General features: G+C 38.0%; 2 protein-coding genes and 1 pseudogene across 2 annotated transcripts; 2 read left to right on the forward strand and 1 right to left on the reverse strand.

The window, feature by feature from the left end:
• The first annotated feature begins 626 nt into the window (after positions 1–626).
• LOC149186335 (ubiquitin carboxyl-terminal hydrolase 3-like) lies at positions 627–111,366 on the forward strand. Its single transcript, XM_089410967.1, has 6 exons — positions 627–1,110; positions 71,716–71,832; positions 109,652–109,750; positions 109,884–110,069; positions 110,205–110,386; positions 110,530–111,366. Exons 1-6 carry the CDS (start codon positions 988–990, stop codon positions 110,936–110,938), a joined length of 1,116 nt encoding a protein of 371 aa, XP_089267093.1. The 5' UTR covers positions 627–987; the 3' UTR covers positions 110,939–111,366.
• Positions 16,374–17,254, reverse strand: LOC149186336 (uncharacterized). Its single transcript, XM_089412601.1, has 2 exons — positions 17,117–17,254; positions 16,374–16,993 (listed from the first exon to the last, which is right to left on the reverse strand). The coding sequence occupies exons 1-2, from the start codon at positions 17,242–17,244 to the stop codon at positions 16,513–16,515; spliced, it is 609 nt and encodes a 202-aa protein (XP_089268727.1). The 5' UTR covers positions 17,245–17,254; the 3' UTR covers positions 16,374–16,512.
• Positions 23,653–24,650, forward strand: LOC149186337 (B-box zinc finger protein 22 pseudogene; annotated as a pseudogene).
• Positions 111,367–144,179: the final 32,813 nt, after the last annotated feature.

Below are 144,179 nucleotides of genomic sequence, written 5' to 3' on the forward strand. Positions count from 1 at the left end.
ACCAACATTCCAAGGCACCCTGCAAATAAAATAATAAAAAAAAACCACTGCCACCTTCAACTGCATGAAATAAACCTTGATCCACTGTGATATGTAGTTAGAGAAAAACCCCTTCCCATCCATCTACCATCAACTCTGAAGCAACCCTCACTTGAATCCTCAAACATGCATTATTATCACATCAATTTACAGAATTATCAAAAATACTATCACATTTACTTAAAATTTTAAATACTCAAATAACTTTCAAATTAGCAAACTTAATAAATAACAATTTATAAATCACTATTTTAAATATAAATTTAATTCGTTTCCATTTACAACCCTTTTCAACACCTTTTTATTTATAGAAAAGCTATAGAGCTTAACCAAGTAAATCACACTTAATGAGTCAAACTATACAAATATATAATAATAATATGGAGCAAGTTGTATGCTACATAAAATTTAAATGTAAATCATCATCCTAACCATGAAGCCAACTTCAACCATAAATGACACCTCAAAGAATCCAACCATTCATCCAAGGCAAAATTTATTTTAGTAAATTTTAATTTTAATTTTTAATAACATGCATCATGGTGGCATATCCCCTTAAGTCCGCACGAATTTGAGATAGCAATGACATCTTATGTTCAGGAGCGCATGCATCTCGTTGTTAAGCACTTGAGCTTTGTTCCACATGTGCCTTTCGCTTGCGCATTCTCTCAAGTCCACTCATCACTTTAGTGGTTGCCTTTACCCAGCGTGCCCGGCTATTTCAGCGGCAGTTGTGCATTGAATTTCAGACATTTTTTTCCCTCTTGTCCAGTCCGCAGGTATTCTGAAATTTTGAAAGGCAGACGGATCTGCTGGAAGACATGCAAGGCACTGTAATGGCAGTTAGTATAATATCTTGACAATCATGTAATTCGTGGGCTTAAAGATCCGATCTTTGAAGTCCTGACAAAACCCCAACAATCAGAGCCCGAGAGCGAGAGCGAGCATATGGTCATGGGAACCACCGGCTCAAGACTGGAAAAGGCACTGGGAGATCAGTTTCCGGAGGGCGAGCGCTACTTTGGCCTTGAAAATTTCGGTAACACCTGCTATTGCAACAGTGTCCTTCAGGTAGGTGTGAAGTCGAAGGTTTTCACATCGAAGGCTTTAAATTATGGAACTTCTGGAAGTCCAGTTGCAAATTTCGGTGGGGTTTTATTTTTATTTTTGTCTTTTTTGCGTTCAATCTCGGGAAAATTTAAACCAGTAAAATTTTTATATACCTACTGATGAATCGATCCCCTTGCCGATTTCAGTAAACTCAAGGACACGAGCTCAGGAAAGTCCATCTTTGGTATTAGGGTTTAAATTGTGTGGGTTTTGAACTATTGACGCCGAGTTGCAATTGGCACTCCAAAATTGGAAGACCAAACCCAATTGTCGATTGGATTTCTGGGTTTACTTGAATGTGATTGGTGTCTCTGTGATGCCTTCCTAATTGTAAACTTGTTAATTTTTACTTTCAAGATAGACTAAAATTCTCAGAACTATGACTGTGGATTATACTTTCCTATAATGGGCTGTAATGTTAATAACAATTTGATGGCAATGAATTGATATTAGGTATCGCTGCATCTAGAATTCTTTTAGCGAATTCGAAACTCTGTATCCTGCAAGACCAGCTGTTCTTGTAAAATATATAGAACTATTCTTTTTTGATATTGCAATGTGCAAACAACGACTGTGCACCACTTGCCAGTTGACATGCATGAAGACCCTATGTCCAATCACTTTGCAAATTTGCACGGTTATCATCAGCTAGTTTATTGCAACGAAGTGTGGATTTTCTCGTCAAAATAGTATGCAGTTTACGTCAGTTCCCATAAACCCTACAATTGATTGTTGTCTCTGTGATGCCTTCCTAATTGTAAACTTATTAATTTTTACTTTCAAGATGGACTAAAGTTCTCAGACCTATGACTGTGGATTATGCTTTCCTATAATGGGATGTAATGTTAATAACAATTTTATGGCAATGAATTGATATTAGGTATCGCTGCATCTAGAATTCTTTTAGCGAATTCGAAACTCTGTATCCTGCAAGATCAGCTGTTCTTGTAAAATATATAGAATTATTCTTTTTTGATATTGCAATGTGCGAACAACGACTGTGCACCACTTGCCAGTTGACATGCATGAAGACCCTATATCCAATCACTTTGCAAATTTGCACGGTTATCATCAGCTAATTTATTGCAACGAAGTGTGGGTTTTCTCATCAAAATAGTATGCAGTTTACATCAGTTCCCATAAACCCTACAATTGACTTTAAACTTTGAACTTTAAAGTAAGGCGTATGAGCCTTTTAATTCTAGATTGCCATGTTTAATTACAGATTCCAGACCTAATAGGTGTAACACTTTCATATTACCAGTGGTCACGTATATTTTGGCCAGGTAATGAGTTTTGGACAGGCCTTCACTTCTATAAGGCCATGTTTTCCTAAGCAATATGGAGAGCACGGCCGAAGAAAGTCCTACGAATGTAGGGTTCGTTCCGGTGTTAATGGATATGTTCCTTCTGTAACTTAAATGCAGGCATTTGTTCCGGTGTTGATGTATATGTTTCCTTGTTTTAATCTGTGCCACCTGTTCTCTTTGTACATTCTATCGACATTGATTTATCTTGAATTTTACTTGTCGCCACTTGTAACTGTAGGGGGAGGGAGGCTGAGTGTTTAGACAAGATACAAAAGGAGTTCATGTACAACCGAGAAGGGAGGCTCTCAGTCACATTTAACCAATCCTCTATGAGTATCTACTTGACATCAAGCAAAACGATTAATGGAACCTTGAGATTTTTAATTTTTATCCAAGACCTAAATTCCTTTATTCCCTATCTAATTGAGGTGAGCATCTAATAAAGAAACAGTCGCAGAGATGAAACATACTTTCCACATGGCACAAACAACTCCAAGGAGGAAAATAAACACAATAATTCTCAAGCAAACAATGTGCAAGCAATCAAAGAAACTCTCTTCTCCAAAGGCAATTAAGAGGAAAGATGTTAATTTTAGGTATGTTCTATGCGACTGCGTAGAGCAATTTATTTCAATTTTCATAGTTAGCTCAATATCTTTTCCAGATTGGCAATCACATCTGCATTAAAGTAAATTGTAGATAGAACATAAACATAAATCGCAGAAGACAAGCCAAGACAAGAGGACACAAGATGTGGCGCTAGCCAGGGACAAACCCCAATGTGGGGAAACCCTTGATTAGTTCTTCTTATATGTTCTTCAATAGTTAAGCAGGGAGAGAAAGATAGTACGTTTACAACAGAAGTCAATACTTTGACTTATCTAGATAAGAGCATAGATCATCTCTAAGAAGATGATACATGAGATTAGTTGAAGACTTGTTGCTTCAACTGATTCTCCAAGGTGACTCCTTCACCTATCGTTGTGCTGCATTTTGTCATCATGTTGCAACATGCTGCACCCATCATCACTATGCTGCATCTTATCATGCTTCATTAATCATCACTGTACCAATCACTGTATCGCATTATGTGACATTGTTGCACCATGTTGCCATACTGACCTATGTGCTGGATGCATCTTGCTTGCTTGTTGTCCCTAGCATGCTTGTTGTCCTTTGCATGCTTGCTGTTGCATGCTAGCTATAACATTGCATGCTTGGTGTATTTGCTGATAAGTACCATACAACTGTCCCAATGTTAGTTAGTTGTCCCTTGCATGTTGCTCTCCTTCGGAGACAGATGCTCTGGCTGTTTCGGCAGTTCCGGCTGTTCCCGACAGTTCTGACAGTTTCCGGTAGTTTTGGCAGTTCCGACAATTCTAGCTGTTCCCGGCAGTTCCAACAATTCTAGCTGTTCTCGGCAGTTCCGGCTTCTGCCCTCTGCGTCAGCTTTCCCGCCTGTTTCGGCAGTTCCCGGCAATTTCGGCTATTCTCGGTAGTTCCAGCAATTCTGACTATTCCCGGCAGTTCCGGCTTTTCTTGACAGTTCAGGTAGTTCCCGGCAGTTCCGGTAGTTCCCGGCAGTTCCGGCTATTCCTGGTAGTTTCGGTTTTTCTCGACAGTTCCGGCTATTCTCGGCTTTTCCCGGCAATTCCCAGCAATTTTGACTATTCCCGGTAGTTCTGGCTTTTCCCGGCAGTTCTCGGCAGTTCCGACAATTCCGGCTATTCTCGGCAGTTTCGGCTTTTCTCGGCAGTTCCGGACAATTTCGGCTATTCCCTGCAGTTCCGACAATTCTGGCTTTTCCCAGCAGTTTCGGCTTCTACCCTTTGGATTAGGGCAACGTTATCCCTTAGGATCTCTCCTCCTACTAAAACCCAAAGACAAGTAGAGAGGAAGAGATCCCAAGTGTGTTGAAATGACTTGAGGCCACCTCTATTTATACTAAAACGTTGAGCACAAGTGGGGCTTATTTGGTTGCTAGCCGACCTTGTCATATTGTCCCATAACACAAATAAATTCATATCTCCATGAATACTTATCAGAATCGGATGATCTTTAGATCAATCCTACACCTCTCGATGAGAGGGATCCAAGAAAAATATCAGCTTCCATTAATAAGATGACCCACATGGAGTTTGGCCCTAGTTGCCAATTTTAACAAAAGAAGACACCTGTTCAAGTGATGCTGATGTAGAGATGTTATAGATGCTCTAAAATTTCTGCCTAAATGCATCTGATGAAGTCCTCACTGTGAATTTCATTGAACCATGTTGCCATTGTATGGTTGGAGGGGTTTGCCCAGAGAGGGAGAGAGAGGGGGAGAGAGAGAGTCCTTGCCAATGGAATGGATGAGAGGAATGATTCCTAACCATTAGCAAGGATGTAACAACAATATTGTAATGAAAGCAAAACAGTCCTCATTTTGTGGTAGAGAATAAATCTTTGATGTTAGGCTTGGATGAAGCTGAGATTAAATGATCTTGAGAGAAAGGGAAATTGAAATTGAAAGCTACATTAATGTCCTCAAAAGACCAAACTTGGTCAAAAGGACTAGAGATTCTATACTTCAAGACAAGCTTATAGAAGAATAGGGGGTACATAAGAATAAATCCAAAATAACAAAGAGTCAAGACTTGATGGTAGAATCTGATAGTGGATAAAAGATTATGACAATCTCATCTCTTCATTGTATTATTTATATATAGAATAAGAATTGTGGGGAGAGTGGGACCAAGTCTTTAGGAAAATATAATAAAGTTGGTGAGTGATCAATGAATTTGCACGAAGTCAACCAAAAGTACAAATGATTCAGTACAAAGTATATAAGTGAAAAATCACGATTATAATACCTAGTCTAAGTAAGTTCACTAGGAATTGTAGAGACGAAAAGCGTATCAATTGAAAAAACATTATTGTGTGGAATAGAACACGTTTTGTAAAAGAGTCATGATTCATTGACATAGAAGCATCTCTAGAGTCTACATGTGATTCCAAAGAGGGAGCGATTCTCTAAATATCAAAAGGTTGATGGAGGGAGCATCTATTTATGAGATTATATTTGTCATTGGATTGTTTGTAGAGGTGTTGTCAAAGTTTTCTATGATGGTTGTTAGACTAAGGTGTTGTTAAAGTTTTCTTTATTAGCTATTTGTATAATTTTTAGCTTGTAGTTATCTTTGTGGGCATGCTTCTTGTTTTTGATAAGAGATGCTTTTGCACCTCCTTCTTGTACTTTATAAGTCTCATTAACCTACCTTCGTGGTCATTTATTGGACATTAATATACTGATCTTATCTTATTGTTGTATACCATGTACTAGGTTTGAAGAGAAATTTGCTTACAATCAACAAGATTATAAACACTATATTTTTTGTGAAGTTTCAGAGGAAGTACAACATAATGACCAAGGGAGGAAAGCTTGTGGCTAAAGGAGTGCATCTAGGTACACTCACAAATTGTAGTGCTTGTTGACAACATTAGCAAATTTTGTTGTAAGGTCAATCTGTGAAACCAAGTTAGCAAGCATTAAAATCGAGGAAGGGTCAATAGATTGAAGCTCAACTTCAATAGAAGAGGAGTTGTTGATGAAGTGAAATTAGGGGTTGGCACACTCACCCTCTAACATTGGTGACTTGTACATGTGTTAGCTTAGGTGTTGTAGGAAATGAACCGAAAGGAGATGGTCAGAGAGATACACCTAATGCTAATTCAAATTTGAGGTTCTTTGAGGGTTTTTAGCTCAAAAAACAATATACAAGTGCCTTTGATTTGATCGGTCGATGAGATGGAAAATTTTGGACCTAATACATATATACATATGTAGATTAAGGTGTTAAAAGGAGCAAGTAAGTGGTGTCACTTTCATTGGTGATTTCTCTAATAAAGCTTGGGTGTATTTACTAATGAGAAAGTATGAGGTCTTTGACACATTTAAGGATTTCAAAGCTTGCATTTAAAAACAAACATTTATGGCATTGAAAATATTGTGGAATGAAAATGGTAGAAACATTGTATGAATGAAAATGTCAGGAAACATTGTAGTGCTTGTTGACAACATTAGCAAATTTTGTTGTAAAGTTAAACTGTGAAACCAAGTTTGCAGGCATTAAAATCAAGGAGGGATCAATAGATTGAAGCTCAACTTCAATAGAAGAGGAGTTGTTGACGAAGTGAAAATAGGGGTTGGCACACTCTCCCTCTAGCATTGGTGACTTGTACGTGTTAGCTTAGGCGTTGTAGGAAATGAACTAGAAGGAGATGGCCAGAGTGATACACCTAATGCTAATTCAAATTTGAGGTTCTTTGAGGGTTTTTAGCTCAAAAAGCAACATACAAGTGCCTTTGATTTGATCGGTCGATGAGATGAAAATGTTCGGAGCTAATACATATATACATATGTAGATTAAGGTGTCAGAAGGAGCAAGTAAGTGGTCACTTTCATTGGTCATTTCTCTAATAAAGCTTGGGTGTATTTCCTAATGAGAAAGTATGAGGTCTTTGACACATTTAAGGATTTCAAAGCTTGCATTTAAAAACAAACATTCATGACATTGAAAATCTTGTGGAATGAAAATGGTAGGAAACATTATATGAATGAGCTTGAACTATTTTGTAAGAAGGAAGTTATTCTTAGGTAGAAGTCAACCCAATACACGCCACAACAAAATGGAGTTGCAAAGGGAAAATATTATTTCGTAGGAGAAGGTTAAGTGCATGATGTCACAAGCAAACATGCCTTGACAATTCATTTTGTGAAAAAGCTTAGACAATAACATTCATTAGGAAACGATGGATGACAACAATACTAAAGGTAATTGTCCTAGAAGAAGCTTGGTTAGGTTAGAAACCATTTGTATCTCATCTAAACTATTTGGATGTGATATATACATGTTAATGCCTAGGTTGAAGAGGTGCAAATTTTGATGACAAGGCAAAAGGTGTATCTTGTTGGATATACCAATGAAACTTGAAACTTCCATGATTCAAAAGATACGGACTTCAATGATGGGGGGGGGGCATCTTAGGAAATGCGCTTGGAGGGTGAATCTAAAAAATTTATAGTGGCTTTGAAGTTTAGTGGAAAATCTAATAGCCAACCGAAAAACCTAAGGGTTGATATCAAGGAGGTTGATGAAGAAGATAGGGATGTCGAAATTGGTGAACAACCTAACTTTCCATTGTTTCAACAATTTTCAAAGTAATTAGGACGCTCAATGACTATCTTACTTTCGCATCACGGGCTTCAACAATTTATCAAAGGACATGTAAGAAAGATGCTTTATATATTAAGGATCAAAGAAAGTGGTTAGATGCTTTAAGGGTGGAATTGGATTTGTTGGAAAAGAACCTAACATGGTGGTTATTGAGGTTTCTTAAAGAACAATAATTCATTGATTGCAAGTGTGTATTTAAGAAGCACAAACTAGATGGCATTGTCGAGAAGTTTAAAGCTTGATTTGGGTGAAGTTTGTACTCGGGTTGAAGGTATTGACTAGGATGCGACATTTTCCCTTGTTGCAAAGATGGCTTCAATAAGTTTGCTCTTGGCATTTGTGTAGTATGTGATCTTGATGTTGATCATGAATATGAATATAATGTTTTTGCATGGAGAATTGTGAGGAGATTTACATTGAGCAATGTGAAGAGCTTGAGGTCGAGGTAAAAGAAGAACTTGGGTGTTAAATACAAAAGTCATTACATGGCTTGAAGTAGTCATTGAAAAAATGGTATTAAAAGTTTGATGATGTTATGTTAAAGCATGTCTCTAAAAGTTCTATAAATGACTACATCTACTTTCAACTATATGATGAACATGTGATTATTTTTTTTTTTTGAAAAAGTCGGTTGCTATGTATTATCTTCTGAAAAAAAACGAGGGTCTAAATCCCTCTTTGTACATAAAGTTCGCAGATTGAGAGGAGACCAGGGGTTCACAAAATGAGGCTGCCCCCTTGGTCCTTAGTCTACTTTTTTCCTTACTACTGCTAGAGATGGTACTAGTATATATTCTGATGAAAGAGGATAACAAAAAGATGCATTTGACTTTCATTCAATCGATCATTATGTGTTGAATGTGTCTCGCTGTTGATTCTTCTGGATTCTCATCTTTGACTCCCTGGTTTGCGCTGGAGGAGCTAGTGGCATTGGGATGCTTGTCCATCCAGGATTTCAGAATGGCGAGCGATTCCTCAACATGGCCACAGCGATTGGAGAGCTGCTCGAATTGGTCTCGGAGAGAGGAGACCCTGTGCATGAAGAGCTGAATTTCTGCTTTGTATTTCTCCGTGTTGATGCGATCTTGTTCAAAAAGTCTTCTACTGTGCTCATCGAGACGCCTGTCATGCTCTTCTAGCCTTGCAGCAAGCAGCCCTTGTTTTTCCTCTATCAGTGATTGTTGGGTCCTTATTTCTTCCAGCTCAAATTGAAGGTCTGCACAGTGCAGACAGTCCTCACTGCGTGCCATGGAGAGGATGAAGCAAAAAGGGGAAAAGGTCCAGTAGGCGGTGAGGATTTTGAAGATTTTAGAAAAGATTTGCAGACTGATTTGGAAGACCCGGTCAAGAAAGACAGCAGATCTTACTTTCTGAGCGACAAAAGAGAAGTATAAGTAGTGCCGGATGATGGCGCGCAAGCTTGGAGGGTGAAAATTGAGGATAAGGGAGAATGGACCAGAGGGGGGCGTGTTAGCAGAGATCACTTTCTGAGCAAAAAAAGAGAAATATAAAAGAGGCCGGATGATGGCGCGCAAGTTTGAAGGGAGAATACTGAAGATAAGGGAGAATGGGCCCGAGGGGGGCGTGCTGTAGGGGCAAGTTTGGAAGATGGAAGGCGGCCAACAGAGGAGAAGTAATGAAAACAGAGAGTGAAGAAAGGATGGAACAGTAATACTAGCCTCCCCACAGAGACTATTCCTGAAAAACACCAAGACAAGGATTAGTGAAGAGATAAACAAAGCAGGGAGTAGCAATACCAGAGACTGATTTCGGCTTCGACTCTGGACGAGAGCGCCTTCATCAAACCAGAGTCGCTGCTCTTGCGCAAAGCAATGAATGGTAATTCTTTGCTTTCCTCTGCCCGTATTTATGGAGCGAAACCAACAATAGCCTGAGTGTATTACAGGAGACGGATCCTCTGAATTGATTAGATCTTTTCCTAAATCTCGATGGCGATTTGCTGGTGCAGTGTATTCGATCTTCCGTCCTTCGCTGAGTTGATTGGTTTTTCTTGGGATGTAAGTTGTTCTTTGAATCGATGCTTGAATGTGACTACTTATGCATTTCATGCTCTCTGTCAAGTGTCCTGAAGCTGTTGAAGCCATGCCCGTCACACACTTGCTGGATCTGTGAGCCTGGGCAATGTCAGGATTGGCCTGTGTCATGGCAGAGGCTGGAAGGTATCTCTGTTATTGTGCCTCAACGCACCTTCCGGATTTCCAACTGCGTTATTCGCATGTTTGTCAGCTTCCCCATTGAGCGTGCGAAGGATATGGTAGAATCTGATTTTTTCAAAGTGTTTGAGAAGGAGATTGATGCGTTGGATATGTTGCTGAAGGTTGCTGTTTGGTGATCTCCGATTGTGGTTCATGAAGCCAATGATTATGGAGGAATCTCCAAATACAAGAGCTTTTCTGATCCCCATGCTTTTTAATTGCAACAACCCTTGATAGAGAGCTAGGGCCTCTGCATTATTATTTGTTTTTTTTCCAAGACTCCATTCATAATTGCAAATTTCTTCTCCTAATTCATCTATGATGACACCTCCTGCGCCTGCTGGTCCTGGGTTGGCCTTTGAGGCGCCATCAAAGTATAAAATTGGGCAATTGTTACTCTGAATCCACCTCTTGTAGTCCTGGGTTGGAAGTCTGATTTCCCATTCCCTGGTCTGATTTTGATGCTGTCTGTCAGTTCTCTGTATACTCTGTTGATGTCCTGGACTGTCAAGAATATGCCTAATCATTGACCTCTCCTCAACTGAATAATCTGCTGCTTTGGTTGTCCCTGAGTGTTTTGCTGCAATTGTCTCCTGCGCCAAGAGGTGAGCTTTGTAGCATGTCTTCCATACATTACTCTCTTTGTTTTGGAAGATTTTTTTGTTTCTTGTGAGCCAGATTTTCCATAGTAGGTTGTGAGGTATGATATCCCAAGTTCTTTTGACAATCTTGCTCCTTTTATCTTTCCAAGGGCAGTTCCTTCTCCAATCTTGAATTGCCTCTGCAATGTTCTGATGAGATTGCCAAGTTATATTGCCCAAGTTGGACAAGTTGATCCAGCATTTCTTCGCGAAGGTACAATCAAGGAATAGATGGTGGATGGTTTCCTCTGCTGAGCAGCAATTGGGGCAAATTGAAGGTCCATGTATCCCTCTCTTTCTTAGATTTTCAGAAGTGAGGATTTTGCCTTTTAACAGCAGCCATATGAAGAATTTGACCTTGGGGATTGCCTCAGATTTCCATATTGTTCTCCATTGATTCCATATAGGAATCTGATAAGTGCTGTTGCAAATGAATTGGTAGCCAGACTTGATGGTGTAGCTTGAGCCCGTGGGGTCCCATCTAAATCCATCTGCTTCTCCTTTTTTAATGGGAGCTCTGTTCTGAAGGTTTTTATGGAGGACTTGGTAGCTTATTTCTAAGTTTGGGGGAATAGCTGGAAATTCCCAGCTAGTCCAGGCTCCTGTGTCAACATCCCATTTTGAAATTTGATCCAGCCTCTGAATGCCCTTGCTGTTAAGATAGAGAATGAAGGGAATGGTTTCTTCGACTGTGTTTAGAGGTTGGAAACCCATTATCTTATCAGTGGCATAATTTATACTGCTCCCTCCCCCCGGAATCTTTGAGGTATTTTGTCTGAGAATGGGAATTGCTTTCTTACAGAGGTGCCAGATTTTAGTAGAATCTCTACTGGGAATATCAATATCAAGGAGTCTTTGCCTATTGTCAGAGAGATATTTGCATTCAATGACCTGTTTCCACCAAGCTTTTGGTTCATTGATTAATCTCCAAGCCATTTTGATCCCAAAAGCGAGGTTTAGAATTTTGGGGGCTCTAATTCCCAGCCCACCTCTATCTGAAGATTGAATTACGCTTTTCCAATTGACCAAATTGAATCTATTTTTTTCTTTTTTTCCTCCTTGCCATAAAAAGTTGCGGAGGGCAGTTTCCAGCTTATAATGAAAAGAGGCAGGAGCTTGGTAAAGAGTGAATCGGTATAGAGGTAAGGAGGAAATACCTGATTTGAGCAAGATTAATCTGCCTGCTGGGTTGAGCCATTGAGTTCCCCATTGCTGGACCTTCCTTTTGACTTTGTCTATTATTTCATTCCAGGTAGTGGCTTTTAGAGAGCCCATGGTGACCGGCATCCCAAGGTAGGTGAAGTGGTCCCAGGTTGCTTTGTAGGCAACACCAAAAATGTTGGCTATGCTGTGAGCTGTTTGATTGGAGATATTCCATCCATAAATACAACTTTTTTGAAAGTTGACTTCTCCCCCTGAGCACGCCATGAATTGATCGAGGAGGATTTTGAAGCGCCTTGCTATAGTAGTAGATGCCCCTCCAATGAGCAGAGTGTCGTCAGCAAATTGTGAGTGGTTGATATTCTTCACTCCGTTTCCAAACTTGATACCAGAGATGAGGCCAACTCTTCTGTTGTGTTCAAGGGTGCTGCTAAAAGATTCAGCCATCAAGATGAAAAGATAAGGGGAAAGAGGGCAACCTTGCCTTAACCCTCTTGAGGATTGAAATGCTTCGCAAGGGCGGCCATTTATGAGAGGCGAAATCCAGGGGCCAGAGATACAAGCAGCAATGGTGCTGATGAAGGCAGAATTAAATCCCATTTTCCTCAAGACAGCAAACAAGGAGTGTCTTACTCGATCAAATGCATTGGCTAAGTCAAGCTTAAGAACGAAGCCTTTCTCCTGCCTTGAAGTGCTGGAGTGAATAGCTTCTTGGACCAAGGTGATGGTATCATGAATTTGCCTGTTGGACATGAAGCCTCCTTGATTTTCAGATATGAGGGAAGGGAGAAGGGGCTGGAGCCTAGCTGCTATAATTTTTGCAAAGATCTTGTAGGAAGTGTTACACAATGAAATAGGTCGAAATCTGGAAAAAGAAGTGGGGCGATTTTCTTTAGGAATGAGGGCGAGGAAAGTTGAGTTTGTGAAGCCCCCCATTTTCTTTTTCCTTTGGATTCCATTCATCATTTTAACAAGGTCTTTTTTTATCAAATGCCAATGGTCCCTATAAAAATTTATTGGGAACCCATCTGGACCTGGAGACTTGTCTGGTTGTAAAGTCCAAATGGCTTTTCTGATTTCCTCCTCTGTTATTTCACTGTTTAAGCTGTCATTCTCCTCAAGAGAGATTTTTTCCGGTAGATGCTTAAGGAGCGCCGAATAGTCAGCGTCTCCTTGGTTTTCCGTGAGGAGACATTTATAATGGAGGAAGGCAGCTCGTTTGATGGATTCTTGGTCATTATGCTGGCTGCCATGGCTGTCAATTATAGTGTTTACATTGTTCCTTGTTTTTTTTGCAGTGGCCTGCTTATGAAAGTATGCCGTATTTTTATCACCTTCCTTTAACCATAATTCTCTTGATTTGATTCTCCACTTAATCTCTTCCGCTCTCTTGATTTGAATTAGCTGTCCCTGAACATCCCATTCTTTACTTTTCAGCTGATGAGTTAATCCATGGTCCTCTATTTGTTTATGAATCTCTTCCAAGTCCTGCTGTATTTTTTTCCTTATTTTTTCTGGCTCTTGATAGCTGACTTTTGCCCAATCCTTGAGTGCTTTCCTTATGTTTCGAAGTTTTGTTTCCCATATGTGATTTGGAGAGCCTTCAACATGATGCTTCCAAGTTGCTTCTATGATAGCCTCGGCCTCATCGTTGTCTCTCCACAGAGGATTATACCTGAACGGAATTGGTCCCAAATGAGCTTGGGAGTCCAGCGTTAAGAGAATGGGGAAGTGATCAGAGGCTGTAACACTGAGAATTTTGGTGTGGCCGGCAGCAAAGGAGGAGAGGAGGGAGACATTGACCAAAATTCTGTCCAACCTTTCCATAATGTTGCCTGGCCCCAACCTTCTGTTGTTCCAAGTATATTTCCTATTTTTTGGGATGATATCCAGCAGTTCATGTTCAGCCATTATCACTTCCATCTGTCTTCTGAAGGGATCGGAGGTGAAGGTGCCCCCCCTTTTCTCATTCGCATGAAGGATTAAATTGAAGTCTCCCGCGAGAATAACATTTGAGTTCTGTTCGTTGTCTATTTCTTCCTTCAGTTCTTTCCAACATTGTTCCTTGTCCCGGTAATGGTTGGGGATATAGACATTATAAATGATGAAGTCACAGCTCTCTTCCTTGTTGATAAGATTGGTCCTAACCCAGTTTTGATTGAGGACAGAGGATTTGCAGTCCCAGTACTGCTTATTCCACATAGTTGTGATTCCTCCAGAGGCTCCTCTGGAGTTGCTACTGGCCCCTGAGAAATTTTTTTGGGCATCTATAACTATTTGCATTTCGCTCTGACTTTGCTTGGTTTCCTGTATCAGAACAATTTCAGGTCTTTCTGTTTGAAGAAGATCTCGTAGGGCAGCTGATTTTGAGGGGTGCCCCATACCCCTGCTGTTCCAAGATAAAAGCTTCATCATGAGGCGTTCGAGCGAGGAGGTGCTCGCCTCTCATGATCTTTACCTGCTGTTTCTTTTTCTTGTGAACCTGTAATGAAGGATTCCATAGGGGTTTGGATCCCTAGGGCTATGTCCTTTTGCGTGCTTTCTTCCCGATGCTGCTTGGCTGACTTTCTTCCTGGTCCCGGTTTCTTATGGATATCACTGGAGGCGCCAATGTCTTTTGAAGAGCTTCTGGTGGTTCTGGGGGGGGGAGGATCAATGAGGGGCTGAGAGGGGGTCGAAGAAATCAAGGGGGGTTCAATCAGATCCGGAGATGGCTGATCAGACTGAGGATCATCAGAGGATAAAATAAGGAAGGGGTTGGAGGAGGAGGGGAAGGAAGAGTCAAGGGAAGGTCCAGGAGGGTTAAAAGAGGGAGAGGAGGGCCGGGGGGAGGAGGATCCCGGTTGTTCAGAAGGTGGATCTTGTTTTGACTGAGGTGCTGCTTTCTTTTTTTTCACAGTTTCCCACTGTTCTCCTTGGTCCTCAGAATCAAGATTAGTAATTTTAGAGCATCTATTGGCAAAGTGGCCGTATTCGTGACATACCTTACATTTAAAGGGAATTTGCTCGTAGTCCAGCTGCTGTATGTAGCTCCAGTCATCCACCTTCAGCTTGATGGCTTCTGGTAGGCCTTTTCCAAGGTCCACTTCTACGCAAATCCTTGCACAAGCCTGCATGTTATCTTTAGGCTCGCTTCTGTCGATGTACTTGCCTACTGCATTCCCTATTGCTTTTACCGAGTCATCTCCCCAGCAATGCAGGGGGAGATGGGGAAGACGGACCCAAACCGGAACCGCATTCGGGATATCGAGTTCAGGGTCGAAGTCAGGAGTCCATTTGTTCAGATATAACCCTCGAGAGTCCATAAAATAGGGCCCGTTCCTGAATATCAGATCCTTATCTGCTTTGGTCTCAAAATGGAAGGTATAATAGCCTTTGCCGCAGAATCGAATCGAAATCTTTCCTTGAGTTTTATCAGACCAGTTCCTTTCCACCCATCTCTGGACTGTCTTTGGTGAAGGCCATAAGCCTGTGAACTGCCCTATGAGCCCTTTTTCTGCTATAGATAAAGCAGCCATTCGTGGAAGAGAAGGAGGTAGCTGAACTTCTTGGAGAATATCAAGTTTCTTGACAAATTTTGATGTTGCTGGTTTCGGACGGGTGGGGGGCAGAGATTTTACCAAATCAGAGAAAGCTTTCTCTGCATCCCCAGAAGATGGATCAGAATGGGCCATGGCGGAGGCCAGGCCCCAAAACAGGCCTCGCGGCCCAGGCCGAGGCGAAGCTGCTGCTGCTGCGATTCTCCAGTCCCGCGCTCCAGCTCCGCGCGCGCTCCGTGTTCTCGTTCCGAGATCTCGATGAACATGTGATTATTACTATCACATATTTCAATGACTTTTTTCTTATCAACATTGACAAAGGAACAATCTAGTTGGAAAACCTTTAGTTCTCATCTTAGCTTGAGATGAATATATTGACATTATGTGTTATTGCTTATAGATTGATATATTGCGGGATAAATTATTTCTAAGCTAGAGAAAATACATAAACATATGGGGTGATGATAATCACATGTTTGTGTGCATTACTACTTTGAGATTGAAATTTGATGGGATGAAATCTTTCTAAGTTAGAGACAATATAGATGTAATTCTCAGAAGTTCAGGATGGAACATTGCAAATCGGTTACGACTAGACAAAGGTTGGTCTATTGTTGTTGGAGTGTACTAGTTTTGAGACTAACATTGATTTGAAAGATTTGAGAATTGCTACTTATTAGAGCACAATCAAAGTTCCAATTTATGGAATGGTTTGCACAAGACCTTGATGTTGTGCAAGTAGTGGAGATATTTCACAAAATCATGGCGGATTTTGTCGAGGGACACTGGATTGTTGTTAAAATATCTTTTAGGTACTTGAGAGGTATTATTGAGTTTGGAATTTGATATGAAGATCACGACCAACAACCAATTTTGCTTGGATATTGCAATGTAGATTGGGATGGTGATGTTTATAGCAATGTTGTTAAAAGCGCGATCGGGATTAAATTGGCGCCGGGAATAAAGCGGAAAAAATCGGCAAAAGCGGGAAAAAAGCCGGAAAAAGGTGTTTGGCACAAAAATATTCATTTTTTTTTCAATTTTTTTAATATCTAAACCATCTACAACATAAAATAAATACATTGACACATAAATATGATAAAAAAACTAATATATAAGATGTTTAATATCATTTCTAGCGCTAAAATCACACATAACATTGAATCATGTCCTGAATAGTAAGTCCTGAGTCCCAACTCAGCCTCAAAATATCAACAAAAAATATGATAATGTATCTCATCATGTCATAATGTCATATACAATAAAATGAAAGTCTAATCCTATTGATTTCCTCTGCCCCTCTTGCGAGAAAATGGCACAACTTTCTCTTTCCCTCTAGATGTAGAAGCTGGTGCCTGTGGTGGTGGAAATGGCAGTGGAGTCTGACGTGCTCTAGAAGCTGAAGAACTAGTAGTAGCAGCTACAGGAGGCTGAGGTAGACGGAGACCACGTCCTCTACTGGTGGTAGTGGTAGCCCGGGTAGGCGGTGTCACCTCCTCCTCCTGCTCCTCCTCCTCCACCTGCTCCTCCTCCTGCTCCTGCTCCTGCTCCTCCTGCTCCTCCTCCTCCCCCTCATCCTGCACTAACCAATCATCAGTGGGATCCATGAGAGGCCTCTCGGTCTCAACCCTCCATTCAGCAGTGGTGTCAATCCCATCCAATGAGATGGCTTCCGTATCAGGTGTCCTCTCTAGTTGCCTCACCCACAATCGAAGATTGTAGTAGACATAGACCATGTCATTAAGTCTATGGGACTCCAACCTGTACAAAGTTCATGAAATAATAATTAATAATTAATATTATAAAAAAAATATTGTTTAAAACTTTAATGAATTCAAAAATTTATTTGGAAATTTGCAATATTTTAAATGTTTAAGTTGTAACCTATTGCGCTTCTTGTTGTGTATTTTTTCAAATACACTCCAATTGCGCTCACATCCTGAGGAGCTGCATGTTTGGCTGAGGATGCGTACGGCAAGCTTTTGCAAAAGGGGTACTCTGCCACCATACATCTTCCACCATGCGTCTACAACAAAATTACAAATAAAATTTTAAATAAACATAAGAAAAAAATGGAATTTGAAGAGACAATGAAATTTGAAACAAAGTTACAAATTACAAACTAAAAAATACCTGGCATTTTAATCGTCCTATCAGTGACAGCCATCTCAAAGCCAAATGTGCCACCTGACATCTTATATGTCTCAATTTGTCTAGAGATCTCTATACGTTGTTCTGGAGATCTCACCATCTTCTGGACACAGGTTAATAATCCTTCCACGACCTCAGCATCAAAATCAAACCCACATGCATAAGAAAATGCAGGGTTCAGGAAAAGCCCAGCAGCATGAATGGGACGATGGAGTGTGTTGTTCCATCGCTCATCAATCACTGCCCATAGAAGGAGTTGTCTCTGAAACCCATCATCTCCCTTATCATCATAGTAGGACCGAATGGCTTCTTTGGCCCTGTCCATGGCTTCATACAAATAGCCCATTGCGGGCTTCTCACCATCAACCAACCGAAGAACCTTTACCAAAGGTTCAGTAACAGCGCACACCTCCTGCACTCCCGCCCAGAAGTCTTCCTGGTATGAAACTAGTCTACACACGGCCTCTCCTTCTGGTTTGCGGCTCATTGACGAAGCACGCCACTCCTCTGAAAGAAACATTCTCTTCAAATCCCACATAGAATTCAAGAGGGATTGAAGAGATATGAAACTCGTTGCAAACCGTGTAATGGCGGGGCGCACCAACTCTTTGTTAACCGAAGAACCTTTACCAAAGGTTCAGTAACAGTGCACACCTCCTGCACTCCCGCCCAGAAGTCTTCCTGGTATGAAACTAGTCTGCACACGGCCTCTCCTTCTGGTTTGCGGCTCATTGACGAAGCACGCCACTCCTCTGAAAGAAACATTCTCTTCAAATCCCACATAGAATTCAAGAGGGATTGAAGAGATATGAAACTCGTCGCAAACCGTGTAATGGCGGGGCGCACCAACTCTTTGTTGTTGGTGCATTTTCTCATCAAGCTAAGCACAGATGTGTGATTGTAAATAAATTTTGTGATGCTTTTTGATGAGTCAACAATATCTTTGACAAAGGGAATTTTCCTTATGTCCTCTAACATCAAATCAATACAATGGGCAGCACAAGGTGTCCAAAATAAAGTAGGATGTCTGTCCATAAGCATTCTACCAGCAGCAACATAATTTGCAGCATTGTCCGTTATGACTTGGACAACATTTTCTGCACCCACCTCCAAAATAAACACATCCAGCAAATCACATAAAGTTCTTGCATCTTTGATTTGATGAGTTGCATCAATAGATTTGATAAACATAGTCCCCTTGGGACAACTAACCAAGAAGTTTATAAGGGTTCTCCCCTTTTGGTCAGTCCAACCATCTGACATAACAGTGCATCCTGTTTGTGCCCATGATGCCCTAAAATCCTCCAATCTTTGGGTGCAGTCACGCTTTTCCTCTTGAAGAATCCGGCCTCTGAAATCATGAAGAGAAGGGATTTTGTACCCTGGGCCAACACTGGCAATAGCATCAACAGTAGGTTGGAAAAATGGATTATTCCTTACAATGCTGAAAGGAATATCACTCCAGAGGAGAAATTTTGCCATCAACCTATCAGCTTGTTCTTTTTCAGTTCTTTTTAGCATTGAACCGATAGTTGGTTGTGAACCAGGTGTGGTTCGAGGAACAAAAAATGATGATGCAGCTACCGGATTGACTGACGCTGCAGTAGAACCAGTGCCACTTGGCCCACTTCCTTCAGCTGACCTTTTTAGTTGCCTTTTGAGTTCTTCTTTGGCCTCTCTAGTGTGCTCCAATTCTCCCAATGCTCTCATGGCTCTTTGGATAATTTCAGGATTTGTATTTATACAGGGCCCCACATCACGTCCAGGGATTTGTGCAAGGTGGAACTTCAACCTGTACACCCCCCCGCTTATCTCCTTTCCACACAACTTGCAAAACAAGTTTTGTTTATCTTTCGGAGCTTTAGGTTCACCATATTCCCAGAAAGGATCCAATTTCCTTGGCATGTTTGTTTTTGAATTTTGAATTTGCAAACCTATGGAAAAATAAGGATTAGGAAATAGGAATTTAGGATTACATAATACAAATTACAATTTAGCATTTACAAAATTACAAGTTAATTATTTCCAAAATCCCAATTTCCAAACCCAAGTTACCCAACCAAATGCCAATGGAAAATGCCAAAAAACAATGAAAATTCAAAAAACATAAACAATGTTTAAAAAAAATGAAAAAATAAAAATAAAAAATTGGTTCTCATAGTCATAACAAATTACCCATCCCAAATCAATGAAAAATTACAAAAAATTCTTTAAAAACAATGAAAAACAAAGTTTTTAAAGAAGCAAAACAAAAAAAAATTAATCTACATACCGTTTTTATGGACAAATTGGTGATCTTGTCTTGGATTTCTCCTAAAAACACTTGGATTCGCTCCCAAAGTCGACCCAAACCCTTCAGCTCTTCTCCTCCTCCTCCGCGCGGCGACAGTCAAATGACATAAAAAAAATTCATTTTTCCCTATTAAAAGCCCGCTGCCTGCGCCCTCGGCGATTTTTTCGGAAAAAATCGCTATAAAAAAATCCGGCGATTTTTTGGGATAAAAATCGCGTTTTATGCGGAAAGGTGAAAAAATCGCGATTTTAACAACACTGGTCTATAGTAAAAGATCGATTAGTAGTTATGAATTTATCTTGAGTGGTAGGGTTATTAGCTATAGCGGTTGAAGGCAAGTCCCTGCAATAATATCAAGCATTGAAGTTGAATACATGGCAACAACACATACGTGTAAGGAGGCATGTTGGCTTCAACAACTGTGCAAAGATTTAAGGATGAATATGAGAAGGACCATGAAAATACACAATGATAGTCAAAGGGCATTGGTGTTAGGAAATAATCTAATTTATCATGCTAGGTTGAAGAATACAAACATTAAGTACCATGTCATCAAGTATATGGTTTAATTTGGAAAGGTGTAGTTAGTGTTAAAGGCTAGTAAGAGATGATTGTTGATTCATTGATGAAAGGATTGTGCAAATAAGTTTGATTGGTGTAGGGACTTTGATCAAGCTATTAATGATTCGAGAGAGTCTGCACAATTAATCTAAGTTGATCGACACATGGGATATTTTTGAAGCTTTCAAATCATGGATAACTTGAGTCATTCACTGATTGAGTTAAATAGACCAACTTGATGCTTGGTTAACAATTGACATGGAGTTGACATAGTTGAAAGAGTCTTTCTCACCTGATGAGTGGACCTAATCAATTAACTATCTAGTGGTCCTAGATTGCCCTTGTCTTGGAGGTAAAGTAACCAACTTGAGTTAATGGAGATATGTTGTTTTAGGGGTTATTGCCCATCATCAAGATGAATAGATAAGGATTGTTATAAAAAACCTCATGCATAAATAGATAGGATCTTACATTTTTAGAGTCGAAACAAAGCCTTGTATTATTCTTTGATAAGTGTCTTTAGATGGAATAACATTGGATGGGATGTTGTCCCAAATATATCTATGTATAAGTGTATTGCATTATTGTTTTGCACTTATTTTTGTTATTGTGGCAATTCTGCTTCATTCCATGTTAGACCTATTAGTAGATTTGTCTAACAGTTAATTGATTTATTCAACTTTTGTTTACTTGTATTTGAGTTAGTCGAAAATATCGATGACACTTGAAATTACTTAACATTTATTAGACCTTTGACCATATGTTGGATTGAGTTAGAGTTCCCATCCATTAGAGGGACCCCACTCTAGAGCTCTACACAACAAATTTGATTAGTCCTTTAGAAGAAATGTGACCATATTAACACATCATTGCACATGTCTGTATATGGTCCTAATCTTAAGTGTTACATGGAGAGATTTAAGATTGTGCCTTGTTAAACACACATGGGAAACATAGAATAGGAAAGATAAATCATGTGAGTTCATTTTTTTATTAACATGAGATATACATTTATAGTACAATACATGACTCTTGGGTTTCAGATCCCAAGGTCTCTTGGACTGCTTTTGTCCATTCGGCTTCCACACTAACCCATTTAGGATTAGGTGTCCAACATTCCCCCCCTTAATCCGAAGGGTTATGTATGAGTCCAAGAAGAGAGCTGTAATACAAAATGTGCAAAAAATGCATGGCAGCGCTAGGCTGAATGTGCTCTATGAAATGTTGGTATAAAGGGCAGTGGTTTAAGGATGACCACCAACACTGGAACGCTTAGTGCAGTTCCCGGAACTCTTCCAAAACTGGCAAGAAACTGAAGTTTTCTGCTAGAGGAAGTGATCCTATTGTTTTAAAGAGGGAAACCTTCAACCATAAAAGGGAGGTCTCACCCCGCATAAAAGGTAAAACTTCAACCTGAAAAGGGAAGTCTCAACCTGTGATGGTTTAAGAATAACCAACAACTCTGTGATGGTTTAAGGATAACCAACAACTCTGGAATGCTTAATGCAATTCCTGGAACTCTTCCAAAACTGGCAAGAAGCTGGAGTCTTCTGCTAGAGGAAGTGTTCTCAATTGTGTTCCTGGAACTCTTCCAAAACTGGCAAGAAGCTGAAGTCTTCTGCTAGAGGAAGTGTCCCAGATTGCCAACTGAAGGCATGCTCAGGGGCATCTTTGTCTCTGGCTACAACTCTGAAACTGGTGTGGCAGGTTGTGGCTCAGGCTCGCTTGATGTGACTTTGAAGCTTGTAGATGACCATCATTTCCCCCCCTGTCAGATACAAGGTGAGAAGATGGAGAAAACTCAACTGCAAGACTGTTCAATACTCTGGAACAAGTTCTGACATGTGTTTGGAATATCTTCTTGGCTGTTGATGCCCATTGCCAAGAAGCGATCCATCCAAGATGAATCTTTGTTCTTGTAGGACGTTTGTTTTTGAAGCATCTGTGTGAAGAATGACTGGTTTTATGACAGTGCTTACATGGATGAAGATCAAAACAGTGATCTTTCAAATGGCCAACTCGGTCACAGTGTTGGCATTTCACGATCTGTTGTTTTTGTTGTTGTTGCTGTTGCTGTGGAAGAGGGGCAGAGTCTGGAACAGCTGAAGCTGAACTGTCATGAGGAGGAGGTGAACTGTCATGAATGAATCCAACACTCTGAAACTGAATGGGCTTGGCATAGTCTGGAATATGAAAGGACAAGTCCTTGTCATATCCAAGACCAGTTCTGTGCTTGTTGTGGACAAGCTGTTCCCAAGGTCTGATGATGGGCTTGGGAAGTGTAGACTGAGTTTCTGCATCTGCATATACAATTGCTGCTTTATTGGGCATTGGATCTGAATGAACTTGCTGCTTATGGGAGTCTATTTCACTGTTCTGAACAAAAACAGGTTCAGAATGATGACTCCTTTGTTTTAATTCTTCTTGCTGAAGCTGAGATTCAAGCTGTAAAAAATCAATCTTTTCCTGTGCATTATATAAGCATGTCTGAATTTCTGAGAGAGATCCTTTGCTGATTTGTAATGTGTCATCAACAGTAGATTGTATAAGAGTTTTCATGAACTCTAATACTTCACTGATTCTGGCCATTTATGCGTTAAAAACTGATCAAAACTACTACTTAATGCAGAAAAGTAATACCCACTCACAGTACACAGCAATATCCTTATAAGTGTGCAGCAAATGATCAGTGTGCAACAAGAAGCAACAGGTAGAATTCGAAGATGCTGAAACCGGAATACCAGAAAGCAAACTAGATAATGCAGATTCGTTCTTATTGAAAACTTTTATATGTCAACACTTGATATAGACATATAATCTCAGTAATAGCATCTACAATAGACCAAGTTCTGACACCCAATTTCGTTAGCTCATCAACACTGTCTCTTGAATATAAGTCTTATAGAGTATCAAAAACTGCAGCAATGTCTCTCAAGCAGTTCCTTCTAAAGCTGAAGTAGGTCTTCCACCTCCAGCTATTGCAAGTACAGTTAAAAAACCACTGGTAGCAAAGAGAATTGTTGGAAATAAAACTGGTGAGCTTGATGTCAAAAAAAGCTTACAACTAAGTCAAAAAGAAGATCTTTATGATCAACAAACCAGAAGAACTTTCATCTACTACAGCAGTACAGGATGCCTCTTGCTCTTCTCGGTTCACATACATGGAGAATAATTCCAATTCAAACTCAGATTGTGGAGCACATATTTCTGGTCATGTTCCTCCTGTAGCTAGAAAAGCGTTCTTAGCATGGACATTTTCCACACGAGATATTCAGGAACACATTTTCCACCCTTACAAACACTTCAATGCCTCATTCAACATAGGTTTAAACAAGATTGCTTCAACAAAATTCCACAACTTTCACCATAGTCCACACATGATAATTGAGGCTTACAATAGGAATTTATAACCAGGGTCTAGCTATAGCAAACAGATATCAGGGTGTTGTGCAGAAATAGATGAAGATGAAGGTCCAGTGTGATGTCTGTGAAAAAGCAGAGGCCACTTTCCTGTGTTGTGCTGATGAGGCTGCTCTCTGTTCAGCCTGTGACAATAATGTCCACGCTGCCAACAAATTAGCTAGCAAACATCAGAGAGTATCCCTCATCAACCCTTCTTCTCAGTCGCCCAAATGTGACATTTGCCAGGAGAAGACGGGATATTTTTTCTGTCTGGAAGACCGAGCTCTTCTTTGCCGGCAATGCGATGTTTCAATACATTCTCTTAACAATCTTGTAGCTGCCCATCAAAGATTTCTAGTGACAGGGGTTAAGGTTGGCCTTGAACCCTCGAACACCATTTCTCCTTCCACAAAAACTTCTACACAGTCGTCTGATATCACCAACGAAAAACCACAAACCTTGAGAAATGGTCCAACGGAAGTCCCTGCATCGTTGCATCAAGGAGTACAGAAGGGAATAGGAGGAGGAGGCATATCCCGAAGAGGTACTGTTTCTGAGTATTTTTCGGATTTGCTACCGCTCTGGAGAATGGATGAATTTCTCAATTTGCCTGACTTGGACAATGGTTATGGCTTTGGCGAGGCAGGTTCTTCCAGGGCAGATAATGCCAACTTTGTAGAAGAATGGCCTGCAAATTCCTTTAGCACGGAGGAAGATAATTCTGAAAACTGTCTTGCACAGGTGCCTGAAATGGCATCTCCACCAACCGCATCTGGGCTTTATTGGCCTCGAAAAACTATTTGTCAACCAAAGGAAGGCAAGCGAAGAGAGGACTTGACGATCTTTGGATTTGATGATGCTTCCTTGGTTCCAAGATTGCTTCAACTCTGCTGCAAGGTTTTCTGTGCAAAGCTTAACTGTAAAGATATTTCACCGGCCTTACAACTCACAGTTGCCCAAATTTTCATTCAAAGCTTTTCTTTTCAAAGCTTATAAATGTTTTCTCATATTACCTCTATGCACGGCAAAATGCTACAAATATGTCGCCCACGGTTCCTTGGTAACCATGCGAACGAACAAAAGACGGGTGCATCCAGGTATGATGACCATTACAGCAACCCACTCTCGATGAGGGACAGCAATTAGTTCCAAGAAAACCGAACCAGAAGATGGACAGTAATTAGTGGCAACAAAACCGAACCAGAACCCACTCTCGATGAAGGAAAGCAATTGGTCAACAAAATGGCAATCATTCGATTGGTGCGAATTGGTAGCAATTTCACAGATAACCAAGAAAATCTCTGAACAGTCCCATAAATATTGTATTGGGCAATTTTACAAAGTCGCGATTCTAAGTTATTTGGGACAAGAAAGATGGGTGGAACCCTTTCTTGGGGCGGCTTTCTGAAATGTCACTCGATTTCTTCAAATTTAGGGGCAGTTTCTTGAAGTGGGATCTTGATTTTTCAGCAGGTTATTCACAGTCGGTATTCCAATTTTTTTTTTCAATTCATGTGTCGTTTTGGGAATTAGATACCCTCCGCATGAAAGGCGTGAGGAAAACGACGATATTTGCTATGGTTCTATGAACCGAGACCCTCTGTTATTTGTACGCAATCAGGACTGGAATCGCGCAAAGACTACAAAACATTTTTCTTGGCCCTTTGATAGAAAAGATCCCTCAAATTTCACAGGCAAGAGCAGCAGCCGCAGACCTTAACTTGCTAGATTATGAGATTCCTTTCGCTGAGCACACGGACAGTTCCAACCGGAGACAGTTTTAATGCACTGCATATTCAGAACGATGATACCAGCTGCGTCCTCCACAATTCTTTGTCAGGCAGCGTTCACCAATCCAGCGACGTATGGAGTTATTGACAACTATAGAAGACAAGATGCTGGCTTGACAGGTCTGGAGAAATGCAAAGGCGTTTATGCTAGAGTAGGAAAATGACAGAGATGCCAGAAAGAGCACTTGCTTAATCAATTGGGCATATGTTTCATCTTTTTTTACAAAGTTGAAAGGGAATGACAGCTAGCAGAAACCCTAACGCACAAGCGTACAAATGAAGAATCACAGGCAGCTCGTAAAGCTCCAGCATCTGCTCGGGGCTTCCGTATTCAGGGCTGAAATTGTTCGCCTGCTTCTTGGTGAAATTCCAGAGAGCAGATTATGTCAGGACAGAGGCAGCGACAGAACGACAGAGTCAGAGAGCGTTTCCAGAATGCAGTCAGGCAATTATGTTTAGCTCAGTGAGCGCAGAGTGCAGACAATGATTAAAAATACCATATGGCAGAGAGGAGCAGCGAACAGTCACCTTCTGGCAGACGTTTATGAACAGCGAATGTTTATGGACAGACGGGTCAGCCAGAGACCAAAAATAGAGACCTGCGGATTTCAGAGGTCAGAAATGTCGGGATGGCAGAGCCAGCGCGCCAGGGCTTTTAACGCACACATTGTTGTATTCATTCAAACGCACCGAAAATTGTACATATGCCAGCACAAATATATATAAAAAATTCAACACCAGCACATAAATTAATCAACCAGCAATATTACCAAGAGTTCACGACCCACATAACATTAATGGTCAATGCATAGGTCAGGTGAGAGAAACACAACAAAAGGTCACAAGCAAACAGTGACTCAAATATGAGCAGGGCCAGAATTCGTCTGCTCTGATACCATGTTAAACACACATGGGAAACATAGAATAGGAAAGATAAATCATGTGAGTTCATTTTTTTATTAACATGAGATATACATTTATAGTACAATACATGACTCTTGGGTTTCAGATCCCAAGGTCTCTTGGACTGCTTTTGTCCATTCGGCTTCCACACTAACCCATTTAGGATTAGGTGTCCAACATGCCTCCTATTGATGATTGCAAGGTAGTGCAGAGTTACTGTAATTTGTGAATATGTACACAATTAATGATGAATTCCTTTCTAGTAGTTCCTTTCATTTGCAAAACTCAATTTCCCCTTTAACTCAATGGCGGCGAGGGAGGATTGACTTATTGTAGCTCATAAGTCGATAGGAGTTGAAGAATGGATGGGGATGGAGCTTTGGATATCTCTAAACTTGTTTTGTTGTTTGAGGAACTTGTTCACTTATTGGTTGAGGGGAATGTGTTTGCATTTAGCTTCATCCACTCTATTAAGAAGGCTAAGCTTTCCCCTAGGAGAGTAAAGAAACAAGTAGTGGTTCATAGTGCCTTTTGTCTTCAATATTCAAAGAACCCTAGGTACTGAAAGGGACTAGTAACACATGCGATGTTGATCAAGAGGAGGCCTCTTAGATAGATGAGTACGGTGGAGAGTTGCAATGGGGATTGGTTGGGTTCAAAAACTTCTCGAAAGCCCCTGAATGCTCATGAGGGGCATGGGACACGTAGGAAGTCTATAGGACCCTAATGTATGGAATATAAACAAATTAACCTCTTATTCCTTTCTAAATTCACCTACGGATTAACTGTCACTCTTATTTTATTGTAAGATATTGTGGGTGCATACACACATCGTGTTTTTTTTTTTGGTGGGGCGGGGGGAGAGGTCATGTTTTTGATTGTTCCTGTTTCCAAAACTAGCACACATTTTCATGTTTCATGCAACTTGGGTTGAGTGTGATTGAACGTCTTTGAGGAAGCAAAGGAGTCCAACAATGACACTAATAGTGGCATGCGTAATGATATTGAAGCACTCTTGTAGCATTAGGAGAAGAAGACCAAGAATGGCATTTATTACTGGATCTTGGTGAATGGCTTGATCCATGTTACTTTTTATTTCAATTCTAATATCATCTAATATTGTTTTTCATTTATATGTATAAAAATATTCAAATAGAAAGTGTCATTTGTAACTTTTATGTCAAGTTAGATTGTGATGTATGGATGGGTCATATTATGATGTATGGATGGGTCATATTATGATGTATGAATGTATGTATTATTGAGATAATGTGGTTACTCTGCACTAAGGCCACGTATTGATCCACTTTTATGGAGCCTAGACATGGGTACCTAACTAACCCATTTATTGTACTTTCTGTATTTAACTAGGTCAGAGTAGTAACCCTCTTGAGGTTAGCGCCTTAACCTTAAAGGATGTGTGTAAATACAAAGTTAGACTCCTCATTTGTGTCATCTTGTAGACTCGTACAAGTGAATTAATTCATTATTTGCCTAGGAGCACCTCTAAACAATTCGCTGTACTTGTGACATTTTTTTTCCTGTTTTGCATGGTTGATTGTTCTTGGATGAGGATATGGTATGTAAACATCTTTCTTGTCATCTATATTATGGGTTGTTATAAATATGTTGGTGTGATGATTAAATTAGGGTTAGTTGAAGAGATTACTAAAGATCTACCATCTTCTTATGATTTCAACATGTATTCACCTATTTGAGTTTCAGTTTGGATAATTGGATATATCATTGTGTTTATTTGTTATTATTCGTACTCATGGATAACCATACTTAATTTTACTTTTTTCTATATTCAAGTGGGGTTTCCTTATCCCATACCTTGCTCTATCATCCTCTTACATTTGTTGGGAAATTTGTTCCCTTGTTTGCCTATTTGAGACAAATTGAGACAATTTGAAATCTTCCAAGATATTTCAACAAGGTAAATGCCAATGATGATTCCACAACAAGAATATCAATGACCTTATGCCAATATTACTCAATAGCAACAATCAAGAGATGCTCAATTAGATTAGAAGCAAGAACACTTAGGTTTTTAATGCCAACAAGAAAGATAATATGAGAGCACTATTCACCAAGGTTCTTATATCAATTTGAATGATGGAAACAATTATACTTTAAAGACAAGAGATGTGACTTAGATCTTTCAACATCCAATGAACTCTTAGATTATTTCACTTAGGCAACCAAGATCATTAGATTATGTGCTTTAGGGAGTGAGCTTGCAAGATATGAAATTTAGTCAACTCACAACAATAAATATGTTAGTGCACTTGAAACAATCATAAGCCAATTACAAATAACTCATTCTAGTGTAAATATACCAATGAAGCAAGAACAAATATGAACACTTTATGTTCCTTGTGATATTATGATATTCAGTGAACCACAAATTAATTTTATAACAGCAGTAGACAAATTACAAGAACAGTGAACTTCCAATGTGTGTGCTAACTTGTGTCAAAATGTGTCAAACAATTCCAAAATGCCAAGCCAAATTTGCCAATGTGAAATTATGAGTTGATTAGCCCTTTTATGATCCAGATACCACTGTTATATCGGACTTCTTATGCAGAGATGACAGTGACCAAAACTCATAGATTCATGGCAAATTATGACTGCCCAACTTATGCAATTTATTCTTTTGATGTATCAAGCAACTTCTGAATTGAACTTAGACCAACTTAAGGTGTCTTTTACCACTGCTATGAATTAGTTTACTTGCTGAAGCAAAACAGTGAGGAAACAAGGGTTAGGAGATCAAAACCTTAGGCCTTAGGCCTTGAAGTTCACTTACCCAACTTGCCCAAATTTTGTCAATGACCGGAACACTTGCAAACACTCAAATTTGTGCCAAATACCTCTGCAAAATACACCAATACTCAGTCCAGAAATCAAATGATCAAACAGAGACAGAAGGAGGGTAAAAGAGGGCAAGGGAAAGGCTTGAGGGAAGGGGCAGCAAGCCTATTAGGCTAGGCCTAGATAGGTCGGTGACGAAGGCCTAGATAGGTCTACGACTAAGGCCTAGAGGCCATATGGGCCTCACGACAAGCCTTTGGAAGGCTGCCGCTACCCTAAAGGAGGGGCCAAGAGGCAAGACGGGGTTGCTGTGAGGCAGCAAAAGAAGAAGAGGGGTTGGGAGAGAGGGCCGAGAGGAGGAGAAGGCCTAGGCCTTCCAAGGTCTGCGACAAGGTTCCAAGGGGAGGCCGAGGCCTTTAGGGCCTGTGGCCTAAAAGAATGTTGAATGAATTAATTTCGAATGAGCAAACAGCTCAATCATAATACAGAGATATTTACAATAATAGAAACATCAGGTTTCTATGTAGAATATAGAAACACTCAGTTTCATCAAAGAAACTGCTAAAAGAATATAAATAGCAACAGCTAAAAGGAATGAGCATTAAATGCTAAATAGGAATATTCTAATATATTCTAATACCCTCCCTTAATGCTCAATCTATTTACAACACCAATAGACCCTCTGAATTTTACAAATTTATCAGGACCAAGAGGCTTGGTGAAGATGTCGGCAGGCTGCTCTGTTGTGGGAACATATTGCAACTGAACTGAGCCATCTTCAACAAGCTGGCGAATGTAGTGACAATGAGTTTCCACATGCTTTGTGCGTTCATGAAAGACAGGATTCTTGGCAAGTTTGAGCACTCCCTGATTATCACAAAACAAAGAAGTAGGCCCTGTCTGGGAAACATGCATATCTGCCAGCATACGTCGAAGCCAAACTGCCTCACAGGATGCCTTAACTGCTCCTCGATACTCGGCTTCTGTTGAGGAGAGAGCCACTGCCTGTTGCTTCTTACTAGTCCAAGTAACAGCACCGGATCCTAGATTAAACACATACCCAGCTGTAGATTTACGGTCATCAACCGAACCGGCCTAGTCAGAATCAGTGTAACCACTGAGAATAGGATTGGAACTTCGAGTGTATAGGAGGCCATAATCAGAAGTGCCACGCACATATCGTAGCACACGCTTTGCTGCTTGCCAATGATCAGCTTTAGGAGCGGACATGAAGCGAGAAATGTAGCTTACTGCAAAACTGATGTCAGGTCTGGTAGCAGTAAGATAGATGAGACTGCCCACTAATTGCCTGAATAAAGTTTCATCCACAAGGGGAGAGGATGACTGAGCTGAAAGTTTGAGCCCTGGTTCCATAGGAGTCGTGGCCGGTTTGCAATCCTGCATTCTGAATCTGTCCACAAGATTTTTGGCATACTTGGACTAAGAGAGAAAGATCTGATTTTCAGTCTGCCAAACTTCAACCCCCAGACAATAATGAAGAAGCCCCAAGTCTGTCATCTCAAAAGTTCTGCATAAATCTTGTTTGATCCCATGGATCAAATGTGCAGAGCTGCCAGTAATGATAAGATCATCCACATAGACAACCACAAACAAGATATCATCACCAGTATGCTTGATGTACAGGTTTGCATCAGAAGGGCTCCGCTGAAAACCCTGATCTGTCAGGTACTGATCAATTTTCATGTACCAAGCCCGAGGAGCTTGTTTCAATCCATAGATTGCTTTAGCTAACCGACACACTTTCTGTTCTTGACCAGCAACCTTGAATCCTGGAGGCTGCGTCATGTAGACTTCTTCTTGGAGATCACCATTTAGGAAAGCACTTTTTACATCCATCTGATGAACTTTCCAATTGAACTGAGCTGCTAGGGCAAGAACAAGCCTTATGGTACTCATCTTGGCTGTAGGAGCAAAAGTCTCCTCATAGTCGATGCCTTCCTTCTGTGAAAATCCTCGAGCCACAAGCCGAGCTTTATACTTGTCTATGGTTCCATCAGCTTTGTATTTCACTTTATACACCCATTTGCAGCCTATGGGCTTTTTGTCTGCAGGAAGATCAGAAAGTGTCCATGTGTGATTCTTCTGAAGACTCTGGAATTCGGCTTCCATAGCCTGTTCCCACTCAGATGTACCCTTAGCCTCTGAATATGTTTGAGGCTCAAAAGTACTGTGCAGGTTAGCCATAAGAGCAAAATTGACTGTAGACTGTTGTCTGCTCTTATGTCTAGAAGTTCTGCCTTCAAGGAGCTCATCATCCCGGAGATCACCAATGGTTTTAGCCCACCATTTTGGTCGAAGAGTAGAAGAAGTAATAGCAGAAGTAGAGGAACCAATATCAGGAGGAGGTGGAGGAGACTCAAGAGCAATAGGGGCCGCAAGAGGAGGGTTATTTTCTGGAGGAAGCTCAGATAGAGTATGATCAAATACTGATGCTACATCATCCCTCCCATCAGGTGGACCGACCGGAAGAAGAACACTGTGAGGCTGATCCTCAGAACACTGCTTAGAAGAAGAAGACTGAAAAAATCCTCTGTCTTCATCAAATACTACATCCCGACTGAAGCTAAGACGACCAGTGGCTATATCTATCAGCCTATAGGCCTTGTGATGATCACTGTACCCTGTCATCATGAGTTTCTGGCTTTTGGAATCCAACTTAGATCGCTTAGCAGCTGGAATCCAAACATATGCAACTGAGCCAAATACTTTGAGATGACTGATCTTAGGCTTTTGGCCAGACCAAACCTCTTCAGGAGTCTTCCCTGTAACAGCCTGAGTGGGTGATCTGTTAAGAAGATAAACAGCAGTAAATACTGCTTCAGCCCAGAATTTGTTTGGAACACTCCTGTGTTGTAGCATGGAATGAGCCATTTCAACAACTGTGCGATTGCGACGCTCGACAACACTGTTTTGCTGAGGAGTGTAAGGAGTGGTAAATTGACGTTTGATGCCATGGATATCACAGAAGTTGGCAAACGCTGAAGAACAAAATTCCCCCCCATTGTCTGTCCTAAGGGTCATTATGTTACAACCAGATTCTTTCTCCACTAAAGTTTTAAACTTCTGAAAGGTACTAAGAACATCAGATTTATTTTTTAAAAAATATACCCACATCTTTCTACTGAAATCATCTACAATAAGTAAAAAATATTTGCAAGCAGTGATAGAAGCTGTATTCATAGGTCCGCAAATATCAGCATGAAGTAACTGAAGTACCTTAGATGCGCGCCAAGATTCTCCTTTTTTGAATGAAGACCGATGTTGCTTTCCCGCTTGACAGGCGCTGCATACCCCCAACTGCTGAGTCTGAATATCAGGTAATCCAGACACAAGTCCCTCCCTAGAGAGCTGAGAGAGATACTGCATATTGAGATGCCCATATCGCTGATGCCATAGAGTGCTGATAGGAGAAATACGTGCTGCTAGAGCCACTTTTGGAGAGTCACCGGTGTCAAGTAGCCTGCATAAACCATGATCTTCTAGGCCAACAGCAACTGTTAAACTAGACTCCCTGTCAATAATGGAGCACTTGTGGGTACTGAACACTACATCAAGTTGAGGAGAATTCCTCATAATCTGGCTGACAGATAGCAGATTAATTTCCATACCAGGAACATAGTATACATTCAGAAATATAAGTGTGCGCCCACCAGACTGAATTTGAACTGTACCTCTGCCCGCTACTGTGTACTTTTCACCTCCGCCAAATACCACGGAATCACTGAAAGGTGAGAAGTCAATAAACCAGTCACGTCTGTGAGAAAAATGACGTGATGCGCCAGAATCAATGTACCATGCAGAGGAAGGAACATGATCTGAAGACCTTTTAGCCATAAAGGCGTAAAAGGCAGACTCTGTCTGCTCGGAATGTTCTGCAACATTTGCTGTCTGATGTGGCCCTCCCTGTTTCCTCTGTTCAGAAGCAATCCTCTGTCGGCAATCTTTCTTCATGTGACCGAACCTGTGACAGTAATTACACTGCACACTTTTCTTCCGAGCAGGATCAAAAGGCTGAGAGGAGCCTTTCTGCTGAAAGGACTGAGAGGACTGATATTTTGCAGAAAATGCATTTTCCGAGGACACTGATGAAGCACTACTACCAAACTGCTGTTTCCACCGATCCTGCTGCAGAAGTTTGGTACATAAATCTGGAAACTTCAGATCAACATTTGTGGTGGTAATGTTGAGCGTTTCAATGAAGTGTTCATAAGATTTTGGTAGACTTTTCAAAGTAATGACTACCATATCTTCCTCCTCCATGGTCTGACCAATGGCTTCGAGCTGATCTCGAATGTCTTTAATTTTGTTGAGATGTTCCTGTAAAGACATATGTTCGTCCATCATAATGGAGAACAACTAATTTTTGAGAAAAAAAGCTCTGCTTTTATCAGATGTCTCATGCAGTTCTTTCAACTGTTGCCAGATTTCAGCAGCTGTCTTGCCAGAAGGGATCTGTGGTAACTGATCATCAGCGACAGAGAGCTTGAGAAGCATAACAGCCTCTCGATTTCGATCATCAAATTTATCTTGATCGGTCCCGGCTGTACCGGGACGAAGCTCTTTGCCCAAAATGAGTTGATCAAGACGCCTGTACTCAAAAATGGTCAACATTCTTTGTTTCCAAATGTTATAGTTGCTGCCATTAAAGCGTTGATTTCCTTCTAACATCAGATTGGTAAGTGTGGCCATTTTCCCAAAGAAAATACAGAAGTCTGACACACAAGAACAATGTAGCTGCCTGTTTATCCTGATGTAAATTAAAGAACAGACTTTGTCCTGCTAAAAAAAATTTTTACCCAGCAAAAATATCTCTTCAGTCTAAAACAATAGTAATACTGCTAGCACAGAATACAGTTCTGAGAATACAGTTTCCCACAAGAGAATGCAGGTCTACCACAAGTGTATACTGATGCAATAAACAGATGTCACAGGTCTGAGTTTGTAATGAAGGCTGTCAGGATCACAAGAGAAAAAAAATTCCGCTGATTGGTAACACACTGCCGGCAACCAGAACCACAAATACAGCAAATACAAATATTGAAAAATGGACCCACATGTGCTGTCTCAGCTTCACGTTTCTGCTGATTGGTAACACACTGCCGGCAAACACCACGGATATATACGTCTCAGGTATCAAATTGGCCCACAAAACAAATACGAAGATCTAAACAAATACGAGGATCTAAACAAATTGGGCCACGTGAGCTATCAGAGCTTCACGTCACGTCTCAGGTATATACGTCTCAGGTATATACGTATATATATTTCACGTCACGTCTCAGGTATATACGTATCAGGTATATCAGCGTTTGAAATATACACAGGTTTGAAATTTGTATCCACGGGTCTCAAATATGTATCCACGGAATGAACCACGGGTTTCAAATATGTATCCACGGGTCTGAAGTATATATCCACGGGTTTCAAAATGTATATATTAACCACGGGTTTCAAATCACGATTTCCGTTACACAGGTCTGAAATATATATCCACAGGTGTCAAATATCTATCCACGGGTTTCAAATGTATATCCACGGGTTTGAAATTGCACGCGTATCCACAGATATCCACGGGTTTGACAGCGTTTGAAACTAAAACCACGAATTTGCCCGCAGATCGAATTTTCAAACCACGACTTTGACTTTCAAAAAAACAAATGAGTTTTGAGAGAAAACACCTGGATCACGATTGCTGAGGAATTCCACGTTGTGGTCGAGTAGCCGCCAGGCGAAGAAGAAGATAGCCGGATTCACGATTCCAAGCAGACTGGCTAGCCAAAAAAAATTCCGCTCCCACGAAAACAGTCACCGCCACAAAGTTATTTCCTTAAAAAAAAAAATCATGCAAGGGAAGAATCCATTTCTGTATCGAGATGGACGACTGTAAGCTTTTATCACAGCGAGCAAAGCCGAGGCTAAGACTCAGTGAAGGCTGCCTGGCTTACAGAGGCTCGACCTTAGAAAGGACTCAAGAGATTACGATGCAGAGAGAATTACCGTTCAGGAAATCTCTTAACCTTGCTCTGATACCATAAAAGAATGTTGAATGAATTAATTTCGAATGAGCAAACAGCTCAATCATAATACAGAGATATTTACAATAATAGAAACATCAAGTTTCTATGTAGAATATAGAAACACTCAGTTTCATCAAAGAAACTGCTAAAAGAATATAAATAGCAACAACTAAAAGGAATGAGCATTAAATGCTAAATAGGAATATTCTAATATATTCTAATATGGCCAAGCCTAATAGGCCCAAAAAACCCACAGCCAGGGCTGAGGTCTCTAGGGCTTGCGGTTAGGGCTGGAAGGCCTTGAAAGGGTGACAACATCCCTTAAAAGGGCCACGCTAAGGCCGCAAAGGCCAAAATAGGCCTGTAGCCTAAGGCTAGAGGGAAAAAAAGAGTAGCGATTAGGGCAAGGAAGGCTGAACAACTAGGGTGGAGGAGGACACTGGGCCTAGAGGCCTCAAAAATTTTGAAACTCTCCCCCAAAATTCGAATTTGCTTCAGATCTTCAATTTCATTTCAATTTTTTTCAATTGTTGGCCCTGCAAAAATTCTAGAGATTAAGTCTTACCCTCAAGGGCCTAGATCTAGCGCCAACCCAACAAATTATCTTGAATCTCACGTGCACAAATAAAAATACAAGTGCCCAAAACCCCAATATATACAAAAATGTAAAACCCCAAAACCCCAAACCCCAGCTGCAAAACAAGGGCTAGAAAATAAAATTTATTTACAAAAAATTATTATAAAAAATTAATTTGCAAAATGTACAAATATAGAATGCTTCAGAGATTTTGGAAGAATTTTTTTTAATAAAATTTTGATAATGGCTTGATGTATTTTGAAAAAATAGATATTAACCACAACCTTAGTGAAATAAGAAAATCACATAAAATATTCAAAGTCCAAACAAATTTAGCTTGTGCCCACCGTCTTTGAACTTTGAGCCGAAGGGTCGGGGAACCTGCAAACTCTATATATTTTCTTAAAAAAAATCGTTAGAACATACAATGAATTAGATCACCTAAGATAAGTCCAAAACTTACCAATATAATGTTCTTATCATCTACAAATGGAATAACGATTAATTGAAACACAATATAGGAAATCACATACCCAACACATACTACAGATCAATGAGACAAAGACACCATGAACTTTACCCCAAAGTTTTTTATTACGAAGTTCAAACATTCCCAGCAGAACAGTGGCTTCACACCAATGTTTACAAAATTACATTAGACCAAAGATCATAATCATCATGATCATGATAGAAGAAAAATGCCTTCTATTTATACAGAAATACCTCCAAGTGGAAAATAACGGCTAGCTGGCTTTATCCCCATTAAAATAATCTCGACCATTGATAAATCTTTGATTAAATTTTAATTTGCTCGGTCCCCGTTAAAATAATCTCGACCGTTGATAAATCCTTGATAAATTTTAATCTCGACTGTCGAAAATATTTAGTTTCGAGGAATTTTCGAATTTCTCATTAAAACCATTTTTTATTAGTTAAAAAATAATTATTTTGAACTAATTTCCTCAAAAATTCGACTTTGACTTAACCACCAAGGTTCAAGGGTCCAAATTTTCTTGAAATTTCCAATATTCCCTTGGTGGGGGACCTCCAAAAATTAAATTCTTTTAGACCCACGAATTTTTCCACTTGGAGAAGTTAAGCTCTCTAACATTTAAATTTTGACTCTAAATTAATTGATTTTCTGGCTTAGGATTTAATTTTATTTTGTCAGAAAAATTAATTAATTGACACTGGAGGGGATTAATTATTTTTCCACCCTCAATTATTTTAGCCATGGTGTCTAAGTATGAGGAACCATGCACTAAAGTATTTTTTACATAGGATTTTACAAATTCAACCCACAAAGGGGTAATACCCGTTTGTTATATACCTTCATAAAACTTACCCAATTATGCGACACAATATGATCTAGTAGACCAAGTGATTTGTAATAAAATAATTTAACCAATTCGCTTAAATTATTCCCAAGTTACTTTTACAACCGGCTCGACTAAAACACTAGGATTCACCGAAGACTTTGATGATAAATTCCACCCTAGCTTTGGGGTGACATTGGAGAGAAAAACTCTACCGATCATCTGTGTTTAGAAACACAAATAATTAGTGAGACGAAAAACCCCCTAGGATGAAATTCGTCACCAAAATCATATGCTTACCTAGGTTGTTACATAATTAAATGGTCGTACTTGCATCATTTACATTACAAATTTACAGAATGGGTTTACAATGACATGATAGATTACTGGTTGATGATTCAGACTTTGAAAAAATTCCCTCAAGTCTTTGGACACTACTTCCTTGGAATGTTGAAAAAATGGGTGGAATAGGTATAAAAGCCGAAGACATCTCTACAGATAGGAATAACTTTTAACCCTGGCTTAATTAAGTCTTCCTCCTCTAGATAACCATATATTGCGCCAGACTAAGAGCCTCTTTTCAATTCTAGTATATAAACAATCCCAATTCTTTATTCCATGGTCATTAGGTTCTTATAAAAACCCTAAATACTTCAGACCATCTCGCAGTTCAACTTGTTGATATGGAAATAATTGAGAAAAGAATCTATCATCCTCATAATTCATCCCCACACAAGCTATAAATGATATGCCTAGATCTATTTTCATACCTGTAGCAGTGCAGTGTAGGTATATCATCTTCTTAAGCTTTAGAGCATCCCTTCTTGATCCATCACAAAACAATAGTATGTTATCTACAAATCAAAGATGGGACAAATGGAGATCTCCTAATCTTAATGCATTTGAAGGAAACAATCCTCTTGGCCTCAAGCACATATATACAGATATTGTAAAAGAACATGTTACATTATATTACAATATATAATATATTATATGCTATTTCTAAGTTCTTTAGTTGACTTCTATGAAAATGGGATCATGATAAGAATTAATTTGATCCTGATTTCTTATATGTTTTGTATGTTTTAAGTTTTAGCTTTTCTCAATTCTAGATTTACATATAATATGTGTGTGTTTGTATTACACACACAAACTGACAAACATAGATTTTATAAGTGGTTTCTGCCTACATGCACCACAAATCTTGGAAACTTGCTTGTGTGTGTGTGTGTGTGGGCATCTGATGAGACCTAGTCTAGTGAACATGTACTGTATTTGTACATTTATGTCAACAATATTGTTCTCTCTTTTGCATGGCTTAGTCTACATTGATCACTTACCCACTTTATTGCATTTTATTGGTGATATGGTCAAATTTAATATGGATGAGTGCACATATAAGTACAGTTTGTTGGAAATAATACTGAGAGTGGGGGGGTGAGTTAGTATTAGCAAGTCAATAATATTTCATTTCCATATTTTGATTCATATACGCTACTTCAGTTAATGAAACTTGCGTGTATACGCAACTGTATATAAGGCAACTAGCGTATACCCTGTAAACTTATAATTTAGTTAATTTTTCATAAGTTGATCTTTAATCTGTGCATCAGAACCATATAAACAGTAACCAGGAGCAGTAAAAACAGAACAGACAGTCACACACATGAACACAAGATATAAGGTGGAAACCCAATGTGGGTGAAAACCACCTACTGCAATCGTCTTTATCTTTCTTTTAATAAGAAACTTCTTTTTACAATATCTTGTACTGGTGCAGTCTTATATCAGTATGCAGGCTTCTATCTGTAGAAGGCTACAACCTTCTCTCATTCTCCAACTTCCCCTAGAAGGGAGCTACAACCCCCTAGCTCTTGTACTAGCTGATGTACTAGTACATAGGTGATGACTTACAGAAGGTTTCAACCTTCTCTTTTCTTCCAGGGACCACGTTTCATAAATTTTCAAATTGGATCCATCATTAACATCAATCAAACGTCAAATATATCTGCATTAACCTATCTCCTTTGCACCAACCAAAAATTGAATCAAACAATCACTTATCTGAATGCTGTAACCAGAATACAGTAACAGTAACTAGAACCCAAACCAGAACCCAGAACACTGCAACAACAATCAGAGGTAGCTAAAGCATATTTTATGAGGTGTATGCTACTCCAATGTGATGAACCTGCGTGCATACGCACTTGTATCAAGGCAAACCTGTGTATACGCACTTTTTGAAATGCTGAACTAGCGTGTATACGCGCCTTTGCTATAATGAACTTGCGTATAGATTTGTAAATGATGATTTTAACCTTTACAATTATTCAGACATCAGTTATACCTAGATCATCATATTACAGATTACAACATGCGCCAGTTATTCAGATAAAAGATCAAAACCACAGAAAGATATTTCTCTTCAAGCCTTAAGATCTTGACCCATCAATAGAACTTATGTCTTTGCCTAATGATCTTCACCTCCTTTTATAGTCTTGGGCTTTGCTCAATAACATGGTCCAAAACCACTTAGAATCAATACCTTGGACCAAATACCTAGGGTCAACACTTCGGACAAGATACCTTGGACCAATACTATGGATCACAGTACCATGGTCCAAATACCATAGACCAAAACCAAGTTTTCCAACATGTACGCGCCTTTCATTTCGTGAAAGTGCGTGTGTACGCTCATACACGCATTTTGGTCTGCGAACCCACGTGGACACGCGGCTTGGTCAATGGGAACCTACGTATACCTTTCTTTCTTCATTCTGTGAGCCTGAACTGTGATCTGTCATCTGTGAGAGCTGCTATTAAGGACAACACCTGTGTCATAGCGCCAAATTTGTGTCATAATGCCAACAATTTCCCCCTTTGGACTTGATGGCAACCCCAAGTCACTCTCCCCCTTTGGACTTGATGGCAACCCCAAGTCACTCTCCCCCTTTGTCATCAAGGGCAAATGGTTATGTTCCCCCTGAGTACATGCTGAATTCTCTGATGTGCTGAAGTGTGCTGTCCATGCTCCCCCTAACTGTAAGCAAGGTTTGCAAAAAGATGTTCTACAAGAAGAACATGACTCTATACATCATAAATGACCTTCCTATCACCAAAGACTCATACATACATCCATCTCCCAACCAAGTGGGGATATACCAAGATTGACTCATCCACCCAACCAAGTGGGGATATACCAAATGTTTATACATGACAGAATAAGAACATTACATCATCCATCCCATGCATAGTGGGGAAACAAAATAGGTCGTTACATGACCTTGATAATAAAAGATATACAAGACATAGAGACCAAATATCTAAAACAAGACCATGATAGTCATCAGCAACTATCATCAGCAGCATCTGTCAATCACCATCCAGACTAGCAACCATGATCTCCCCCTGAACCTGTTCCACTTGAAACAAAACAATTGTGAATTTGTACCAAGATCTTCTAAGATAATGCCAACAATGCATTATTATAAGTATATGCTCCCCCTGAATTTGTGCTAGATGATCACTGTCAGACCCATATCAGACCCTTTTCATCCCGACACTGGCCCACTGTTTATCATATACGCGACTGTATCCATAGCAACCGGCGTATGTACGCGGATATGCTTCATAAAACTTGCGTACAACCACTTTTCTCTGAAACAGATAAGTTTCAACAGCAAGATGATGCATATGCACTTGTATCAAGGCAAACTTGCGTATATGCACTTTTTGAAATGTCGAACCAGCGTGTATATGCGCCTTTGCTATAATGAACCTGTGTACAGATCTGTAAATGATGATTTTAACCTTTACAATTATTCAGACATCAATTATATCTAGATCATCATATTTACAGATTATGACATGCGTCAATTATTCAGATAAAAGATCAAAACCACACAAAGATACTTCTCTTCAAGCCTTAAGATCTTGACCCATCAATAGAACTTATCCTTCATCAAGCGCTCATGTTCATCCTTGATTTAGATCTAACTGTGCACCACAACCCAATCACCTGTATACTAGATCTTGCTTTTCATTATATATTCAATTCATAAGTGTCTTTGCCTAATGATCTTCTCCTCCTTTTATAGTCTTAGGCCTTGCTCAATACCATGGTCCAAAACCACTTAGAATCAATACCTTGTACCAAATACCTGGGGTCAACACTTCAGACAAGATACCTTGGACCAATACCATGGATCATAATACCATGGTCCAAATACCACGGACCAAAACCAAATTTTCCAACATGTACGTGCCTTTCATTTCGTGAAAGTGCGTGTGTACGCTCATATGTGCATTTTGGTCTGTGAACCCATGTGTACACGCGGCTTGGTCAATGGGAACCTGCGTATACCTTTCTTTCTTCATTCTGTGAGCCTGAACTGTGATCTCTCATTTGTGAGAGTTGCCATCAAGGACAACACCTGTGTCATAGCGCCAAATCTGTGTCATAATGCCAACACAGTTATGACAATATCCTCTCATGCTTGCATTCTGACTGTACTGTGCTTTTCTTATGTGTGATAGATAATAAGATAGATAATTTTATTAAGGTCCAACAAACAACCTCTAAAGTAGGCCAATGGGACTAGGAGAGTACATCCAGTGTAGGCACAAAGTGTTAGTGTCTTTCTTCCATTTGCTAGTGTTGTGCACATATCAATTGGTATCAATTCATGATCTGTACTTTTTTATTTTTTCCTTTCACCTTATCTCTTTTAGGTGACTTTATTGGAGACATGTTCAAACTTGATCACTTTTCCACAATTTTGTACTCTATATATTTCTTACTGCAAATGAGTGTACATATACGTGTATGGTTCCAGCAATATTCTCTCATACCTGCAAGCTTGCTCTTTTGTGCTTTTCTTGTGTGAGTATCTTTCTTCTATTTTCATAATTGTGCATATATCAATTGGTATTAGTGAGAAATGATTGTGGCCTGTAGATCTAGTCACCTCTTAAGGTTTCCATCTCACACCATTACTAGATTGAATACCGGTGGGTTCTTACAATCGGGGGCCCTAGACCTTGGCTCATTGTGGTTTTCACTTTTCAACTTCCACTAGATCTACTCCAACCACCAAAAAATCGTGATGTGCATATATTTTCACTAGTGTGGCTGATTACAATCAAACTGCAAGATGCAAAATTTTGACTCCATTTCCAAATTGGGGTCATAATAGTGATTTTGTGCGGTATTGTAGTTGTTATGCCCTCAAGTGGTTGACTTTTCATACATATCAAAGCCCTATCTTGCAAGGCAATTTTTTCTTTGCTTAGGAACTAGGTTGAAGTCTGCCATCAGAGGCCAAATTTTATGGCATATCTGAATTGGTATGATAATAGTGATTTTGAAAAGCATTGAGGAAGTTACGGCTTTTAAAGTTTTATGTTATGATTTTGTTCAACCTCACTTGGAGTCACAATCCTTGTGGAAAAGGGAGATCCATATGTAAAATTCGCTTATTTTTTTTAGAAACCCTAGATCTACTTATGTTGCTTCATGGCATACTGACAGTGACAATTAGATTTTTTGTGCAAGATCTAGCATAACAGCAAGATGCATTTGCACAACCACCACAGTTTCAAATCCACATTTGGGAAACCATGATGGTCATGTTCAAGACCATGTAGCATGTTCTCCAACCATCGTTGGTCTCTAATCAAGAGATCCTTACTCCTATGACTTTTTTTGTAATGTCAACACCTTTTTCCTGTGTTCATGATCTTTATTTTGCTCCAACATCTTGTCCCTCACCTAATTTTCTTCATGCTGACCCCTGCATGCTCGACATATCACATGAGCCACAACAACCATCACTGCAGTTTGTTCCTGTGCTGTCTCTTTCCCAAAAACACAATTCATTGCTAATTCTTGACATTGCCAACACATCTTTGCAGCCTCAGACTGCTACAACTCCACCACATGGCGAGCAGTGGCATTTGATACACATTTGAATTTGTCTCTGCACTATACTCTCTAGTTGTGATGCCATCGATGAACCTACCTCTTGTTCTTTTGGAGTTGTTTTCACAGCCTTCTGTTCTCTTTGCATTGTTCCATCCAGTTCATGGGACCCTCTAACCTCAACAAGGAGGATGTATTGTACCACACCATCTAATCCATAGCATTGTCCCACCATGGAGAAGGATCCAGTGCACTTCTTGTGTCCATGCATTGCAACTATGAAATATAAAACATTGATCTGGTCTAAAATGTTGTTTCAAAAAATGTTTTCAATAATTCTGGAAAATCATCAAGTAGAGCATTCTTTAACTGTTTCAACTTCAAGGACTCTTTTTAACTGTGACATGGCTGTCTGTCTAAAGACCCCAACTACACCAGTCCCATGGATTTTTTCATCCTTCATTAGAAGGGCTGTACCCCAACTACAACAAAAATCAGGGGCATTTTCCTCTTAGTAGGGAGGAATTGATGAGGCTTAGTCCAGTGAAGATGCGTGAACATGTATTATATTTGTATTTTACTATTTTTCTATTTTGTACTTTATCCTGTCTCTTTAGGGTGACTTATTATAAAATATAAAGTGATAGCTCCCTCATGTTATTGTATTTTATTGGAGTTCTAGTTGAAACTTGATTACTCTCCCACAAGTTTGTATTCTATATGTATTTCTTAATGGAAATGAGTGTACATGCATGTGTAGAGTTCTGATAATATCCTCTCATACTTGGATACTTTCTTTCTTGTTCTTTTCTTGTGTTGTGCACATATCAGCATCCAGACACAAGCCCTGTAAACTTAGGTTTTCTCTTGGAATAACCAGTTGTGTGAGCTGGGCCCATTCCACCTGATTTTGTTTGAAGGCCTCAAGTATGGGCCTAATGAAACACATACCTCATTCCTTGTTGGCTTCCGGTGGGTGTGTACTGGGAATATTGCTTTTGGTTCTATTTGGAATTTTAGATACTATATAGTTAGATGTCTTTGTGTTTCTTGCTGTCTTGTATTCACAAACAATTATGACTTCACTTTTAATTGACAAGTCGCCTATCTTTATATGTTCTGTTAGCTTTCCTTTGTGGGGGCACAAGAACATTCTGGGTTTCCACTTTTCTACCTGTTCCATTGTTTTCATATTAAGCGCACTCTGCTATTTTAAAACATTATCCTTATCATAGTTTTAAAAACTGGAACCAGGTTTTGAACCAGCCCACCTATCTAACCGGGATTTGAACTGGAATTGGATCGAACCAGATTCAATGAACTGGATTTGAAAAGAATACATTATGATTAAATAATTATTTTTTAATGAAAAATTATTTTTAAGATTTCAAACCATGATTCCAAATCATTAGAGACAAAATATGAAAGTTTGCTCATCTATATACCATGTAAGGGTGAATACATCAAAATGGCACAGAGTGCAATACATAACAATGACAAAACACAAAATCAATGAGGCTCTAAATGGCCTCTAGAGTCCAAAAACAATGCTACAAGCTACTGGGCCATTGGCCTACTACAAATAGTTGATCAACATGATCACTCATCAAACTTATCACTAATTCACCACTCTAGAAATGGGATCATTAACAAGAGCTACATAAACATCATCTGGCAAAAACTCCCTGGACTTGGATTCCTCAACCTTATAATATGGTAGAAATTGAAAATGATTAACATGCCTAACCAATGATTTTGGTTTGAATGAAGGGTTCATCTCTTCAACCTTGTAATATGGTATAAAAAGCTTAACATGTCTAACCAATTATTTTGGTTTGAGTGAAGGGTACCTTTTTGTTAAGGCCATCGCAGAGGAATTCAACAATCAATACCACCAATCAACAATCAATATCTCCAACATCAAAGTACATAAAGGATTCATGCTCTTGATTAAATGCTAATCCCATACCTTCATACATGATATAATTCAATGAAAATGGCGCAATTCTACCAATCCATAAATTCTTCCTATAATTCTGAAAACTGTTAAGTCTACTGGATTTTGAGTGGCATATGAATTTTTATTTTCTCCATATGAAGTCTGATAAGGTTGGAACCACTTTCAAACATCCTGAAACAATTAATGCTAATATTAAAAATTTCCTTTATCTTTCCTTTTCATTCCTTTTTACTTTAAGAATTTAACATTACCATTGCTTGCCAGTATTGCTAGGGTTAAGTTTGGTTTTCTGTTTAGGTTTAGGGTTGAAGAGGGGGAGGGTTGGTTTTATGGGCAAGGGAGGCTGTTTTGGGAGGGAAACAACCCTTAGTTTCCTCCAAAACCAATTGGAAAACCTGCCACTATAGACTGCAGATTCCCCCCATTCATAGGAGATCTGATCGGTCCAGTTTGGAGGAAAACCGGCCGGTTTGGACTGGTTGGTACCAGTTAGGTACCAAACTGGTACCAACCAGTAACCAAACTGGATTTTTCTACTGGTTTGTTGGCTAAAGGTTGCTGACTGGCCAGTTTGACCAGTTACCGGTCAAACCGGCTGGTTTTAAAAACTATTATCCTTGTACCTTCCCTAGTTCCACTGCTTCTTATATTGGACCTTCTCCTCTAGTGGAATATGTGATTAGTGACATTTTTTTGATGTCTTTGCTCTATCTTTTACATGTTATATCTCCTGAATCAAGATACTCCAGGTTTGGTATCTAACTGGTACCAATTGGTCTCCAAACCAGATTTTTCTACTGGTTCATTGGCTGAAGGTTGCTGACAAGCCAATCTGACTGGCTGGTTTCACCGGTTACTGGTTCAAACTGGCTGGTTTTTAAAACTGTGATCCTTATACCTTCCCTGGCTTCACTGCTTCTTATATTGGAACTTCTCCTCTAGTGGAAGTATGTGATTAGTGACATTTTTTTGATGTCTTTGCTTTATTTTTTACACGTTATATCTCCTGAATTTTGATACTCCAATCTTTATAGTACGATAGCATGGCTTCCAAGACCACCTTTTGTCTAGAATAAATACCTATTTTGTCCTAATAAAATGATTCTGGAGCTCCTTTGCTCTGCTAATTTTTCAGTACCCTCTGGTGGATATGCGCTATCTGTATTATTTGTCTACTAATAGTCTAATATAATGTGCCATTTTTGATATTCCAAAATATCCACTTTCAGGTAGGAGAATTGCTATCAGAAGATGAATAACAATGTTCTCTAAGTGCAACCCATTTTGTTAAAGGTTTTCTGCCTTCCTCTGATGCAATTAGAGTGTTGATAAGATAAGACATGTAGAAATTTTGTGTCTTGACTCAACCTGGTTTCAAGTTTTGTGAAATCACATCAAGTGTAATGCCCAACTCACATGTTTTGTGCTACTGTCATAAACATTAATATTCTCAAACATTGAAACACATGAGCCTACTCTACTTTTCACTTTTGTTGAGAATAATACAAACAATCACACAATTTTTGACACGAGATTTTTGGTCTAATGACCCCCGAAAAACCCCAAAGGTAAAACCCATGTGAGAGAGGTTCTTATTTCTGACAGAAATTATTACAACATTTTTTACAGCAATTAATGCAGACTTATCTCATAGGAAATTGTGCCCAGATTTCCTTGATTTTCATGCTATAGCTGCCTCTTTGAATTCTGTGCATGTATGTCTTGATTTCTGTGCCTAGATATGCTCAGAAATTAATTTCTGACAGCACCCTTGAAATTTGTGCCAGCTGCATGAATTTCCCAGTAGAGAACTCCCTCGAAAATCATGCTCACTCCCTTGATTTTTGTGCTGGTTTGCAGCACTGATAGGCTGCAATAAATGCCTTGTTAGACATCCCGAATTCTGTGCATGCCTCCTTGAAAATCATGCTGCTCTGACAGCAATCAATGCTGCCCAGACTGCCTCTAAAATCATGCCCAGGCCCTAAAAGTTCTCGCTGCCCTTTCCTCGAATTCTTTGCCTGTTCTCAGCCTTGGAATTCGTGCCTATTGCTGCTGTCCTTTGCTGACCTCCTGCTGTGGTAGCTCTTTCAGCCTCCTTGTCTCCTCTTCTCCAAATCTCATGAGGAATGCATGCAAAAATGGTGCATATTCTCCATGAGTTCCCTCTTTGTTCTCTCATAATGAAGAGAGACCTAACCCTAATATCCAATGGCCTAGATTAGATCTCAGCCATTGAGATCAAGGGTGGGAATTTAATTTTCATTGACTCATAAGTCACTTTATCCCCTAAATCCCCTTTTAATTAACTCAAAAAAAATCACTTTATGACTTTGTATCATAAAGTCACTTTAACTTTATTTCTCATAAAGTTAAGTCAAGGGGGTCATGTTAGGACACTTTTTCCTAGGCTGGATACCAAGCCTTAGGAACACTTGACCTTGGTACACTTTTTCTAACAATATGATAAGCTTATTAATGTCTGACAAATGATAACAAATAGGTCAACAGAACTGCAAAGTACATCCGTAATAAAATACATATTACAAAGTGGAAAAGCGAAGGCCGCTCCTAGAAAATCATTATATACTTTTCAATTTTCACAGTTTCAGTTCATGGTTCATTTTTCTCTCCTTGTGAACGTTAGAGCTGTATGTCCCAGACCAATGTCATAGGATTTGTCGAATTTGAACCTTGAGGTTCAAAATTCGGTGAATCCCAAAATAAATTTCAGATTCGTTCAGGTTCACCAACCCTGAAATCTGAACCCGAAAGTCGAACCTGATTGAATTCGAACATCAAGTCAAACCTGATTGAATTCAAACCTAATCGAATTCGAAACTCAAGTAGAACCTAAAGCCGAATTTCATAAAAAAAAGTGAAGTTTGCACTTATGGACTATAACTGCTTAAACATTATTGACTTCGTTTTTTAGATTTTGAAATTTGAATATGTTCTCCATAATTTTACAATATAGTTGTATTGTAATTTGTACGTTAAATTTTGATTATGTTTTAATTTTGTGATTTTTTCAGAGATTACAAGTATTTGAAGTTTGGAAATTATGCCATTTCTTTTTGCATTTGCAAACTACTATGGTGTATGTTTATATTTAAGTAATTTCATTGATAATTAGATGTTACTATGATTAATTTATTCATGTATGTTTACAAATCAGAATTCTTACTTGTGTTTATTCATTGATTTTGATTATATATATATATATATATATATATATTGAAAAACATGTTTAGTCGAACTAAATGCCGAACTTCATATGAACATCATCGGAAATTCGAATTTGAATCGAACTTAATCATTGCAGAACTCGAATTCGAACCCGAACCCTGTGACAGTCCCAGACAAATCTGTGGTACTATTCCGTTTTAGAAAATCAAAACTAACAGGCACGGTTTATCTGCCCTTGTTTAGTAACAGTCAGTGTAAGCAAGCCTTTGTATTTGTGAGCTTTATTGCAATTGGATGCAATAAGATAGGCTAGAGGGAATCTACCTTTGTTCAGTTATGGATGGAAACATGGATGAAATTAGAAATTCCAAGTTTTTCTTTTGCATTCTGTGTGCATCAATTGTACATGTGATTTTTTGCTACTTTTCTGAAGGCATTTCAAGTCTGCTCTGTTTGTGAATCTGAGCTCTCGGTTAAGAAAATGACACTTGCTTGAGAAGCTATCTTTGCTGTTTGAAACCTACTCACAAGTTTAATGATTCTCCATGATTCTTTTCTTACTCCTTCAACTAAAAAGGCGTGCAGGGTTTTTAATTATATGGTTTTTGTAAAATTCAAAAAATATTCTGCTTTTATGGACTCTGTTGTTTATTTTTATTTTGTTGGAAAAATAAATGGTATTTGGGAAGTGCTATCCCAGAATGTTGTGTGCATTATATGTGACTAGTTGTGGATTTAGATGCATGTATGTGGTATTATGTCCAGCTGAGGACTGTTAATTTCCATTAAACCTAGTACTGTTAAATTATTAACCTAGCAGAAGCGAGATCTATAGAATAACTTACACAACTAGATTCTTAACATTTAGCGGAAGCAAAAATAGAATAACCAACCTCATAAAATTACACATATTCTTTCCAGCAAAGTTTTTCATTAATAATCCAAACTTACTTGGGCTCCCATTTTAGGATAATGGCCCAACTGAGAAAACACATAATAAAAAATAAACCTGGTTCTAATGCAGTGGATCTGGCCTAGACCGGTGCTCGATCTTCTTTGCAGATCTAGATCTCTAGCCTCCCCACACTCGCTTAGACCCCACACAGCACTCACTGAGATGCCTATCTCAATCTTGTGCTACTATAGCGTGTCTTTCTCATTTCGCTGGCCTTGATTTTATAACTTTACATTGAGCTAAATCCCTAACCCTAATCTTCAAAGTGATTGACAATTGATATTAGATCTCACCTCACTTGAGGCCAACAATCGAGATTAAAACATATTCATTAAAGTAATATACTTTACTTTCTTAAGTTTTTTAGCTCAATAAGCCAACATAGTAATATGTGCTTTTCCTAAGTTAAAATCTTAGGCTAAGTTACATTAATAATCTTGCTCACACTAGAGCAAGTACCTAAGGAGACTATCCACATTAGGCCTATGCAGAAGTACCCGCCCGAGCTCCAAACATCAACAAGGACCACAATTTTTTTAGGAATACATATTTCCTTGGTTTGTCTTAATGAAACGTTTTTATTTTGTTATTATTATTATGTTTTTGAATTTTTTCCCATTCATTCCTTTCTATTTTGCTCACTTAGAGGCTAGAAGAGGAAAAGTTAATATTTGAAATTGCATAGCAAACATTACTATTGAGGTAAAACAAGGGTGCCCCCTCTCTCTGACCCTCTTTGATTTATGAGTGGGAGTCTGTTTGCCTTGAGTGCATTCAAGAGGGGGATGGTTGCTTTCTACATCAGGGGTTGATTTCCTTGCACTTATTCATTGATGACTCTGTCTTGTTGGCCTCTACTTTTTAGGGCTTATAGAGATAGATTGACACATTGGCCAGTTTTTGTGACCTTTGATAGCTAACGATCAACTTGGGTAAAACCAAAGTTTTGATAAAAATTGGGATCACCACAACTTACACTTACCCATGAGTACAGTTCATGGGGCCTCGTTTTGGTATGAGGTAGGCCCTCTCACCTTAACTTAGCAAAGTTCCTTGGCCCTCATCGAAAGATAGTGCTTCTTGGGCCAGTTTCAGGACACATTGTCCAAAATCTACTTCATGTAGATGATTATCAGATCCACATTTCTCTATGGATCCAAGATTTGGGGGTCATACTTATTATAGACAGACTCAACTGGGATGGAGCAAGTCCAGACCTCGCTTCTAAGGCACCATCATCCATTGCAAAGAGACGGTTTCATAGCCCATTATTCAGGTAGAGTTTGGTGTCCACCCATTTCGCCTTGAAGTCATTTTCCACTTAGTCTCTTTTCTTCTCAGAGTAAGGTCTTTCAGATACTTTGACATCGAGAGAGAAAGGTACCCCTACTTTTCACTTTGCTCCTTGGAGGCTCTCGCTTTTGACCTCCCTCAAGTTATACATAAGGTTGGTTCTCAAAGACATCTTAGCTTCTCTAGTGGATGATTGTCTTCCTAGAGTTCCCTCCCCCATTCAGATTCTCTCTTGATGTGTTGATCCATCTCTTGTTGACCATACACTTACTGAATCAGGCTATTAGAGAGAATATCTACAGATTGTATAGTCAGGTCACTTGGACTTCACCTCCTCCATCAAATGTGGGCTCAGAGATGCCCTTCTATCTAGAGCACTTTTTGGATAAATGGGATGGCATTGTTATTCAATTCCCTTATATGCACAAACATTGGATGCACTTTGCTTAAGATCCCTTTAGGATATGTTCGGGTCAATTCTCATTGACTCCAAATAGAGATTGATCATCATATACCACCTATCTGATAAGGGATCTACTAGGTGTGCCACTTAAAGGAGTCAGACCCAAAGATGCACCTCATTTTTAGATGACCCTATGCTATGAGATCATAGGATGCTATCTCAACCTCTATAGGGACGTGGGGGGCTCCCTCACTACTTTTTTTTTGGTACTAGGACCAAATATGCTTAGGCCTCTTCATTAGGGAGATCTTTAGCCACAGATCTTAGCTTCTGCACACTATGCCTTGCCTTGGGATGATTGTGACAATCACATCATACTTTCATGTTTATCTATCAATTTAAGAAACGTAGTTCGAGTTCTAGAATGCACTAGATAGTATAATGGTGAGACCTTGAGTGTCTCCTCAGCTGTCCCCCGCGGGAGATTGACTAATATCATTGAGAATAGTTTGGAAGTGTTGAGTTGTAACTTGTACATTCGCGGCTCACGTATCCTCAGAGCATTGGGATTAACTCTAGATAGATCCAAAGCAGGGTTCTTCTTGTGTTTTAGATTATCTCCCAATCTTAGAGGAGCATCCAACAATCTATTCAGAGTTTCTTTCTTTTAACCTCAGATGCTAGGAGTATCCCCTGCTCCTACATCCTCCCTAGGATTATACAACTAGACCCCTCAGTGGTTCTAGAGGACTTTGACAACCAGCTAGTGCGCAATTCATCCCCCTCAACCGCAACTATCAGACCCATGAGACTTTAATGCCGTTGGCTTCATTGTCATCTCTCTCTCCCTCTCTCTCTTGATTGGCTCTTGAGTTAGCTACTTTTCCAGTCTTGGATAAACTCACTCAATATTTTGTATTAGTATTATTGGAACTAGACAAGAATCAGTGGAACCGATTCGTTTGTTTGGTTTGGGGGTCAAACTAGTCTGGTTCGAGGTTTGGAACTGGAAATAGCTGGTTCGGTACCAAACCAGTTGGTTCCATACAATGTGATCAAGGACGTTCCAAATACAATTTTTTTTGAGTGGAGCAGCCTAATATTCAAGCTTATGGCCCTACTATTGCTATGCAATTAATGGTAACATTAAATTCTTTAAGTAATCCTTTTACTTAAATTTTTAACATTAGCCTTAATTGACTCAAGATGTTTGAGAGTGGTTTTGACTTCATTGGATTTTATGCGGAGAAAGTATAATTTTAGATCTTATTCAAAATCCAATAGACTTAACAATTTTTAGGATCTTAGGATTGGGGGGATTGCGACATTTCCATTGGATTTTGTTGTGTACGAGGGTGTTGAACTAACATTTAGTCAAGAGCATCAAGCCCTATATGTACCTTGGTGTTAGCCACATTGATTGTTGAACTCCTCTATCATAACACTAGTAAAAATGTAGCCATCACTCGAACAAAATCTCGATTTGACATGTGAAGCTTTTTCTATCTTATTTTAATGCTTGAAGGGTGATATTGATGACAAAGATCCCAATATCGACAATGATTTTGATGATATGTAGGCATTTGTTGTAGTATGACTTTTTTTTGACACTAGAGGCCACCTAAAGCACTCTTTGTCCATGTATATTTGGTTTAGAAACAATACTAAGTCCTATTTTGGTTATATGCACTCTTATTTGCTAGATAAATGAGAACTTTTGCATATTTGTGTATAAATGGTTTGGATTCATATGGATGCACATGAATATATATGTTTTTCTTTAACATTTGAATATTGTATGTGTTTTTGGTCAACTAGTTTTTTGGTCTGGTTTTTTTATCGGTTTTGACCGGTTCCCGATTCAAAGGGCTTTTTGGTTTGATCACTGGTTCAATTTTGATAACATTGTTTTGTTTCACCGCACCCTTATCATGGTTATATACAAGTGTTTTGAGTAGTGTTGCAGGAATCGCCCCCCTGGATCAAAAGCCAAAACCGTGAACTGTGCAGATACGTGAGCGAACCATGGACGAAACTGCACACTTGAATTTTGGAACCTTATTTTTCTTGGAAAATCGCAGTTCTTGGACCTATGGGAATCGTGATGGTTCTGTTTACAGTTACGTAGGTCAAATCATGGTTTCGCCACGCTTTCTGCGCGGTTTCAGAAAACACTCACACGGTTCCGTGGGACACTTTTTTTTTGGAATTTTGGAACCACTATGTGAGGCACTATGCTTTGCGGACACATCCAAGGTGCTCCCTTGATATTATCCTTTATCTTTCATTTTCATCCTTTTCCTTAAATTTTTAACCTTACCATGAAGTGACTTGGGATGTTTGAGAGTGGTTCCAACCTCATTGGACTTCATATGGAGAAAATAGAATTTTATATTGCATTCAAAATTTAGCAAACTTTGCAGATTTAAGGATCAATGGGATTGTGGCATTTCATTAGTTTATATCATGTATGAGGGTATGTGATTGGCATTTAATCAAGAGCACCAAGCACTATATGTATCCCATTGTTGGTGATGTTGATTGTTGAACTCCTTTGTCATGGCCTTAGTAGAAATGTACCCTCCACTCAAGTCAAAATCAAATCAGTGATTAAGCTGTTAAGCTTTTTCTACCATATTTTAAGGCTTGGATTAGGCAGCTTGATCAAAATTGAGCAATGTTGACTAATTTCCCTAGAGAATTGAGGTAGTGGCAAAGGCTAAACAAGAGGAGAAGAATCTAGATTCTAGATGGTTGATGCTCGAATAATTAATCATTATTGTATGATGGATGCCATTATGGGACGCTTTGCTTCTTAAGATTTTGGGAAATGATGCTTCTGACGCTCTGCTTTCAAAAAACGCACCCGCTTCATGCAACATTGGTTTTGAGATTGTACCATTGCACGATTTTTTCTGTCTTATTTTGGGCTTTTTAGAGGAGATGCACTTGCACTACCACATTGTATTCATACTGGTTGTCTTCTTTAGTCCTATTGACCTACTTCTGTGGGCATTCATTGGACATTGATAAAATTATCTTATCTTATAGCCCAACTTCAAAATATGTCCTTGGGTAGTCACATTTTGGCTACCTCTATTCTGAATCCCTTAGTATCATTGCTGTTAAGGGTGGCACAAATTGAGCAACTTAGTGAACAATTTCTGCATTGATTAGATATGCCTTTTAAGTTTCTTCTTTTTAATTAGAAGACAATTAAAGGTGAAGACCTGGAGTTTCTTGGGTTTGTTATATTTCTTGATTTTGTCAATGTTGTTTGTACATTGTTGCTTAATTGTTTTAAAATTATGTTCATATCTTCTCCAATATAAATTAATTCTTGTTTACATTCCATCTAATGTGCACAGTGGACCTTTAGAAAACGAGTGGAAAAACCATTTGTAGTTGTTTTAAAGCTTTTGCTTATCTTTTGAATTAATATTTCAAAAGAATTTGTTGAGAAAAAGGGTACAAAGGAGGCATTTCCTAGTGCTTTTTGCCCTTGGTGTAGGAAAACACACGTGACACCTTTTTAGTGTGTGATTTTAAGTTGTTAAAGTCATGTGACTTTTAGTCACTTTATAAGGTACAAAAAACAGTATTGTGAAAATCACGATTTAATCAACAAATGTTATCGACGATTTTTTCGTTTTGAAAAAATCACGATTAAATTTGTAAAAATTGCCAATAATAAATTAATCTTTTGAATTCATTAAATAATAAAAATAATAAAAATCAAGCCCCGAGGGTGCTCAATTGGTTGAGTTCCCGTTGCTTAAAGCATCTCACTAATGGGAGGTCAAGGGGTCAATTCTCCTCGATGTCCTCGGGGTTAGGCTCTGCCAATAAGCCGACAGGAAGTGATCCCTTTGGGTGGATCTGCTTGGATATTTCCTTGGAAAAAATTATAATTTATTATTTTATGGCCCTCATACAAGTTGAAGTCCCAATGCCTTAACGACATGGTTTACGTCCACTGCAATCTCCGATTGTGGGTGAGGCAACTTCAGAAGACAATTGGCGTGTAGGCCATCTCATTGGATGTGATTGACACCACTGCTGCATGGAGGTTTGAGGCCCATTGAAAAATATGTAACCAGGTTCGGTCTTCATAAATATGAAATGTACTTTTGATTCTTGTATTTTGTAAAATGAAAGAAAAATTATTATTGTTATTTTTGAGTATGGGTTTCATGCTCAAGGTCTTTTATTTTAGAGGTCAAGCACCCATTGAGTGCTTCTAGGATTTGTCCTAGATCAAGAAGTCAAAAGAGTCATTGTCACAAGTTGAAGACCCCATTGCGCACATTATAACTTGTAAATAAAATCATTTGTCATTAAAAGTGTCAAAATACCCTTCGAGACCAAGTTGGCCTGGCAGTTGAGAAGTCAGCGTATTTTGAGGAGCCACGTCCACCTTAAGAAGCCTATATAAAGGAGGGAACTCGACCTCCTTGAGACACATTCATCACTCATTCATTCAAGCAAAGGAGAAGAACAAGAAGGCTAGCGAAGAACGAAGAGGACGAAGAAAGATTGTTTCTGGGCTAATTCTCTCTCACACACGAGAAGAAGGAAAGCTAGTGTTTGCTGCTTCAAGTTTGAAATTCTTTATTTGTTGGAATAGGATCAAAGTTGCTGGAAGGACCTAATAGGTCACCTACTAGCTCTAGACAAGGAAGCAAGGCAAGCGAAGTTAATAAGAGACCTCGGAAGGCTAATTTCCTCACATGTGTGGATGCAGTCGCTGTTTTAGGGGGCTGAAAATTTCAGACCTGCAGTAGAGGCCGAAATTTTATGGCTGGGGGTCGAAGTTGTGTTTCTAGAAGAGATTTGACTGGGTTTGACTTGGACAAGGAAAGCACATTATCAGGAAAGGTTGGACTTGATTTTGGTCTAGAGGTCTTGGAATTCGTCAATTGAAGAATCTATAAGAAGAGAAGAGATTTTGCGAGTTTTCCTCTCAAGTGGAGAGGTTTTGGCCCTAGAGCCTACATTCTGTGTTCTTGTGTACCACTGCTCTTCTTGTTTTGGTAGTTGTTTGATGATATACGAACATAATAATAAGTGAAGAAGCTAATAAGTAAGAAAAAGTAAAAAGACATCACAAACAGTTATCACAGAAAGAGAAATCATCTTAACTGTTGCCTTATAGATTTCTCAACATGGGATCAAAGCCAAGTTTGGCTAAGGTCATAATAAAGATCTCTACATTGAAGAAGTTCCGAAAGTAATGTACGAAGGTGGCAAGTTAACTCAAGAAGGGCATCAAAGAAGCATGGGATCTCCTATTTTCTTCTCAGAAGGAAGTGACAAAGGCATCTACAAAGGATGAAGGACTATTCTCAACACTCACTGACACATTTCAAGATGAGAATATTTGGGTAATTGACAATGGAGCATCATGACATATGACAGGTCAACATAAGCAGTTAAAGACATTATCAAAAGGTAAGCCCTCTTACTCCGTAGAACTTGATGACAAGAAAAGCTACCATGTAAGAGAAATTGGATCAACTACACTTGAGCTAGAGAATGGAGGAAACGATATTATTTGTTTTAGGTTTACACAAGAATATACTTTCCATTTCATGTCTAGAAGACAAGGGTGATTGAGTTGCTTTCATTGATGGAAAGATTGTAGTATGGGCTAAAAACTCAAGCATAGAAGATGCAAGAATGATTGGGATCTGTGAAGGAAGACTTTACAGAGCGTTAACTCCCGTCGCTCAAGCTTTGGTTCACATTGAAGTTAGCCCATGTGAACTTTGGCATAGAGGATTTGGTCATCTTCACTACAAAATCTTATCAACCCTAAATTCAATAGTGAATGGCATCCCCAAACTAAAAGAAGATCATGAAGGAGTATGCAAGGGATGTGCATTGGGTAAGAACACCAAGAGACCATTTGGAAGCAGTGCTTCAAGGTCAAAATAAATCTTGGATCTTATTCATTCCAATGTTTGCGGTCCTATGACTCCAAAGTCACGTAGAGGTCATCTATATTATGTCACATTCATAGATGCCCATTTAAGGAAAACTTGGGTTTACTTAATGAAATCCAAGGATGAAATATTTAACAAATTTCAAGAATTCAAAGCTGAAGTAGAGAACCTTACAAAAAGAAGAATCAAAATATTAAGCTCTGATAATGGAGGAGAATACACATCTAAGGAAATTAAAGCCTTTTGTAAGAAGTTTGGGATTAAGAGGGCGCTGATAGTCCCATATAATCCCTAGTAAAATGGAGTTGCAGAACGAAAGAATTGGTCCATTGAAGAAAGTGTAAAAGCTATGCTACATGACCAAGATTTGTCAAAATTTTTGTAGGGTGAAGCAACAAAGACAATTGTATATATACAAATCAAAGTCCCTATAGGTCACTCGATAACATGACTCCTAAAGAAGTATTCATTGGGAAGAAACCAAGCATGGATCATCTCTGGATTTTTGGTTGTCCTGTCTATATTCATATACTGAAGGACAAGAGAAAGAAGTTGGATCCATCAGGCATGAAGGGAACATTTGTTGGCTACAATAATTCAGTTAAGGCCTATATGACTACATAAAAGGAGGACGTCGAATAGAAGTTAGTCGAGATGTGTGATATTTGACGAAAGTATTACATTTAAGAAATCAAAGGATCTCTCGATGGACTCTGATGATGAAGAACTTCCGGTGTTTGAAGAGGAAGTCATTAGGGAGGAAGAAGAATCAAATCATGAAAACAAGGGTCCCAGTGAACCTATACAACCTGTGGTAATTCCCGAGAATAGAAAGAGACCTAATTTGTTGAAATCTACACTATTAGATGCAGAGGGACATAGAGGGACTAAAGGCACATTTAGGGAAAGCAGGAAGCCCAAAGATATTCTAGGTATGCAACATATATGATAAAACTAATAGAAGCAGAGCCATCCACCTTTGAAGAAGCTGTCAATCATTAAGAATGGAAAGATGCCATGAATGAAGAATATCAATTGATAATGAAGAATAGGATATGGGAGATCGTGCCTAGGCCCAAAGACAAGTCCATGATATTTTCTAAGTGGATTTACAAGATAAAGCATGCGGCAGATGGAAGCATTGACAAGTATAAGGCAAGATTTGTGGTTAGGGGGCTTCTCTCAACAATAAGGCATCGATTATGAAGAAACATTTGCTCCAACAAGGTATACAACTATACGATCACTGGTCTCTTTGGTAGCATTATTAGGATGGAAGATGAGGAAGTCAATATAGAGCAACCCTTGGGATTTGAAGTCAAAGATAGATAGGCATATGTCTGCAGGTTGAAGAAGGCATTATATGGCCTTAAGCAGGCACCAAGGGCATGGTATGCAAGGATGGATGCATACCTACAAAGATTGGGCTTCACAAAGAGTTCTGCTCATCCAAATATCTACATCAAGGTTGTAAAAGATGAGCCTGTGATTATTCTTCTGTATGTGGATGATCTTCTCTTAACATGTGTAGAATGTCAAATCCAGGAATGCAAGAAGTAGAAACATTCGATATGAAGGTTCTTGGGCTCATGCACCACAATTTGGGACTAGAAGTCTGGTAGGGACTTGATGAGATCTAACTAGGTCAGGGGAAGTATGTGATCAAGATGTTGAAGAGGTTTGACATGATGGATTACAAACCAACAATAACCATGATGATCACAAACTTGAAAAGACTAAGGAGTTTTGAATCAAGCCCTGTGGATTCGACCAGGTATAGACAATTGATTGGCTCATTGATGTACTTGGTGAATACTTGACCAGACATATGTTTTCTAGTGAATGTTCTTAGTCAGTTCCAAGTGGAGCCAAAGCATGATCATTGGATAGCAGCCAAGCACATTTTGAGATATCTACAAGTAACAATCCACTACTGCCTGAAATATGAAAGAAGGAATGATGTCCACTTGATTGGATATACATATTTTGACTAGGGAGGCAATGAGCAGGATGGAAGGAGCACTACAAGAAGATGTTTTAGTTTGGGATCCTCCATGGTCTCAAGGATGAGTAGAAAGTAAGAATCTGTTGCTTTGAGTAGTGCTGAGGCTGAATACATTACAGCCTGTGAAGTGAGTAGAGAAGCTTCTGGTTGAGGAAGCTGTTGTCCAACTTATTTGAAGGACCAATGGACCCTACAGTGATACATTGTGATAACACCAATTGTATAAGATTGTCTAAAGACCCATTGTTTCATGGAAAGACAAAGCATATAAACAAGTATCACTACATTTGGAAGCTAGTTTAAGGTGGTGTGTTGCAACTATAGTATATCTCCACCGATGAGCATGTAGCTGATATAGTGACAAAATATCTTCCTAATAAGAAGCTTGTGTATTTGAGAGACAAGCTTGGTTTGATTGATATATCTTCCCTAGTTGAGAGGGAGAGATAGACACATCATTCTTGTCTTCACTTGGGAAGACAAAATGGAGGATTGGGTAAACATCTGACATCTGATACTCTTTGAGGATGAGGTAGGGCATCCAAGATAAGAGTAGTCGAGGACCGATATTCTTTAAGGACTAGCTATCCAAGATAAGAATAGTCCAAGGAAGGACATACTCTGTGAACGCCTGAGTAGGGTATGTGCCTTGAGAGACAATGATGATGGTGTCTATAAATCATTGGTCTCTCCAACATTGTGCTCTGATCTTGTGGAGAGATAGAGTTGTTAGTCAAGGCCTTGCTATGTGACAATGCTGGTTGTTATGTTACTAGATAAATGGGTTACAATCCGACTCTTCTTATGAGATCTCTTCATATTGAGAATGTCCATGTACCATTTATGAATACCTCTCTAGTTAAGAGGGAGTGTTGAAAAATGTATAACTAGGTTTGGTTTCATAAATATGAAATGTACTTTTGATTCTTGTATTTTGTCAAAAGAAAGAAAAATTATTATTGTTATTTTTGAGCATGGGTTTCATGCGCAAGGTCTTTTATTTTAGAGGTCAAGCACCCATTTTGTCCTTCTAGAGTTTGCCCTAGGTTAAGAAGTCAAAAGAGTCATTGCCATAAGTTGAAGACCCCATCGAGCACATTGTAACTTGTGAAGAAAATTATTTTTGTCATTAAAAGTGTCAAAATACCTTGCAAGACCAAGTCGGCCTGGCAGCTGAGAAGTTGGTCTATTTTGAGGAGCCACGTCCACCTTAAGAAGCCTATATAAAGGAGGGAAATCGAACTACTTGAGACACATTCATCTCTCACTCACTCAAACGAAGGAGAAGAACAAGAAGGCTAGCGAAGAAGGAAGAGGACGAAGAAAGATTGTTTCTGGGCTAATTCTCTCTCACATGTGCGAAGAAGGAAAGCTAGGGTTTGTTGCTTCAAGGTTAAAATTCTCTATTTGTTGGAAGAGGATCAAAGTTGCTGGAAGGACCTAATAGGTCACCTACTAGCTCTAGACAAGGAAGCAAGACAAGCGAAGTTGCTGGGAGGCCTTGGAAGGCTAATTTCGCTCACACATGTGGATGCAGTGGCTGTTGCAGGGGGCCGAAAATTTCAGACCTGTAATAGAGGCCGAATTTCTGCAGCTGGGGGTCGAAGTTGTGTTTCTAGAAGAGATTTGACTAGGTTTGACTTGGAAAAGGGAAGCACATCATTAAGATAGGTTGGACTTGGTCTTGGTCTTGGTCTAGAGGCCTTGAAATTCGTCAATTGAAGAATCTATAAGAAGAGGAGATTTTGCAGGTTTTCCTCTTAAGTGGAGAGCTTTTGGCCTTGAGTTGCAACCTACATTCTGTGTTGTTGTGTACTATTGTTCTTCTTGTTTTGGTAGTTGTTTGATAATATAGGGACATAATAATAAGTGAAGAAGCTAATAAGTAAGAAAAAGTAATAAAGACATCACAAACAATTATCATAGAAAGAGAAATCATCTTAACTATTGCCCTTTAGATTCCTCAATAAGGCTGAGAGGCCTGTCATGGAATCGACCCCTAATCGGTTAGAGGAGGTAGTGAAGGAGGTAGTTGTTGTAGAGGAGAGAGTGGAGGAGGAGGAGGTGACACCACCTACCATAGGCACCAGTAGAGGATGTGGTCTAGCTCCTCCAACTCCTAGTTCTTCTAGAGGACATCAAAGTCCAATGCCAGCCTTCGAGCCTTCTTCATCTAGAGGGAAAGATATTACATTTTCTCACAAAAGGGGTAGATGAAATCATTAGTTACTTAGCAGTTCATTTCATTGTATATGATTTGTGATATGAGATACATTATTATATTTTTTGTTGATATTTTGAGGCTAAGTCAACACTCATGATTCAGGACATGATTAACTGTTACGTGGGATGTAGCACTAGACATATTACACATCTTATATATTAATTTTCTTTTCTTATTTATGTTTCAATGCATTTATTTTATGTTGTGGATGCTTTAGATAATAGAAAAATTGAAAAACATGATTTTTTTTTTTTTTTTTTTTTTTTTTTTATATAATTTATAATTTTGCCAATGTTTACCGATTTTCCCCTGATTTTTATGATTTTTGCTTTTTCCGGACCCTCGCCGATTTTAGCTCGATTGTGATTTTCGCAACATTGACTAAAATACAAAGTGTTTTATTTATTAAAGTTACTTTATGTGGAAAAAGGTACAAGATACAACCACTTAATAAAGTGACTAGAGAGGCATATTAATGAAGGTAGAGACATAAAAAGGGGCTCAATGGGAGATTAGATCTCCACCCTTGATCAAGGAGAGTTGAGATCGAATCTCAGCCCATGATGCTAGGGCTAGGGTTCTCTCATCATTATGAGACTAAAAAGGAATAGAAAAGGCAAAAGTGAATTCATTCATCATGTGCAAATTGTTAAAGGAGAGACCAAGCTACACCAAGGAGAAGACCACTTGTTAGTTTATGAATTTTTGGTAGCATTAGACAAGTGTTCTAGTCTCAGATGGTGCTAAGAGGCTGAGAAACACAAGATCTCCAATACCTAGAAATAGTTTCGCGAGATATGGCTCCAAAACACCTTAATTAAATTAATTAGCCAATAATTAAATTATTTCCCAAGTTTAACTTTGGGAAGTTGGTTAATTAAAGTTAATTAATTAAGGATGTTCAAGATTGCTCTAGAGACTTCTATTGATGAAATATTATTGATCTTAGTCGTTGATGGGGATTTTATCTAGGTTGTTGAAGTCTCAATGAGAGATTATAAGAGCAACTCGAAGGGATGGAGAGAGGAGAAATCGAGCATTAGTTATCTTGGCAGATCGAGCTACTCTGTTGATAGCTTCAGTGAGGCCATTGTTCGAGCCAAAGGGAGAGCATCAAAGAGAGGGAGTAGTAGAAAATTAGAGAGTAGGATTTCAGAGAGTTTTCCATTGTTTCTCTAGTGCCGGAGTGGCAGGAGAAAGGAGGTCGAATTATCTGGAGAGAGGGCCGCAGAAGCCAATGCGAATAGCCAAAATACTCAGAGAGGGCCAAAATGGCCACTGCAAATAGCCAAAATAGCTTTAGTAAGGACATTGTTTGAGCCAAAGGGAGAGCATCAAAGAGAGGGAGTAGTAGAAAATCAAAGAGCAGGATTTCAGAAAGTTTTCCATTATTTCTCTAGTGTCAGAGTGGCAGGAGAAAGGAGGCCGAATTATCTGCAGAGAGTGCCGCAAAAGCCAGTGCGAATAGCCAAAATACCCAACGTGAGTTGCTGAGGCAAGACGACTCATTTGTAGCTAATTTCCAGGTAGTGCAAGTTTCCCAGGGCCAACAGTGTGAATTCCAGGCTGCATTGTGAGTAGCCAGTGTGGGGTTTGAGTAGGCTAGAAGAGGCCGAATTATTTAGCAGAGGAGATCATTTTGGCTAGATATTTGCTAGAGGATTGCCAATTGGGCATTTAGATTATTGTACTCTCAAATTCGCTGCATAATAATAAAATAAATCCTCATTTGTTGCACCAGTTTTCCCTTTGGGGTTTTTCCGGGGACTTTTCAGTCCAAAATATTGGCGTCTATTTTTGTGTGTGCATTTATTTCCCAGTTCCTGATTTTACTTCCATAATGTATTTTTTATTGTGAAGAATTTCTATGTGATTTATTCGTTATTTGCCGTAAAACAAATAAACTGCTAATCAGTTAGGAGAATAAATTCCAATCACTGCAATTTAAGGAAATTTCACATGGTATAAAAACATTATTGATCATATCAAAGGCTCAGGGGTGAAAGATTGACATATCGTGCAGATTCAGAGGGAGATCTAAAGCACAGGGTTCAGATTTGTGCAAGCCAAGCCAGGCGTGCGAATTGCAGAGGCAAGTGGTTTGATTTCTAGATCCATTTCAGAGGAAAAATTTGAATAACCACAGGAGTAGAGTTTGCAGGCAGTGTGGTTGTTGGGAAATTCTGGTGAGTAGATAAGTTGATTCACAAAGTAGATCTGGGCACAAAGATTTGTAGCAAGGGTTTGCAGTTGCAGATCTGTGCAGGGCAGGAAGAGAAAAGCACACGAAAGGAATTTCCAGTTATTTCTCAGAGGGTTTCTAGTTTTCCAGTGCAAGAAAGGAAGTCGTGATTTCTAGTAGTAGAAGGCCGTAGCAGACTTTCTAGACCACCTAGTGCGTGATTCAGGAGCAACAAATCGTGTGCTGGATTCTTAGGAAGGATTTCCAAAAGGGAGAGCGAGCTCCCCAGAGTGGAGTAGCAGGCAATGCGAGTGTTGGAGGACTCCCAGATGCAAGTGAGAGTAGATCAGCTCATTGCAGAGGGAGTGTTGTTGAAGAATGTAACTAGTGTCGGTCTTCATAATTGTATTTGTCAAAAGAAAAGAAAAATAATTTTTTATTAAAGAAAGATTGACTTATTAAAGCATGGGTTTCATGCTTGGGTCAATGGTCAAATAGGTCAAGCCTCCATTGTAGGCTTCTAGGATTTTTGAGTCAAATTCATTAAGAGACCCTTCTTGGGCTCCTCAAAGTCAAGAAAGAAAAAATATTTTGTGTCTTATCTATCCTCCAAGTCGGCTTCCTCTCTTAACAAGTCAGCCTCAATCACTCAGTCAAGTTGGCCTTATAATGTAGACACCACCACCATATATATAGCTATGCTACTCGACCAAGGAGATTCGATGATGATGAAGTCTATCTGAAATAAGAAGTACGAAAATTGTCCAAGAAGAAGCTATGCAAATTTGTCTATCTGAAAGAAGAAGTGCGAAATTTTTGGGAGTCGAAATTCTGCCATTTATTACAAGGTCAAAGGTACAAACTTAGCTACAAAAGTGCAGTGCAAGTCGAATTTCTTAAAGGAGCAGACTTGTGTTGACTTGAAGGAAGAAGTCTATAACATGGAAGATGACTTGGTGTAGGAAATCTTTGTCTAGGTCTAAAGGGTCTTGGATTGTCTCATCTTGATTTACTAGTGGAAGAGTTAGACTGGGTTTTCCCCTAGATAGGGGTTTTGCCCTGGCTGAGAGCCTACATCTTGTGTCCCTTGTTGTGATCTTCATTGTTTGGCATTTGTCTTGATGAAAGGAACATAATAAATTGAAAGAAGAACTAATAAGAAGAAAAGAGAAATCACAAGAAAATGTCAAAGTCTAAGAGAAATCTACCTAAAGAACCTAATCCATATGATGCCCTAGATTTCTCAACAAGTGCAAGTAATAGAGGAAGGCCAAGCAAGAAGGAGAAGGAGATTTCCAACACTAGTCTCTAGTTTATTTGAGTTTCACAGAGATGGCCACAACAAGACTTAGGGATCAAGACAGACTTGACGGGGCATCTAACTTTGGTGTCTGGAAGGCCAAGATGCAATTCCTATTGGATGAGCACGGTCTGAAGGAGTTTGTGACAAATGTCATGGCAAAGCCAACAAATCCACAACAATTGGCTACCTTCAAGAAAGAGATGTCCAAATCTAAGAGAATGGTCTTGGATGGTGTTCGGGATCATGTCGTCCCGCATATTGCAGATAAAAATACAACAAAGGACATGTGGGATGTCGTCGTAAAGTTGTATGAGAATCCATCAGAGAATCGCAAAATGATTCTCAAAGAGAAGTTGAGGACCACTAGGATGCAAGGGTGAAGGTGTTACTTCCTATCTCACCAGACTTCAGAATGTTCGAGATGAACTTGCAGCCGTTGGGGAGAAACCGTTTGATGATGAGCTGGTACACACAACTTTAAATGGGTTTTCCAAGGAGTGGCATACATTCGTCCAAGTTATTTCTGGGCGAGACACACTACCAGGTTGGGATCACCTATGGAGTGATTTCACTCAAGAGGAGCTGAGACTTAGCCTCGTAGAATGTACTATTAGCAGTAGTAGTTGTTATGCTTGCCACTTACACCGACCCATTAGTGAGAAAAGCCTTTAACCCCACAAGGTGTGGTTGGCGGTAGGGAAAAAGAGTTGGGGCTATCACCTATTTCTAACTCTCTCGGTATAAGCTATCTCCTAGGTTAGCTAAGGGGGGTGGTCCCTAAATGAAAAGTTATATGATGGGAGTATCTAGAAGATTAAGTTAGTATTAATTTGGATAACTTGTCAAAAAATAACTTGTTTCCAAGAAATAAGAAAGCATATGAATAAACAAGCAAACTTGAATTATAGATTTAAAATGTAGACTAGTGCCTTCAAGTAAATAACAATAGCTTGCTCAAAATGAAATCAAGATACAAATGATAAACAATTCAAATGTTAGACCAATATAAGCATATGAACATCAACTGCAACTATAAAGGAAATAGTACTTTGGAAGTGAATGTCGCAAATAACAAGATACATTAATTACTCATGAGCATAATGATCATCAAAGCAATAACATGAAATAGAATTGCACCCATAGACAACATTCCAAGTACAAGAAAATTAAATTGTTGCAAAAGTAAATGACTCACAATACTTGCATAATAAATGCCTCTTGAAATAAAGTGATATAAACAAGACTTAAGTAAATCCAAGATAGCATAAGTAGGAAAATTGCATTTGAAAGTAAAGTAAAGATGTGATGTAGATGTGCTCTTGGTTTAATTTGTTAGTTGCATTCAGAAGCAAAGTTTACTCCTATCCCCAAACCCCCCCCTTGCTCGAAAAGTCTGATCTGACAGTGAGGTGACAATAGAGGTGGAGGGTCCCTAAAGTCTATACAACCATCTTAAGTTGGAGGTAAATTTGAGTGATGCTTGGTGCATGTAAGATTTCCCAAAGTAGCTTTGCAAAAAAGAAACTTTAACTTGAGAGATTAACTTGACATAAAATAAATGGTTGCTTTGGAAAGTGAAATTGCCCAAATACACAATGCATCAATACTCAAGATATCAAAATGTTGCACAATAACGAGGCATAAGTGAACTTTAGACAATTACCAAGCTAAATGTATCGAGTTAAAGAGATGTTTGCATAAAAATAAATTGCTATGAAATGTAATGTAACTTGTGACTTGTAGCAATCAATGTAAATAGTGCAAGAAAATTGTAGTGAACTTTGGGAGAAGGAATGTGATGTGTAGTTATGTTAATTTCCAACTTAAAGCATGCATAAGATGTGAGCAAAAATGGACATGTCAAAACTAACAACCAATCTACCTACAAACTCTCTCACTAAATGGAGAGATAGGATGCCAATGGGTAGAACTCACGCTCCCGAAAAAATGGAATCTTTTATTATTATGGTTTACAATGAGATTAATGGCTCTTTGAGGGCTACCCAAGGAATTGATGGAAGTACAATATGAGATTTTGAAACCATAAGGAAATTCCTTCACGTATGGAGCCTCAAGAGAGATAAAGATGGTGTTACAATTAAGAGATACAAGCTCCCAAAGTGATACACGACCTAGCCTCTTTCGCAAGCCCTCCTAATGCCCATGACCTCTTTGAAAATGAAATTTGAAGCTTGAGAGAACCTACAACAAAAATGTTAGGGCTGCAAAACTAAAACCAAAGTTAGTGTGAAAAAGAGCATGCAAAATGAGTGATAATGCTACAATATAATATACAAAAACTAAATCAAGTGATGGGAAAAGACCCCATCACTTGTCTAGCTTATGAGGGGCTCTTGATTAGCTAGATAAAAAATGAAAGCACAAGAGTTTACGAGATAAAGTTGATTGAAATAATGACCTATGCACAAACTATGTCAAAATGGACCCTGCAAAACAAAACACTTTCGAAAGATAAGCTTATAAGATTCAAATAACGATAGGAGCTCCTTGAAGGCAATGCCAAGAGTGCGCTGGTCTCTTGAAGACTTTCCCTCACGCTCGCTTCTCAATCCAAACTATTCTCTACAAAACTTCAAAGTACATTAGCTTATATGGATTAAATCAATAGACAATGGCAAGAAAACTCTAGAATTTGTATGAAAATAAATAGAGCTGTCTAGCCTACACCATATTAATAAACCAATTGTAAACATAAGATAGCTGTATATTCACAACTCTATAAAAGCATATGAGAAAATACAAACTAATACATAAGTAAAGAATTATACCATCAATCAACCAGATGTCCCAAGAGAGAAACACCAATGAATGAACTCCAAAGACTTTTTTATTCATATGAAACAAAAGTGTACTTAAGAGCAAAGTCTCCCCAAGCACAATAGCTAGTACAAAAAGATTTACAAGTGAGAGCACAAAGCTCTTATTATATAGAAGCTTGGGAGCCAATCCCAAGGCAAATGGTGACAGTGCCAAAGCAAATGGGTGACAATCTCAAAACGCCTTCATGCAAATTCGAATTTCCCAAGTGGCATCAAGAATCCCTCAAGCAAAATCGAATGCCACGATGAAATGACAAGTGTATATGGGTGGGAACTGATGCGGGGACAATTTACCATAAAAATCTCTACTAAATATTCTCCCAAATCCTTCCAAATGTGCATTAACTCCAAAAATTCGAATTTCCTAGTCAAAAGCTGCTGCATTTATGTCAAGAAATTCGATTTTTTTGAGTGGGCCATGTATATATGATGCAAGGTGCCAAATCATCCTCCAACTTGTCCTTTGACTCATTCCTTTGACTTGAGATAATTTCCAAGTCAGTTCCCTGTCATTTTGTCACATGGAGCAATTTATTTATCTCCATTTAATTTATTTTTGGTTTAATTTATTGTCAGATTCCCCACTAAACTTATGAATAATGGGTTTTGAGGGTCTAGAACACATATTTAACCCCTCAAAGTGTCATAGTAGAAAGTTGAAGGTGAGAGGCAATTTTTATTACTCATACCCCATACAACTTCTCTAGACATCACTTATTACATTTTATATACAAATTTTATTCCAATTTCCGTCCCACGGGAAATTTTAAAAATTAAAAAATGACCCCTAGACTTAATCAAATTCCACGAAATTTTTTGTGTGATCTAGTATGGTAATATACAATGACTCTAGACACTAGGACTCACCCAAGGCCTCACCATCAAGCCGTACTTCGGCTTTGGGGTATATTTGGAGGAAAAAACTCAATTAATTATTAAGTCCTCGTAAGGAGATGATAATTAACCAAGTGAAAAAAAACCTCCCAAAGTAATACTCACTTGATGATAAGGTCCCAGGCTACCCAGGCCTGTTACATGACTCGACTCCTCATACTAGTATCACTTTTACATTGTCCCCGCAGGGATTGTGGAATTTGAGTACAACAGAAAATGATAAGAAGAAGAAGTAGAGTTTAAAAACTCTGGTAGTATGATGATCTCTGATGGTACAAGCAACCTTTGGCACATCCTTGGGCATGGAGTCTTCAAAAAGTCTTTAGTTGCCACTCCAGTGGTCAACAACAACAAAGGACCGAAAGTGGAGGAGGAAGAGGAGAACGTAGCCCTTGCAAGTAAAGGGAAGGCGAAGAAGGGTCCCAACTAGGTACAAATATCAAAGGGAGGTGAGAAGAATAGAAAGGACTTGTTGAACGTCAAATGCATCAGATGTGGTGAGTTTGGTCACTACGTCACCCAATGTCCAAAGTGAAAGAAGGACAACAAGGGACAGGAGCAGACAATAACTTTGACAGAGATAGATGAGTTGACCTCCAGGTTGGAGGAGTTTGCATTGATAACAGCTATACCTCCGGATGGAGGAGGAGCGTGATGCTTTAGAGTTGTAGGAGTGGGCAAGATCTATGGGAAGAGCATTGTTCTTCACATGGATCAATTCCTTTGCTACGAGAGCCCATAGTACATAGTAGAAGGATCAACGTTCATAAAGGTGTAGTTAGATCTTGAGGGACAATGCAGAGCTAGTTGCCGTCATATACTAGAGAGGCGCAAAGATAGTTGGGCGTAGTTAGATGCTCAGTATACAGAGCAAAGCTAGTTGTAGTTAGAGACTCAAGGGACAATTTCAGAGCTTGTTGCAAGGACACAATAGATCTGTAAAGATTAGGGTTTCCATTTGTAGCTGCAAGAAGCTCATGTGATTGCAGGAGGCAATGCAAATTGCTGAGTTGCAAGTTTCAGGTGTAGTTCCAGCTAGAGCGAGATTCCATGAGGGAATTTCCATCTAGGAGAGATTTCCTAGTTTTGTTTCAAAGGGAGATCAAGTCAGATCAGACTCACCATTGTAATAGTTGAACTAATAGTGTAGTATAGGAGCAGAGCAGTGATAGAAACAATGTGAGACAAATCATAGTATGTGAAACAGTTGATGGACAGTGTTTGCCAGTTGACTTCCTCACAGTGATTTCTAGTGACAGGGAGCCAGACCAGTATACATTGTGAAGAGAGGAGGTGAAACTAATGTCAGACATCAACAATATATAAAAGAGAGATGATGTGGAGAGAACAACACCAGTTTATGGGTTTTTGGTAGCATCAAACAGGGGCTCTAGTCTCAAATGGTGCTAAGAGGCTAAGGAACACAAGATCTCCAATACCCAAAAATAATTTTGCGAGATATGGCTCCAAAACACCTTAATTAAGTTAATTAGAAAATAATTAAACTATTTCCTAAGTTTAACTTTGGGAAGTTGGTTAATTAAAGTTAATTAATTAAGATGCTTGAGATTGCTCTAGCAACTTCTATTGATGAAGCCTTATTGATCTTAGCCGTTGATGGGGATTTAATCTAGGCCGTTGAAATCTCAACAAGAGATTATAAGAGCAACTCAAAGGGATGGAGAGAGGACACATCAAGCGTCAGTTATCTTGGTAGATCGAGCTGCCCAGTTCACAACTTCAGTGAGGGCGCTGTTCGAGCCAGAGGGAAAGCATCAGAGAGGGGAAGCAGAAAATCAGAGAGCAAGATTCCGAAGGGTTTCTAGTGTTTATCTAGTGCCAGAGTGGCAGGAGAAAGGAGGCCGAATTATATGCCAGAGGGCCGTAGAAGCCAGTACGAATAGCTAGAAACCCCATTGTGATTTGCCGGAAGAGAGAGGATTCAACTGCTGGAGGCCAGATCAGCTTCCAAGAGGTGGACCGAGTCACTTCCAGAAGCATAGGGAGGCAGGATGACTCACTTGTAGCCAATTTCTAGGCAGTGCGAGTAGCCAGTGTGGGGCTCGAGCAGGCCAGAAGAGGCCGATTTATTTAGCAGAGGAGATCTGGGATCTCCATATTATTTTGGCTAGATATTTGTTGGAGGATTGCCAATTGAGCATCCAGACTATTGTACTCTCAAATTTGATGCATAATAATAAAATAAACCCTCATCTGCTGCCCTGGTTTTCCCTTCAGGGTTTGTCCGGGAAGTTCTCAGTCCAAAATATTGGTGTCTATCTTTATGTGTGTGCATCTATTTCTCAGTTCGTGATTTTGCTTCCACAGTGTATTTTTTATTATGAAAAATTGCAGTGTGATTTATTTGTTATTTGTTGTAAAATAAACTGCTAGTCAGTTAGGAAAATAAACTCCAGTTAGTGCAATTTAAGGAAATTTCACACCACCTACAGCTCAAATCCCAAGGAGATAGGCCTGAGTTTTAAGGCAGTGCTGTAGCATGGAGTTCGAGGCACCTACAGCAGTTTCCTGTGCGTGAATCGAGGAGGATTCAGTGTGGGTTTTGGGAGAGAGAGTGCATTTAATGTGGTCTGACAGGCCTGCATTTTGGGGAGATAATTTGGGTCCGTGTCCAGGAAATTGCTCGAGAGAAAAGGGCTGTCAGTGGCACACAGACCGAGGTGAAAAAGTCTCTCTGACAGCGTGATTTTCGGAGCAGAGATTGCAGGACTGCTGACACGCATTTCTAGGGAGCTGAGTTCAGATCTGTGGCACAAAAAACTAGGAGAGATTCCTGGTCTGTCAGTGTGTTTTTCAAGGATGAAAAAGTAGCAGACAGTGGCACCAATTCCTAGATCTGAAAGTGCTGAGCAGTGGCACATTTTTCCAGGCAGTCAAAGTGTGTGAGTGGCACAAGTTTCCGGGAAGAGATAAGTGCTTTGATGTGTAATTAATGCTGTACATTCTCTCTGAGATTAGCAAATAAAATCCTTCTTCAAACTGGTTTTACCCTTAGGGTTTTTTCCAGGGTCAGAGATTGACCAAAAATATTAGTGTTCAAAATTTTATGTGCGTGCTTGTCTAATTTATTATCAGCTGAAAGTGAGTGAAAATAGTGGTAGCCTAGCAGTGTTTTTGTTGTAATTGGTATTCATGCTTAAATATGCAATGAACTATGGGGTTGGGCAATAAAGTTGTATGCAAAAACAAACTGAAACCGGAGCGGCTACAGCAGACCTTAAATTTTCTACAAAATCATCCTGAAACCTTCATGTTGTAAATTTGTAATGTTATACTGTGTTTGACAATTTATTAGTCTCTCTTCAAGAGTTATTGAACTATGTTGAATTATCTCCTGTCTGGCAACTAGCAACTGTTGCAAAGTGCTGGTTTTATTTCACTAACAATACTTGCATGAGCAGAAAAGGCTTTTTTTGAAGTATGGTTACAAGGATTGCTTCTTGTTTTTGGTGAATCAAAGACTAACTTAAGCAGTTATTCTTTGCTTGTGCAAAACAGGCTCTTTATTTCTGTGTTCCTTTTAGAGAGCAGTTGCTGGATTATTATAGTCGTACAAAGACTGGGAGAGAAACAGAAGAGAATCTGCTCACATGCTTGGCTGACCTCTTTACTCAGGTAAGTAATTTTGATGATTCTCAGAAGATCATAAGAACTGTTTCACAATCGAGCTTTTCCATGTATTTTTTCAACCTCTTCGTAATTTTTTTGCCAACCGTTTCTGCAATTGAAAGAAACATAAAAATGGGAGTTGAAAAATGGGATATTAAACATTGTTTTCACACACCAAAACTGTATTGATTGTTCGATTTTACAATGCAATGTTACATCTATCATCTTGGTGAATTTATCTCCGAGGGTCTGGAATATAATTAATTGGCAATATTGGGAAAACTATAGGAAATTACTGGGAAAACTAAAAAAAAATAAAACTAATGACTTTTTTTTTCTCAATATTTTAAATATCTAAAGCAACAACAACATCAAACAAACATGTTGTTACATAAATATGAAAATAAAACTGATATATAAAATGTACAAGATGCTGAGTGGTACATCATGCATCGATACCAAATATGATATCTGTCCTAGGTCCTGACAGGATGATACAAAATCACATTAAAATAAAAATAAATGTATCTCATGAGATGAATCATGGCAATGAAAACAGTGTATATTCCCTTGTTTTCTGCATGGAAAATGGTCACAATATCCTTAGATGTTAATACCCTAACTCACTTTTGCAAAGTGAGGGCTAAAAGACCAAGAATCTAGTTATAAGGTGATATTGATGCAAACAGGGCATAATTTCCATATTATTGCAATAATTTCAGAATTCAGAAACAAGAATTATCCTCATAATTTATGGTATATTATTGCTGCTTGGCTTTTCCCACGATATATCGTGATAATGGTGATAAATAGCTGATGAATGTCACACTGGTACAATGTAATAGTACACTGACACAAATACATGAAAGGTTTTGGCTTATGATAGACACACTACCTTATCAAACTAGCAACCTGTTGAAAGAATATCTCAATCACACACTAATTCGAGAGCTAAACTAGTTGGAGGGAATATTTCATATCCAACTAGATCCAGTAACCTCCTAAAACGTAGAAGAAAACCATTCATGTAGAGACACTTTACATTACACAACAACCAACAACCTATCAAAATAGCAAAACATGTTATTACATGACCTCCTCGCATGATCACGAGTAAGACATATGCACTAGCTCATTAAACAAGTAAGAACCATATCATATTCCAATAATAGGAGCTCTAAATGCATTACATCGTTGGTTATGATCAAAGGAATGTTCAAACATTCGTTATCTTGGTACACAAAAATCGGATATCAGTTTGGGACAGTTTATTATTCTGTGCTGGAAAATGATTAGTCTGTTTGAGTTTTGGTCCTCTTTAAGGTTTAGTTTGCCATTTGTCAGCAGTCTTTTGGATTACACTTTCTATGGATAGTGCTAAGGACCATTGACAGTAAATGGACATCAGTTGTGTCCAATCAACAATATATCTGTACTTGAAAATGTTGGTCCATTTTGTTTCGAATATGTTATTTGCCATCAGAATTTCATGTTATTGTTTTTTGATGGTCCACTCAAGTATCAGTACCATCTGTCTACTAGTTACAATGACAATTAAGAATTCACTATTTGACAAGAAATAGAGAGAACGACATCTTTTGTCAAATAAGATTTTATATTCAGAATATTAAATGTGGAATACATATGAAAGAAAATGAAATAAAAAATTATGTAAGTGTCCTCATTTACTGGATGTTATATTAATGTCAGTTTACCAAAAGTGGTCAGTGGTACTAAATGATATATTGGCATGCATGTTACAACCTTTGAGGGAGTGCTTGATTCTGACTAGAAAGCCTAAAGATGCTCAGGTATGGTGCTTTACTGACAAGATTGTGTTGTGCACTATGCTCCATATATTGGCATTGATGTGATGGGATTCATTTTTGACCAAAGATTCATTTTATTAAATTGTTTGTATTGTTTGATCAGTTAAAAGTTAAGATAGAAGTGATAGCTGTCCATTGTCAGTGGTATAACTGGAAATAATTGGTAAGCAGACTATGGCTCATATGCTCAAGCATTCCTTGAGTATGGTGGCAAGCGGATCACTAAACCTATGTAGTGGTCTCTATAACCAGGTTTTGCTGATGGAATTATGTCGTATCATTTGGAACTATACCTGGCAAGCCATTTGAACCTTGACATCACATTATTGTGACTGTACAAGTTGATAATATGTTTAAGATATTTAAGGCTTCTCACAATGATTTTGAAGGTTTCTGTAAGGTGTGTGCCTGCACACATGTGTGTATGAGCTTTGAAGTATGATTTAGCAATGCTTTTGTCAATTTCTGTTGTGGTTGAACAGATTAAACTGTGCCACGTGGGAGGATGAGTAAATTGTTTTCAATGTTAGCTAGTTAACGAATTTTGAATTTTCTTTTATATATTAATACTTAAATTACATGTCATCAAGGAAGAAATAAACAAATTTGTGCTTGGTGGGTCTACACCAGCACAATTAAACTGTAGAGGCAAACAGCATGCTACCAGCACTGCAAAACATGCTACAGTGTAGTGTAAATGTATGGAAATAGAGGCTTCAGTGACAGGCAATAGATTACTGCAGTTAGTCAGGCCTTGGTAACATTAAATCACCTCTTTCAAGGAAGATGTGGAGATTACATCCTTTTAGCACTATTTATCAGACTTATTACCTGGCATCGGCTTCATTTACCTTTTAGTACTATTTATCAGACTTATTTTCCAGTTTAAGCAAGTGTGGCATGTTCTTGAGACCACACATGCCTTAAGCACAAATAACTAGAATATCCAAATACCAGAAAGTCTGTATAGGATAGTTGTGGTTGCATTATTTGCCTAATTGTTACGTATAGATGCTCTAGTCTACTTTAGGAATAAAGTTGCACAAATGAGGATGTTGGTTTACATGCGGGTACTGGCTTAGCTGTGAGATCGATTAACTATGCTTCGATTTTAGATAATAATCTAGAAGTTAGAACATTTGGGCATGAAAAACAATAGTAAAGTATATCTTAAGATGATGCAACAGAGGATAGAAATTTGACCCCTTCATGGACATTTGTCTGGGCCCCACTGGGCAATGGAGTTATAATCAATTTGGCACAATAGTAGGTGGTATTGTAACTTCATGTCGGGCGAATGTGCTTCTAAGTTAGGAAGCAATTATGTATGCCCCCTCAGTTCCTCACTTTATCCTTCGCTTTTGAATATTCTCTCCTGTTTGGCACAGACATTGTGCATTGCGAATCTTTGAGCACTATTTATGACGGAATCCTTCTCCAGTATTACCATGCTGCATCTTGTGATGCATGCTTGAGGTAGTACAAACTATTTATTTGGAAAAGGTTGAAATTATTTGAAAATATCAGCATTTATGAGGGAAATTATGAAGACTGCTAACTGCATTTGTGGAGGCATCCTGCATTAAATGTGAAATTGGACTTGCTACTTGCATTATGATTTATGAATCTACAGCTGTTGCTTACTGATTACTTCTGATAAATTTCATATCATGGCCAGCATTCACTATGAGTTGCAGATTTTGACCTCTTCTTGCAGTTCAAACACTTTTTTGGGTAAAGTTAAGAATTAAATTAACAGAGAAAGAAGTACAAAGCACTTCAGAATTTGAGGTGACTTCTCAGGTCCCAATCTATGTTTTGACCACCTGTCTTGCTTTGTAAACACCATTGTATTATACAATTTTAATTATAAGAACATCTATTTTCTTAACTACCTCTATCTGCCTAGATACATGCCAGTGCCCATTATAAAACATAGTATTATTTTCTTTGACCAGATGATTACTTGGCTGGGTTCTGATCCTGTCTGGGGTTCCTTGTGTGAAAGCATCAAGGTACATCGGGTAAAGGTACCCATAGGAGGCACTTTGTCTTAGGAAAGTGGAAGTCAACTGAGGTTAGGGGTGCTTCCACATTCAACTGAGCTTCGTTTAAGACTTGTTTTCCGGAAGTCGTGTTTCTCTTTACTTCTTGGTTGTCTTCATCCTTCCCTTTGGTGTGCTGGCAGATACTGGTACGAACAAAGTTCTTACTTCAAGTTAAATACTCCAGAAGACTTGGAATATGAAGATCTCCATTGAAGATACAGGAATATATATATTAAAATGTATGAATAAGAATGATACAAATGAGAGTGAGGGGCCTGCTTATATATGTGAAAATTCGGTGACCCCGAATCCTATTGCAACAACTGATTAAGTTTCTTCTATTTGTTAAATAACTTGAACAAATTATTTGCTGCATTCTACGGTAAATATAAAAACTAATATATTGCAGCCTTCACAAATACAATACTGCGGAAGAAATAAAAACACTGGGAGAATAAATGCACACACACAATAATACACTGTTATTTTTGGGCCAATGTCTCCGGAAAAATCCAACTTGGGAAAACCGGTGTAGCAGTTGAGGGTTTTATTATTATGCAGTAGTAAATCTGAGTACAAATCTATGGAAGCTCAAATCTAGCCTTCCATACATGGAAAACGATTGACAAAAGTCTAGTGAGAAAAATCTCACTTCCATCGGTGATCCGACATTGACCTTGGCTCAAGATGAGCTGCTCCTTGTTGCCTCTGCCTGTCGGACCTCTCCTCTCCTCTCCCTAATGGTCGAGCCCCCTAAAGGGTCCTCTCCTTATCAGTCGAGCCTGCTTACGCATCCTTATCAGTCGAGCCCCCTAAAGGGTCCTCTCCTTATCAGTCGAGCCTGCTTACGCATCCTTATCAGTCGAGCACCTAAAGGTCCTAACCAGTAAGGTGCATCCTTATCGGACCAACATCTCTTTTGTTGATTGATTAGCGACCACTTTGGAAACTTGATCTTCTTGGCCTCCGGGCTCCCACTCTAGCTTCCAGCACCGAATTTCGAGTTCTCAGCAAAATAAGGATCTCCCTCTGAAGCTCTGCGCTTCCTTTCTGCATTGCGTCAGCCTCTCTGTGGAACTCTCTGTCTCTCTGCTATGCACTCACCGAACTAGAAAAACTTCCTTTCGACCTTACTATCGTTGCCCCTCTCACTGCTTCGACTTTATTGAATCACCTCCGGCAACTCACAGCTGCTACTCTGAAAATTGATTTCCCAGCAAAATCGAATTTCTGTTGGCTCCAAGTGTGTTCTCCAACCCCCATCGAATTTCTTCCTATAATCTCTTGTTGAGGCTTTCAATGGCCAAGATTAAAATATAATCGATGGCTAATATTAGCTAGAATTCGATCCATGTCTTCTTCTAGAAGATTTCACCATGACTTAATTAATACCCTTTAATTAATCAATTTTACTAAGTTTAGACTTGGGCACCATTAAAAAAAAAGATTAATTATTTTAATTAAATCGTCTCTAGGTGGAATTTCCAGTTAAGTTGTCTCTAGATGGAATTTCTAGAACGATTTCTGGGTTTTGGAGAATACATGTATTCTAGCCTCTCCACCGAATTTCCTGGCTAGAATACGACCGATGCTACAAAAATCAACAATTAACCCTAGGCATGCCTCTTCATCGAAGGCCATGTCCCATTCATAACATTGCCTTGCTCTTCAAAAAGCTTTGTCCTCAAAGCTTAGTGATGAAAAGGCTTGATCTATTTTTCCGTTTCAAATGTCTCCTCGTCTCGAAACTGTCATTTTCGTCGATACAAGCCGATATGATCCTTTAAGTGATAAACAAAAATGTCGCACTGAGAAGGGATCATACCATCCTAAATTAATCTTTTGGGGAGTCTTCTGATCACTCAAATTTTGTGATGATTGTTATCATAGGACTGGATTCTACAAACATAAGTATTCCTTGGAACATAAATCTGTTGTTTCCGTTTTGAATGGTTCAAATATGTAGATTTACTTAGTTGTCTGCTTCTGTGATTCCGATGTCGATAAGGAATTCTTTTGATTGGACTTCCACTTATCATGTGTGTCGCAGTTCCCTGATTTACTTCAAGACTGTTGTTGTTGAGTTGATTACTGAATCGTCACTTGGAATTTCTATTGTTTGAACTGCAACTTTGAAATATGTTTTAACTTCTATTGGTTTTTCATCATCTTGTGTTGTAGCATTTACTAGATCAATATTCATTCCTTTTTCTTTAACTTGGACTATTGTATCTGAAGATTTTGATGCTTCTTTTGCGATAAGTTCCTCAAATTTTTGTAATGATTCCTTATCATTTTTAAGTTTTTTAATTTGATTGAGTAGATTTTGATTATGATTTCTCAGATGTAAGAGTTCTTTGGTTTCTGATTCATCAACCTTATTGTCAATGTTTTGACTTGTAAGCTTCTCATCTTTTAGATCTCTATTTTGTTCAAATAACCTTTGATTCAAGTCTTTTAATTGCAAATTTTCTTCTTCCTTTTTTGATAGATTCTCATTAATTTCTTCTCGACACATTCCTTTTCTTCTTCCATTTTTTTCTTTCTTTCCTTGGAATTCTTGACTTTTGCAAGTAATTTTTGGCTATGGTCCCTTTCTTCTTCTATTTTCAATGTTTTGACTTTTAAGCTTCTCATCTTTTGGATTTCTAATTTGTTCAAATAACCTTTGATTCAAGTCTTTTAAGCGCAAATTTTCTTCTTTCTTCTCTTAAAGATTCTCATTAAATTTCTTCTCGACACATTCCTTTTCTTCTTCTATTTTTTTCTTTCTTTCCTTGGACTTTCTTGATTTTCGCAAGTAATTTTTGGCTATGGTCCCTTGACGAAAAATTTCCTTGTCCTTTTTTGTCAAATTTTGTTCTACTTTTACAAGTTTTTCCTCTCGTCCTGTCATTTGCATCAATACATCATCTTGACATTCTTCCACATTAAATAACTTTCCACATGTTGGATAACATAAATCGCAATTTTTATGAATCCATGGATATTCAATGCATGTTATATACAAAACGAACATGTAGACCGAAATAATGACTTATAGGTGGAACTCATATTTCACTTTTTCTTATTCTCTTTCCCTTTTTTTAATAAGTTTCTTTTTAAAATATAAAATACTTCTTTTTCTTGTGACGACAACTTCAATTCCTTTTCCTTTTAATAACCTTTTATACTCTTATATTTATATAGTGTCAATTAACACTCATATATATATATATATATATATTTTCGGTACTCACTTTTTATTTTATAATTATATTTTTTTTCATATATTCCTTATATTCACATTTGTTATGTTCCTTGAGATCTTAATATGCTTTTATTTGCACCAATAAAATATTTTTTCCAACTTACAAATTACCATAAATTAACCGTACGGACGTGTCTACACTAAGTGTGGTGTTTAATCGAAAATATGGTGATGGATTAAAACATGAAGAGTTGCAACCATTGCGGAGGAGACGAAGCGTCTGTTTGTGGTTGACTTTGATACAATAGTGGAGTTCGTGGTAGGGCGGACAAGTGAGGTTCATTGAGGTAAGAGCGTGGGATAGGTGATAGGAAAATTGAGAATAACAATGGAGCGAGCAACTGCATTGGCAACTGCATTGGGTGGTTGAGGAGTGAGGTCAAACTGCAACTGCATTGGGTGGTTGAGGAGTGAGGTCAAACTGCAACTGCGACTTGAATGGTTTGTTACAACGGTGTGTGGCAGGAGGTGTGAGCGACGACAAAGAGTTTAGTTGCTGTAAAGGCGTGTGGTAGCGGAATAGGGCACGAACACGATTTTTACAATAGGCAGAAACTTTTTCGGTGTGGCTTTGTTGGCATATAGTGGCTGGTCGAAGCTTCCAGTGGTAGAAACTCGTGGGGATTTCAGCTAGGAGGACGATGGACGACGACGATGGCAGTAGTAGCTCTCTGTGGCTGTGCTGTTGCTAAAAGATAGTGATCACGCTCTACAGACCATGGTAGTTTCACGCTGCAGGAAACAAATTGGGCACGGTGGCATTGGCGTTGTTGGCGGCTTTGTGGTGGGTGTTGACAACAAGTGCGATGGCGATGTGTTGGGTTTACATGCTGGATGGAAGTGGCTGTTTTTTGTTTTATTGTTGTGGTCTTTGCGACAACGGTGGCGGTAGCAGTAAAGATACGCACAGGTAATTTTTTATTTTTATTTTTATTTTATATTTATTTATATATAACTTTTTTTTAATAATATTATTTTTTAAATTATTATTATTATTTTTTTCAATTTTAATTTTTTTTTTTTTTTTTTTAATATTTGTTTTGACTCCTTATTTTCGGCTGTTTATTTTTTTATTTTTATTTTTGACTCTCTTTCTTCTTATTTTTATTTTTTAATGGCCAAAGGCCTAATAGGTATATTGGAGAACCTCCAACAAATGTTTAGCGAAACACTTGCACGACAACAAGCTTGATGATGGCCAAAAGCCGGGTTCGGAGAATGTGCTCTGATACCAAATGGTACGAACAAAGTTTGTACTTCATGTTAAATATTCTAGAAGACCTGGAATATGAAGATCTCCATTGAAGATACAAGAATATATATATTAAAAATGGAAGAATAAGAATGATACAAATGAGAGTGAGGGGCTTGCTTATATATCCTACGCAGGTGCCTCTTCATGGAAGGTCATGTCCCATTTAGGCATGCCTCTTCAACACTAATTACTAATTAACTAATCATTATAACAATTATCATCATTATTTATATTTAATATATTTTATTCATAACAGATACATTGCTATTTGTGCTTGCAGTGCCTGATAAAGTTGCTGAAATTACTCCCATTGTGTTGGAGGTTTCTTTTTTCCTTCTTAGTTCATCAGGTTGGTTTTCATTGCTGTTCTTGATACTTTTGGTTCTTGATATGTCCTAAACACATCGTTTACCTTTGCTGCTCCTCAAACCTACAAACTTCCAACAAGCTACCTATTCCCAATCCTCTGTTGTTGACTCATTACAACTTATCCCTGCATATTGATTGCTTCCTGAGTGGGGGGAATGTACGAAATGGATTGGGATCCCTCTATATCTACAGTGGCTAACTCTTGAATTGCTTAGCCCAAGGATAGTGGCCAATGTCTGCATTAAAATGAGAGTGAGGGGCTTGCTTATATACCCTATGCAGGTGCCTCTTCATGGAAGGTCATGTCCCATTTAGGCATGCCTCTTCAACACTAATTACTAATTAACTAATCATTATAACAATTATCATCATTATTTATATTTAATATATTTTATTCATAACAGATACATTGCTATTTGTGCTTGCAGTGCCTGATAAAGTTGCTGAAATTACTCCCATTGTGTTGGAGGTTTCTTTTTTCCTTCTTAGTTCATCAGGTTGGTTTTCATTGCTGTTCTTGATACTTTTGGTTCTTGATATGTCCTAAACACATCGTTTACCTTTGCTGCTCCTCAAACCTACAAACTTCCAACAAGCTGCCTATTCCCAATCCTCTGTTGTTGACTCATTACAACTTATCCCTGCATATTGATTGCTTCCTGAGTGGGGGGAATGTACGAGATGGATTGGGATCCCTCTATATCTACAGTGGCTAACTCTTGAATTGCTTAGCCCAAGGATAGTGGCCAATTTCTGCATTAAAACATCTGCCACTCCATTGCCTGCCCACCCTCTGAAAAATTTGATATGTTATGCAATTTTTATTAGGGGAGGGGAAGATACCAATTAGTGGAGTAAGATACTCTCTGGATTCTGGATTTGATTTGTTTCAGTTTCCAATTAAAGTGCTGAACCTCCCTCTATGTCACTACCTCAATTTACTCAGTACCCAATCTCTGAGCGGTTATAATGCCTCTTTTGGCTGCTAGGATCTCCACAATATTGTTTATATTTCCTCTTGTGTTCTGGGCAAAGTGGGCAATCATTTGGCCTTTATAAGCTCTTATCGCACCCTCTGTACCTGCTCTTGCTGGATTCCCTGGGATGCTCTATCAAAATTAATCTTAAGAGCACCCTGTGTTTTTTTTTTCAAATGACCCGCTTTTTCTTACTGTCTACAATCATGCCTTTTGCTTCATGTTGGATATGTTTACACCCCAGTATCATAATCTTCTTTGATCCTCCTCCACTAACTCCAGCTCTTCTGCCCTCCACTCCTTAGACTACATGGTTTCATCTATAGTCTTGTATATTTTTGCAATAATCTGGTCCATTGTCTGTTCTTCAGTCTGGAAAATCTGTTTATTCCTCTCCACCCATATCTTCCAGATGACTGTTCGGGGATGGTTTACCACTCTCTCTCTATGAGAGTTGGGTTGGGAATGCGCTCTGGATTTATCTCGAACTGATTTTCTGTACCAGAGCTTTGTTTAGAAGCTTGAACTGTATAGTGCCAATGCCTCCATTGTTCTTTTTTCTCATTCCATGAGACCATAGGATATTTTGGTTAATTAGAGTTCCTCCTCACAGAAAATTCTTTTGAATATGTTAATTTCTTTCAGCACCATTTGTGGGGAAGCTAAAGCTGTAAATGGTAGACTGGAATTGACTGTAGAACTGATTAGATAAGCATAACTCTCCCTACTAAAGGTAGGAGTCTGAAGGTCCAGCCTTGATAAGTTCCTACTAGATTTCTAGGTCTAAGGGTACCCCTAATTACAGACTTGGTAGTTATGACCTCTGGAAGTCTAAAATTCTGCTTATGTGTGCTTGAATTGGGTCGCTGGTGTTAAAGAAGATTTTGGGCTTTTCTTCATTTATCACACCTCCCAAAGCCTCTAGAAACAGATTCAGGGTTCTACTGAAAGACCTTTGCTCCTTTGATGGCTGTCTTTACTGCAATTAGGTTACTGTCAATAGATTGGAGGTGGGAGGTTTGTGGTATTTTGGAAGTTGAGTCCTTTGATTTCCCTTTCTCCATCATTGCATTTATGATTCTTCCAAGTGTTAGTTTTGAAATACCCAGCAACTAATTTAGTGAACGTGCAGCAATGAAAGAAACTGAAACTGAAACCTCCAAATGCATTCTCCAAACATACTGAGTATTCTAACTTAGCATGCAAAGTGGAATATAAAAAGAATCTGAAGAAAATCACACCATAAAACACAATAACACCAGAGATACCCAGGAAACCCCAACTTCTTTATGTCTTCTTCAGCAATTGCTCTATTCAGAAAATTACAATGAAGAGGGAGAAACTTCCCTTTCACTCAGCAACCTCTGAAAAACCCTCAACGCCCAAACTGGACTGTGCCTTGCCCACACGGCCCTCTTTGCCTGCGTGCTGTATGGAATCCGTACGGACCTCTGTGCGGCGCTTTTGAGCTGATGAACTCTGCCTGGCTGAAGGTGACGGCTGGATGGAAAAACTGAGAGCTAAATGGCCTCTTTTCCTTGCCTTCTCTTTGCTGATCTGAGTGCCCTAATCGCTGAACAAACTGGATGCAAATGCTGAGAAGAACACGCACAAGTCTGATGCACTAAGTCGATCTGTCCACCAGCTGCCTTATCTCCTCTTTATAACTCGACCTGGGCCCCACCTAGCACTCCCAAAGATTGAGAATACTTTATAACATAAGGCTATATTAAATTATAATTTGACTTTGGAAAATAATTTTTTTCCCAAGTCAATAAATAGGAAATCAATAAAATCTGCAATAGTGGAAATCTGTGGGCCCCTCTGCTAGTCTAGGCATCATAGACTAAAGAGAACCCTTGCTCTCTATCCATTCAACACCAAGCCCCTCAGCCATGATGATGAAGAGGCAAGGTGACAGCCAGGTCTCTTGTCTAATTTCTCAAGTTGGGGAGAAAAATGTGATACTACACATCCCTTTATCCATTTAATAACAGGTCCAACACACCCAATAAATCAGCACTTGCTTGATAATTTCCCAGTTCACTCTGTTTTAGGCCTTCTACATGTCACGTTTAATAAGCATTCCACTTCTTGAGATTTTCAGAGACTGGATGATCTCCTGAATTGTAGCCTGTGATTATGCCATCCAGAATTTGTTAGCCAGCCAGAAAGACCCCTTGCTCCTTTGAAATGAGCTTCTCCATTGGAGGTTTCAACCTGTTGGTTATCACTTTTGCAGTAATTTTATATATTGTGTTGCACAGTGTTGTGGGCCTAAACTTGTCGGCTGAGGAAGCTCCATCTTTCTTAGGTGTTGCTTCCCTCGACTCTTCCACTGCTTCCCAAATGTTGTGGCCAATCGCATACCATCATTTGGAAAAAAAACATACTGGGAATCCATCCAGCCTGGGTGATTTCCCTGCTGCTAAGTTGCTTATTGCTCTCTTGACCTTCTCCTTAGAGATGGTACTGCAATGATTTTGGTTTTTCAAGCAAACCTCACTTATTGCTGGTTGTCTTTCCACATGTGGTTCTGCAAGCAGGGAGGAGTAGAGCTCTTTGTCTATTTGTTTCCTTCCTTCAGGAATCCAGTCATATTTTTTAGCAAATTAGCATGGATATCCTATTAACAGACCTGTGCTTTAGGGTAGTTTGATGATAGATTCTTGTATATTTGTCGCCTTTTTTTCAACCATCTATCTCTCAATATCTGTTTTTGGAAGATTTCCTCTTTGTTCATGTTCTTTGATTTCATTTATGAGTCTTCCCTCCTCTTGTACAAGCTTTTGTATTTTCCCTTCTCAGCTCCTCTGTTATCCCTTCTCTTTCCAGGGTTTCTTTTAGTTTCCCTAGATCTCCCTCAAAATGGCCTTTTTGGGCAAAGATACTGCCAAATGAAACCTTGTTCCATGTTTTGAGCTTAAACTGATCCCTCTAACTAGTCCTTCTGCTGCCACCATTGTTTTACATTGCTTCCTGGTGTCCACATGTTCTCAAATTGAAAAGTGGGGTACTAGGGGAGCAAATGGGATTAGATACCCTAGTAGTCCTAGCCGTAAACGATGGATACTAAGTGCTGTGCGTATCGACCCACGCAGTGCTGTAGCTAACGGGTTAAGTCGGTGTGGGGGCATCCATAAATCAATTGGGTAAGTGAGTATTAGGTAGGTAACTAGTATAGGTGGTTGGGGTATAAAAGGGTGCCTAGTTGGAAACACGTAAGTAAAGGGTAAGGGGGTAAAGGTAAATAGTCAGAGTGCCATACCTCCTAAGATGAATTCAGCGAGGGTTCTTTACCCTCGAATTTGGTTTCTCAACTTGATACAGAATTAAGACGCCAATTCATCAAGGTATCAGGTTGGTTGCCCGCTCAGAGATATGCCGATCTTCCACCTATCGCTTGGCTTGGTTGTCCCGGCCTCCTATTTTCCAGTTATTGCTTGTTCAGTTAGATAATGGTGAAAATCCCGCTTCTCCTATATGATCCAATCAAGGGCCAAGCTCGACTGTTAAGGACCTTTAGGTACTCAACCATAGGGAGAGGAGAGGAGAGGGCCGCCATCGAGAGGAGAGGATGCTTCCTGGTTGGTTGCTTTCTGGGAAATATACATCTAAAGGGTGGCCTTCGGGCCATTGTACTTTTTTAACATGCCGATGCTGATTACTTTACACGAATGCCGGCCAAGGCCAAGGAGATAGATAATAAGGCTTGGGGTGAGGACAACCACCCGTACGTTCATCACAGAATATGTCCAGATCCCAATATACCCAATGCCAGATAGCTGCCAAAAAGCACAGGCCAGAAAACATGATATGTGCCCCGACACCCAACCACACGGCTGTCCAAATATGAGTTAAACTGTACAGGAGGATATGGAGGCTCTCCATCAAGGCGTAGGATACAGATTCCCCCCCACCCAATAAGTAAATTGAACCTTTAGGGTGCGTAAGCACGCTCTACGCATCCTTAACAGTCGATCCCCTCTCCTTATTAGTCGAGCGTGGTTACGTTGAGGGCTTTACCTGTGATTGAAAAATGTCGGATGATAGGCCAATGGTCTCACCCTGCACCTTTAAGGATATATGATTAAAAAAAGTTATTCTTGTCCATCAGTAAGGTAATCACCAAGAACCAATCTAACTGGTCTACGATCATTGCTTGCCCTCTTCTCTTGGTATTATAGGTAATGACTCCTGACTTGGGTATTATGTCAACCAATTCTGTTTCCACTGTCACCTCTTTAACTTGGATATCTGCTGGTTCTAAATATCTCACACCACATTTTTTGTAGCAGACTTGTGATAGCATTAAAATCATCCCCTATGATACAATTTGTGGTTGTTGTCCTTTCTCTATCTCTTTTAAAGCCTGCCCAAATTCAATTTTTTGGGCTGAGTCATGGGGACTGTAATTATTGGTCATTTTCCTAGATAATGAAGTTAATGATTGGAAGAGGGCAGAGATCCACCATTTGCACTTCTCACCCAACTTTTTTTGTCCAAGGAAAACCTTGTTGGGAAACTGAAGGGATGCTTCTCCACATTCGTGGAGACATCCCTACTAAACTTGTTGACATAGACTAGTGCACCTAACCTAGGGGTATTCAAACTGGGCATCCACTGGCTTGGAACTAGCCAAATTCCTGGCAACATTGATGCCCCCTATTACGGCTTAAACTAGCACCCTAGTGGAAAGTCCAACCACAAGTGTTACCTTGGGCCAACAAGATGGAAATTGCATCACTGTCACCTCAGTGCAATATCCCCTTCACTTTAGGCCAGCTCCCAAAAGGCCAATGGAGATATCCTTATTTGATTAAGTAAACCTTTTAGTGAATTACAATATATATACACACACACACAGTAAGTGATTAAATGCTTCAAAGGATAACAAGTTAAGAACAATAGTGTAATTGTCCACTCAAGTAAAAGGGTTGGGAGCTAGTGGATGTGTGTGCGAAATCTGATGTGAAAGATGAACAACATAGATGACTTTAGATTTGCAAATATAAGATTACACTCAACAAATGTAACTTAGAAGAGGCTAATTGAACATAAACCACTTTTAAACTACTTTAGGGCACAAAGAGGGAAATTGGCTAGCATGCATTGATGGTGCAATGTGTGCTTTGAGTGCCAATCAAATAAATGCTAGAACTAGAACAAGCTTAAGGTTGTCCAACACTTTCAAATCTGTTTTCATGATAAAATAACACAGAATTTCAGTTTTAAAGTGAAAAAGAAACCATCCAATAGAGTGTTTATCCAAGATGTCTTGGATGAGTTGATTAGGGCTAAATATATGCAACTCATAGCAACCCAATAAGTGTTAGAATTAAGTTCAAAAGATATAAAATAATGGGCTAACCAAGACCTTGAAAAAATAGATGGTAAATTCCCCTAGGATTATCCAATGTTAGCACAAGAATTCACCAAGAGGATCTCCAAATGAAATATAAACAATGATAAACACTTTAGAGATTCAATTTCCTCGTTAAAAATGTAAGATAACTCTCAAGCAATGTCCTAGAAATGAAATAGATGCTAGGTATGGGTAACAATGAACCTTTGAGCACTAACCCTAGTTTTAGGGTTTGTCCAAACTCGATTTGTTGCTGTTATGTATCGTCCAGATTTGAGAGAGCCTTAAATCAGCCCACAATAAGTTAGATATATCCTTGAAGCACAATTCTATAGGGACATCTTGCCTTTTTAGGGTTAGAGATGACCAATTAAGCACAAAACCTCAATAAAACTAGTCTAGGAAATAATATAATCATTGAACTTTGCACTAGACTAGAGATAAATCCAAGTTATGATTTTTCTTCTATTTTTATCGTTAGATTTCTTTCTAAACAAACAAAAGCAAAAGATTTTGGACTTGGGGGTTTTTGGGTTTTATGTTGGGAGAAGACAAATGCCTTATTCCCAAGAGGACTTATGGTGTCAAGATGTATGCCCCTCAAAAAATTGGTCTTTCTTATCTTAAAGGATTAGGGTTAAAAGATTGGAACCCTAGGGTAGAATAATCTCTTATTCTAATGAAGATAAGGTATGAAGACCAAGGTTCTACAAGAAACAATTCACAAAGGGAAGCACCTTTACCAACAAGACCAAATATGGCTTGAATAAAATACTTTAAAACCCTTGCCAAGGAACCAAAGGAAAAACAAAGCAAATGATTGAGCACCTACCCAAACTAACAAAGGAAGAAGGGAGGGATGTGTTGGAAAAATGTAACTAGGTTCGGTCTTCATTATTGTAATTGAGTCAAATGTAATATATTTTGTCAAAAGAAAAGCAAAAAGAATTTTATTATTATTTTATTTGACTTGTTAAAGCATGGGTTTCATGCTTGGGTCAAATGTATAAGTCAAGCCTCCATTGAAGGCTTTAGGTTATTGTCAAAATTGATTTGAGAAGACTCCTTCATCCATCGAAGTCTCCTTGCTGAAAGAAACCTCTTCAAGTCAGCCTCAAAAATATACATCAGCATGTTGGCTCATTAAAGATGGACGAACAACTATATATAGGAGTGTGACTTTCACTCAAAATTACAGAACAAGAACTCATGAATCTCAGAGACACTTGCGGATTTTTGAGGATCTTTTTTGGTGATCATAGAAGGTATTTCAGGAAAAGTTTCGGTACATTTACAAGGGCTCAGATAGGGTACATGGATCACAGTTCGGTCCTCCAACAAGTTCAGGGTTAAAACAATTCGAAGCTTCTACATTGCAATGTTGTATCTCTGTGCTGTCACATTGCTACTACAGTGAATGTCATGATGTTATCACAGTGACGAAGTCTTTGTTTTCCAGTGTTTCGGTGCTATTACAGTGATACTAGATCAGTGCCATTGCAAGGATCTAAGTATGAAGAAGATTGACTGCTACAGGAGCTATCGAACTAAAGAATGACAAAGTTGACTTGATGGATGGAGGAAGTCTCAAGTCTAGATTGTAAGGGTCTTGGTTGTCTCATCTTGAATCTATTGAAGGAAGAATTTTGATCGGGGTTTCCCCAAAGAGTGGGTTTTTGCCCTGGCATCGTGCCTACATCTTGTGTCCTCTTCTATTTGTTGTTTGGCATTAGTCTTGATGATAAGAAAAGACAAATTAAAAGTAATAATAATAATAACGTAAACATCACAAGATAATGTCATACTAAGGAAAATTGTTTAATGACCTTCTCTATGAATTTTCCAACATGGTATCGAAGCTATGGTCAAAGGTTAAAGGCAGTTTGAAGAACACTCATCCATCTCTGAAATAGTCTCAGTGAGAAGTTCTGTTTGCATTGAAGATCAAGATCCAAGGACTTTTCTGAGCTATTATTCTGAGGTATATTGAAAGGATGGAATGCAGATTACAGTAAGCCAGTTCACTCACACATTGAGGAAAAAGACAAATAAGTAACAAGGTTTTACTTTAGTGATATCTCAGAAGAAAGAGGCTGAGGTCAATCTCAGAAGTTTCAGGCTAGTTCGATGCCATTACAGTCTCAAAGACTATCACAGGTATTGGTATAATTACGGTGGTAAAGGATCTCGGTATGTCTGCAGTAGTGAAATCATGGGATCAAAGTGCAACTACAATGGTGAGATCTCAATACAGTAATGAGATCTCGGTGCTATCTCTATGAATTAGTTTTTGGTACAAGGTCTAGATAATGTGAAGCAGGCTTCAGTGACAAAGTCTCAACAGTGAGTAGGTTTCGATGAGAATATTTCAGTGTTACTACAATAACACAATTTTGGTGCCTCCAACAGAAGAAGGAGTTCGGTACTAGATTCAGTGTCACATTAAAGAAAACTCAGGACTGAAGATGGATAGTCATTGCTTGGGCTATATCTACAACAAGGACTGGGTCACTATCTCTATAATGACGAAGACAAGGATGACACTACAAGTATATAAATACAACCTTGACATAAGTTATCAAATAGAATCAAAGCATGAAGCTGTGTCATCTCATCCGAGGTTTGTCCTATAGTCTTGAAGATCTGATTGGATAAGTCTGGAGCACAAGGTACCAACCCAAGGAAAATCAAGTAAGTATTAAGATACACCTAAAGTCAGACGTATGTAATTCTCAAGGTATGTATGTGTTTAAATTTCTATTATCTTAAAGGTACGTATTTGTTTACAAATAAACTAGGATGTCAAGTAGAAGGTCCTACTAATGATTGAAAAGGTGAACAACTTATCATAGGATTGCATACTCCGTGTTTATGCAACTTGAGAAGTTAGATCATGCCCTTGGTATCACATGTTGTGCTTGTAAGTATGTACTGCATGTATAAGAGATGATGGCTTAATACAAAGAGAACACTTCAAGAAATCCTTATCAGGTTCGCCAAAAAACATCTCCAACTATGTCTCAAACTATACACCTTACTAGATTCTATTAAAAGTATGATCATCTTATTTTTTAAAGTTTGCATTACATTACTAACATCGTTATGTCTAGCTATATTGAATCAGAAGAGATTCTTGTTTAGGGTGATTCGTCTCTTGATAAATCCACCCCCCGCCATATTCTTAATTGACTTTAAAGAACACCTGGATTGGTTTTCTGGAAAACCCTAACCTAAGGGTATGCTGACAATGTGTGAAACCCTAGCCTGCTTAGGGTTATTTTGAAATGCTATTTGAAGTTTTTGTTGATGGTGTCATGTTTGGGATCTTGGTATGATCATAAAATCTTAACTTGTTAGGGTTGAATGATGTTTGTCTGAGATCCCGAACCTTTGAAATTTTGGAATAGTAGGGTTTGCTTTGCTATGAAACCTTAGATATTTAGGGTTTGGTTGGGTCTATAAGAAAAACCCTTGTTATGTATTTAGAGTCCTAGGAATGAAACCCTAGGTATGTGTCCATTGGTTGAAACCCTAGCATGGTCTAGGTAAGTATATGTCTAACATATTAATATTGCCTGACATATGATGTGCTTATGATATGCTGATGAATTCCTAGATATATATGTTGACATAAGTATTAATGGTCATGAGTCCTAGGGTTTTCCCTAGTCAATGTTCGATGGTCTAGGATGATGTTTGGAAAGTCTAGGGTTTAGCAACTAATCCCTAGTAGTAGTTAAAAATTCTCTAGTATGAATAACCGTTTGGAATTTATGAATCTATATAGTGATTGCTGAGAATTTGAAGATGGAAATCTAGGGTTTACATCGAACCCTATTAGATGCTAGTCGTGATGTTGATTAAGTTGTGATTGGTTTTGATTGTTGAAACTCTTGTATGAAATCTAGGATATGTATGAAATTCTAGTGAGTAGTCTAAACCTATGAACTTTGAAAGGTGTTAGATTCATTGATCTGATTTGTTTCTAGGGTTTTCTATATATAAGAACTTGTCATGTCATTGAAAGAATATTGGAACCCTAGAATAATGAGTTTGAAATCTTGATGAGCTATGAATGTGATTTAGGGTTTGTAACTAAACCTGGGCAAGAAGTTGATGTATTGAAGTATAGTCTCTTGCTGATTATGTTTGCAAAGTCTAAATGCTTCCACTGTTATAAGATTTTGATATGGCTAACTTCATGCTTCTATAATTTTGGTTGTACTTGCTATCTGAGTTGTGCAGGTACATCATCTTCAAGTTGGTGAAGATGATCATAAGTAAAGTTGATGTGATAAGCATGATATATGAATGACTCTGATAAGAAGGATGGAAGCCATGAAAGATTCTTTGATGTTGTAAAGAAGAAGTAGAACTCCCTAAGTTAAGAGGGAGTCTGGATGAAATCTCCCTAGGATAAGAGGATGGTTGAGAATATTCTTTGTACAAGAATGATTAGATCTTCTTTGATTAAGAGGGAGTGACAGATACGGCTCTCTACTTCATGTGTCGTGCGCTAGACCAGGACTAACAACCGTAAGTTTCAGTGAAGGCCATAATTAGGATAAGGAAATTGGATAATGCATTTTGAGGTGCCGCTGAAAGAAGGAAAGCAAGATCCGATTGAAGAATATGTTGCTGCATATGAAGTAGGAAGGAAAGTATAAGATTGAGGAATCTTCTATCAAAGATTCAGTTGATAGTCCTACTATGGAAAGTTGAGAAGCAACATCAAGTTGTCTGGAAGACCCCGAAGGTTTGTATTTGATTGTGTACTTGTAAAAGTATCTTATTGATTGGGATTGTGTTTGTACAGGTGAATCTCTTGAAGGTTTTGATAGCATGCTGGTTACCAATCAGTTTGACTGGGAGAGATTGGTTATCCTTGATTTACTGGATCAAGGAGTGTTAAGGCTTTGTGAGTGAAGCATTGCTTGGGAGGACATTTGGTTGACACTTTGTGTTGATGTCTAGGTCCTGAAGTTGGAAGCGTGGCGTTGGTCATTGAGCTCAGACACACATCTGGATCTTTGGGTTGATGGTTAACAAGTAAGCTTGATGGTACCTAGAGAGGCTGAAAGCTTGTCTCCATCTTAGTCCCACCCGGATAGATTGCCCTAGTCAGGAATCTAGTCCACGCCATTGCGGTGCCTAAACTTCTTCATAAATGATGTGTTTTGAGATCTTCCATCTACCTCATTGAATATATGAATACCTCCCTAGTTAAGAGGGAGTGTTGGAAAAATGTAACTAGGTTTGGTCTTCATTATTGTATTTGAGTCAAATGTAATATATTTTGTCAAAAGAAAAGCAAAAAGAATTTTATTATTATTTTGTTTGACTTGTTAAAGCATGGGTTTCATGCTTGGGTTAAATGTATAGGTCAAGCCTCCATTGAAGGCTTTAGGTTATTGTCAAAATTAATTTGAGAAGACTCCTCCATCCATTGAAGTCTCCTTGCTGAAAGAAACCTCTTCAAGCGGACCTCAAAAATATACATCAGCATGTTGGCTCATTAAAAATGGACGGACAACTATATATAGGAGTGTGACCTTCGCTCGAAAATACAGAATAGGAACTCATGAATCTCAAAGACACTTGCGGATTTCTGAGGATCTTTTTCAGTGATCACATAAGGTATTTTAGGAAATGTTTCATTACATTTGCATGGGCTCGGATATGGTACAAGGATAACACTTCGGTGCTCTAGCAAGATCAGGCTTAACACAGTTCAGAGCTTCTACATTGCAGTGATGTATCTTTGTGTTGTCACATTGCTACTACAATGAATGTCATGATGTTATCACAATGATGAAGTCTTTGTTCTCCAGTGTTTCGGTGCTATTACAATGATACTAGTTCTGCGCCATTTCAAGGATCTAAGTATGAAGAAGATTGACTACTACAAGATCTATTGAATTGAACACTGACAAAGTTGATTTGATGGATGGAGGAAGTCTCGAGTCTAGATTGTAAGGGTCTCGGTCATCTCATCTTGAATCTATTGAAGGAAGAATTTTGACTGGGTTTTCCCCAAAGAGTGGGGTTTTGCCCTGGTATTGTGCCTACATCTTGTGTCCTCTTCTATTTGTTGTTTGGCATTAGTCTTGATGATAAGAAAAGACAAATTGAAGGATCTAATAATAGTAACATAAACATCACAAGACAATGTCATAATAAGGAAAATCGTTTAATTGCCATCTCTACGGATTTTCCGACAGTGGTGGACTACCCCTCAAATGGATCAACCTTAAAAGTTGTGTTGACAACATCGTGATACTGTTGCGAATTTCTGATTTTTGCCACTAGCTGATATTATCGTTGGTAAATGTTGCAACATTTCCAGAGGGATAATTTCGTGTGATGATTGAAAATATCGCCTACCTGTGAATTGTGGCACTTTAAGTCACTTTTTTTGGCTCATTTTGTACACACACACACACAATTTATTTTTAATTTTTATTGTCAATATTTTGCGATCTTTTTTTATTTTGTCAAATTTTTGCAATTGTTTTTTATTTTGTCAAAATTTTGCGATATTTTCTTGATATTCATGATACTTTGCTTTTTCAAACCATCAGTGATATTATCATTGATATAATATCAACAACATCGCTTGAAAGCTGTTGCATTATTGACCTATCACAACAAATCTTTGATCTACCAAGAAATAAACGGAGCAAGAGAGCTCCAAGAATGAACACCAAAACCTTCAACAAGTAGATCTTTAACAAAATTGTGTTCTCAATGAAGTAGCCAACAACAACAACAATGATTTGGAATGAGAGGAGAGCCTCTATTTATAGTGGATCCTTCTACATCCTTTTCATTATTTATCATTTTCTAATCTCCCTAAGTTTATCCTAGGCGTCCTACAAAAGCAACTTGTCATCCATAGTATGGAGACTAAGTCAAAATACAAGTAAAATGTGCCACATGTACAATATTGAATAAATCCTCCAAAAGAGGTCGACCCACAATAATGAAGTTGACTATGGTGGAGGGATTCAACATCCCTCTCAAATGCATCGTACAAGCCTCAATTCATGGTGAAATAGTCTTCCAAAGGATGAATAATCCTCAAGCAAGCCAATTCTCTATATTTTCAATGTGTCCTCACACGATATTGAAGGGCAAGTCTCAAGACACTAGAATAAGCTCTCACGGAACCTTAGTCATCACACTTGTGTGTATTTGGTTGTGTTGTTGCCGCCTTGCACACACCTAAGTTAGTGAGAAAAGCCCTTAACCCCACAAGGTGTGGTTGATGGCAAAATCAAGAGATGAAGTTGTCACCTATTCCCATCTCTCTTTGTTTAAGCTCTCTCCTAGGTAAGCTAAGGGGGGTGGTTCCTAAATGGAAAACTAAGTTAAAAGGTGATGTGAGGTTTTTAGGAGATGTCAAGGTTAATTTGGATTACTTGAGATTATGAACAAATATAACGAGCAATATGAAATGAAATATATTTCAATAGCCATCAACACATCAATAAAAATTGAACATATAAAACCAGTGCCTTCAATATTGCTTCAAAATAAATAATGTTTGCTCCAAAAATGAAATGTTTTAAGGTGAAACACAAGTAACCCTGTCAATCAAATAGATGTTGAAAAAATGATATCACTTGCAAGATCTAAAATTTCTTTCAAAGAAATGCTTTCAAAGTATAACCATTCACGATTCTAAAGCATGTAATGAAGCAATATAAAACAACTTGCAGAAAACGAAATAAGCTAAAACTACTCTTGCAAAATGTAAGATATGGTACTTTCCCAAATGAGATATTACAAAATAACCAATTCAAAACATTTTCATCATGACAAGTATATAATATAGCTTGAAAAGTAAAGTGTGTTAATATGGAATGCACTTAACTAAGATTAGATGCAATTATCTTGGTTAATTTTAAGCTAAATGCCTACTCTAAGTGAGATATCTTCCTTTTGAACTCTTGCCAAAGGGGAAAAATTGGGGTGATTGTAAGAAAGAGGGGTTGAGGATAGGATGGTGTCATTAACAATACCCTTCCCTCGAGTTTTACTAGCCAACATATGCCTTTGTTCCTACAAGGGGACAAACCACCATCATAACTGCAGGATCACACACTCTTTACCTTACTTTGTACCAATTGGAAGAATTTTCCAAGAAAGTCTTTTCCCCATGATGTCTATCACCAAGCTTATGCTAGGAGGTTAATTGAGTTAAAATGCAAACTATGCTAAAATGCCTAAATGCTATGCAAGTAAGTTTTCCCAAGAGACATTTGCAGTGCTTCAGTATAATGGAAATGAGATAATGTTCAAAGTAAATTGCAAATGGAACTTCAATTGGAAAAGGAAATTAGCGTGAAAATGAATTAAAGTGATGCAAGTAAGTTTGCTTTGCAAAAAAGGAATCACCTCAAGTAAACGAAAGTGCTCACAATGATATAACTTGAAAATTGTTCAAGACACATAAACATAAGCTTCATAAGCAAATGAAATTGTAAATTGCTCCAAGTAAATGCTACAAACCATAAACTTATAACAATGGGAAATGAGATGAAGCTAAAGAAAAGTGAATGCTTGCTTGTAAAGTATGCTTAGACAATAAATGAGGAAGATAACAAATGAGCATATAATGAGACAATTGTATCCCAAAGAAAGCAAATTGTTAAGAAACTAAATTAAACTTGCCACATAACTCCAAATACTTGCATGAAAGAAGTGAGTTGCTCTAAAGCAAGATATCAACTTGTACTTCAAAGCAAAATGAAATGCAAAGCATCAAATGAACTTGTAGCAATATCTAACTTAGAAATCGAAATGTGATAGTGAGGTTGTGTTAATTTTAAAGCATGCACAATGAGCAAAAAAGGAAAGCTAGAAAAAATGAAATGCAAAATTAATCCACCCACAAAATCCTCCTAAATAAGGAGAAAGGATGCCTTGGGAAATAACCCAAGCTCCCAAAAGAAAAAGAGATCTTTTATTATGATATTAAAATGGAGTTAAAACCTCTTAGAGGTCTGTCCAAAAGGTGAAGGGAATTTGTATAAGGTTGGGAGCTAGAAATAGTTATAATATCCTTCCAAACAATAGCAACCTCAAAGGCTAAATAAGTCTTTCTAAAATCAGAAAATTACAATCTCCATAAGGGTCGACAACCCAACCTTCTTTGAAACTCCTTCTAGTGTCCACGACCTCCTTGGAATAGATCTTGAATGCTTGAGAGGTCCTAAAAGAGAGGTAGTTAGAGTTTTCAGTAGCCTTTCCTCAAGGCACTTGTGCCAAAACTCCAACTATGGGCTGCAAAACTAAGACAAGGTTAGTGTAAAAATAACATGCAAGTATGATACAAAATAATATACAAAACCAAATCAAGTGATGTGAGTGAACCCCATCACTTGCCTAATTTGGGAAATGCTCTTAAATAGCTAAATAAATCAATGAAAGCACAATTTTTTAAAGAGATTTAAATTATAAAGTATTTTCTTGTATACAAGCTATGTCAAAGAAAATCCCTATAAAAAATCACTTCGTAAGATGAACTATGGAATTCAAAGAACCAATGATTGCTTTTTGGAGAATGTGTCAAGAGTGGGTTGGTATCTCCAAAGATGTTCCCTCATAATTGATATTTGATCCAATAAGATTTTCCTCTACAAAACATCAATAGAACATTAGTCATATAGATCTAACAAATAAACAATGATAAGAAAACTCTCGAAATTTATTGGAGGTTTTCTACACTTAGAACATATTTTAAAATCAATTGCCAATGCAAGATAGCTTTACATTAACAAATCTACAAGAGCATATGGAAATAAAATAGATCAAAGCACAAGCAAAGGAAATCATATCAATAGTGAGCCAATCATCATACTCTAATGGAACAACAATTCATGGATGAACCCCAAGTCTTTATTGCAATTGAGAACAAGTGTACATAAGAGCAGAGCTTCCCCAAACACAAGAGCTCGTAATAATGGAATCAAAATGAGAGCACAAAGCTCCATTATATAGACAAATGGGAGCAAATGCCAATCTAGCAACAAGTGACAAATGCCCATGAAGACGATCCCAAGGGAGGAAATCGAACTCCAAGTGTGAGGGCTCCAAGAAATCGAATTCCATAGGTGGCACCTAGATATCCTCAAGCAAAATCGAATTCTCCAAGTGTGCATACAAGCAAATCCAAGTTTGTAATGAAAGGGAGTTAACTCCCAACAACCAAGCCAAGAGATGCCACCTCGAGTTGATGCTTCCAAAGTGCCCAACGTAAATCTCCTTGAGAGAACTCCTGTTTTTTGATGGAATGACAAGTGTAGATGGGTGGGAACCAATGTGGGGACAAATTTCCACAAAAATATCTGCCAAATATTCTCTCAAATCCTCCCAAATGTGCATTAACTTCACAAATTTGAATTTCCAAGTAAGCAACTTCCTCATTTAATGCTGGAAATTCAATTTCCGTAAGTGGGCCACGTATTTATGATGCAAGATGCCAAATCATCCTCCACTTGTATCTTAACTCATCCCCTTGAATTGAGATAATTTCCAAGTCATTTTGTCACATGGAGCTATTTATTTTTCTCCATTTAATTTATTGCCAGATTCACACTAAACTTAGGAAAAGTAGGTTTTGAGGGCTTAAAACTTATTTTTTACCCCTCAAAGTGTGTCATAGTAGAAAGTTGAGGATGAGAGGTGTAATTTTGAACACACATACCCATACAACTTCTCTAGACATCACTTATTACATATTACATTCAGATTTTATTTAAATTTTTGTCCTGCAGGAAATTTAAAAAATGACCCCTAGACCTAATCAAATTCCATGAAACTTTACGAGTGATCTAGTATGGTAATATACAATGACTCTAGACACTAGGACTCATCCAAGGCCTTGCCTTCAAGCTGCACTCCGACTTTGAGGTTATGCTTGGAGGAAAAAACTCAATTAATTATTAAGTCCCCGTAAGGATATAATAATTAAATAAGCGAAAAAAAACCTCCCAAATTAAACTCACTTGATGACAAGTTCCCAAGTTACCTAGGCCTGTTACATGACTCAACTCATCATATTAGCATCACTTTACATCATCCGTGCAGGGCTTGTGGAATCTGAGTATAATCGAAGAAGATGAGAAGAAATAGAGTTGAAAAACTCTGGTGATATGATGATCTTTGATGGTATATGAGGCCTCTGATACATCCTTGGGCATGGAGTCTTCAAAAATCTTTGGGTACACTTTAGTGGTCAATAGGTTGTCTTGTGTATATTTATACTCTTGATGTGAGAAAATCTAAACTTGAATCTTCTTTCATGAAGGGCACATTTGTTGGTTACAATGAGTCCTCCAAGGTTCGTTGGATATATGTTCCATTATAATAGGAAGACAATGGTGATTTGAGATGTGAAATTTGATTAGGATGCATTATCCTCTAGCTTACTGTCCAAGTGATGGTGTGAAAGAGAAGGAAAAATAAGATTCAGATTAAAGATCGGGTGAAGATAAGATAAGATAATTGTATTAATGTTTGATGAATGACCACAATGGTAGGTCAATGGGATTGAAGACTACAACCAATATGAATACTATGTGAAAGTGCGAGCACAACTCCTAGAAATGTAAAAAATAATATAAAGGGGTAGTTTGTAAAAGTATATGTACCACCGAGGAAGCCAAGCGCAAAAACAATTATAAGGGCTCATTGGGGCGTTGCATTTTGTGATGTTGTGCAACCCCCTGATCAATAGAGTGATGTTGTTCAACCCCCTGATCAATAGAGGTTTATCGTTATCGGTGAACAATGTGAAGAGGGCCAAACTTGAGCTGATTACAAAATTCAAAAGGAATTGACCTTGTTGTAGTTGAGAGGTGGCATGCAAATCTTTGTGCAAAATCTAGGCACAATGGTTTGGGGCCAGGAAGGTTTCAAACATTGGGCGTAAAACCTCGAGCAAGAAGGAAAGACCTTGTACATGCAGTGTAGGCAGCAAGTGACAGTAGGAGTAGCGCACCAAATTTTGGGTAAGGAAGACAAAGTTAAGGCAAAGATCACGAGACAAACCCTTGAAAGGTTTATGGTGATGACAACGAAAGCAATATAGGATAATAGAAAGACTAAGGGGCTCAAGGACAAGCCATAGGTGAGTGTTAGGGCCCTGTTGGAGCAATGATTTAAGGTACAATTTTTTGGATTTGCGCAAGGAACTCCTTGTAGAAGGATTCCACGCAGAATGGTCGACAAAGAGTCAGTGCGTGGAAAGGGTGAAAATAAGGAAAGTTGTTAGCCCCATTTTGTAGGGTTTTTCACATGGAAGGATTCCATGCAAAATGGTCGACAAAGGGTGAGTGCGTGGAAAGGATCAAAATAGGGAAAGTTGTTAGCCCTATTTTGTAGGGTTTTTCACATGGTAATATTTACCACCCATAGTAAAATGGGTGTATTGGGTCGCTTGCACCTAATTGTATAACTGTAAATAGCCCAAGTCATAGTTAAGCAAAGTAGTTCTTGGTAGAGCATTGGATTGAGCACTTGAGTGCATATTGTTTTCAGAATCTGAGATATGATCTTGCGCTTTAATGCTGATCTATTAGGTTGGTCAGCTGTGATAGTCAGAATGTAACAAAGACTTTTCAACGATAATAAAAGTATACGTTTTGGGCATATTTTCTATGTTTGCACACCATGTGATGGATGGTCTGATTTATCTGTTATGATTTTGTTGAATATTTGTTAAGGGTAGTGTTCCATGGGGATGTGTCCCCTAGGGTGGGGGACGCGCTTCCTCGCTCCCCCATGCTCCTGAGATGGGGAAACTTTTGGGGAAATGTTACCCCACGTCTCCTTTTTTGGGGAAGCTCAGGGAAACTTCGAGGGGTTGTTTTTCTGGTGACAAAACACGTCTCTCTTATTGGGGGGGATGGGGGGATGCAAGAGGGATGCTCCCCCTAAATGTTCTCGCTAATAACAATCAAAAACATAAAAAAAAAGATTACAAATTTAAATAGAAAGACAATTTCTGTGTTCCATTGCTTTGTATGTTTACTTTTAGTTTAGTATTCTATGGCTATTTTAGACTTCAACATAATGTCATTGTAATATGATGAATTTACTTTTCGATGTGCATTGCGTAATTTCAATTGTCAAATGATGAGTTTAGATGGAACATTGCGTAATGTCAAATGATGGATTCAATTGAGTAATTTACTTTTAAATTTATATTGATGATTGCAGAAATGTCAAATGATAATTCTGATTCATAATAGTCTCATACGAAATGGTGATTATATTTAGATGTACATTTCATAATTATTAATATTTACTATTTACTAATTTAGTTATTGACATATTGTTGGTATTTTATTTTTTATTTTTATATATTAAATTTTTGATAACTTTTATGACTCTGTCCCCTTGTTTCCCCAAAATTTCCCTTAATTTTGGGGTTGCTTAAGCCTTATATACGTCCCCCTTGTGCGTATCCCCGCTCCCACGTTTCCCCGTCTTGGAAACTTGGTGGAACATTGGTTAAGGATGAATTTACTACACAGATCAGGGGTATACCTCAATTTATTTTTTTGAATAACAACTTGAGAACTTGTCAAGAGAGAAAGAGTGAGACAAAGAGATTCAACGATGAGGTCGATAATGTCAAGGTCTCTTGAGTCTGCTGGTTGAGGGTGAACAGGGAGCTGGTTCGCAGTCGGAGTCCTCTGGAACTGTTGGTGGTTCCAGCTGTATGATCCAATGGAGGGGGGTGGGCGCAATTAGTGAGAGAGGGATACTCCTAGCATCTGAGGTGAGAAGAAGGAAACTCTGCATGGATCTCTAGCCACTCCTCTGGGACGAGGAGGTAATCGAATGGGCAGGAGTTATTCTACTTTGAATCTGGTTGGAGCTGATCTACCACTCAACTTTCTTGTTCAGCCAGAAAGTCGAGACAATTTACCTAGACTTTGTAGGAGGCATTCGAGCAATAAAAACTTCTTTTTGAGTGATTCGCCAAAGGAGTTTCCGAATCATGTTGCACTGATGTTCTCAATTACTGATTCAGAGCCTTCTAGTTATGAGGGGTAAACTGTAGAGAAATTATGTCAAGATGTCATGGAAAAGGAGTGTAACTCCATTCTGAAGAATGATATTTGGGAAATTGTTGTGAGACCTGAGGGGAAATCTGTGATACATTCCAGTTGGTTGTACAAGGTAAAATATGCAACTGATGACAGCATAAATAAGTACAAGGTAATAAAGTATGCAACTGATGGCAGCATAAATAAGTACAAGGTCAGTTTCATGGCAAGATGATTTTCCCAGAGAGGGAGAGTGGACTATAATGAGACTTTTGCTTTAAGTGCCAATTATAGTTACATTGAAAGCATTATGTCTCTTGGATAAGTTTTTGCTTGGTCTTTATACCAGATGGATAAATAGTTACTGTGTTCTAACCTGAATTAGGAAGCTCTCTGTCAATGCAGTACTAAGTCTTTTGCCAGATTTGGGTGTATTACCATTCTGCAAAAATAACAAGCATGAGAAAAACCTTGTCTCTATTGTCTGTAATCTTCTCCATGACAGTCAGAGATCCAAACCTTTTCACAAAGCCTGAGGACTAGAGAAGGGCATATAATTGACAACAAGATGGTCATCATTACTCTCCCAAACAAGCAGATGTCCTTGTGCAAGGACAATAAATGCTTGATAATGTGACCTTTGGACATGACTGCTTATATCTTGAAGGCCACAGACAGTGGTGCCTGAGCTATGTCCTGTTTTTCTGCATTCTTGTTCAATTATCTATTTCTTTTATTATAGTATTAGATGACTGGCTGAGAATTTAGATTGCAAAGGCTTTTTGGTTAGAATGATTGTACCTGGGGTTATCTTAGCTATTGAGTTTCTAATTGGTCTAGTACATAAGATCAGATAAATTTATCAATGTCCAATAAATGACAACAATAGATAGGTCAATTGGACTGAAAAATACATTCAGCATCAGTATAGTGTGAATGCAAAATCATCTTATAAAGTGATGCTAATGAAGACATAAAAATCTAAGAAGCTAGATGTAAAAATTACATGAAAGGGAAGGGTGCTACAAAAGCTGATATCAAATGAGTCTATGCTCAGTTCCAAAGGGAGGATGTCAACACCTCCTGCTGGTCCTAGGTACCGAAAGTCGGCGGTGGTCTAGGTCAAGGGGTGATAGAATTGTGTCAGATTGTTTGATATAAATACAGGTGATATGATTACATCAGATTGTTGTTACAGATAAAATGATTTATTGTTATAAATCGGCCTTTGCCGACTAAATCGGGATTAAATGTCGGACTTTTTAATCGTGGTAGTTTCTTTAATGACTTTGAAAAAATCGGGATTTTATTGAAAAAGTCGGGATTTTATTGGAATATTTTTGGCGACTTTGCCGAGCTTTTGCCGAATTAATACTTCGACTTTTTCCACATTGTGTTGTTATAAATGCTTTGCCTAAACAATGTAAATAATGGCAAATTAACTTTGACATTTATTGGAATTTGGCATGCTTATTATTATCATTGTCTGTTATGCATTGCTGATATAATGTCGGAACTGCAAAATGAAAAAAGGAAAGCTCAAAATATTAGTACTCTGCAATGTCCTCATTATCACAGTGGAGAACTCTCTGCATATCATCTATATGTTGGTATTGTATAAGTTGGAGCCAACCTTTTCATATAATCAAAGGTATGTCCAACCTAGAAGCACCTCCCATAACTGTGTCACCCACCTCAAGCATGCCTTTTGATGATGAAGCTGAAAGGCATATATGCATCCATGTTTTGTTTTGATATTTATTGAGGTTCATGAAATAGAAACCCCTTGAAAAAGACGGGTCCTTCTAGTGTTAGGTGGCACTATATAGGGAAAGTAAAGGACATTGTGGCCCACAACCATACTTATTTTGGGTTAAATGTCATTATTCAGGGCTTGTTGGGTGTGAATAGGAAACACCTCCAGAACCTAAATTGCAGGTTTGAGTGCACACTCTGTAATGGAAAGAAATGCACCCAAACCTGTAGGTCAAGCTTGGGAGGGATCCACACCCAAACCTGTAGGTCAAATCTCATTCAATAGATCCTTGCGCTTGGGCTGAGCAGGATTTGGGTGCATGAGCCTAGGCTTATAGAACTAACATGTACTCGGAACCTTGACAAATATGTAGACATTGCTAACCTTTTCCAAGGCGATGATGGAATGTCACAGTTGAGAACAACACAGATAAATTCTTCTTTGAGATGATTTTGGAGGGGGGAAATTCTGCTTATAATGCATCTCTCAAGGATCAAGCAAAACATGAATTTTTAGGGGTCAATATAGAAAGATCTATGCAATATGCATGGTAGTCTATAGCTGTATCTATGTTGATGCAAATGTCTCTGAGAAGAATATATGCAGAAATAGTTAGAACCAAGCAGAGAAGGCCAGTTGTAAAGGGTGACTAGTAACTTCTGTGCATTTTTTATTTAGATTGCAGATATATGCACGAGTATATACTTCACAAAAAAAGACAAATGCAGGGTTAGGGTTTCACTATCATGAAGACTTTGAAAAATGTAAAAGATGGAAAATAATTTCCCCTGCTGAAGGGATGAACTTTCCAAGGAGAGAAATGTTTTAAAGATGCCTCCATGAAACTAGTAAGCAATGAATTGGGAGCATTGTTGTGGAGGCTTGAAGGATATTTCTTTACTTTGCGATTAGTACAAGGATATTAATTCTTAATCTAGAGAGTCCTTAAACTCTCTCTTGCAATATAATGTGCTTTTCATGTTTGACAGTACATTGACTGCTTTTTCATCATATTTAAATGTCTTGAAATTTCTTTTATTTTTTCTTGGTTAGAAGAAGCTAGAAGTTATAAGAACTAATCAAGAATTAAGGCAGGTTTGATGAAGGAAAATGGAACTAGTGTAGTTGCATACAATTTTTTCTATTCTATGAATTAATGGTATTGTGATGATTCCAAACCTAAGGATGGACATCATTGGTTTGGCCTCGACAACCCTTGGCTTTGAACGCTCAGAAGGAATATCACCATTTTCCTTGGTTTTTCCAATGGGAATGAGCTTTTGAACACCCTCCATACATCTCCCAAGTCATTTGGTGCACTTCCCTACCCAGGAAAGGCCCTTTCATTGACATTGACCCACAAACTTGGACTTCGCACTGATCTACTCTTTTTGTATTCTTGGTTAGTTAACAATCATTCAATCAATTTGTGTATGCATCCTGACTGCTTGATGCTACCACTTGCGAACTTTGATGTTGATGTCAATGTCTCAATTAACTTGGACTCATCGAAATTGGGTTTCAATTCCTGAATGTTTATATTAGAAGGTTGAACATGACTGCTTGCATTGTGGGAGATGAGAGAACCTATCCTATTGGGACTGATCCAGATATATGACCTGCAAGTTTTACAGGTATGAGTTAAGAGAAGTGGCTTAGGCCAAAGGTTCAAGCTGGAAAAGTATGCTGACTAGGCTGTTCCAATTTGTTTTTCCACCATCTGTTCACGTATAGGCTACTGGTAGTAAATTAGATCTATAAAGTAGCTAGTGAACAATTGTTATTTTAGTTGGGACTTTACCAGAGACGATGCCGACTGTAAGCTTCATCTATGTACTCTGGATTTTTTACTTTTATTCGCAGTTTAAACCAATGTTGCAGTTATTGTTATCGGGATATTATCGGCGAGGGGAAAAAATCGGAAAAAATCGTAAAAAATCGGGAAAAAATCGTAAAATACAAAAATATTCATTTTTTTTTCAATTTTTAAAATATCTAAAGCAATGTTGTTAAAAGCGCGATCGGGATTAAATCGGCGCCGGGAAAAAAGCGGAAAAAATCGGCAAAAGCGGGAAAAAAGCGGAAAAAAGCGGGAAAAAAGCGTTTGGCACAAAAATATTCATTTTTTTTCAATTTTTTTAATATCCAAACCATCTACAACATAAAATAAATACATTGACTCATAAATATGATAAAAAAACTAACATATAAGATGTTTAATATCATTTCTAGCGCTAAAATCACACATAACATTGAATCATGTCCTGAATAGTAAGTCCTGACTCCTGAGTCCCAACTCAGCCTCAAAATATCAACAAAAAATATGATAATGTATCTCATCATGTCATAATGTCATATACAATAAAATGAAAGTCTAATCCTATTGATTTCCTCTGCCCCTCTTGCGAGAAAATGCCACAGCTTTCCCTTTCCCTCTAGATGTGGTGCCCGTGTAGGTGGAAATGGCAGTGGAGTCTGATGTGCTCTAGACGTTGAAGAACTAGAAGTAGGAGCTATAGGAGGTAGACCACGTCCTCTACTGGTGGCAGGGGTAGCCCGGGCAGGTGGTGTCACCTGGAAACATTACAATCTCCAATCCTGAAACCTGAAAAACTGATAAGTCTGCTGGATTTTAAATGAAATCTAAAATTCTACTTTCTCCATATGAAATCCAATGAGGCTGGAACCACTCTCAAACATCCTGAGTCATTTCATGGTAATGTTAAAAATTTAAGTAAAAGGATGAAAATGAAGATTAAGGAGAATGTCACTTTTACTTTAAGAATTTAACATTACCATGAATAGCATATATCCATACTAGGGCCTAGACTTGATCATTAAGCTACCCCACTCAAAAATTATTTGTTTCTTTCAAAAAACATTCCATGAAAAAACCCAAAAAAAGTTATAAAACTATGCTGTCCTGAGCCCCCACGATTTTTTCGTTAAAAATCGCGCTTTTTTCGAAAAAATCGCGATTTTTTGAAAAAAGCGCGATTTTTTTTCAGTAAAAATCGGCAAAAAAAAAGTAGGCGATTTTTTCGTATAAAAATCGCGATTTGATCGGCAAGATGAAAAAATCGCGATTTTATCGCGATTTTAACAACACTGATCTAAAGCATCTACAACATAAAATAAATACATTGACACATAAATATGATAAAAGAACTAATATATAAGATGTGTAATATCATTTCGAGTGCTACATCACTCATAACAGTGAATCATGTCCTGAATAGTAAGTCCCGACTCTTGAGTCCCAACTTAGCTTCAAAATATCAACAAAAAATATAATAATGTATCTCATATCATGAGTCATAATGTTATATACAATGAAATGAACCAAATAACTAAAACCTAATACTACTGATTTCCTCTGCATCTCTTGCGAGAAAATGCAATAGATTTCCCTTTCCCTCTAGATGTAGATGTCGGTGGAGTTGGTAGTGGGCTCTATTGTGCTCTAGAAGCTGAAGAACTAGGAGCTATAGGAGGTATACCACGTCATCTATTGGTGGCAGGGGTAACCCGGGTAGGTGGTGTCACCTCCTCCTCCTGTTGCTCCGCCTCCTCCTCCTCCCTCCTCCCACTACCTCCTGCTCTAACCAATCATTGACAGACTCCATGAGAGGCCTCTCAGCCTCAACCCTCCATATCAGGTATCCTCTCAAGTTGCCTCACCGACAATCGAAGACTGTAGTAGACGTAGACCATGTCATTAAGTCGCTTGGACTCCAACTTGTACAAAGATCATGAAATAATAATTATAAAAAAAAATATTGTTTAATGAATTCAAAAAATTATTTGGAAATTTGCAATATTTTAAGTTTTAAGTTTAACCTGTTGCGCTTCTTGTTGTGTATTTTTTCAAATACATTCTAGTTGCGCTCACATCTTGAGGAGCTACATGTTTGGCTGATGATTCGAATGACAAGCTTTTGCAGAAGGGGTACCCTGGCACAATACATTCTCCACCATGCATCTACAACAAAATTACAACTAAAATTTTAAATAAACATAAGAAAAAAAATGAAATTTGAAAGTTGAAGTGAAGTATGAAGTTATGAACTTGAAGAGACAATGAAATTTGAAACAAACTAAAAAATACCTGGCATTTTAGTCGTCCTATCATTTACAACCATGTCAAAGCCAAATGTGCCACCTACCATCCTGTGTGTCTCAATTTCTTTGGAAATTTTTGTACGTTCTGCTTGAGATCGCACCATTTTCTGAACACAGGTTAAGAATCCATCCATGATCTCAACATCAAATACGAATCCACATTGGTAAGAAAATGCAGGGTTCAGGTAGATCCCTGCAGCGTGAATGGGACGATGGAGTGTGTTGTTTCATCGTTCATCAATCACTTCCCATAGGAGTTGTCTCTGAAACCCCTCATCTCCCTTATCATCATAGTAGGCTTAAATGGATTCTTTGGCCCTGTCCATGGCCTTATACAAATAGCCCATTGCGGGCTTCTCACCATCAACTAATCGAAGAACCTTTACCAAAAGTTCAGTAACGGCCCAGAAGTCTTCCTGGTATGAAACTAATCTGAATATGGCCCCTCCCTCTGGTTTGTGGCTCATTGTCAAAGCACGCTACTCCTCTGAAAGAAACATTCTCTTCACATCCCACATAGAATTCAAGAGGGATTGAAGAGATATGAAACTGGTGGCAAACCGTGTAATGGCGGGGCACACCAACTCTTTGTTGTTGGTGAATTTTCTCATCAAGCTAAGCACAGATGTATGATTATATATAAATTTTGTAATGCTTTTTGATGACTCAACAATATCTTTGACAAAGGAAATTTTCCCTATGTCCTCCAACATCAAATCAATACAATATGCAGCACAAGGTGTCCAAAATAAAGTAGGATGCCTCTCCATAAACATCATGCCAACAACAACATAATTTGCAGCATTGTCCATTATGACTTGGACAACATGTTCTGCACCCAAATCCAAAATAAACACATCCAACAAATCACATAAAGTTTTTGCATCTTTGATATGTGAAGATGCATCAATAGATTTCATAAACATTGTTCCCTTGGGACAACTAACCAAGAAGTTTATAGGGTTCTCCCCTTTTGGTCGGTCCAACCATCTGACATCACAGTGCATCTTGTTTGTGCCCATGATGCCCTAACTCCTCCAATCTTTTGGTGCAGTCAACCTTTTGATTTTGAAGAATCCGGCCTCTAAAGTCATCATAAGAAGGGATTTTGTACTCTGGGCCAACAGTTGCAATAGCATCAACAACAGGTTGGAAAAATGGATTATTCCTTGCAATGCTGAAAGGAATATCACTCCAAAGGAAAAATTTGGCCAACAACTTGTCAGCTTGTTCTTTCTCAGTTTTTTTAAGCATTGAATTGATAGATGGTTGTGAATCAGGCGTGGTTCTAGGAACAAAAAATGATGAGGCAACTACCGGGTTGGTTGTAGATATTGATGCTGAAGTAGAACCAGTGCCACTTCCTTGTTCACCTGAGCCTAACACCGTCTTTGCTAGTTGCTTCTTCATTTCTGCTTTGGCCTCTCTATTGTGCTCTAATTTTTCCAATGATCTCATGGCTCTTCGGATGATTTCCCGATTTGTATTTGAGCAAGGCCATACATCAAATCCAGGGATTTGTGCAAGGTGATACTTCAATCTATAAACCCCCTCTGACATATGCTGTCCACACAACTTGCAAGACAAGTTTATTCTATCAAACCCTCCATCAGGTTCACCAAATTCCCACAGAGGGTCCAATTTCCTTGGCATGTTAGTAACTTGGTTGAAATCTTGATCTTGAGTTTGAAATTTGTAAGATGAAGTTTGAACTTTGAAGTTGAATGGTGAATCTTGTGGCAAAATAAGGATTGCAAGTTACAAAAATTAAAAAAAATTACATACATAAGTAACATGACAAAACACATTGAATTTTTGACAATTTAACAAACAAAAACACCATCAAATCAACTCAAAAATATTTGATAAACCAATGGGTTATCCAAACCCATACCGGTTTGCCGGAGAAAATTGATTCTCTCCTCCTCAGCTCTCAATCCACCGGGGGTTTTGAGTTGTTTTCTCCTCCAATCAACGCCCAATCGACCAAGAATTTTCTCCAAGGTCACTCCCAATCCACTGCTGCTGCTGTCTGATCAAATGAATAAAAAAAAATCGTTTTTTTGGTGTTTATAACCTGCTGTCCACCGGCCCGACGATAAAAACACATCGAATCGCGATAACAACGATATTATCGCGATAATTTAAAAAAATCACCCAAAAAAAACCCGCATAAAAATCGGCCGATTTTATCATCGTTTTGAAAAATCACGATAAAATGATAAAATCACGAGTTTCGCATCACTGGTTTAAACACATATATTATAACAGAAATTCCCTTTTAATATTGATCAACTTTGACCTTGTAGAAAAGTTTCTCAGAAATCTTAATTTAAAAATACTTAAAAGAATACTGTTCTTAATTCTTGTTATTTTTTTATTTTTCTGAACCTTGATTTATACCTGATTATTCTATGTACCATCTAGTTGGCAGTAGCTAGCTAGAATGGCTTTAGCTGCCAGGATTTCAATGGCAGCTATAAAGCGGTAGATGTGTTAGGAGTCAGGATTGTCAGGATTGTTTATTACAAGTACACATGGCATGCTTGGGCTTTTTCAAATATAGCTTTCTAAGTTTCCACCAAATAAAGTGATACAAAGTGAACAATGGTTCCCAATTTAGAGGTTTTACTAGTCTTTAGAGCTAGGATTTTTCACTTTTGTAACTTATTTTCTGTGCTTTAGTAACAATTACTTTAGAGTTCCCAGACCATGTATGGCATATGTTTCTGCAAATTTATGTTATTTGGGTATATGCTGTAGATGTTTTATTGTCATTTATTGCATGCAGATTTACTCACAGAAGAAGAAGACTGGTGTTATTGCTCCAAAACGCTTTGTGCAACGAGTGAAAAAGGAAAATGAAAATTTCCGCAGTTATATGCACCAGGTATTATGTTTGTCTATTAAATCTAACCTAGCTTCTCATTTTTATATGGATGTCTTGCTGAAGGTACAATGTAAAAGGGTCATTTGTATGTTGGACTAACTGCAACTACTGTATGTTACAAATCCTTGGATAGGATGCACATGAGTTCTTGAATTTCCTTTTGAATGAGCTTGTGGATATTCTAGAGAAAGAAGCCAATGCGGCTGAGAAATTGTCAGGGAATTTAAACCAACAGGAGAAGGTTATAAATGGCAAAATGAATGGAACAAGCAATGGAAACCATCAACAGCCTGTCACATGGGTTCATAAAATTTTTCAGGTATAATAGTGTCTGATCTACGAGATTTAAAATTTAGTAGCTTCCTTGTACTTTTGTTATGTTTCAGTTTGAAAATGCTAAATATTGCACTCAAGGTCTGAAGCACAAGTTTGTTTTCAAATATCCTTTTTGTAGGGGACCCTTACAAATGAAACAAGATGTTTATGCTGTGAAACTATTACAGCCAGAGATGAAACATTTCTGGACCTTAGTCTGGACATTGAACAAAACAGTTCTATAACAAGCTGTCTGCGTAACTTCAGCTCTACTGAGACACTCAATGCAGAGGACAAGTTCTTTTGTGACAAATGTTGCAGGTATTTTATTTTAATTTTTGTTCTGATCAGCTATTAAACAATGCTGAGCGCTATATTCCTGTTACATTTTTGTTTCTTTTTGCATCTCTGTTTCCTCATTCTTGAAATTTATATGACTGAGCAATGTTTTAATTTCCCTTCAGCTTGCAAGAAGCACAGAAGAGAATGAAAATAAAGATTCCACCACGAATTCTTGTGATCCATTTGAAGCGCTTCAAGTACATAGAACAACTTGGACGATACAAGAAGCTTTCCTATCGTGTTGTTTTCCCTATGGAGCTTAAGTTATGTAATACAACTGATGATGCACCTGGGTCAGATGCTGAGTACTCACTTTTTGCAGTTGTGGTCCATGTAGGAAGTGGTCCAAATCATGGACACTATGTCAGTCTTGTTAAGAGCCATAACCACTGGCTTTTTTTTGATGATGAGAATGTAGAAATGATCGATGAGTCTGTAGTGCAGACTTTTTTTGGCTCAACACAGGAGTATTCAAATAACACAGACCATGGGTATATTTTGTTCTATGAAAGTCTAGTTCAGGGTTCTTAAAGTATTGCTATCGTTGTTGGTTTCACTTTGCGGTCCTGACCTACTTTTGACCGTTGTATATCTTTGAAGTTTCTTGGAGATGCGGATATTCATCTGTAATTATCTAGGAATTCAGTTCTTGGCTTGTTCAAGATGCAGTATGCGGAAGCTCTTCTACAATTGAAATCAAGCTATAAAACCCTTCTATGTTTGTAATGTTGAATGATGAAAAACAGTAGTGGCTTCTTTGTGATTTGATAACAAAAATAAGGTCTGCAGGATTATTCCACTGGTGGCTAAGTTCCCTTTTATAGTAGATAGGAGGAAGCCATTCGGTTGCTTCTTGTTTCTGAGCGAGTTTCTAAGTGCTACTGGAATGGGGGGTGAATTAATGTGAATACTCTGCAATTCATTTTCCTATATTTTAATATTTAAACAATTTCACGGAAGGCCACTTGATTTCTGTTCTGAAATGCAAGTTGAAACTTTGTAATACATTTTGTCATATTCTAACACTTAGACAATATCACTGCATGGCTTGGTTTCGTTTTTCAAATTTATTGGACTCAAGAAATTTTCTTGTCAGAATGGTAACAGTTCTAATTCCATTCCTGATGTGAATACTCTATTTCTTTTCTCCAAATTCTTTGCTTCTAGCTGTTTCTTGTCAAAATGACAACAATCATAATGTCAGCTTTCATCTCTAATTTCTAGATATGGCAAGAATAACAAAAATCTCTAGAGGGTTAGGGAAAGGATCAAACTACATGAGAAGATCCATTGTAAAACGATTTCGGATTTCTATGCCACGGGCTCATTAAGAAGACTTTCAGTCTGGTTTTCGGTATTGGAATTAATAAAAGTATTCGTACATTGTCTTCTGTCGACATTAGTATTTTCTTGTTTGAAACGGTGATTTGATAATTAGCTCACTTCAATTAAAATCTTCTGATTGGAGTTTTGGAACTTTTAAATTTCACATGCCATTTTTTTTAAATGCATCCAATTTTTTTTTTTTTTTTTGGAGGTGGATGCATGTAAATTCTTTTAAGACGATCTACTGAATGCCCAATCAAACACATCATAATGAATGAATGAATCAAAATTAGGTCCAATCTAGTTAATTAAGAGGGATATTACCAGTGGCCTGAAATTGAGAACACTTGTCTGAAAATAGGGGTGAAAATTCCCAGGTGATTGGCTTTTAATTTTGGAATTGTTACTACATAATGTTACCACGTGGTGAGAGATACATTTGTGATAAATACAGAATGTCTGGCATTTAATGTGCCCAAAGCACGAATTGAAAATTTGCATATTTTTTGCTGACTTTGAGAGGATCCAACCCACTCGCGGAGTTTCAGTTACAAATTAATATAAATACAATTTTCTTGAAAAATTACAAACTTCTATTTGACTTTCAGTGCTGTCCTAAAGGATGGTCCAAGGTGAACATGATGTAGCAAAAAACGAATATCTTACACAATTTGCTCCTAAGTGCTTGCGTTGATGGCGGGGTTCGCTTGGTCACATATATTGGGATTGGCCTTCTGGGGGCTTTAAAGATGTGCATGTGTTTACAGGGATTGGCTGTCCGGGGCCCGGACTTTAAAGGTGTGCATGTTTTTACAGGGTCTGAGTAGTTAGTTGACATGATCAAATCTAGGTTCAAATGGCGTTAGAATGCCTCACATTAATAAATAGTCAAGGCCTAAACTCATTGTTGTTGAAAAAAAGTATATCATGACACAGTCAAAGTGCACTGTGTAGCTACTCGTTGGAAAACCCTTTGAATCTGTGAGACTACCTCTGACAGAATTGAAACTGAGATTCATAGGCTCAAATTGTAGTGCAAATACCGCCGAAACCCCAAAAGACAGTTTTAAGGGTGTGGTTGGACTGTTCTCATCAATTTTCAGTTGCAAAGATCTCTCACAATGGTGGTGGACCCCTAACGAAAATAGGATGGACACTCGTAAGGTATCGCTTTATAATTGCATTTGAAAAGAAAGCTTATTTTATAATGTTTGTTTTATTATAATAAAGTTAACTTTGGCGTGAAAAATGAAAACAATGGTATGAGTTTCAATTTTAACAGTCTCAAAATTGATTCTTCTTGGTCCATGTGGGGAGATAATATTGAAGGGAATCCTTGCAACGAATTGCAAATCAATTGCAACAGCCTCAGAATTGATTATCTTGGCCCATGTTGCAAGGTATTATTGAAGGGAAGCTTTTGCAGTTCCTGAGGCAGTTAAAGGAGCGTTTTGAATGGGGTTAATCTCCGAGGGGTGGAATTCATGAAGGCATAAAGCAATATCATTGCCTCAGCTATGGATTTGAAAATTGTTCTAGATCAATGAGAACACCAACAGATGATATAGTTTCAAAACTCGGCATGCGGTCACTGTCAGAACTTACTATATTAAAGAATCTGACTAGTTCAATGTCGAATCAAGACATTGAAGTATTCTGCCATCGTGAGCTTCATGCATGGTTATTTCAACATATTGATTCATCTTATACCACGTTTATCCTCTCTCAAATTTGATGACGAATGCTCTTTCACCCTTTTTGAAGCTTACTAGTCTCTGGTCTAGTGTAAATCCCACTGTATGGGAATGCCATCCTCTTAGATAATTTGAAGATATTTGTCCTTTTTTAATATCGTCTATATCTTAGTTTTAGTTTTGTGGCTCATGATTATGGAGAAAGACATCCAATGGATAATGAATCTGCATGCTAGGTTTTGGATCTGATTTATACTCTCCGACCTCTCTGATTTCCATAACGCAGTGGATTTATCCTCTCTCAAATTTGATGACGAATGCTCTTTCACCCTTTTTGAAGCTTACTAGTCTCTGGTCTAGTGTAAATCCCACTGTATGGGAATGCCATCCTCTTAGATAATTTGAAGATATTTGTCCTTTTTTAATATCGTCTATATCTTAGTTTTAGTTTTGTGGCTCATGATTATGGAGAAAGACATCCAATGGATAATGAATCTGTATGCTAGATTTTGGATCTGATTTATACTCTCCGATCTCTCTGATTTCCATAACGCAGTGGTTTTACACAAACTATTTTTATCTAAATCTGACAAATAGAAGTTAACATTTGAAAGTAACCTGGACATTGAGAAGGTGACAGTAGGCCCTGCCATCTTAGATCAATTAAGGGTCAACCCCTTCGTTCTAAAATCTAAAGTCACTGCCTTTATAGAACAAATAAAGGTTAATCCCCTAGGGTCAAAGAGCCAAAGCATGGAACATAATGGGCATTGCTGATACTTCGACTTGGACCGCTGCAAGGTTAATCCCCTTCGGTCCAAGAGCCAAAGCATGGAACATAAAGGGCACTGCCGATACTTCGACTTGGACCACTGCAAGGTTAACCCCTTTGGTCCAAGAGCCAAAGCATGGAACATAAAGGGCATTGCGGTTAACCCCTTTCTCCTATGGAAGAATGACAAAGATGGTAACCCTCCTTAAAGGTAAAGTTACAAAGATACTAGCTCGTTCTTTTAGGTGAAGTATGAACAACTATGAAAGGTGCACGGTCAGATCACAAATCGTTGCACTTAAATCGAGGGTGTAGATTATTCGCCCTGATGATTTCAACACCTTAAACTTAAAGTATGCAGGAAAAAATGCGAATCCAATATGGACACTACTGTGATGTTTTGGTGTTTTTAGTTGATAGTTGATACTTCACCGGCAAACATAATCAAACAAGAATCAAAACATAAAACAGTTAGACTATGGCAATTAAATATGAACAAAATTATCTCTTGAATCGAGCATGGATAGATCCAAAATTTTTTTCATCAAGTGAAAGGGCGGCAAATTTCATCATGTGAGAGGGCGGCGGCTTGCAGAATAGACTTTTTCAGGTAACATAATTCTACTTGCGCTCAATTTTGACTTACCTGGGCATCTAAAAGAAAATCTCTTTTTCCTTTCCCATTTGGAGGATGACAGGTTGAGTGAGGTGTTTCCATCCTGTGATTGGACTGTCTGGGTTTTCTCTCCTGTTTTCTGGTTGGGTAGGCTACCATCACCATTTACCGCTAGAAAGTGTGGAAAGGAAAGTCCATATACCCAATCAACTCGCTGTTGTGACTCACATCACCAAATGGCTCCAAGAACCCATTCTTGTGTGGAAAATGGAAAATATAGAGAGAGCCCTCAGTGCTCCATCAGTTGTCCATGGTATTACTTCCTAAGTTTAATGGAAATAATGGGAACACTGCGGAAGAACAAATTGTAGCGTTCCAAGGATGCATATAACTTGGTTGTTGAATATGATGATGCTTACACCAGTATATTGTGTCAGTACTTCGAGGGAGATGTTAGACTTGACCGTTGATTTGATAGGATCATGGGTGGACATATATCAGGGCTTCGTAAATAAATGGGGAGAGAAGAAACAACACCATTATTCCCTGGCAGAGTTTTTAACCTTGGGATAAAAGATAATGGTGAGCTTATATAAGAGTTCAGAGGGGGGTTTAGGAAACTGTATAACAAAATGGATGTTGGTTTTAAACCTTCTGAAACTACTGCTATAGTTGCTTATGTAGCAGCATATGGACATGATTTCACCTTTCTCCTTGGGAGGAGAGCTCGTTCTAAAGGAGATCTTCTTCGATGATGCCTTGGATCTGGAAATTAATATATGGTGGCCTATGGGAAGATGCCAGAGTAAAACACCAAGAAGAAAGCTGTTCTCCTGTGTCAGCTTCTTTCTCATGGAAGAAATTTAGCCAATGAAGAATCAATGTGCTGCCGAGCTCTCCCATTTTCATGGGGACGATGATGCTCTTGACTAAGATGAAGTTGCCTTGAGGATCAAGGCCTTTCACTTTCATTGGTTATATTTTAGCGACGTTCTCTGATAATCAACACCTTCATTAAGACTTTGTGGAGCAAGAACATTTGGTCTCTGCACGCACTTTTTCTCTAGAAGTCTGAGACTCTTTCCTAGAGAAGAAGATCGAAATGAAAGGTCAAATATTGCCTCTTACGGAAGAAATGAAAGAATCTAGGGCAAGTCAGGCTGCAACTACAATTTATTGTGGTCATGAAGATGCTCACATTTTTTAAAACGGCAGAGGAGATTAGGAGATCACGACCTTTCTTAACGATGGATTCGATTTGAAAACGGCAGGGGAGATTAGGAGATCACGACCTTTCTTAACGATGGATTCGATTTGCCTTGTGACATTGACGCTGATTTAGACACTGTGGACACTATCCTTGGGTGATTTTCATGATGGAATATTTGATGTCCAGGAAGAACCCAAATAATTGTTCTTCTCTTTGCAACAGAAGAAATGGTACGCGAACGTGATTTTGACTTGAGCAAGGCTCCTCTCTATTTTGCAGATAGAACAACCATTAGAAGAATCTGTTGAATGAATATAAGTACTGGTCATGGAAGTTCATTTCCTCCCTTAAATTTGTCCCAAGTCCAAACAGTCGGGGGAAAGAAAATGTAGAGCGTGGTGTTGAGTTTCAAAGTTTGAAGGATGATGCAAGAAAGAAAGCGTTGAATGCGGAAGGGGACTGATAGGTTCTTGGTTTTAATGTTTCTTTTTCTTCGTACAGTCGTTCAAATGGCTAGGTTAAAGAAAGTAAAAAGAGGGATCTCTTCAATCCAAAAGGGGAATGCAAGGAAGTTGTACTTGCTTCTAGTGCGAAGAAGCATCAAGATTTACATTCAAGATTTCCGGATCGTCTTAGAACCGAGCCAATAGGTGACATCCCTTCAAAGGATTTGGTTGAAAGGATGTGGTTGAAATCCAGAGGTTTCCAGAAAGATGAAGAGCAAGATGTTGACATTCTTTCGTATGATGTGATCAATCCTAGAGGTTTTTTTGAAAGATAAACAGTAAGATGTTGAATTTGAAGTTAGGAAAATTGTGTGGCTTGAAATAGTCTGATAGATGATGCAGTCGAATGGATGATGAAAATGCGTTTCAGTGCAACGTTTAAATCTTTTCAGCCATGATTCAATGCATAATGAAAAGATTTTGAAGTTGCAGCGGATCCATGGATGAGAATGTTTGTAAAGAATCAATGCTTTATTATGACGACGTGGTGGAAGTTTCAGAATTTGGATTTTTGTGTTGAGAGAAGCCCCATAGGCTGGTAAGGGGGACCTGTTGTCATGATAGGATTAAATAATGTTATATTAAAAATAACGAAAAAATGTTATAAAAAAATACGAGTTTTAATTTAGATTTTAGGTTTTTGAATTAGAACTAAAAAAATTGTTGTCATGTTAGCATTAAAAATAACGGAAAAATGTTATAAAAAATAGAGTTTTAATTTAGATTTAGGTTTTTGAATTAAAACTAAAAAAAATTAGAAAATAACAGTAACAAATATTTACTTTTGGTCATAAAATTAAGAAGTAGTTATTAATATAATTAAAATTTGTTGTTGTTTTTTTGTATGGGTTGATAAGGAACCAAAAAAAAGTCTACATCACAAATAACATCAAACTTTGATGCATTAATTTAGCATAGTAGCGTCTTAAACTTTGATCCATTAAGTATTTAGAAGAGCTGAAAAAGCGTAATTTTATTATTATTATTATGATGATGGAAGACATGGTATTAAATTATCATTAGAATGAATTTTACTAGTAATTTTTTTAGGTTTAGAATGAATTTTACTAGTAATTTTTTTTAGTGATTCTAATGATAATTGCTTTGCATCTCCAAACATAGTAAATATACCATGTTGACTTTTATGAAAACCTAATCCTTTTTTGAAGTTTGCTGCAAGTTAGATATGGAGTATTTCGAGTGATGTGTGGGTTTCTATCCCATTCCACAAGAAAGTGTTAAAAGAATTTTTTCTTGGCAATGGAAGTTGTGACAATAGTGCCATAGCCTTAATTGACTCCTCCTTTGGTTGCATTGATGTTGTCATGTCATCTAGTCACCTTTGACAGTTAGGGTGGGTTGGTAGGATTTTCTTTCATTTTTTATGCATAGTTTTAGTGCATAATTCGTTGGAATTTTTAAAGAGTATTGTTTTGAGATGCGAGGAAGGAGTATTTTTGTTGGAAAGAATAAAATAAGATTAGATTACCTCATCAAATTTTAGAAGGAAAAAAAAAAAATATTTTAATCAACTCGTATTTTCAACTTATTTCCCTATGATTTTCTGTAAATTTTGAGCGGGAGCATTCTTTAGATGTAGAATTTAATTTTGCATCCAATGAGTATCCATGTTTCATACTATTGATGGACCCTATTACATGAAAAATGTAAAATACATGAAAAAACATGATTACTACATGAAAAATGTGAAATACATTTTTTTTAATATATATGTATGTATTTCACATTTTTCATGTAGCACGATGCATCAAAAGTATGCAACATGGGTACTTTTTGGATGTAAAATTGAATTCTGCATCCAATGAGTGCTCTCGCTTAAAATTTGAGTAAAATCGTAGCGTGATAAATATAAAATACTTGTTGAACAAATACTTTTATTTTTTATTTTTAATTATTATATTTTTTTACTCTAAAAATGCTAAATCATTTTTATGGTTGACATCATTACATTGAATCCTATTGGTTCTTAAAGTTGATTTTTGTTGTACATTTTTGTTTTGAGCTCCATTTTTGACCTCAAAATTTCTCTAATGAAGACATTGGTTTGGTTTGTGTTAGGGTCCTATAATAATAGGATTCATAATTTTGAATTGGCTATGATTAGTCTTGTAAAATTGTACATTTACTTTTTGAAAAATGTTTTCCCATATTAAAAATAAATTATGTAAAGAGGGTAAGTCTTAAAGGAAAAATAAAAGGACTAAAAAAATGATAAAAAAAAATATGAACCCCACCAAAAAAGAGATAAAAATAGATTCTGAAAGTGATGCAAATTCAAATGCCACTACTTTTTACTTTGCTTGGCAAAATAGGATTGTGTGCAGCTTGTCGAAAAATGCCACAATCCATGATGATCAAATAAGTTTGATCTTGATTCATTCATGCTTTAAATTTCATGCTGATAGATAGAGAATAAAGATCTAGTTAAATTAATTAATCATGGCAGATTAGTAGTTAGGTAGAGAATAATAATGAGTTCAACAGTGTAATCTGAGCCATTGGAAGTTATAAGATTAGATTTCGATAGTTTGCTTATCAAAGAAAAAGAAATAAAGGGTCAGCAAGCTCAAGTGCATCCAATGAATGAAGATAAAATGCTAGGGTAAATAAAGGGTAGGAAAAAGAGGTTTTGGAATGCACAAGGTTGCAAGTTCAAATGCACCTTCATTATGCTTAATACTATGTTTCATGTGCAGGGGGAATTATCAAAGAAAAATGACATTCACAAAAGTCATATATTACTTTGGGTATTTACCCTAAAAAGTTATATATAATTTTGGGCATGAATACTAAAGCTTACTCACTAATTTCTCTTCATTTCATTAAACCCCTACATGTCTAGTTTATTAATTTCCCTTCATTACCCCTTAATTACTTTTCATTCCCTAATGTTTTTCCCCTTTTTGGTTTTAAAGGACCCTTCCCTCTTCATTTCCCCTTGTAAAAATATCTCTACCCCTTCATTTCCCCTTGTAAAAATATCTCTACCCCTTCATTTTACCTTTCCCCCTATTTCATCTCATTTTCCCTTGTAAACCCACTAAAACCCCCTTATCTGAAGTTTAAAAAGTTAAATGTATCGGGCCCCATTGAAAACCCTCCACGATAACCTTTTAACTCAACCCTTATATTATTCTAAAGTCCCGTTTCATATATTTAACCCGCCGCACTTCTTGTCCCCGGGTCCCGCATTTTATTAACCCATCACATATATTAAATCTCGTAATTATTTTTAATTAATTATATTTCATTTTAGTAAAACCTGACCCCACACCTCGACTTAGCCTTCGCAACTCGGCCACGCGATAGCCCTCCGATCACCCACTTCTAGATCCAACGACCCATACCCATATCGCGCGCTCCCGTCGTTTCACTATTAAGATCTCAAAAGCACACGAGATTCACGGTTTTACCCGATCACCTTTTTGCTATGTGGCAGTCCCACATTATATCGCGTGCTCTGAAAAAATACCACCCTACACTCAAAAGTGGTGCGATAAACCATAATACCACCTCCCTGCGTAGGATGAAACTGCTTACTGTTCAAACATTAACTCCACGCCCAAAATTAAGCGTTGTTGGTTAAAAACAAAAAAGCCACCCTTTTTACCCTTTTCGTTGTGATTCCGTTGCCAAAAACCTTTGCCAATCAATTCTAAACCCTAGAAGCTCTGTTCAACTGTTTTAACCCATTTTTCGACCAGAAGACGCTGCAGACACCAATTTGAAGTAGCATAAAAGACTATTGAAGCCTCAGAAAGCCTCCGTTGCTCCCATAAAACCCTAACTGCATACCAAATCTTCGTTTTCCAGGTATTCTTGAAAGAACCAGAACGACCCTGTACTTAAGCTCTGCACATTGTTTATAAAAGATTAATTAATTGAACTAATTAAAAAACCTTGCCAAATTAAAGAAACCCACTGTGCATCCAAAAGCCCTTTCCTGTAGATTGTATTCACCTTTTACACTTTTCCAGAAGTCTCGAGCTTACTCCTTAAGCCAGATAATAATTAATTCAATAAAATAAACAAAACTATGGCTTCCAAAAGCATTATGAATGGAAAACCCCTGCGAACCGCTCACATGGATATTGACCACCTCCCATTCGCTGACAAAGATTTTCAAATCAAAAACACAGTTTCCCTAGCCATCTATTGAAACTCCACTGCTGGAATAAAGACAAATTCCTTAACCACAGTGATGATAATCAGTTATGGAAATCAAATTTGTCCAAATACTTGTTCCCACAGGTATACTAGTTCCCTGAAATCATCCACCTATGCTAACTCTGCTATATCCCAAGCCAAAGAGCCATAATCTCTCCTAACCAACATAGTTTATTTACAATCACTGCAGAGTCAATCAATAAGATGTTGCAAATCTAGCCAAAGCCCAATGAAACCCCATTTTCTATTGAAAACCTATTTGACCTGTACCTAATACTGGACTTGCCCAAATGATCTCACATTTTTCAGACTTTCATCCTAGAAGAGGTTCATATTCCAACAGACAGTCCTCCATACTCGCCACCATTTTCTCTGAGTGGGCCAGACAGATTGTAACCATGCTGTCTTGTATTCTAGGATATACCACTGATGAGCCTATACTTTCTTTCTTCTCTACTTTTTGCCCAGGCAAGCCTCCAACTACAATTTTCAATTTTGCCCAGTTCTTAGCAGACAAAATGCATGATCAATTGATCAGATTGAAAAATGAAAGAGTATTCAAATACTCTTCAGTGTTGTTCCACACGTTCTTGTATTTCCAATCAGACAGGGTTTCAGTGAACATCCAGAAGCTGGACACTAAGTGCCATCCTATATCTGTTATCTTTTGGACACCCTTATCCAAAAATATTCCACTGTTTTAAGCTACAAGGAGTTCATTGATTCCTTTGTTCACCCAATTGTTAATATGCTAAGCAGTAGCAATCAACCCAGGATCAATGATGAGATAAAGAAAATTTTACAGTTATCCAATCATAGTAGAATAGGGGACTTGTATTTTTACCAAGACCACACTGAAATTAGGTTGTATGGATGCCAGCTCACTCCCTATAAGATTCCCAAATATCTCCCCATGAGAATATTTGCATTAGAGTATATCATGCAGATTATAAACTCAGATGATGTGATTTTTCTATCAGCTAGGAAGAAAACACAGTTCAGAATAAAAAAACTAGCTAGGTCCTTTTATCTACAATAATTGGGAGGCTGGAGAAGAAGAAGAAAAATGTTTACAGGAGATGAAGTTCAGTAACACTTTCAAATGGCAGTATGACCCTTTAGGTGTCATAAACAAACTAAGACTCAAATTTAAATTGAGCCTTTTTATGCATGAGTCCAGGCCAGACATTGAAAAATATGCCAACCAATCAGAGTGGTTGGAAAACACCTTAATAGACATGGAGAATCAGATGGATACTAGTTCCATTCTGCATACTCCAACTCTGCAGGACAAAAATGCAAAAAGGACTAGGAAAGAAGGTTCTTGCTCAAACATAGGTACAACACATGATAGATTTGAAATCATGTACAGGAAGAAGCCCAAACTAAATCCTGTAAATGAGAAAGAAGAGACAGTTGAGACAATTCAAATCATGGATACAAATACAGTGGTCAGAGAGAGTACAACTCCAACAGTTTCAAAGGAAACTCATCAGCCATCAACCTCTAATACATAGATTATTCAAAAGCATCTTAGTATTGAAGTTTCTTCATCCAACAAACCAGTGGATAAAGAAAAAGATATAAAGGAGAAGTATAAAGAAATCAAGTTGAGAAATGAAGCATTGAAAGCTGAAACCTATGCCCAATATTTCAAACAGACTCCTAGCAATCAGAACAAGTTACTTTCAGCTTTTGACATTGAAACAGGGAAAATTCAAATGACCTTTTTGCAGCCTACAATACAACAACCTAAGTCATTAACAGATTACAAGAAGACAAAATTTGAAGTTTTGGCCAAGAATGTTCATCCTATAGATTAGATTGAATTTCATAAGCAGGCAGGAGAAATGATATACTTAACAATGACCAACAAAGCTATGAGTGTACAAAAACTTCAAACTTTTCTAGAGAATGTCACAACACAGTTTAAACTAGAGAAGACATTCTCACAAGAAAAGGACAACATAATTAAATCACTAGAAGAATTGGTTATTGAGATTGGATATAATCCAAATGACATCAAGGCAACAAAAAAGCTCATAAAAAAGAAGAATGAAGACATTGTTGCGTTAAAGAAGCAACTAAAGTTGCCTCCTTCTGAACATCCACAGACCAAGGAGGTTTTAGAGAGCCAATGCTAAAAAGATGAGACGATGGACCTCATTCTGCAGTTAAATGCTCAATTAAAAGAAATAGAGAATGAAATGGATAAGTTAGTGCAGGAGAAATAGGGCAGCGTGGAAGCAACTACTGTCACTACTATTCCTACAGTTACTACAATAGTTCCTTCTACTTTGGCAGCTTCATTGGCCCCACCAGCTCCAGTAGCTACAATACTTCCAACTGCGTCAGCAACATGTTCAACAACAACACCAACTCATCCTAGTGATGAAGCAAGTAAAATGGTCAAAGCCATGGAGGATATGTCCATCCAAACCACTGAAATAAATAGACTTAAGGAACAAATAAAAAGTCTAGAGGATGAAAACAAACTGGCTCAAATCATGCATAAGAATGAAGCTCAAAAGTCAAACAGGTTGAATGAAAGGATACGGAAGTTGGAGAAGGAATTGACATTGAAATAGCCACTAGCTCAAGCAAAACAAATTTTATGGGCCAATATCATTGACTCAGTGAATGATATTTGACCATCTATACAGGTGATATTTGAGCAGAATGATTTGGTCAAAGAGGTTGGTGAGGCAATTCAAAGGGTTAGAGCCAAACTTGGAAATATGCTAGAAGAAGCCTCAAGAATAATCTAGTTCCTTAACTCAAAGAACAAGTATGAACTGCAGGAGCTTGGAATAACTGACAAAACTAAGACCATACTAGAGGTAAAGAAGGTAATCACCAAGAGGAACCTGATGATACAACTTGAGGAGAAGTGCCAAACAAGGGAGCTAGCAATTGCCAGGTTCATGGTCAAATTTGATGCTTTGAGTCAGAAATGTCTGCCTAATCCATTGGTGATTAATGACAGGTTGATGCCACATGGAGACTATGATAAGGAAATCAGAGAAGTGGCAAAGGAACAAGCCAACAATTCCTCTATGAAAGGGACGCCTACAAGAAAAGTCCTTTACCAGACTTTTGAGAATCTCTTTTACCTTCAGCATGAGGTAAAACATCTTTTTGTAAACAAGCCCACTTTTGCAAAATACACAGAAACTGATGAAGTCTACAGAAGAATGGTAAATATTAAATTACCAGATGCAGAGACTTGGGAAAATTTGAATGATTTACTGTAAAAGTGAAAGGTAAACAGTGAATACACAACAATGAAGGTAAAACAGCAGATCAGCGAAGTGAAAGAGTATCAGTCAAAGGTAGAGTAAAAGGACAACTAGCGTAGGGTAACAACAAAAGAGAGAAAGCAACGAAAGATCAAAACCGCAAACAATAAAAGAGGGACAACTTGCATCAGTTACATATCTGTCTCCATCTTCTTGCATGAAGATATTTCTTTTTCCTTGAATAATTCCTAAAACAGTTTAGGATATTTTGTAATATTTTTTTTGTATAAATACTTCATAATTCGGAATATAGAGGGTGGATTACTGAACATTTCTATAGTTATTATTGATCTGAAAACCTGAGGGTTTATTGTAACATTTTCAAGTCAGTATAATTCACTGAGTAATAAAGGCATTGCATTACAGGATTCATGTGTTGGGCCACTTCAATGAAGTATCTTTCATTTGTTAAATTGTCATTTTCTTACGTATTTCACATACATACATGGTTTCCAATTTGAATGAAATAACTGGAATGTTACTATTGATATAGATTGTCATTGATGTCAATATGGCAGTATTCTAAGATACTAAATGATGATATGAAGCCAAGGAGAAGCAAAGTTGATCCGTGAAGAAACAGGAGCAAGAAGCCAAGGAGCAAAGCCACCGGGGAAGCCATTGGAAAGACATCGGAAGTCAAGAACAGGAGCAGTCAAAGAAGAGCTATCGGAAGAGTTCATCGGAAGCAGTTTATCGGAAGCCATCATGAAGCCAAAGTGTAAGAGAGGAAGAGTGAGGAGAAGCCATAGGAAAGCCAAGCCATGAGTAAGAGTTTGTTACAATATGTTCTTATTAAAATATTGCATATGCTCAAGAGTAAGGGCCATATCAGAGACATCGCATGAAATATCGGAGGAGCCAACATATCAGAGGAGTTAACATATCAGAGGAGTATCAGAACAGTTAACATCGGAGGAGCCATATCGGGAGTATCACATGTAATAAATGCCCAAGAAGAACTGATACAAATAATTCATCAGAAGGAGAAAAGAGGAACACGTAGTGAGGAAAGAGCCAACAGGAGCAACAACTATCGGAAGAGCGGGGGTAGGAAAGTACGACTCAAGTTCCACACTCTATCCTAACCGTCTATCTCATATTCAACCCTTAGATCATGGTCAACTGCGGGGGTTAAGGCCGGTTTTTAATCCATGTGCCAGTTGAAGTCCCGCAAACCGTCGTTTGTGATAAAGTTGTGGACCCGGTTGAGTTATCAAAAGAAGCTTATTAGAATACCGCATTGGAAGTTATGAAAGGCTTGTCACATTGAATCCCTTGACTGCGATATAAGGTGTGGACCCGATTGCTCCATTATAAACGGCTCTATTGTAATATCGCATCCACATGTATCGAAACCTTCACATCGCAAGTCTTAAAGGAATGTCACACTAAAACTGTGATTGCGATAATACATGGAGACTCGAATAGGTTATAGTAAAGGTATTATCGCATCTGTTGAATCGCAAAATTAAAAAAGGATGACATGTTAAATCGGCCGATTGCGATATGTATGTGGACCCGCTGCACCATTCTAATACCTCCTAAAGAAATATTGCATCCATCACATTTCGCAAGTCTTGGAGAAATGTAATGATGGTTAACCGCCGATTGCGATAAGGTTGTGGATCTGACAAGTTTATTAACAACTGCTTAAGATTGCATCGCATCCGCTCCATCGACAGTAGTGAAATCACTATGTTATGTGAAAACCTCCCGAAAAATGCGATTGCGATTAAGGTGATGACGTGGCTGGTGGGACCACCCATTATATGGTTTTAATTATGTTGATATGTGAAGATTGATGATAGTGATATCAGAGGACAGAGTATGTTATGGGCACGACTTTTAAAAGACCTCTGGAAGTTGCGATTGCGATTAAAGGAATGACGTGGCACGTGGGATCTCCAATATGGGTATAACCTCTCTTGTGATGTGATTTCCATGAACAATCAAGTTTGTGGATGAAAGGGCCTCTCTAATATAATTCTAATATGCGATATCATAAGTCGGCCTCTCTCCCAAATGAACGTGTCTTTTGAGTATTGGTGAACTCGAATAGACAGAGGAAGCTGAAGATCAACCGAGTGAAGAAGGTCGAGTAAGCGTAGAGGAAGCCAAAGATCAAGCGATCGAAGAAGGAAGCCAAAAGGTCGAGTGAGCGTAGAGAAAGCCGAAGATCAAGCAAGCGAAAAAGGAAGCCAAAGATCAGGGCGTATCATGCATCTATAATAGAGAACAAGGAAAGGTTCACAATTAGAAAACTGGAAGAAATAGAGTATCCCGTAGGTCCAATAGAACAGAAAAAGAGAAAGGCCGAAGGTCCAGCAAGACAAAAGGAGGTTGAAGGTCCAGCAGGACAGAAGAAAGCCAAAGGTCTAGCAGGACAGAAGGACGCCGAACGACCATCAGAGGACGAAGATCTGTTTGACCTCAGACCAGTCAAGTAAGATTTCATCAGACATTAGTTGAAGGGAGCAGTAGACAACACCAGAGTTTAAGTATTTGTAAGTATGTTCTTTGGAAGTAAGATACCGCGAAAATCACTTCTAAAACAGTTATTGCAACAACAAAAACAGAGAATTGTTTTTATGCATACATTGAGACTTAGCCCAAATATCTTGTTGGAAAGATTCAATAAATCTTGGAAACATTATTGAAGATCATGATCCCTATTTGAACTCATCATGAGGTAACATTGTAGACTCTGTGTGGACAATATGAAGAGTTGTGAAGACTCCTTCATATGAAGACAGGTTGTCATTGATGATGTAGCATGGAGACTACAGTGAAGCTGTAGATTGACAGAATTCAGTGAAGAAGATTTTGGGAGCAGAGAATGACCACCAAACATACCTTGACAAGATAGGGTTGGAACCCTTGGGGTTGGTGCCTCAGAATTGGAAGGATTGGTGGCCTTGGAGTCGGTGCTCCTAAATCCAAGGTTGGTGCTTTGACAAGACAAGGTTGGTGCCCTAGATTTTGGAGCCTCAGAAAAGACCAAGTTGGTGCTTGGAACTAGATTGAAGCCTTATATATATTGTATCTGATTTATTGTAAAGATTATATGAATAAAAGCATTTATTCCTATTGTTCATTTTTGTGTTCTAAATATACATGATTTAACTGGTAAAAATAACAATTGAAAAGAAATACTGATTCACGCCCCCTTCTCAGTGTTTCCAACAATTGGTACTAGAGCAGGTACCTTCACTCAAAGCCTAATAGCTTGAAGGTTGATCTTTAGAACACAAATGGCGAATCCAAAGAAGAAAGTCTCCAATCCTCCTTAAGATGTGTCTCCCTGTACCACTGAAATAGAAGACAATCAATTTGAGAAGGCTCCTTGGTTCAATGGAAACTGTAATATATGGGAAGCAAGAATGAGGAATTTCTTAAAGACTCAAGGCATTGAAATCTGGAAATCGGTGATTGTTGATAGCATGATGGATGGAGAATCCAAGGAGTACAATGAAAAAGCAATGAAGGCAATCTTGAATGGGCTACTTGATTCTATAAAGAATAACTTAGGAAAATGTTCATCAACAAAGGGTATATGGGATAAACTTCATAAATTTCACTCAAAAGGAGCATTGACCATGACCACTAGTCAAGAAGATGATGGAAAGAAAGAACGAAATCCAGAACCCATCATAGAAGCTTAAAATGAGAATGATGACATCAAGGCTAAAGAAGACCTAGAAGATGAAGAGAACGAAAAATACTTTGTATAAGATCTCCTCACTAAACTTATGGCTGCCATAGAAGAGATTATCAATTTGAAAAAGGAAAACAAGGAACTTAATAAGAAAGCACTAGCTGGTGACCAAGACCAAACAAGGAAGAAAGTTGACCTTGTCAACCTTCAAGTACAAGAAAGGGATGAAGAGCTTGCGAAGCTTAAGAAGGAATTTCATCAAAGCAAAAGAAAGCATCATGAAGAAGTCATATCCATGAAAAATCAATTGGATAAAGCAAAGAATAGGGAAGATACCCCATCAAGTCAACTTGAACAAAGGCACAAGAGCTTGAACAAACTTGAAGAAGAGATTGGTCAGTACAAGGTAGAGGTCTCCTTTCTCAAATCTCAACTACAAGAAGCAAGAAAGTTAGCACAAGGAGCTGAGAAGACAATGGAAGCATTGGCAATCATAGAAGGACAGGTTGATGAAACAGAAAAGGAGAGAAACACCATGATACATCAACTAAAAGCAAAGGATGGAGAAATATTCAACTTAAAATCTAACATCAACCTTCTCAAGGCCGAAACATGTAAAGCTACAAGGATCAAGGAAGAAATCGAGAGCAGTCTAGCAAAGGAAAATGAAGAAATCTTCAAAATGAAATCAGATATCATCTCCCTTAAAATAGAAGAAAATGAAGCTACTCATATCAAGGAAGAAATTGAGAAACAACTTGCTAAGAAGAATGATGATTGTGAAAGATTGGAAGAAGAGATTGTCTACCTCAAGATAAAGGTTGAAGGGATGGACAAAATATTGAAGAGCTCTCAAGCCTTGGATGACATGCTCAGCCATCAAAGATGTCCATTTGATAAATCAGGTCTCGGGGTATGCAAGTGAATCCTCAAACAAAAATGATAATGCTTCAAACAAAAGGGATGTGAGGAAGCCAGAAAGAAATGTTGATGTGTCCAATTCTAGCAAAGGCAAGGAGAAGAGTCAAGGAACCAATGGAAGAAATCCCGCTCCAAGAAGAAATGTAGATGATGTCAAGGATGCGAGAAGCAATGGTTATCATCAAAGGATCTCAAGGCAGAAAGACTTCAGAAGTACATCAAGGAAATATCCATCTCCCAGGTATCAAAGTTTATTTCTTGGTTATTGTTATGCTTGTACAAACTTTGGACACATGACAAAAAGATTGTAGGGCATATCATAAAGATAGATATTATGGTCCCCCTTAATCTCCGAGGAACAATTTTGCAAGAAGAAGTCATAAAATCATATTCATGAACAACATAGAATGCTTCAAGTGTCATAACATTGGTCATATGGCATGTAATTTTAACTTGATTTGGGCACCTTCTCAAGCTAGAACTATACCAGATAAGAAAGTTACACAAATATGGAGAAGGAAGCAAATACAATCCGAAAGTCCCTTGAACTCTCTAGCCAACAACACTTGTTATTGGCATGATCTTCAACAATCTAAGCATTTGATTGGAAGACTTTGCCAAAAGAGATGATGCATACAGTTAGGGGGAGCCTGTGATTCTTGATCATTATTGCAGTAGCTATTCGTGAAAGGGTCCTTATGAAATTCTTGATGAGCTATATTGAATTTTTCTCCTTCTGATGAATATATAATGCAGAAGCTATTTTAGCAATTTGCATTAAACTAAAACTTCCTTCTTGCATACGTGCTCCTCCGGAAGCACACACCATAATTAATGGAAGAGATTCCGCGGTAGCGCGCTCGATCAGATCAGAATGGGCATTATGGCGAGGAACAAGGAGAAAGCTACTGGAGAAATTTGTCCAATAATAACATATGGTGCCTCCACGGGTTCACATCCGATCTGACAATCATCCTTTGATAAAGATCATTTCTTAGGAGCACTACATTGAAGACATGATCTCTTAACTATTCTTTGAACTATTGTTGAAGATGTCTTCCACTTGATCACTAAGTAGAAATTGGAGCAGAAGAGAAGGTCATCTAATACTAGAGAAATAGGGCAAGTAACTATGTTGCTATTATTACAGAAGTTTATGTCTTGACTCAGGGATTTAATGTGAGAATAGGTAAATTATGGACACAAATAGAGGAAACCTTCAAACAAACATATACATCTGGGAATGAAGCTTGAAGCAAGAGCAGGTGGTAGCATCTAACAAAAATGAAGCATTGCAAAAAGATGCCAATCAGTGAAAAGAATTTAAAAGACAGTCACAGATGGGATATCAAAATCTGCTACTGGAGATAACTTGCAGAGAATTTTACAAGAACACAAGGAAAATATGGCTCATTAAAAGGACTATAGAAAGGATAATGTTATGCAGTCGAATATAGCTCAGTAACTTAAGGAGAAGCATAGAGATACAAAGGAATCCTGATTTGAAGAAAGACAACGAGAATGACAATTTTAGTGGCACTTTCTCTTGATTCGGACTGTGAAGGCCTCTTAATTCTGACTGTGGAGACAACAGAACTTGGATTGAAGCATAAAATCTTAGACTTGAACATTTGGTGTGTGGCTATTTGCAATTTTTTTGGAAGCATTGAATGGGAGCATCTTTAAGCATTGTTGAAGCCATGATAAAGTAGTTTTTTTGAGACATGAAGAAGGGATAATGTGCTAGTTGATGATAAGGCATCAATCCTTCTATCTTGAGTAAAAAGAAGAACACCATGACAGGGGGAGTAACATACCCATGAAAATATACTATTCATAAATAACAAAAGCAGTTTGATAGGGGGAGCAGTTCGACAGGGGGAGTCCCTGAGCACTCCTTTGCCATTGATGTCAAAGGGGGAGAGAAGAAGAATATTTTTGTCAATGAAAATGGGGGAGATTGTTGACCTAGATTGTCATTGATGTGAATATGGCAATATTCTAGGATACTAAATGATGATATGAAGCCAAGGAGAATCATAGCAAATTCGTGAAGAAACATGATCAAGAAGCCAAGGAGCAAAGCCATCAAGGAAGCCATTGGAAAGACATTGGAATTCAAGAACAAGAGCAGTCAAAGAAGAGCTATCGGAAGAGTTCATCGGAAGCAGTTTATCAAAAGGCATCATGAAGGCAAAGTGTAAGAGTGGAAGAGTGAGGAGAAGCCACAGGAAAGCCAAGCCATGAGTAAGAGTCTGTTACAAACTGTTCTTATTAAAATATTGCATATGCTAAAGAGTAAGGGCCATATCAGAGACATCGCATGAAATATCGAAGGAGCCAACATATTAGAGGAGTTAACATATTGGAGGAGTATCAGAAGAGTTAACATCGGAGGAGCCATATCGGGAGTATCACATGTAATATATGCCCAAGAAGAACTGATACGAAGAATTCATTAGAAGGAGAAAAGAGGAACACACAGCGAGGAAAGAGCCAATAGGAGCAACAACTATCGGAAGAGTGAGGGTAGGAAAGTATGACTCAAGTCCCACACTCTATCCTAACCGTCGATCTCATAGTCAACCCTTAAATCATGGTCAACTGCGGGGGTTAAGGTCGAGTTTTAATCCATGTGCCAGTCGAAGTCCCGCAAATTGTCGTTTGTGATAAAGTTGTGGACCCAGTTGAGTTATCAAAAGAAGCTTATTGGAATACCGCATCGCAAGTTATGAAAGGCTTGTCACATTGAATCCCCCGATTGCGATATAAGGTGCGGACCCGATCGCTCCATTATAAACCGCCCTATTGTAATATCGCATCTGCGTGTATCAGAACCTTCACATCGCAAGTCTTAAAGGAATGTCACACTAAAACTGTGATTGCGATAATACATGCGGACCCAAACAGGTTATAGTAACAACCCTAAGGTAATATCGCATTTGTTGAATCGCAAAGTTAAAAAAGGATGACATGTTAAATCGGCCGATTGCGATATGTATGTGGACCCGCTGCACCATTATAATACCTCCTAAAGAAATATCGCATTTGTCACATGTCGCAAGTCTTGAAGAAATGTAATGATGGTTAACCGCCGATTGCGATAAGGTTGTGGACCCGATAGGTTTATTAACAACTGCTTAAGATCGCATCGCATCCGCTCCGTCGACAATAGTGAAATCACTATGTTATGTGCAAACCTCCGAAAAAATGCGATTGCGATTAAGGTGATGATGTGGCTGGTGGGACCACCCATTATATGGTTTTAACTATGTTGATATGTGAAGATCGATGATGTTGATATCAGAAGATAGAGTATGTTATGGGCACGACTTGTAAAATACCTCCAGAAGTTGCGATTAAATTAATGACATGGCATGTGGGATCTCCAGTATGGGTATAACCTCTCTTATGATGCGATTTCAGTGAATAATCAAGTCTGTGGATGAAAGGGCCTCTCTGATATAATTCTAATATGCGATATCATAAGTCGACCTCTCTCCCAAATGAACGTGTCTTTTGAGTATTGGTGAACTCGAAGAGACAGAGGAAGTCGAAGATCAATCGAGCGAAGAAGGTCGAGTGAGCGTAGAGGAAGCTGAAGATCAAGCGATCGAAGAAGGAAGCCAAAAGGTCGAGCGAGATCAGAGGAAGCCGAAGATCAAGCGAGCAAAAAAGGAAGCCAAAGGTCAGGGTGTATCAGGCATCTATAACAGAGAAAAAGGAAAGGTTCACAATTAGAAAACTGTAAGAAATGGAGTATGTCGTAGGTCTAACAAAAGAGAAAAAGAAAAAGGCCGAAGGTTCAGCAGGACAAAAGGAGGCTGAAGGTCTAGCAGGATAGAAGAAAGCCAAAGATCCAGCAGGACATAAGGACGCCGAACGACCAACAGAAGATGAATATCTATTTGACCTCAGACCAATCAAGTAAGATTTCATCAGTCATTAGTTGAAGGGAGCAGTAGAAAACACCATCGTTGAAGTATTTGTAAGTATGTCCTTTGGAATTAAGATACCACGACAATCACTTCTAAAGCAATTATTGCGACAATAAAAATAGAGGCTTGAAAACAAAGAATTATTTTTATGCATACATTGAAACTTAGCCCAGATATCTTGTTGGAAAGCTTGAACAAATCTTGGAAACATTATTGAAGATCATGATGCCTATTTGAAATCATCATGAGGTAACATTGCAGACTCTGTGTGGACAGTATGAAGAGTTGTGAAGACTCCTTCATATGAAGACAGGTTGTCATTGATGATGTAGCATGGAGACTGCAGTGAAGCTATAGATTGATAGAATTCAGTGAAGCAGATTTTGGGAGCAGAGAATGACCACAAAACATACCTTGACAAGATAGGGTTGGAACCCTTGGGGTTGGTGCCTCAGAATTGGAAGGATTGGTGTCCTTGGAGTTGGTGCTCCTAAATCCAAGGTTGGTGCCTTGACAAGACAAGGTTGGTGCCCTAGAGGTTGGAGCCTCAGGAAAGACCAATTTGGTGCTTGGCAACAGCTCTAAGCCTTATATATATTGTATCTGATTTATTGTAAAGAGTATATGAATAAAATAATTTATTCCTATTGTTCATTTTTGTGTTCTAAATATACATGATTTAACTAGTAAAAATAACAATTGAAAAGAAACACTGATTCACCCCCCCTCTCAGTATTTCCAACAGTTACTTCAGAATTTGTTTAAGTACACTCTGTCTTGAACAATGATTCATTTTGATGTTTTCTTTTGATATCCATAGTAGGGAATTATTAATTTCTCCCTAGTTTCGATTGACCTCTTTCATTTCCTTCATTATCGGATTTGAGGAATCCTTAACTGCTCCTTGACCCTGATTGAAAAACCACTTCATTATCCAGCGTAAAAGATCTGAATTTACTCAGCTACCTTCCCCTGTGAACACTATCTTTAGAACTTGATTCAGTCTTGTTTTCCTGACATTTGGACTCCATGGCCCAATGGTAAAAAGACACTTATCTATCCATCTAAATCAGTGATTCCACCACCAAATCAAATCAAAAACCAACCAAGCTCAAATAACTAGCCCAAAATCAATTAATCTAAGATAGTTAAATAATTAAGAGAGAGCCCTCTCTGAGCATTAGGAAGGCTAGATCCTGATCTCAAAAGTAGGTTTGTGGTTAGCTCTATCATTTCTTTAAACACAACATGACAACCCTAGGGAAATTTTAGAGTGATAACATAGTGGTGACCATACTGGGAATCAATCCTCAGTTTAATAAACCTTGAAAGGAAATCCTAAATCTCATCTTTGCACCTTAAGGCCATTTTAGGGTTGTCAAAGGTTTCATTAAAAATTAAAAAAATTTAAAATTTTGGCTTCCAAAAGAACATACTATACCAGGGCATATCCAAATCCAAACCCTGCTATAATTGTTGATAATCCAAACAAAATCTTAAGAAAAAACAATAAAGTAGGAATTCAAGAAAGCATTAGTCAGTTAATCAAAGCAAATTCACTTCCTAAAGAGTTATCAAACTTAGAGGATCTTCAATTTGATTTACCATTTGAGCATTCATTGTTTCGTACCAAATCTGAAACTTCAGTCCATGATACTATAATAGACCCTTCTTTTATTCGATTTATTGAATCAAAGAAGAATACTATACATCTCGATTTAGATTAGCATGTTATAGACACTTTTGACAAATTTGATGCTTTAACCTCAAATTTGATAAGACATATAGACGAAGCCTATTTTCAACAATCAGTTGAATTAGCAGCCCTAATTTATGCTACTCCTAAGCCTTCTACCATTCCTTCAGAGTCTATAAATTCATCTTTATTTAATACCACCTCATCTATTATTTCCACTACACTTCATTCCACATAATCATTTATTCCCAAGCTTCCTCTTCAACCTAGAGTTTTATTTCCATCTCCAAATACTTCAAGCTCATATGTAAGCCCTTCAAGCTCAGCTGTAGGCCCTTCGAGTTCATCCTCAAGCACTACCACTTTACCTCCTAGCCAAGCTAGAATCTTAGCCATGGCTGCAAGATATGCTCCTTTGACCTTACCAGCTCAAGTACACACCATGCCCCAAGACAACAGAGTAAAATATTTTAGTTTAATGGTACTGGTCAATATACTACACAACAACATGTAAATAAAATGAATGATTATTTTGAATTGCATGAAATTGATGAAGAAGATGTTCAAATGATATTATTTGCACAAACACTAGCAGGAGACATCAAGAAATTGTTTAAATCTTCACCTGCTGGTCATATTGCTGATTTATATGCTTTCCATATATTATTTATCAATAGATGGGAAAGGAAGAAAAATCCTTTACAAATATTATCTAAATATGAAAACATTAGAAGAGATCTAAATGAATTTGTTTAGGACTATTGTACCAGGTTTAACAATATTTATAATGCAATCCCTGCAAATACCAAACCTCCACCAGACTCGGCACTAATCAAATTTCGGGATGGTTTTGACACTGATATGTCTTACCAATTGAGAGAAAGAAACCCTCCAACTCTAGAACAGATGCAGAGTGATGCAGTTAGTGTAGAAGCTAACATGTTGGCTAAAAGAGCTAGAATGAGGAATGAGAGGAGAGTTACCATTAAGGAAGAACGGTCCACTTTAGATGTCGAGAGAGATACTTTGGCTAAAAGTTTAGAAAATTTAGTGGATATATTAGAAATTATGGAAAGAAAACCACAATGGAATAATCAACAACAAGGTCCTCAAATAAGAAATCCAAACTTTAGGAAGAATCCCAATACTGGTAAACCTAGAGAAGGGCCACTAGATCAACATATTAGACCACATTTCCAAGAAAACTATGCTGAAAGTTCTCACCAAAATGAAGAAGATCACGACACTCAGATTAACTTAATGGGAATAAATGATGGTAATACTATTTTTCTTACCCAAGAAGAACAAGAATTATGCATGTTACAACAATTACAGTTGCAATCTGGAGAGTCCTTTGATTATAAACAAGGTTATGAATTTGCTATTAATGAAGTTCATAAGCAATATAACCTTAGGAGTAAGAAAAACACAGAAGCCCCTACTAATAAAACTGTCCAAAATCAGACCAAGAAAACAGTGGGAGCTCCTGCAACCAAAGTGCTGCAAATTCTCTCTAGAGAAACCCAAAAAACTTTCACTCCAAAGATTGCAGCCAGTCCAAAAATTGTAGATATTACAGATGCTGTTGTTAAAACTTCAACTGATGTTAAAAAATCAGCTGCTCTGAAAAATGTTCAAAAATAAACTGATACTTAAGCTTCAAATGCTATTCATATTTCAATTGCTTCGCAAACTATTCCAAAACAAAGAATTGAAAATAGTGAAACAATGGATACCCAAACAAAAACTGAATTACCAATTGAAAATAAGAAAGAAAATACCACACAAACTCTAATTGCCAAGGAGGAAATTATTCAGTTAGGAAAAACACAAACTCCATTTAATATCCAAACTGAAATTGCCAAATTGAAAATATCAGTTCCTTTAACAAAATTGATAAAAAATGGTTCCTACAAAGGCGAGATCACTGAAACATTGAATATAGATGAAGGAGAAGACTCTGTTAATCTAAATGATGACCAACCAGAATTAATCTTAGGTCCCGAGGTAAATGGAAAACATGAACAAAGTGGTGTTCCTCCATTCTATATTAGCTTGACTATTCATGATCAAATCTTACACAATGCTATGTTAGATTCAGGAGCATCTCACAATTTAATGCCTAAAACAATCATGGAAACATTGGATTTAGATATAACCAGACCATACAAAGATCTTTTCTATTTTGATTCTAGTAAAGTTAAATGCTTGGGCCTAATAAAAGACTTGTGTGTCACTCTAGTTCAATACCCATGTAAGAGTATTGTCATGGATATTGTAGTTGTTGATATCCCTCCAAAGTATGGAATGATATTATCTTGCTCATGGCGAGAAAAATTGCAGGGATCTCTACAGTTAGACATGTCTTATGCCACAATTTCAGTATTTCGTCAACCCAAAAATATTTATAGAGAAACTTTAATGAAATACGTGGTTAGTAGTACAGATAAACCACAGAACTATCCTATTTATTTTGTACATTCTGATATGGATTATTTCATTTTATGTAATTCAGACACTGAAAAATACAATAACGCAGTTGTAAAACAAGAACATAAAGAGCCTAACAGTGAATATATTTCATGAACCTAGGTGGCACTTAAACTTTGATAGTTTAGTGAACATATTAGGAGCAGGTGCAGGAGTTTGGATTCATAACATGGAAAGTAATCATTTTGAAGGTCATGCATTTAGATTAAACTTTAAATGCACAAACAACATGGCAAAGTATGAAGCTTCAATATTAGGATTGCAAATTGTAAGAAACCTTGGAGCCAAGAGAGTTTCTATCATGCGAGACTAAGAGAGTTTCTATCATGGGATAGTCGGAATTAATCATAAAACAAATTAAAGGAGAGTATTATGTGAATAATCCTAGACTTAGTCAATACAGAGAAACTGTTCTAGATCTGATTAAAGAACTTCTTGAAATTGATTTTGTTGTTATTCCTGGGAAATAGAACATGCAAGCTCACAATCTAGCAACTTTTGCTAGCACTTGTAGATTAACTTTTCAGTCCAATCACCAATACACTGTAGAGGTAAGACACAAGCCTGTTATACCTGATAATATGAAATATTGGTAGATTTTTTCACAAGATTCTCAAATCTATGATTTTATGAATGCTGAGGGAGAATTCCAAAACTGTAACATAGATATTGATTATACGATAAATGATATCATAGATGGTGAGATAGATATAAATGCTGTAGATAAACCCACTAAATTCACTAAAGTAGAAATAGATAACTTAGAAAAAGTAGAAATAGAACAAATCGCTAATGATGATTATGAGATTTTAAACCTTAAAAATAACTTTTTGCCAAAGGGATTAGTCTCATTAGAAGATTTGTTTGATTCAAATAATGTAGCTAGAAAACAAAAAATGGAGCCTTTAAGATCAGACATAGAAGAATGTAACCTAGGAATAGAAGAAAAACATTATCCAAAGCATTACTTCGAGTTGAAAAGCTGAAATACATAAGTTTGTTTAAAGAATTTCAAGATGTCTTTGCATGGAGTTATGAAGACATCAAATCTTATGACACCAACATTATTCAACATAAAATACTCATCAAAGAAGATCTGAAACCCTTTGAACAAAATCTTAGGAGGATTAATCCAATTCTTATGCCATTGATTGAAAAGGAATTAAAACAGATGTATGAAGCAAAAATCATAGCACCAATTAGATATTCAGATTGGGTATCTAATTTAGTCACCACTAGAAATAAAATAGGAGAAATCAGACTCTGTGTTGATTTCAGAAACTTGAAAAAAGCATCACTGAAGGATAACTATCCCCTCCCTAAAATGGACCACATTCTCCAAAGAGTAGTAGGCTCATCTAGAATTTCATTACTTGATGGATTCTCTGGATACAACCAAATCTTAGTTCAACCAGAGGATCAATCAAAAACTGCATTTACCACTCCCTAGGGTACTTTCATGTATTTGAAGATGCCCTTTGGATTGATGAATGCTGGAGCAACATTCCAAAGAGCAATGGACATAGCTTTTGCAAACGAAATCCATGAATTTTTAGTTTTTTACCAAGATGATATCACAGTGTTTTCCAAAATAGATAATGAACATCTAGATCACCTGAGAAGAGTATTCATAAAATGTAGAAATTTTGGCATTTCTTTGAATCCCAAAAAGACACTCTTTGGGCTAGAAGAAGGTAAACTCTTAGGACAAATAATTTCAAAAGAGGGCATTAGAATTGATCCAGCTAGAATAGAGGCAATCCTAAATATCAGTCACCCTAGAAACATTAAAGAATTTCAATCATTCTTAGGTAAAATAAATTTTCTTAGAAGATTCATTTCTAACTTAGCAGAACTAATAAGAGAATTGAATAACATGTTGAAGAAAGATTCAACACTTAAGTGGACAGTAGAGGCTAAGCAGTCTTTTGAGGTAATCAAAGAAGCCCTTACGAAAACACCTATCCTCATAAGTCTTGATTTCAAAAAAGATTTTATAAATTTTTCTTTTGCTTCAGAACATACTATTGCAACAGTCTTGTTGCAAAAGAATGATAAAGGTTATGAGCAATCTATTGCATTCTTTAGCAAATCTTTGAGATATGGTACACTAAAGTATAATATAATGGAAAAACAAGCTCTTGCTTTAGTAAGAGCCATAAAATATTTCAGAGTGTACATTTTATACTCACACATCATTGCATATGTTCCAAATTTAGTAGCGAAGGACATTCTAACACAGAATGTGCTTGAGGGAAAGAGAGGCAAATGGACTGCCACTATTTTGGAACATGATATTGAAATAAAGCCCACAAAATTAATTAAAGGCCAAGGTTTAGCTAAACTCATGGCTGAATTGAACTATCAGGACTTAGATATAAATTTCATTGGTGCCCTAGATGATAAAAAAGAGATGGCGACTCCACAGATCAGTGAAGCTTTTTTAGATTCACCTTGGTATACATATATCATATTTGTTTTACTAAATTTACAAGCTCCTTCTGGTTTTGGTTTATCTAGAACTAAAGGTAGATTCTTGAAAATGAAATCAATGAAATATTGTATCATAGACAATGCTTTATTTTGGAAAGATAATGGTGGCATTTTGTTAAATTGTTTATTAAAAGATGAAGCTGACAAAGTCATGCAAGAATTTCATGCAGGAGATTGTGGAGGACACCTATAATGGAAAACAACTGCTGATAAGATTTTAAGGGTAGGTTTTTACTGGCCCACCCTTTTCTTAGATGTCAAGAAATACGTGACCTCCTGTCATAAATGCCAAATCTTTGAAGGCAAGAAAAAGCTATTACCTTTACCCCTCAAACCCATCTCCATAGAAATCCCATTTCAGCAATGGGGTCTAGACTTCATTGGTGAAATTCACCCATCCTCCTCAGCCCAACATAAATGGATTTTGACAACCACTGATTACTTTACTAAATGGATAGAAGCCATCCATTCTAGACAAGCCACAGATACTGTCATCATCTCATTCCTTGAAAACAATATCCTTTCAAGATTTGGATGCCCAAAAAGGTCATTACTGATAATGCACCTGTTTCAAATCTAAGAAAACGATAGACTTTTGTAACAGATATCACATTACCCTTGGCCGCTCCACTGCCTATTACCCTCAAGGCAATGGGCTTACAAAATCCTCAAACAAAATCCTTGTTAATATCATCAAGAAACTATTCGAAGACAATAAGAAGACCTGGAACAAAAAGTTGGTTAATGCCTTATGGGCAGACAGACTCACTACAAAAAATTCCATTGTTACATCTCCTTACCAACTAATATATGGAATGGACATTGTTTTTCCATCCTTTTTAGGAGTACCAATGATGAAAATGATTCAAGAACTATAAGTAGAATCCAACGATATCCAAAGGAGGATAAATCAGACAATACATTTGCAACAAACCAGAGAAGAAGTGTATGTTAAATCCCAAGTGATCTAAGATAAAATAAAAAATATTTTTGACAAGAAAACCAACACTGATGATTTTTACATAGGTGGCAAAGTACTCAAATGGGATTCCAGAAGAAGATAAAAGGGTAAACATGGTAAATTTGATTTCCTATGGCAGGGCTCCTATAGCATTTATGGTTACAGAGGTAACAATGCATTTTCTTGAAGCAGTTAGATGGAACATATCTACCAGGTGGACAAATAAATGGTAGAATGTTGAAGCATTACTTATCCCCAGATTAACATTAGTTCAGTTGTTTACGTTGCTCATTGTACATAACATTGCAAAGTTTAGCTTGGATTGGATTATTATCTTTTGAAGTTGAATCTCGAAGAGAAGGCCCTAAGTTTTGAAAGGTGCAACATCATATGTATGAATAAAGTAGATCACAGAAAAGCAGTTACAAGGCAAGCACAATTGAAGTTTCAAAGGCCACTGATCTTAAAGTTCTTGACATTTCACCAGGAAATTCCATCTCCACGTGGAGCCACTGTTAGGGTCCTATAATAATAGGATTCATAATTTTGAATTGGCTATGATTAGTCTTGTAATATTGTACATACTTTTGCTTTCTTCAAAAAAATTTCCCATATTAAAAATAAAAAATGCAAAGAGGGTAAGTCTTAAAAGAAAAATAAAAGGACTAAAAGAAAATGATAAAAAAAGAAAATAAAATATGAACCCCACCAAAAAAGAGATAAAAAAAGATTCTAAAAGTGATCATGCAAATTCAAATGCCACTAATTTTTACTTTGCTTGGAAAAATAGGATTGTGTGCAGCTTGTCAAAAAATGCCACAATCCATGATGATCAAATAAGTTTAATTTTGATTCATTCATGCTTTAAATTTCACGCTGATAGATAGAAAATAAAGATCTAGCCAAACTGTTTAATCTTGGCAGATTAGTTGTTAGGTAGAGAATAATAATGAGCTCAATAGTTTAATCTGAGCCATTGGAAGTTATAAGATTAGAATTCGATAGTTTGCTTATCAAAGAAAAAGAAATGAAGGGTCAACAAGCTCAAGTGCACCCAATGAATGAAGAGAAAATGCTAGAGTAAATAAAGGGTAGGAAAAAGAGATTTTGGAATGCACAAGGTTGCAAGCTCAAATGCACCTTCATTATGCTTAATCCTATGTTTCATGTGTAGGAGGAATTATCAAAGAAAAATGACATTCACAAAAGTCATATATTACTTTGGGTATTTACCTTAAAAAGTTCTATATAATTTTGGGCCTGAATACTAAAGCTTATTCACTAATTTCCCCTCATTTCATTAAACCCCTACATGTCTAGTTTATTAATTTCCCTTCATTACCCCTTCATTACTTTTCATTCCCTAATGTTTTTCCCCTTCTTGGTTCCAAAGGACCCTTCCCTCTTCATTTCCCCTTGTAAAAATATCCCTACCCCTTCATTTTACCTTTCCCCCTATTTCATCTCATTTTCCCTTGTAAACCCACTAAAACCCCCTTATCTTAAGTTTAAAAAGTTAAATGTATTGGGCCCCATTGAAAACCCTCCTCGATACCCTTTTAACTCAACCCTTATATTATTCTAAAGTCCTGCTTCATATATTTAACCCGCCGCACCACTTATCCCCGGGTCCCACATTTTATTAACCCATCGCATATATTAAATCTCGTAATTACTTTTAATTAATTACATTTCATTTTAATAAAACCCGACCCCACACCCTGACTCATCCCTCGCAACTCCGCCACGCGATAGTCCTCTGATCACCTACTTCCAGATCCAATGGCCCATACCCATATCACGCGCTCCCATTGTTCGACTGTTAAGATCTTAAAAGCACGCGAGATTTGTGGTTTTGCTCGATCGCCTTTTTGCTACGTGGCAACCCCATGTTATATCGTGTGCTCTGAAAAAATACCACCCTACACTCAAAAGCGGTGCGATAAGCCATAATGCCGCCTCCTCGCGTAAGATGAAACTGCCTACTGTTCAAACATTAACTCCACGCCCAAAATTAACCACTTTTGGTTAACAACTAAAACGCTGCCCTTTTACCCTTTTCGCTGTGATTCTGTTGCCAAGAACCTTTGCCGACCAATTCTAAACCCCAGAAGCTTTGCTCAATTTTTTTAACCCATTTTTCGACCAAAAGACACTGCAGACACCAATTTGAAGCAACATAAAAGACTATTGAAGCCTCAGAAAGCCTCTGCTGCTCCCACAGAAACCTGACTGCATACCAAATCTTCGTTTTCCAGGTATTATTGAAAGAACTAGAACGATCCTGTACTTAATATCTGCACATTGTTTATAAAAGGTTAATTAATTAAACTAATTAAAAAACCCTACCAAACTAAAGAAACCCACTGTGCATCCAAAAGTGTTTTCCTGTAGAATGTATTCACCTTTTGCACTATTCTAGAAGTCCCAAGCTTACTCCTTAAGCCAGATTGTAATTAAGTCAATAAAATAAACAAAACTATGGCTTCCCAAAGCATTCTGAATGAAAAACCCCTGAAAACCCCTAACCTAGATTTTCAAATCAAAGACACAATTTCCACTAGCCATCTATTGAAACTACACTGCTGGAGTAAAGACAAATTCCTCAACCACAGTGATGATATTCAGCTATGGGAATCAAATTTTCCCAAATACCTGTTTCCATAGGTATACTAGTTCCATGAAATCATCCACCTATGCCAACACTGCTATATCCCAAGCCAAAGAGCCATAGTCTCTCCTAACCAACAGATTTTATTTACAATCACTGCAGATTCAATCAATGAGATTGTTGCAGATCCAGCCAAAGCCCAATGAAACCCCATTTTCTATTGAAAACCTACTTGAATTGTACCTAAAACTGGACCTGCCCAAGAGATCTCACATTTTTTAGACTTTCATCCTAGAAGAGGCTCGTATTCCAATAGACAGTCCTACATACTCTGCCACCATTTTCTCTGAGAGGGTCAGACAGATTGTAACCATGCTATCTTGTATTCTAGGATATACCACTGAGGAGCATGTAGATTATCCTATACTTTCTTTCCTCTCTATTTTTTGCCCAGGCAAGCCTCCAACTACAATTTTCAATTTTTCCTAGTTCTCAGCAGACAAAATCCATGATCAATTAATCAGATTTCCAAATGAAGGAGTATTCAAATACTCTCTAGTATTGTTCCACATGTTCCTGTATTTCCAATCAGACAGGTTTCCAGTTAACATCCAGAAGCTGGACACTAAGGGCCATCCTAGATCTGTTATCTTTTGGACACCCTTAATACAAAAATATTCCGCTGTTTTCAACTACAAGGAGTTCATTGATTCGTTTGTTCACCCAATTGTTAATATGCTAAGCAATAGCAATCAACCCAGGATCAGTGATGAGATAAAGAAAGTCTTACAGTTTTCCAATAACAATAGAATAGGGGACTGGTATTTATACCAGGACCACACTGAAATTAGGGTGTATGGATGCCAGCTCACTCCCTATAAGCTGCCCAAATATCTCCCCATGAGAATATTTGCATTAGAGTATATCAGGCAGATTATAAACTCAGATGATGTGAATTTTCTATCAGCTAGGAAGAAAACACAGTTCAAAATAAAAAACCAACTAGGTCCTTTTATCTGCAATAATAGGGAGGCTGGAGAAGAAGAAGAAAAATGTTTACAGGAGATGAAGTTCAGTAAAAGTTTCAAATGGCAGTATGACCCTTTAGGTGTCATAAAAAAACTAAGACTCAAATTTAAATTGAGCCCTTTTGTGCATGAATCCAGGCCATACATTGAAAAATATGCCAACCAGTCAGAGTGGTTGGAAAACACCTATGGAGAAGCAGATGGATACTAGTTTCATTCTGCATACTCTAGCCCTGTAGGATAGAAATGCAAAAAGGACCAGGGAAGAAGGTTCTTGCTCAAACATAGATACAACACATGATAGATTTGAAATCATGTACAGGAAGAAGCCCAAACTAAATCCTGTAATTGAGCAAGAAGAGACA

The sequence above is a fragment of the Pinus tabuliformis genome, chromosome 3_1 (assembly GCF_031772625.1).
Source record: "Pinus tabuliformis cultivar Carrire ecotype Pingquan chromosome 3_1, CPIR1, whole genome shotgun sequence".
NCBI lineage: Eukaryota > Viridiplantae > Streptophyta > Pinopsida > Pinales > Pinaceae > Pinus > Pinus tabuliformis.

What these genes read in the sequence shown, in the direction of transcription:
- LOC149186335 (XM_089410967.1), top strand. Translation starts at nt 988, where the DNA reads ATGGTCATGGGAACCACCGGCTCAAGACTGGAAAAGGCACTGGGAGAT. An exon ending in ATTGCAACAGTGTCCTTCAG is followed by an intron (nt 1,111 to 71,715) that starts GTAGGTGTGAAG and finishes TGTGCAAAACAG; the next exon opens with GCTCTTTATTTCTGTGTTCC. An exon ending in TCCGCAGTTATATGCACCAG is followed by an intron (nt 109,751 to 109,883) that starts GTATTATGTTTG and finishes ATCCTTGGATAG; the next exon opens with GATGCACATGAGTTCTTGAA.
- LOC149186336 (XM_089412601.1), bottom strand. Translation starts at nt 17,244, where the DNA reads ATGTATGGTGGCAGAGTACCCCTTTTGCAAAAGCTTGCCGTACGCATC. An exon ending in CACAACAAGAAGCGCAATAG is followed by an intron (nt 16,994 to 17,116) that starts GTTACAACTTAA and finishes AACTTTGTACAG; the next exon opens with GTTGGAGTCCCATAGACTTA.